Source organism: Pan troglodytes, chromosome X (assembly GCF_028858775.2).
Source record: "Pan troglodytes isolate AG18354 chromosome X, NHGRI_mPanTro3-v2.0_pri, whole genome shotgun sequence".
Classification (NCBI taxonomy): domain Eukaryota; kingdom Metazoa; phylum Chordata; class Mammalia; order Primates; family Hominidae; genus Pan; species Pan troglodytes.
The window spans coordinates 54767171-54911349 of record NC_072421.2 but is presented as its reverse complement, the minus strand read 5'-3'; the positions used below and the strand labels follow the sequence as shown (position 1 = coordinate 54911349).

The following is a 144179-nucleotide window of genomic DNA, read 5'->3' as shown; positions in this document are numbered from 1 at the left end:
CGAAATAGTGAATTTGATGGCTTTTACTCCCATGCTTAGGTTATGTTATATGGCACAGTTGACTAATAAAAGAGTATTCAAGTGGGCCTGATCTAATCACAAGAGTCCTTTAAAAGCAGAGCATTTTCTCTGGCTGGTCAAAGAAATCAGAGATTCAAAGCATAAGAGGATTTGACACTTTATTGCGGGCTTGAAGATAGACAAGGGCACATGGAAAGGATGTCAGTGGCCTCTAGGAGCTGAGAGCAACCCCGAGCCACCAGACAGCAAGAAAATAGGGATCTCAGTCCTACCACCACAAGGAATTGAAATCTGCCAGCAACAAGAAAGAGCTTGGCAGTGAACTTTCCCCCAGAACTTTCAGATAAAAAGTGAGCTGGCTAACAATTTGATTGCAGTCTTGTAAGATTCTGAGCAGAGAACCCAGCTGCAATGTGGCAGACTTCTGACCTACAGAATGGCTAACTAATAAATAGGTGTTGTTTTATGATGCTAAGACTGTGGTAATTTATTATGCAGCAATCAAAGACTAATATAATATAGAAATATTATTCTTCAAAATTTGACCAGTCATGATTTAAAAAAAAAAAACCCCTTCAGCAAATAGGAATAGAGGAAAACTACTTCAATTTGATGAAGATCAACTACCAAAAAAACACCCATTAGAGTAACATCATACTTGATGGTGAAAGAATACTTCTTCCATAGACTTGGACAAATCCCTAACTCAAAAAATAAATTTCAAAAATATATTCTAAGGAAATAACAAAGCAAGGATGCCCATTCTCATCACTCCTATTTAACATTGTACTTGCTAGCGCAATAAGGAAAGAAAAGGAAATGAAACGCATACAGATGAAAAGGAAAAATAAAATTGCCACTATTTGCCAATGATGTAATTGTCTACATATAAAATCCAAAAGACACTACTAAAGAAAAACCCCTAAAACTCCTAAAACAAATAAATAAGTTTTGCATAGTCACTAGATACAAACTCAATCTACAAAAAACAGTTGTATTTTGATTTGCTAACAAGGAAAAATGGAAATATATTAAAAACAATTGAAATCTTAAAAAATTACTATTTAGGATGTCTGGTGTAAAAAAAGGAAAATAAGAGAAATGCAGAATGATGGTGTAAAATAAATAAATAAATAAAATTTTTAAAAAAGGATGTCACCAAGAAGGTGAAGTAAGAGATACCAGTTTTCATTCCATCATACACACGAAAAAAAACATCAAATATACACAGCTACCCATAAACAGAAATACACCTGACAGGATTCAAGGGCCCATTTAAGTATCTTCAGGAACACAGTGGAGCAAAATAAAACAGAGAATACACACACACACACACACACACACACACACACAGGATAGCAGGTGAGATCAGCATACCCGAAATGAAAGGAGTTGGCTAGGAACAAAGATAAAAGACAGAGGCTATTGGGATCAGCCACACAGCAGGAACCATTATGGTTCCCCAGTGACCCGCTCCACAGAGAACACCAGCATCTTTGGTCAATTAGGTAATCAATAGCCATTCCATTGGGAAACCCAGAAAGGAAGAAATAGCTGCACACTCCTGCTCCTCAAGAAGCAGTTGCCAGTGTGGCACTCGAGGGATGGAGCTGCCACCTCTCCCAACCCCATGCAGGACCCTAATCCTTGAGCCATAGCCACTCTGCAAGTACCCACACTCCAGACACAATCTCTGTGGCTGCACTGTACCTGCCATACCTTGGACATTGGAGCCATGGCCATAAAAAGCTACTTCACACCCCAGGCCCCAGATCCAAAGTTTCTCTGCGTGTGACTGCACTATAGATACCAGTTCAGTTGCCATTAAGAGCCTGCACATTGGACCCAGGCTCCAAGGCTATATTGCATGCAACCCCAAGTCACAAATCAGAGCCATGAGTATAGCAAACTAGCTCACACCCTAGGTCCTAGAGCTAAGGACTCCCTGTGCCTCACTCCAGGTGCCACCTCAGCCACCATAGAGAGCAAGACCTCACCCTGACCCTGAAGTCACTGTAGTTCTATGCATGCCCATGCTCTAGTTCCCAGCTCCCTGACTGCTTTACAAGCACCTACATATAGCATAACATTACCAACTCACCAAGGGTATCTGCACCCTAGGCACCACTGACACTACCACCATGACCCCAGAGCTATAGTCCCTTCCATACGTGCCTGTGCTTCAGACCTAGGCTCCATGGCCACTCTACAAGCACTACTCATCAGATACCAGTGCTTCCGCTACTAGGAGCAAGCCCACAGGCTGCATCCAGTGTCAGTGAGTAACTCACTCAGCCACAACCTCACAGTAGGAGCAAGAGATCAAGAAGACCCTAGAACTTATTGTCACTGAAGTTCTCAACAGTCCTCACTGCTACTGTAAACATCCGGAGGTTGATCAGTGAAGACCCTGCACTATACCTGCCATGCCTCAGACACTGGAGCCATTGCCATATGAGCTTTGTCAACACTAACCTCAGCTTACAGAGTTGCACAAAGACTGCATGGAGGTACATCTTCACTAATACCAGAACTACTGTACCTCACCCAACAAGTGGCTTCATACACCCCACCATAGGAGAAGGTCTTTCTACAGTGAAACTAGCCCATAATGTCTAGAAGAGGTGACTGCTCCACCAAAAGCACAAAAATTAGTGTAAGCTGACAAGAAACACAAAAAATAAAGGAGACATATAACCACCAAAAGAACACAATAATTCCCAGTGGCTGCCCATAAAGAAATGGAGATCTATATGCTGCCTAAAAAAAAAAAAATTGAAAATAGTTGTTTTAAGGAAGCATAGCAACTTAAGGAAAATATAGGGGAAAAAATTCAGTGAAACCAGGAAAACAACAAATTTAAAAACTAAAAATTTAACAGAAAGATTTAATCAGTTAATCATCTCAGATTTTAAAAAAACACAGAAATTCTACAGTTGAAGAATACAATGAATAAAATAAAAACTACAATAGAGAATATCAACAGCAAAACTGATCAAGCAGAAAAAAGAATCTGTGAACTCAAAGAGAGGTTATTTGAAATTACCCAGTCATAGAGAAAAATAAAAAAATGAAAACAAATAAAGAAAGCCTATGGGATTTATGGGGCAGCATCAATAGAACTAATTTTAAAATTATGGACATTAAAAAGAAGGAGAAGAGAAAAAGGGAGGGATAGGAAGTTTATTTTAATAAACAATAGTGGAAAAATTCCCAATTGGGGAAAGATACAAATATTCAGGTACAGAAAGCTCAAAAGTCTGCAATCAGATTCAATCCAAATAAGACTGCACAAAGACATATACTTGAACAGCCAAAAATCAAAGACAGAGCATCGTGAAATCAGCTAAAGAAAAGGAATATAAGAGAATTTCAGTTGCACTATCAGTGTATTTCTCTGAAGAAAGCTGACAGGCCAGGAGAGAGTGGAATGATATATTCAAAGTGCTGAAGTCAGAAAAAAAAGACAAAACCTGTCAATTGGCCAGGCACAGTGGTTCATGCCTGTAATGCCAGCACTTTGGGAGGTGAAGGAGGGAGGATCACTTAAGGCCAGAAATCTGACACCAGCCTTGTCAACATAGCTCCCTATGACCCTATCGCCACAAAAAAATAAAATAAAATAAAAATAAAAATAAAAAAAGCAAAAGTAAAAAAATCAGCCAATAAAAAATACTGTACTCAGGCTAGATGTGGTGGCTTACGCCTGTAATCCCAGCACATTGGGAGACTGAGGCAGGTTAAGATTATTTGAGGTCAGGAGTTCGACACCAGCCTGGCCAACATGGTGAAACCCTGTCTCTACTAAAAATACAAAAATTAGCCGGGAATGGTGGTGCACGCTTGTAGTCCCAGCTACTCGGGGGGCTGAAACAGGAGAATTGCTTGAACCTGGGAAGTGGAGGTTGCAGTGAGCCGAGATAGCACCACTGCACTCCAGCCTGGGTGAGAGAGTGAGACTGTCTCAAAAAATAAAATAATCATAATAATAAAATAAATACTGTACTCAGTAAAGATGTTCTTCATAACATAAGGTATACTTTCCCAAACAAACAAAAGCTGAGGAAGTTCATCACCACCAAGCTTGTCTTACTAGAAATGCTAAAGGGAGTTCTTCAAGCTAAAAAGAATGGATGCTAATTAGCAACATGAAAACATATGAAAATATAAAGCTCACTAGTAAAAGTAACTACAGTAAAATTTAGACCAGTCTAATATTATAATGGTGGTGAGTAAATTACTTATAACTCTAGCATAAAGTTTAAAAGACAAAAGTGTTAAAAATAATAATAGCACAATAATATGTTAAGAGACACACAATGTGAAAGTATGTAAATCATGGCATCAAAAATATAAGTTGTGAGGGTATGGAGTAAAAGTGTAGAGCTTTCACATGCAATTGAACTGAAGTTTTTATCAGCTTAAAATAGCCTGTTATAATTATGTTTTATGCAAACTTCATGGTAATCACAAAGCAAAAACCTATAGTAGATACACAAAAGATAAAAGTAAAGAATCAAAGCAAACTAGAAGAGAAAATCAACTAATCACAAAAGAAGAACACAAGAGAGGATGAAAGGAACAAAGGAAATACAAAACAATGAGAAAACAACAAAATGGCAATAGTAAGTCCTTACCTGTCAATTATTATCATGTATGTAAATGGGTTAAGTGCTCCAACCAAAAGATATACAGAGGCTGAAAATTTTTAAGAAATACAACAGCCCAATAAATGTGCCTCCAACAGACTCACTTCAGCTTCAAAAATAGACAAGACTGAAAGTGAAGGGATGGAAAAAGTCATTCTGTGCAAATGGAGACCAAAAGACAACAGGGGTAGCTACACTTACATCAGATAAAATAAACTTTAAGTAAAAAACTGTAAAAAGGGACAAACAAGGTAGTTATATAATGATAAAGAGGGGTCAATTCATCAAGAAGCCATAACAATTTTAAATACACATACACCCAACATCAGAGCACATAAATATATAAAGCAAATATTAATAGATATAAAGGGAAAGATAGACTGCAACACTATAATAGTAGGGGCAATATCACAAAGAAGATGAGAAGAAAATACTGGAGGACTTCAATTCCTCACTTTAAACAATGGACATATTATCAAGACAGAAAACCAATAAGGAAACATTGGACTTGATCTAAACATTAGACAAAATGGACCTAACAGACATATACAGAACATTCCATCTAACAATAATAGACACACATTCCTCTCAAGGACAAACAGAACATTCCCGGATAAATCACAAGTTAGGCCAAAAAAGTCTTAACAAATTTAAGAATATTGAAACCATATCCAGTAACTTTTCAATCCACAACAGAAATCAATATGAAACTAGAAACTATAAATCAATAATGATAATAATTGTGGAAAATGCACAGGTATATGGAAATTAAACAACATACTCCAGAACAACCAATATGTCAAAGAGAAATTAAAGTGAAATTTTAAAATATCTTGACAAGTGAAAATGTACATGCAACATACCAAAACAAATGGAATGCAGCAAAAGTAATTCTAAGAAGGAAGTTTATAGCAATAAATGTCTACATAAAAAAAGAAGAAAGAACCCAAATAAACAACCTAAAATTATATCTCAAGAAACTAGAAAAAGAAGAACAAACTAAGCCAAAATTAGTAGAAGAAAGGAAATAATAAAGATCAGGGCAGAAATAAATGAAATAGAGGCTAAGAAAACAATAGAAAAGATCAACAAAACTAAAAGTTGGTTTTTTGAAAAAGATAAACAAAATTGACAAACATTTGGTGAGACTAAGGAAAACAGAAAGAAAAGTTAAATAAATAAAATCAGAAATGAAAGAGACAATATTACAACTGAAACCACAGAAATACAAAGGATTATAAGAGACTATTATAAATAATTATATGACAGTACACTGGAAAATTTAAAAGAAATAGATAAATTCCTAAATGAATACAATCTATCAAGACAGAATCAAGAAGAAATAAAATATCTGAATACACCAATAATAAGGCAATTGAATCAGTAATAAAAAATCTCCAATCAAAGAAGAGCCCATGATCCGATGGCTCCACAGCTGAATTCTAACAAACATGTAAAGAATAATTCTTCCCACTTCCAAAAAATTGAAGAGGAGGGCATACTTCCAAAATCATTTTGCGAAGTCAGCATTACTCTGATACCAAAACCAGACAAGGACACCACGAAAAAATTACAGACTAATATCCCTGATGAACATAGATGGAAAAATTCTTAAGAAAATACTAGAAACAAAATTCAACAGCACATTAACAAAATCATTCACTATGATCAAATGGGATTTATCCTAAGAATGCAAAGATGGTTCAGCATATGCAAAGCACTAAATGTGATATACCACATTAATAGAATGAAAGACAAAAACCATATGATCATCTCAATAGATGCAGAAAAAGCATTTTACAAAATTCAACATCCTTTCGTGATTAAAACTCTCAATAAATTAGGTATGGAAAGAATGCACCGCAACACAATAAAGGTCACATATGACAAGTCCACAGCTAAGATCATATTCAATAGTGAAAAGTGGAGAGCTTTGCCTCTAAAATCAGGAACAAAATAAGGATGCCCACCCTCACCACTTCTATTCAACATAGTACCAGAAGTCCTAGTCATAGCAACTAGACTAGAGTAAGAAATAAAAGGTATCCAAGTTGGAAAGGAAGAAGTTAAATTGTCCCTGGTGGCAGACAACATGATCTTATATACAGAATACTCTAAAGTATTCACAAAAAAAATCTTAAAACAAATAAGTAAATTCAGTAAAGTTGCAGGATACAAAATCAACATACAAAAATCAGTAGCACTTCTATATACTAACAACAAACTCTCTGAAAAACAAATTTTTAAAAATCCCATGTATGATAGCATCAAAAAATAATTTATACCTAAAACACTTAGTTATAAACTTAATCAAGAAAGTGAAATACCTGTACACTTGAAAACTTTACAGCATTGATTTAAAAAATGAAGAAAAACAAATAAAACAGTAGCCTGTGTTCTTGGATTGTAAGAATTAATATTGTTTAAATGTCTACATTATCCAAACTGACCTACAGATTCAATGCAATCCCTATCAAAGTTCCAATGACAGTTTTAATACAAATAGGAAAAACAACACTAAAATTCATATGGAACCACAAAAGACCTAAAATATCCAAAGAATTATTGAACAAAATGAACAAAGTTAGAGGCATCCCACCACTTGATCTCAAAATCTACTACAAAGATATAGTAATCAAAACAACATGTTACTGGCACAGAAACAGAAATGTAGACCAAGGGAAAGAATAGATAGCCCAAAAATAAACCATGCTTTTATATGGTGCTATGGTTTGACTATGGTGTGTCCCCACCAAAATTCATGTAAAGGCTAGGTCCCAATATAATGGTGTTGAGAGATAGTGGGACCTTTAAGAGGCATTTGAGATGTGAGGGATCTGCCCTCACGTAGGGATTAATACAGTCTCTAGGGAGTAAGTGAGTTTTCACACTTGAGTGACTAGGTTGGTTACCATAAGAGGACTGTTATAAAATGAGATTGCCTCTCATGTTTGGTTTTGTTTTGCACATGCCCACTTCCCCTTCTGCTACTCCACCATGTTGTGATGCAGTATGGGACCCTCACCAGAAGTTGAGCAGATGCCAGAACCATGCTCTTGGACTTTTTAATCACCAGAATTCTCTTCAATAAGTAGTGTTAAGAAAACTGGATATCCACTTGCAGAAGAATAAAATTAGACCCTTGTCTCCCACTATATACACAAGCAATTCAAAATTGATTAATGACTTAAATGTTAGACCTCAAATTATAAAACTACTAGAAAATACAAAGAAAAAGCTTCATGACATTGGTCTGGGCAATGATGTTTTAGATATGAGCACAAAGCACAGACAACAAAAGTGAAAATAGACAAATGGGATTATGTCAAACTAGAAAGCTTCTACACAAAAAGGGGACAAACAAAAGATGAAGAGACTTGCTAGCGGTCTATCAATTTTGTTGATCTTTTCAAAAAACCAGCTCCTGGATTCATTGATTTTTTGAAGGGTTTTTTGTGTCTCTATCTCCTTCAGTTCTGCTCCGATCTTAGTTATTTCTTGCCTTCTGCTAGCTTTTGAATGTGTTTGCTCTTGCTTTTCTAGTTCTTTTAATTGTGATGTTAGGGTGTCAATTTTAGATCGTTCCTGCTTTCCTTGTGGGCATTTAGTGCTATAAATTTCCCTCTACACACTGCTTTAAATGTGTCCCAGAGATTCTGGTATGTTGTGTCTTTGCTCCCATTGGTTTCAAAGATCGTCTTTATTTCTGCCTTCATTTCATTATGTACCCAGTAATCACTCCAGAGCAGGTTGTTCAGTTTCCATGTAGGTGAGCAGTTTTGAGTGAGTTTCTTAATCCTGAGTTCTTGTTTGATTGCACTGTGGTCTGAGAGACAGTTTGTTATAATTTCTGTTCTTTTACATTTGCTGAGGAGTGCTTTACTTTGAACTATGTGGTCAATTTTGGAATAAGTGCAGTGTGGTGCTGAGAAGAATGTATATTCTGTTGATTTGAGGTGGAGAGTTCCGTAGATGTCTATTAGGTCCACTTGGTGCAGAGCTGAATTCAATTCCTGGATATGCTTGTTAACTTTCTGTCTCGTTGATCTGTCTAATGTTGACAGTGGTGTGTTAAAGTCTCCCATTATTATTGTGTGGGAGTCCAAGTCTCCTTGGAGGTCTCTAAGGACTTGCTTTATGAAATTGGGTGCTCCTGTATTGGGTGCATATATATTTAGGATAGTTAGCTCTTCTTGTGAATTGATCCCTTTACCATTATGTAATGGCCTTCTTTGTCTCTTTTGATCTTTGTTGGTTTAAAGTCTGTTTTATCAGAGACTAGGATTGCAACCCCTGCCTTTTTTTGTTTTCCATTTGCTTGGTAGATCTTCCTCCATCCCTTTATTTTGAGCCTATGTGTGTCTCTGCATGTGAGATGGGTTTCCTGAATACAGCACAATGATAGGTCTTGACTCTTTATCCAATTTGCCTGTCTGTGTCTTTTAATTGGCACACTTAGCCCATTTACATTTAAGTTTCATATTGTTATGTGTGAATTTGATCCTGTCATTATGATGTTAGCTGGTTATTTTGCATGTTAGTTGATGCAGTTTCTTCCTAGCCTTGATGGTCTTTACAATTTGGCATGTTTTTGCAGTGGCTGGTACTGGTTGTTCCTTTCCATGGTTAGTGCTTCCTTCAGTAGTTCTCTTAGGGCAGGCCTGGTGGTGACAAAACCTCTCAGCATTTGCTTGTCTGTAAAGGATTTTATTTCTCCTTCACTTATGAAGCTTAGTTTGGCTGGATATGAAATTCTGGCTTGAAAATTCTTTTCTTTAAGAATGTGGAATATTGGCCCCCACTCTCTTCTGGCTTGTAGAGTTTCTGCCAAGAGATCAGCTGTTAGTCTGACAGGCTTCCCTTTGTGGGTAACCCGACCTTTCTCTCTGGCTGCCCTTAACATTTTTTCCTTCATTTCAACTTTGGTGAATCTGACAATTATGTGTCTTGGAGTTTCTCTTCTTGAGGAGTATCTTTTGGCATTCTCTGTATTTCCTGAACTTGAATGTTGGCCTGTCTTGCTAGATTGGGGAAGTTCTCCTGGATAATCTCCTGAAGAGTGTTTTCCAACTTGGTTCCATTCTCCCTGTCACTTTCAGGTACACCAATCAAATGTAGTTTTGGTCTTTTCACGTAGTTCCATGTTTCTTGGAGGCTTTGTTTGTTTCTTTTTATTCCTTTTTCTCTAAACTTCTCACTTCATTTCATTCATTTGATCTTCCATCACTGATACACTTTCTTCCAGTTGATGGAATCGGCTACTGAGGCTTGTGCATTCGTCACGTAGTTCTTGTGCCTTGGTTTTCAGCTCCATCAGGTCCTTTAAGGACTTCTCTGCAGTGATTATTCTCGTCAGCCATTCATCTAATTTTTTTAAGGTTTTTAACTTCTTTGCCATGGGTTTGACTAATAAAGAAGAAAAGAGAAGAATCAAATAGGCGCAATAAAAAATGATAAAGGGGATATCACCACTTATCCCACAGAAATACAAACTACCATCAGAGAATACTATAAACACCTCTATGCAAATAAACTAGAAAATCTAGAAGAAATGAATAAATTCCTCAACACATACACCCTCCCAAGATTAAACCAGGAAAAAGTCAAATCCCTGACAAGACCAATAAAAAGTTCTGAAATTGAGGCAACAGTTAATAGCCTACCAACAAAAAAAGTCCAGGACAAGACAAATTTATAGTCGATTTCTACCAGAGGTACAAAGAGGAGCTGGTACCATTCCTTCTGAAAGTATTCCAAACAGTAGAAAAAGAAGGAATCCTCACTAACTCATTTTATGAGGCCAGCATCATCCCACTACCAAAACCTGGCAGAGAAACAACAAAAAAAGAGAATTTTGGACCAATATCTCTGATGAACATCAATGCAAAGATCCTCAATAAAATACTGGCAAACCGAATCCAGCAGCACATCAAAAAGCTTATCCACCATGATCAAGTGAGTTTCAACCCTGCAAAGCAAGGCTAGTTCAACATATGCATATCGATAAACATAATCCAGCATATAAACAGAACCAATGACAAAAACCATATGATTATCTCAATAGATGCAGAAAGGGCCTTTGACAAAATTCAACAGCCCTTCATGTTAAAAACTCTCACTAAATTAGGTATTGATGGGATGTATCTCAAAATATTAAGAGCTATCTATGATAAACCCACAGCCAATATCATACTGAATGGGCAAAAACTGGAAACATTTCCTTTGAAAACTGGCACAAGACAGGGATGCTCTCTCTCACCACTCCTATTCAACACAGTGTTGGAAGTTCTGGCCAGGGCAATCAGGCAGGAGAAGGAAATAAAGGGCATTCAATTAGGAAAAGAGGAAGTCAAATTGTCCCTGTTTGCAGATGACATGATTGTATATCTAGAAAACCCCATCATCTCAGCCCAAAATCTCCTTAAGCTGATAAGCAACTTCAGCAAAGTCTCAGGATGCAAAATCAATGTGCAAAAATCACAAGCACTCTTATACGCCAATAACATACAAACAGACAGTTAAATCCTGAGTGAACTCCCATTCACAATTGCTTCAAAGAGAATAAAATACCTAGGAATCCAACTTACAAGGGATGTGAAGGACCTCTTCAAAGAGAACTGCAAACCACTGCTCAATGAAATAAAAGAGGATACAAACAAATGGAAGAACATTCCATGCTCATGGGTAGGAAGAATCAATATCGTGAAAATGGCCAAACTACCCAAGGTATTTTATAGATTCAATGCCATCCCCATCAAGCTACCAATGACTTTCTTCACAGAATTGGAAAAAAACTACTTTAAAATTCATATGGAACCAAAAAAGAGCACGCATTGCCAAGTCAATCCTAAGCCAAAAGAACAAAGTTGGAGACATCACGCTACCTGACTTCAAACTAAACTACAAGGCTACAGTAATCAAAACAGCATGGTACTGGTACCAAAACAGAGATATGGACCAATGGAACAGAACAGAGCCCTCAGAAATAATGCTGCGTATCTACAACCATCTGATCTTTGACAAACCTGAGAAAAACAAGCAACGGGGAAAGGATTCCCTATTTAATAAACGGTGCTGTGAAAACTGGCTAGCCATATGTATAAAGCTGAAACTGGATCCTTTCCTTATACCTTATACAAAAATTAATTCAAGATGGATGAAAGACTTACATGTTAGACCTAAAACCATAAAACCCCTAGAAGAAAACCTAGGCAATAAAATTCAGGACATAGGCATGGGCAAGGACTTCATGTCTAAAACACCAAAAGCAATGGCAACAAAAGACAAAATTGACAAATGGGATCTAATTAAACTAAAGAGCTTCTGCACAGCAAAAGAAACTACCATCAGAGTGAACAGGCAACCTACAGAATGGGAGAAAATTTTTGCAATCTACTCATCTGACAAAGGGCTAATATCCAGAATCTATGATGAACTCAAACAAACTTACAAGAAAAAAACAAACAATCCCATCAAAAAGTGGGTGAAGGACATGAATAGACACTTCTCAAAAGAAGACATTTATGCAGCCAAAAGACACATGAAAAAATGCTCATCATCACTGGCCATCAGAGAAACGCAAATCAAAACCAAAATGAGATACCATCTCACACCAGTTAGAACGGTGATCATTAAAAAGTTAGGAAACACCAGGTGCTGGAGAGGATGTGGAGAAATAGGAACACTTTTACACTGTTGGTGGGACTGGAAACTAGTTCAACCATTGTGGAAGTTAGTGTGGCGATTCCTCAGGGATCTATAACTAGAAATACAATTTGACCCAGCAATCCCATTACTGGGTATATACCCAAAGGATTATAAATCTTGCTGCTATAAAGACACATGCACATGTATGTTTATTGCAGCACTATTCACAATAGCAAAGACTTGGAACCAAGCCAAATGTCCAACAATGATAGACTGCATGAAGAAAATGTGGCACAGGGGGTGGAGCCAAGATGGCCAAATCGGAACTGCCCCAGTATACAGCTCCCAGTGTGAGCGATGTAGATGATTGGTGATTTCTACATTTCCAACTGAAGTACCAGGTTCCTCTCACTGAGGAGTGCCGGACAGTGGGTGCAGGACACTGGGTGTAGGACAGTGGGTGCAGCGCACCATGCATTAGCTGAAGCAGGGCGGAGCAACGCCTCACCCGGGAAGTGCAAGGGGTCAGGGAATTCCCTTTCCTAGTCAAAGAAAGAGGTGACAGACGGCACCTGGAAAATCAGGTCACTCCCACCCTAATACTGTGCTTTTCCAATGGGTTTAACAAATGGCCCACCAGGAGATTATATCCCGCACATGGCTCCGAGGGTCCTACGCCCATGGAGCCTCGCTCATTGCTAGCACAGCAGTCTGAGATCAAACTGCAAGGCGGCAGCAAGGCTGGGGGAGGGTCGCCTGCCACTGCCAAGGCTTGAGTAGGTAAACAAAGCAGCCGGGAAGCTCGAACTGGGTGGAGCCCACCACAGCTAAAGGAGGCCTGCCTGCCTGCCTCTGTAGGCTCCACCTTTGGGGGCAGGGCACAGACAAACAAAAAGACAGCTGTAACCTCTGCAGACTTAAATGTCCCTGTCTGACAGCTTTGAAGAAAGTAGTGGTTCTCCCAGCACACAGCTTGAGATCTGAGAATGGACAGACTGCCTCCTCAAGTGGGTCCCTGATCCCCAAGTAGCCTAACTGGGAGGCACACTGAAGTAGGGCAGACTGACACCTCACACGGCCGGGTACTCCTCTGAGACAAAACTTCCAGAGGAGCAAGCAGGCAGCAGCATTTGCAGTTCACCAATATCCACTGTTCTGCAGCCACCGCTGCTGATACCCAGGCAAACAGAGTCTGGAGTGGACCTCCAGCAAACCCCAACAGACCTGCAGCTGAGGGTCCTGACTGTTAGAAGGAAAACTAACAAACAGAAAGGGCATCAATACCAAAAACCCATCTGTACATCACCATCATCAAAGACTAAAGGTAGAGAAAACCACAAAGATGGGGAAAAAACACAGCAGAAAAAGCGGAAACTCTAGAAATAAGAGCACCTCTCCTCCTCCAAAGGAACACAGCTCCTCACCAGCAATGGGACAAAGCTGGACAGAGAATGACTTTGACGAGTTGAGAGAAGAAGGCTTCAGAAGATCAAACAACTCCGAGCAAAAGGAAGAAGTTCTAATCAATGGCAAAGAAGTTAAAAACCTTGAAAAAGAATTAGATGAATGGCTAACTAGAATAACCAATGCAGAGAAGTCCTAAAAATACCTAATGGAGCTGAAGACCACAGCACGAGAACTACGTCACGAATGCACAAGCCTCAGTAGCCAATGCAATCAACTGGAAGAAAGGGTATCAGCGATGGAAGATGAAATGAATGAAATGAAGTGAGAAAAGACGTTTAGAAAAAACAAAAAACACAAATGAACAAAGCCTCCAAGAAATATGGGACTATGTGAAAAGACCAAATCTACGTCTGATTGGTGTACCTGAAAGTGAAATGGAGAATGGAACCAAGTTGGAAAACAGTCTGCAGGATATTATCCAGGAAAACTTCCCCAATCTAGCAAGGCAGGCCAACATTCAAATTCAGGAAATACAGAGAACATCACAAAGATACTCCTCGAGAAGAGCAACTCAAAGACACATAATTGTCAGATTCACCAAAGTTGAAGTGAAGGAAAAAATGTTAAAGGCAGCCAGAGAGAAAGGTCAGGTTACCCACAAAGGAAAGCCCATCAGACTAACAGCTGATCTCTTGGCAGTAACTCTACAAGCCAGAAGAGAGTGGGGGCCAATATTCAACATTCTTAAAGAAAAGAATTTTCAACCCAGAATTTCAAATACAGCCAAACTAAGCTTCATAAGTGAAGGAGAAATAAAATCCTTTACAGAAAACAAATGCTGAGAGGTTTTGTCACCACCAGACCTGCCCTAAAAGAGCTCCTGAAGGAAGCACTAACCATGGAAAGGAATAACCGGTACCACCCAATGCAAAAACATGCCAAATTGTAAAGACCATCAAGGTTATAAAGAAACTGCATCAACTAATGAGCAAAATAACCAGCTAACATCATAATGACAGGATCAAATTCACACATAACAATATGAACCTTAAATGTAAATGGGCTAAATGCTCCAATTAAAAGACACAGACTGGCAAATTGGATAAAGAGTCAAGACCCATCAGTGTGCTGTATTCAGGAAACCCATCTCACGTGCAGAGACACACATTGGCTCAAAATAAAGGGATGGAGGAAGATCTACCAAGCAAATGGAAAACAAAAAAAGGCAGGGGTTGCAATCCTAGTCTCTGATAAAACAGACTTTAAACTAACAAAGATCAAAAGAGACAAAGAAGGCCATTACATAATGGTAAAGGGATCAATTCAACAAGAAGAGCTAACTATCCTAAATATATATGCACCCAATACAGGAGCACCCAGATTCATAAAGCAAGTCCTGAGTGACCAACAAAGAGACTTAGACTCCCACACAATAATAATGGGAGACTTTAAAACCCCACTGTCAACATTAGACAGATCAACAAGACAGAAAGTTAACAAGCATATCCAGGAATTGAATTCAGCTCTGCACCAAGTGGACCTAATAGACATCTACAGAACTCTCCACCTCAAATCAACAGAATATACATTTTTTTCAGCACCACACCACACCTATTCCAAAATTGACCACATAGTTGGAAGTAAAGCACTCCTCAGCAAATGTGAAAGAACAGAAATTATAACAAACTGTCTCTCAGACCACAGTGCAATCAAACAAGAACTCAGGATTAAGAAACTCAGTCAAAACTGCTCAACTACATGGAAACTGAACAACCTGCTCCTGAATGACTGCTGGGTACATAATGAAATGAAGGCAGAAGTAAAGATGTTCTTTGAAAACAACAAGAACAGAGACACAACATACCAGAATCTCTGGGACACATTCAAAGCAGTGTGTAGAGGAAAATTTATAGCACTAAATGCCCACAAGAGAAAGCAGGAAAGATCCAAAATTGACACCCTAACATCACAATTAAAAGAACTAGAAAAGCAAGAGCAAACACATTCAAAAGCTAGCAGAAGGCAAGAAATAACTAAGATCAGAGCAGAACTGAAGGAAATAGAGAAACAAAAAACCCTTCAAAAAATCAATGAATCCAGGAGCTGGTTTTTTGAAAAGATCAACAAAATTGATAGACCGCTAGCAAGACTAATAAAGAATAAAAGACAGAAGAATCTAACAGACGCAATAACAAATGACAAAGGGGATATCACCACCGAGCCCACAGAAATACAAACTACCATTAGAGAATACTATAAACACCTCTATGCAAATAAGCTAGAAAATCTAGAAGAAATGGATAAATTCCTCGACACATACACCCTCCCAAGACTAAACCAGGAAGAAGTTGAATCTCCGAATAGACCAATAACAGGCTCTGAAATTGAGGCAATAATTAATAGCTTACCAACCATAAAAAGTCCAGGACCGGATGGATTCACAGCCTAATTCTACTAGAGGTACAAGGAGGAGCTGGTACCATTCCTTCTGAAACTATTCCAATCAACAGAAAAAGAGGGAATCCTCCTTAACTCATTTTATGAGGCCAGCATCATCCTGATACCACAGCCAGGCAGAGACACAACAAAAAAAGAGAATTTTAGACAAATATCCCTGGTGAACATTGATGCAAAAATCCTCAATAAAATACTGGCAAACCAAATCCAGCAGCACATCAAAAAGCTTATCCACCATGATGAAGTGGGCTTTATCCCTGGGATGCAAGGCTGGCTCAACATACGAAAATGAATAAACGTAATCCAGCATATAAACAGAATGAAAGACAAAAACCACATGATTATCTCAATAGATGCAGAAAAGACCTTTGAAAAAATTCAACAGCCCTTCATGCTAAAAAACTCTCAGTAAATTAGGTATTGATGGGACGTATCTCAAGATAATAAGAGCTATCTATGACACACCCACAGCAAATATCATACTGAATGGGCAAAAACTGGAAGCATTCCCTTTGAAAACTGGCACAAGGCAGGGATGCCCTCTCTCACCACTCCTATTCAACACAGTGTTGGAAGTTCTGGCCAGGGCAATCAGGCAGGAGAAGGAAATAAAGGGCATTCAATTAGGAAAAGAGGAAGTCAAATTGTCCCTGTTTGCAGACGACATGATTGTATATCTATTAAACCCCATTGTCTCAGCTCAAAATCTCCTTAAGCTGATAAGCAACTTCAGCAAAGTCTCAGGATACAAAATCAATGTACAAAAATCACAAGCATTCTTACACACCAATAACAGACAAACAGAGAGCCATATCATGAGTGAACTCCCATTCACAATTGCTTCAAAGGGAATAAAATACCTAGGAATCCAACTTACAAGGGATGTGAAGGACCTCTTCAAGGAGAACTACAAACCACTGCTCAATGAAATAAAAGAGGATACAAACAAATGGAAGAACATTCCGTGCTCATGGGTAGAAAGAATCAATATCTTGAAAATGGCCATACTGCCCAAGGTAATTCATAGATTCAATGCCATCCCCATCAAGCTACCAATGACTTTCTTCACAGGATTGGAAAAAACTACTTTAAAGTTCATATGGAACCAAAAAAGAGCCTGCATGGCCAAGTCAATCCTAAGCCAAAAGAACAAAGCTGGAGGCATCACACTACCTGACTTCAAACTATACTACAAGCCTACAGTAACCAAAACAGCATGGTACTGGTACAAAAACAGAAACATAGACAAATGGAACAGAATAGAGCCCTCAGAAATAATGCCACATATCTACAACTATCTGATCTTTGACAAACCTGAGAAAAACAAGCAATGGGGAAAGGATTCCCTATTTAATAAATAGTGCTGGGAAAACTGGCTAGCCATATGTAGAAAGCTAAAACTGGATCCCTTCCTTACACCTTATACAAAAATTAATTTAAGATGGATGAAAGACTTAAATGTTAAACCTAAAACCATAAAAACCCTAGAAGAAAACCTAGGCAATACTGTTCAGGACATAGGCATGGGCAAGGACTAAATGTCTAAAACAGCAAAAGCAATGGCAACAAAAGCCAAAATTGACAAATGGGATCTAATTAAACTAAAGAGCTTCTGCACAGCAAAAGAAACTACCATCAGAGTGAACAGGCAACCTACAGAATGGGAGAAAATTTTTGCAACCTACTCATCTGACAAAGGGCTAATATCCAGAATCTGCAATGAACTCAAACAAATTTACCAGAAAAAAACAAACAACCCCATCAAAAAGTGGGCGAAGGGTATGAACAGACACTTCTCAAAAGAAGACATTTATGCAGCCAAAAGACACATGAAAAAATGCTCATCATCACTGGCCATCAGAGAAATGCAAATCAAAGCCACAATGAGATACCATCTCACACCAGTTAGAATGGCAATCATTAAAAAGTCAGGAAACAACAGGTGCTGGAGAGGATGTGGAGAAATAGGAACACTTTTACACTGTTGGTGGGACTGGAAACTAGTTCAACCATTGTGGAAGTCAGTGTGGTGATTACCTCAGTGTTCTAGAACTAGAAATACCATTTGACCCAGCCATCCTATTACTGGGTATACACCCAAAGGATTATAAATCATACTGTTATAAAGAGACATGCACATGTATGTTTATTGCAGCACTATTCACAATAGCAAAGACTTGGCACCAACCCAAATATCCAACAATGATAGATACACCATGGAATACTATGCAGCCATAAAAAAGGATGAGTTCATGTCGTTGGTAGGGACATGGATGAAGCTGGAAACCATCATTCTCAGCAAACTATCGCAAGGACAAAAAACCAAACACCACATGTTTTCCCTCATAGGTGGGAATTGAACAATAAGAACACATGGACACAGGAAGGGGAACATCACACCCCAGGGACTGTTGTGAGGTGGGGGGAGGGGGGAGGGATAGCATTAGGAGACATACCTAATGCTAAATGACGAGTTAATGGGTGCAGGACACCAACATGGCACCTGTATACATATGTAACAGTCCTGCACATTGTGCACATGTACCCTAAAACTTAAAGTATAATAAAAATATAAATAAATAAAAAATAAAATAAATAAATAAATAAATAAAAGAAAATGTGGCACATTTACACCATGGAATACTATGCAGCCATAAAAAAGGATGAGTTCATGCCCTTTGTAGGGACATGGGTGAAGCTGGAAACCATCATTCTCAGCAAACTATCACAAGGACAAAAACCAAACACCGCATGTTCTCACTCATAGGTGGGAGTTGAACAATGAGAACACATGGACACAGGAAGGGGAACATCACACCCCAGGGCCTGTTGTTGGGTGGGGGGAGGGGGGAGGGATACCATTAGGAGATATACCTAATGTTAAATGACGAGTTAATTGGTGCAGCACACCAACATGGCACATGTATACATATGTAACTAACCTGCACATTGTGCACATGTACCCTAAAACTTAAAGTATAATAATAAAAAAAAGAGATGAAGAGACAATCTACAGAATGGGAGAAAACATTTGAAAACCATGCATCTGATAAGGGGATAATATCTGAAATGCATAAGGAACTCAAACTCAATAGAAAGCGAACAAGTAACTTGATTTAAAAAAGGTCAATATACTTGAATAAATATTTCTCAAAAGAAGGCTGAAAACATCCAGTGAGCATATGACAAAATGCTCAACATCACTAATCATCATGGAAATGCAAGTTAAGAGTACAATGAGATATTATCCAACTCCTGTTAGAATGACTTTTACCAAAGAGACAAAAGATAACAAGTGTTGTCAAAGATGTAGAGAAGGTGGAACCTTGTACATTGTTGCTGGAAATGTAAACAAGTACAGCCATTATGGAAAACAGCATTGAGGGTCCTCAAAAAATTAAAAATAGAACTATCATATAATCCAGCAATCTTGCTACTTGGTATATAGCCAAAGGAAGTGAAATTGCTATGTAGTAGAAATATCTGTATTCCCACATTCACAGTGGTATTATTTATGATAGTCAACATATGAATCAATCAAATTGTCCATCAACAGATGAGTGAATAAAGGAAATATAGCATATATACACAATGAAATACTATTCAGTCTTTAAAAAAGAAAATTCTTCTGTTTGCATTAACATGGATAAACCTGGAGGACATTGTTAAGTAAAATATGGCAGGCACAGAAAGACAAATACCACATGATCTTAATTATATTTGGAATAAAAAAAAATAGTGGAACTTGGTTGCTCTGTCTATGGAGTGGCCATTCTTTTATTCTTCTCCCTTCTTAATAAACTTGTTTTCACTTTATTCTATGGACTTGCCCTGAATTCTTTCTTGTGTGAGATCCAAGAGCCCTCTCTTGGAGTCTAGATCAGGACCCCTTTCCTGTAACCTCTTTCTGGCAACCACGGAATGGACTATAGTGTGGAAACCCCTGACCCAAAGGCTAACTTTGGGTAAGTGGTGGGGTTCGGTAACATCTTTCTGGCAAATCCTGAAGGGACGATACTGAAGAGACTCCCAACCCAAAGGAAAATCATCTGCGTACACAAATTGGCTAACTTTGTGTAAGTGGACTGCGTATACCCGGGTAAAGAAGGATTGGGTTAGAGGCCCAACTTAGGGGAGTTAGAGTCTCTCCTAAAACAGAGAGGGTTAGAGGCTCCTCTCAATAAAATGCAGGGACGCTTGACCAACCTTGGGTTGGAGACCCAACTTAGGAAGGTTAGAGTCCCTTCTAAGATTTAGGAGGTTAGAGGCCCCTCCCAGTAAAATCCCTGTCGGTAAAGTCCCTTTTGGCTAAGAATGGATTTGGCACTACGGGATGTTAACTGCTATTCTCTTTGGATTAATCTTCCTTGCACTCTTTGCTGATGGCTGTGGGTGACGGGGTTAGGCATGTACAGGATTGCGGGACATGAGAAGCTTTTTCCTCCCTAAAAGGGGAAACCTGAGAGCTGATGGGACTGCTGGAAAAAATCCCTTCACGATAGCAGCCACCTGATCTTTTCAGTGTCACTACAATGGGTGGGTCTTTCTCTGGCCTCCCTGATCATTTTGCCTTCCCCACCCTGCCACAGGCAATGCTTTTCTCTCTCTCCTTTCCCTTTTTTATCTCTTCTATTACTCAGGGAGACCATCTTGCCCAGAGACCACATGTTGAAACTCCTGGTTGGAGGATGGATTAACGATTATGGGAGCAAGTTTGAACCTTGCCAGTTTGATATTGGGTGCTAAGCAGAGTGGCTAATGTATATGTTTTGTCACATGTATTTTACTCTGGCCAGAATGGAAAGATGTAATTTTTGTTTGTGTTGCAGCTTGGCCCCCAGGGCTGTGGTGCAGCCATCTGGGTCACTAGGGCCACTCAGGGAAAGAAAACCCAGAAGCCTGGCATGTTAGCAAAAGGGTAAGAATTTATTACCACTCAGACTTCCGGCCTCTTTCTCTCTTTTTTTTTTCTCTCTTTCTCTCTCTCTCTCTTTCTCTTTCTTTGTGTGTGTGTGTGTGTGTGTGTGTGTGTGTGTGTGTAAACTGGATGAGGTTTCCCTTTGGTCAGTCATGTCCTTGGGAGCTTGACCTTGTAACCACGTGGCAGTACTTTCTCTTGGTCTCCACCATCACAATGGTGGCCTGGGTTCAGGGGCTAATTCCCAGCCTAGGGGATGATCCTTTCTTTTCTGTCTGTCTATGTATTTATATGTATTATGTGCGTGTAATATAAAAGAGTTTTAATTAATTGGTTTAAAAATAATGAGAGCTTAAATCAAATATTTTCTCAAAAAAGCAAAAAGCATAATGCCTTTTAGTTCATGTGACCTAAGTAATCTTTGGGAAATACAGACACTTGTAAAAATTACTGGTAAAATAAAATATCTTCAAAAATGTAGACGTGTTCTAAGTTATGCAAGTCAGATATTAGGTTTGCATAAACTGCTTCTTTGACTTTTGAAAATTATTCAATTTACCTACCTTGGAGACATTAGATTCTAGATAAAGCCTGGGGACATGTGGAATTAGCCATGCCCCAGCTATGCAAAGAAGGTTATGAAGAAAAGATATTTTATATAAGAAAATATGTTGTATGATAAATTCTTGTCCTAAAGCAAAATGACTGGTGGTTTAAAAAGAGGGATTTTTAAATTATTATTATTATACTTAAGTTCTGGGATACATGTGCAGAATGTGCATGTTTGTTACGTAGGTATACATGTGCCATGGTGGTTTGCTGCAACCACCAACCCGTCATCAACATTAGGTATTTCTCCTAATGCTATCCCTCCCCTTGCTCCCCACCCCCTGACAGGCCCCAGTGTGTGATGTTCCCCTTCCTGTGCCCATATGTTCTAAAAAGAGGGACGTTTAAGGCAAGTCTACGCATGTCTGTGTAAGTAGCAAAAAAAATCATGAAAGGGAATTTATGCAAAAAAAGTTGTACAATTTAAAGGTGATTAGGCCTCCTAAATGCATCATAAAATGCCACTATGGCTCTAACTGTACAACTTCCCTGCTTTACAACTAGGTAAGGCCTGGGACATGTGGAGTTAGCCATGTCCCCTAGCTATGCTAGAAAAAGCCCTTATCTGCACTTCTGCCTGGTGTGTCCTAGGATAGGCTCCACACCTGGTACATAATTAAAATTGCTACTTATCAAGGTTTTCACCAAAAGTAAAAGTTACTAAGAGTTAACATTGTATCATGTAATTGAGAATACTGAAGAAATAGTTTTACATGCAAGGTGTGCAAGAAAAATGAAATGAGTTTTTGGTAAAAGATTATAAGAAGGCATGGGTATGTGGATTTTTCTTGCCTAGATTAAAGAGTTAAAGGATTGTTTTAAATCAGATAGAATAAATCTGGAGGTTTAAGCTTTGTGGAAGGTTTGTAAAAATTAATTATAAAAGAAATTCTGTGTATGAACATATTGGGTAAAGTTAAAGGGGTATTATACAGTTTTTTGTAAATCGAACATTTGAATAAAAGTACAACAGGTTTTTCTTAAAGCAAAAACCTGTTACAATCTGCTCTTTAACAAAAATTTGTAAAGGGTTATAAAAGATTTATGAAAATCTTACTTTATGGTCAAACTGATTAAGATTAAATACATTTTTCTATAAGGTTTTATTAAGAATTGGGTTTGACATCAATAATGTACTAATGCAACAGTGACATTTGGCTCTTTTGATACAAAAATCATACAGGAAGCATTCTCAAACATGAAATGGTGCTTAGTTTTCTGTAGGCTGTGTTTGTATAAATATGTTATTGGTATGTATTCCAAAATCATGGAAAATTCCTATAATTCTGATATAACTTAGCATATGTTGTTAATAATTGTTACATAAAATCATTGTATGCTACAGAGGTAACCAAATTTGTCAATTGTGTTTTTGACTGTGGCTGTCCTAAGACATTTTATCATCCACAGGCAATTATTGTCTTGTTTTAATTTTCTTCAAAAGGTGGTTTCTAATCAGCTATAGGACTCTAACAGGTGTTCTTACATGCAGATTTCTGATAACTTTGAAAATTGTGACATTAGAGTGAGGAAACAACTTTCAGAACTCTCATGGAGAGCTGAAGTGTTCACAAATATCAAGCAGAACAGGAGTTAACTGCAAAAACTAAACTAAAAAAGTCTGAAGTAATATTTTTAACTTTGCTTAAAACATTGTTAATCCTTTTTTTGTTTTTCAGAGTCAAGGAAATTTTACTGTGAGCTATTTACAGCTTTTAGCAATTCAGTAAAGTATACTTCTGTGAACAAAATTTAGAGCATATTTGTTTCTACCTGATTTCTCCAGAATTTGAAAACTAGTTGTGAGAGTATTCTTAATTTATGGCAATATCATAATTTGCATAAGTGCAATAAGAGTCTATTTTCTTTTCCAACAGGACATAATTGGAGAAATTGGTTATTTCACCAAGGATTTGATTGGAATGACATGCTTTCCTTTTAGGAATCAAACTTGACTTGTAAAGCCAATAAAAGCCTTTTGAGGAACTGGCCTCATACCTTGCCTACACAGTCTCTGTACAGGGTATCTGACCTGAGGTAAGTAAAGAATGTCTCTTTCTAACAGGTCCAGAAGCCCCAATTTATCTTGGGACCACAAGAGGAGAGGAACTTACTCAACTCATAGGTATTTGAGGGTACAAACCCATGGCTGGGCTCAGCTTTTAAAAAGTCTTATCTAAGATTCCTTCTATGGAACAAAGTTCCTTCAAGGCCAGTTTACAAAGAGCTTATGTGAAAAAAAATTATTCTTGCTGCACTTTATACAAATAATCAGGCCTAGTATAATAAAGCAAATTGATCTTATCATAATTTGTCTCTAGTAAAAATGGGAAACTGGCAAGAAATATGTTTCAATGACTGTGGTACACTTGTTATTAAATTCTAGTCTCATCAGTTTTTAAATTTGTTTCTGGAATTTAGGGCTAACCTTGCTTGTTCCTGTGAACCAACAAGTGATCTCTAACTGCTGCTCAGAAGAAACAAGAGGGATGGGTAATGTAAAAATCTGGATCAGTATTCTAATCCTGGGCACTTATTGGAATCATCTAGAAACCCCATATCAGCTTGGTTCCAACAGTTGCCCAGCTCATGGAAAGTCTTCTAATTTACTTTACTTGGGATAATTTTACTTATTTTGCTTTACTCTTGTGGAACATATTGCTGTTTTACTCTTCATGTAGGAATGCAGAATAAGCTTACTGAATTACATATATATATATATATATATATATATATGCTTTAAGTTCTGGGGTACATGTGCAGAACATGCAGTTTTGTTACATAGGTATACACGTGCCATGGTGGTTTGCTGCACCCATCAACCCGTCATCTACATTAGGTATTTCTCCTAATGTTATATCTCCCCTAGCCCCCCACCACCTGACAGACCCCGGTGTATGATGTTCCCCTCCCTATGTCCATGTGTTCTCATTGTTCAACTCCCACTTATGAGTGAGAACATGCAGTGTTTGGTTTTCTGTTATTGTCATAGTTTACTGAGAATGATGGTTTCCAGCTTCATCCATGTCCCAGCAAAGGACATAAACTCATCCTTTTTATGGCTGCATAGTATTCCATGGTGTATATGTGCCACATTGTCTTTATCCAGTCTACTGTTGATGGACTTTTGGCTTGGTTCCAAGTCTCTGCTATTGTGAATAGTACCACAATAAACATACGTGTGTATGTGTCTTTATAGTAGAAAGATTTATAACCCTTTGGGTATATACCCAGTAATGGGATTTTGGGGTCAAATGGTATTTCTAGTTCTAGATCCTTGAGGAATCACCACACTGTCTTCCACAATGGTTGAACTAATGTATACTCCCAATAGTGTAAAAGTGTCCCTATTTCTCCACATCCTCTCCAGCATCTGTTGTTTCCTGACTTTTTAATTATCGCCATTCTAACTGGCATGAGATGGTACCTCATTGTGGTTTTGGTTTGCATTTCTCTAATGACCAGTGATGATGAGCTTTTTTTCATATGTCTGTTGGCTGCATAAATGTCTTCTTTTAAGAAGTGTCTGTTCATATCCTTCACCCACTTTTTGATGGGGTTGTTTGTTTTTTTCTTGTAAATTTGTTTAAGTTCATTGTAGATTCTGGATATTAACCCATTGTCAGATGGATAGATTGGAAAAATTTTCTCCCATTCTGTAGGTTGTCTGTTCACTCTGATGATAGTTTCTTTTGCTGTGCAGAAGCTCTTTAGTTTAATTAGATCCCATTTGTCAATTTTGGCTTTTGTCACCATTGCTTTTAGTATTTTAGACATGAAGTCTTTGCCCATGCCTATGTCCTGAATGGTATTGCCCAGGTTTTCTTCTAGGATTTTTATGGTCCTAGGTCTTACATTTAAGTCTTTGATCCATCTTGAGTTGATTTTTGTATAGGGTGTAAGGAAGGGGTCCAGTTTCCATTTTCTGCATATGGCTAGCCAGTTTTCCCAACACCGTTTATTAAGTAGGGAATCTTTTCTCCATTACTTGTGTCAAGTTTGTCATTATGACACTAGCTGGTTGTTTTGCCCATTAGTTGATGCAGTTTCTTCATAATGTCGATGGTCTTTACAATTTGGTATGGTTTTTCAGTGGCTGGTACCGGTTGTTCCTTTCCATGTTTAGTGTTTCCTTCAAGAGCCCTTGTAAGGCAGGCCTGGTGATGACAAAAATCTCTCAGCATTTGCTTGTCTGTAAAGGATGTTATTTCTCCTTCACTTATGAAGCTTAGTTTGGCTGGATATGAAATTCTGAGTTGAAAATTCTTTTCTTTAAGAATGTTGAATATTGGCCTCCACTCTCTTCTGGCTTGTAGGGTTTCTGCAAAGAGATCCGCTGTTAGTCTGATGGGCTTCCCTTTTTGGGTAACCTGACCTTTCTCTCTGGCTGCCCTTAATATTTTTCCATTCATTTCAACCTTGGTGAATCTGATAATTATATGTCTTGGGGTTGCTCTTTGTGGTGTTCTATTTCCTGAATTTGAATGTTGGCCTGCCTTGCTAGGTTGGGGAAGTTCTCCTGGATAATCTCCTGAAGAGTGTTTTCCGTTTGGTTCCATTCTCCTCATCACTTTCAGGTACACCAATTGAACACGGTTTGTTCATTTCACGTAGTCCTATATTTCTTGGAGGTTTTGTTCATTCCTTTTAATTTTTTTCTCTCTAATCTTTTCTTCTCTCTTTATTTCATTAAGTTGATCTTAAATCACTGTTATCTTTTCTTCTGCTTGATCATTGCAGCTATTGAAACTTGTGTATGCTTCACGAAGTTCTCCTGCTGTGTTTTTCAGCTCCTTCAGGTCATTTATGTTCTTCTCTACACTGGTTATTCTAGTTAGCAATTCATCTAACCTTTTTTCAAGGTTGTTAGCTTCCTTGCATTGGGTTAGAACATGCTCCTTTAGCTCGGAGGAGTTTGTTATTACCCACCTTCTGAAGTCTACTTCCATCAATTTGTCAAACTCATTCTCTGTCCAGTTTTGTTCCCTGCTAGTGAGAAGTTGTGATCCTTTGGAGGATAAGAGGTGTTCTGGTTTTTGGAATTTTCATCCTTTTTGCGCTGGTTTCTCCCCATCTTTGTGGATTTATCTACCTTTCTTCTTTGATGTTGGTGGCCTTCGGATGGGGTCTTTGAGTGGACGTGCTATTCCTTTCTGTTTATTAATTTTCCTTCTGACAGTCAGGCTCCTCTGCTGCCAGTCTGCTGGAATTTGCTGGGGGTCCACTCCCGACCCTGTTTGCCTGGGTATCACCAGCGAATGCTCAACTGGAAATGCAGAAATCACCCACCTTCTGTGCCAATCTCGCTGGGAGCTGCAGACCGAAGCTGTTCCTATTCAGCCATCTTGCTAGCAAATGCCTGAATGTTTTCTTAAACTGAACACCTATTGATCTTCCAGATATCACCAAGAATCATGAATGGCCCTCACCATACTGATGCGTTCTGACTGAGCTTCTCTCTACCCTGAACACAAGAGACCCTAATAGGCAGGAATGTCATCACCCCTATTCAGCCTGAAGAAGTTATAGAAGATGGATCTTTTTCCCTCTGCAACCTTTAGGATTACGGGTTCTTTTATAAAAAGAGAGGGGGGAAATGTCAGAGGAGCGTGAACCAGAGCAACTCCATCTTGAATGGGAACTGGGTAAAATGAGGCTGAGACCTAATGGGCTGCATTCCCAGATGGTTAAGGCATTCTAAGTCACAGGATGAAATAGGAGTCGGTGCAAGATACAGGTCATGAAGACCTTGCTGATAAAATAGGTTGCAGTAAAGAAGGTGGCCAAAACCCACCAAAACCAAGATGACCACAAGAGTATCCTCTGGTCATCCTCTCTGCTACACTCTCACCAGAGCCATGACAGTTGACAAATGCCATGGCAATGTCAGGAAGTTACCCCATATGGTCTAAAAAGGAGAGGCATGAATAATCCACCCCTTGTTTAGCATATTATCAAGAAATAACCATAAAAATGGGCAACCAGCTGCCCTCGGGGCTTCTCTGTTTATGGAGTAGCCATTCTTGTATCCTTCTACTTTCTTTTTTTTTTTTTCTTTTTTTTTTATTATACTTTAAGTTTTAGGGTACATGTGCACATTGTGCAGGTTAGTTACATATGTATACATGTGCCATGCTGGTGCGCTGCACCCACTAACTCGTCATCTAGCATTAGGTATATCTCCCAATGCTATCCCTCCCTCCTCCCCCCACCCCACCACAGTCCCCAGAGTGTGATATTCCCCTTCCTGTGTCCATGTGATCTCATTGTTCAATTCCCACCTATGAGTGAGAATATGTGGTGTTTGGTTTTTTGTTCTTGCGATAGTTTACTGAGAATGATGATTTCCAATTTCATCCATGTCCCTACAAAGGACACGAACTCATCATTTTTTACGGCTGCATAGTATTCCATGGTGTATATGCGCCACATTTTCTTAATCCAGTCTATCATTGTTGGACATTTGGGTTGGTTCCAAGTCTTTGCTATTGTGAATAATGCCGCAATAAACATACCTGTGCATGTGTCTTTATAGCAGCATGATTTATAGTCATTTGGGTATATACCCAGTAATGGGATGGCTGGGTCAAATGGTATTTCTAGTTCTAGATCCCCGAGGAATCGCCACACTGACTTCCACAATGGTTGAACTAGTTTCCAGTCCCACCAACAGTGTAAAAGTGTTCCTATTTCTCCACATCCTCTCCAGCACCTGTTGTTTCCTGACTTTTTAATGATCGCCATTCTGACTGGTGTGAGATGGTATCTCATTGTGGTTTTGATTTGCATTTCTCTGATGGCCAGTGATGATGAGCATTTTTTCATGTGTTTTTTGGCTGCATAAATGTCGTCTTTTGAGAAGTGTCTGTTCATGTCCTTCGCCCACTTTTTGATGGGGTTGTTTGTTTTTTTCTTGTAAATTTGTTGGAGTTCATTGTAGATTCTGGATATTAGCCCTTTGTCAGATGAGTAGGTTGCGAAAATTTTCTCCCATTTTGTAGGTTGCCTGTTCACTCTGATGGTAGTTTCTTTTGCTGTGCAGAAGCCAAAATTGACAAATGGCAACAAAAATCCTTCTACTTTCTTAAACTTTCTTTCACTTACAAAAAAATAGTGGAACTCAGAAGTAGAGAGTAAAATGGTGGTTACCAAGTTCTGGAGAGGTGGGGGATTAGAAGATGTTGTTCAAAGAATACAAAATTTCAGTTAGGCAGGAAGAATGAGTTCCAAAGATCTATTGTACAATACAGTGATACATACTTAATGACAATGTACTGTATATGTGAAAATTGCTAAGAGCACATTTTCGGTATTCTCACCACAAAGAAATGATGTGAGGTAATGCATATGTTAAACAGCTTGATTTAGCCATTCCACACATATACATATTTCAGAACATCGTGTTGTATCCCGTTAAATATGTACAATTTTGTTTGTCAGAAAGTGAAAAAAGAAAAGAAGGTAAACTCTGTTATTGCATGCAGTGGTCCACAAATATCATTTATGTCAAACTGTTAAACATTCTTGTTCAAATTACCTATATCCTTAAAAATTTGTTAACTAAACTGTTTTATCAGTTACTGAATTATGTTTAAATCATTACTTATGACTGCGATTTTATTCATTTATCCTTTTATTTCTGTCAAATTTTGTTTTACATATTTCAACTATTGATGGGGTTGAATACAAATTTATAAACATGTCTTATGTTCTAGCATTAATACAAGCACACCAGCCATCTTTCTACTTTCAGTCCTACAACACTTGTAATATTTCACTTTACTCTCTTCTTGCTCCCATGATTTCAGAAAAGAAGTCTCATGCAATTCATATCCTCGCTCCTCTATAAATAAGGTACTTTTTTCCTCTGGATTTTAGAAAGATTTTCTCTTCGTCTTTCATTTTTCCATCATGAGAATATGATATGCCTAGGTTTGAATTTCTTAGTATTTATCCTGCTTATTGTTCCCTGAGGTCCTTGGACCTGAGGTTTGGTGTCCATAATTTATTTTGGAAAATTTGTATCTATTATTACTTCAAATATTTCTTCTGTTCCTTTCTCTCTTCTTTCTCCTTCTATTAGTCTCATAAAAATAATTATTATTCTCATAGTAATATGCATATGTTACACTTTTATAATTGACCCAAAATTCTTGGATATTCTGGGGTATCTTTGAATTTTTTTTTCTTTTTGGTTTTCAGCTTGGAGAATTTCCATGGACATACCCTCAAGTTCACTGATGCTCTCCCCAGCCATATCTAGTCTACTGATGAACCAATCAAAGACATTTTTCATTCCTGTTACAGTGTTTCTGATATCTAGCATTTCTTTTTTATTTTCCTAGCATTTTCATACCACTGCTTACATTACCATGAGTTGTTCTTGCATGTTGTGCACCATACCGATTAATGCCCATAGCATATAAATCATGAGTTTTTTTAAATTCTCAGCTTGATAATTCCAACATCTGTGACATATCAAAGTCTGGTTGTGATGTTTCTTTTGTCTCTTCAGAGTGTTTTTCTCCTTTTAGCATGCCTTCTCATTTTAGGTTGAAAGCCACGCATGATGTATCAGGTAAAAGGAACTAAACTAAAAGGCTTTTAGTGTTGGGATTTACCAACACTAAAAGGCTTTTAGTGTTGGGATTACCTAACTCATTACCTAACTCTTACTAAGAGTTAGGTAATGTTTACTGTTTGGAACATTTATAGGTGACAGAGACTGAAATTATTTCTAGTGTCCGTGTTTTTGTTGTTTCTGTTATCTTTGGTTTTCCCTAGGAACATTTTCTTAAACATGGTGTAGGACTTGTAGTTCTACAAGTAATATAGCTATTACTTGTGGCTGTAATAGTCTATTATTGCCGAGGAGCCCAGTTGATGTGGTGATAATGTGTGGAGTGAGAGGAAGCATTCTATACTCTTATGAGGCGGTCTCAGTCTTTTAGTGAACTGGTGTCCCTGGGATAGAAACTTCACAAGTGCTTCTGAGATTTTATCCCTCTTCAGTGAGACAAGAAGGCTAGAAAGGGCTGGATTTGAGGAGATCTCTTCCCCTACACTGGGGCTTGGAAGCTGGCTTGGAGAACTACCCTTTTTTCCTCAGGTTGCTCAACTCTGGTAAAACAAACTCAGCCTTAGGTCCCAAGGGCTCTGTGGTTGAAAGATAAAGGAACAAAAGCTATAAAATCACAGGACACCTGAACAAAAGCCCCAGGGTATTATGGTATGAAATGCTGCTTGCAGAACTTTATGGATTCAGGGCTAAAGTCAAAGCCTGCTTGGTCTACGGCCTCAAAACTCTGACCCATGGGCACAGTAGTAGAAGTGCAGCAAGATTAAAATTGATATGGCTCCAGACTGTACGGTTTCTAATTCTGTAATGCCAGTACTCTGTACTATTAGGCCTTTAAAGTAAAATTTAAAAAACAATTATCAAACCCAAAACCCTGTGACCTCAGAAAGAATCAGAGACTCTGTGACCTAAGGTTTTCTTGCTTCTGGATTCTAAGATCCCAGGATGCTCTAGCTTAAGAGTCCTATATGACTCTCGGCTTTAGTGGTTGAGGGTCTCAATGGTTTCAGTCCCCATAGAACAATGTGTCAATGTTCTTAGGACTCTGTGGCTCCAGGTCCACAGGCTCCTGTTAGGTAAGATATAAGGACCCTAGGGTAGGCCCAAGCCTGTAAGACTCAAGGGTCATGGGGTGGTGGAATCTCTCCTTCTAGGATCCCATTGTTACCACACTGTCTGATTTCTGGGCCTTCTGATGCTAGCACTAAGAAAGGTCTCCAGGATCCTTGTTACCTGTTTCATCTTGGTACCAAACATGAAGCCACTTATGTCAATAACAAAAACCACATTCTTCTGCATAGGTGGAAGGCCTCTGGGGGCAAAGTAGTGAATGAAATAGTCATTGTAAATCTGGACAAAAAAAAAAGGTAAAACCAAGAAGGACTGTGAAAGCCAATCTAAATCAAGTCCCCTCTTATTTTACTGCATAACACTCTGTGTTTTGCTTCCCAGGACTACTCACTTTCTAAACAGGCATGTGTGTGACTTCTCACTGTCCATCTCCTTCAGAACCGTGTCTCTGCCATTCAGACCTTCATCCCAGGGCACCCCCCAGAGCTGTGGAGGGAATGAGACCGGCTTGTAGCCCACCACTCCAAGGATCAGGATCTCTGTAATATATGAGTTCCTGTCTGTGAGAGAGTTGGGCTTGCACAGCCTTGAGGGTCCCTAGGGATATTTTGCCTGGGCTGCAGGAACTCCAGGTATTGTTTTAACCTTCCTATATAGAGTGAGCCTGGGGCCCAGCTCTTTGCTGCCAGGGGCTGGGAGTTGTAGGGCCTCCTTCTCCTCCTAAAACCTCCTTTCTGCTGTTGCTGGGCAGAGCAGGGAGAGGATGAGGGAACCTAAGCAGAGTGAGCTGTTTATTCAGAGGGGATTGGTTACACCAGGTACAGATGCCTTGGGCTGTCCTGGATGTGATTGGCCGCTGACTCCCCTCCCCCACTCCATTCCTCCCTCTGCAGAGCCTCGGGGCTGGGACAGCTGAGGGAAGGGGAGGGAAGCTGGGAGGGCCCTTCAGGACCAGTCTCAGCTCAGCTCAGGGATGTCTGCGCTGGCTGAGGGTCTGTGCTACCCTGAAGCTGAAGCAGGCAATGCCCAGGGCCACAGGCTTTTGCTCCTCTCTGCCCTTCAGGCACTCTCTGACCATTAGGCTGTATACTACCTCTTCTCTCTCAAGAGGAAAGAGGAGACGGGAAGACATCTGCTCTTCCCCCTCCACCGCGGCCTTTGAATTAATTCACATGTGCAATTGCAGCCTCTGTCTCTGCTAATCCTGGCACTCTGGTACAGTTCAAAAAGGCCTGTGTCACCCACACTACAACTGCCCAAGCCAACAGCAGAACCCAGTGGCCTCTGCACACCACCCATACCTGGGCCGGTGAGCGCTCCTGGGAAAATCATGCCTACCTTTCCCCGACCCCATGCCCACCAGGGCCCCCACTTCCTATCACATAACTCAAGAGCAGGACCTTGCTCACCAACCTCTCCCAGTCACTTTAGCAGTCATTCCGTCCTACCCACCTGACTCAGGAAAAGAATTAAGAGCACGGAGCCAGGGACACTTTGCCCACCCCACCCATATAGAGGCTCCACATCACCATATACCTCCTCCCTCAGCCTAAGGACAAAGAGGTCCTGCCTTGGACCCCATGCACTCCAAGTGCCCAGCCTCTCCAGTACTCCTCAGATCCCCTCTCTCCAACCCCCTTTAACATGTACCCCACTGGGTCTTCCTTGGAGTATAGAATTTTATTGTCTTTTCCATGCACTAAGACTAGCTCTTGTCCCCAGTCCACTCCCAAACTTCTCTCTAGCTTCTGTTTTCCCTGGAGCATCACAGACTGAGAAAGTAGGCACCCTCAATGGGCTCAAGTGCAGATCACTCCTGGGGACCACCACAGTCTGGCTCCTGTGCCCACCCCACATGAACACTTCCCTCACTAAAGGCAACTGTGACTAGTTGCCTCCAAACTCAATGGCTGGGAGAGAGGTGAAGCAAGATGGTAGACTAGAAGTCCCCACTGATTGCCCCCCCACCAAGGAAGGACACCAATTTAACAACCATCTACACAAAAAACACCTTCAAATGAACCAAAAATCAGGTGAGCATTCAGTAGCAGATTTTAACTTCATATCAATGAAAGAGGCACTGAAGCAGTAGAAAGAAGTCTTGAATTGCTGATGCCACCCCTACCCCACCCTCCACCTCTGCCCCCAGCAGTGGCGGCATGGTGTGGAAGAGCATTTCTGTGTGTTGGGGGAGGGAGAGTGCAAAAATTGTGAGGCATTGACCTCAGTGCTGTCCTCTTAGAGCAGTAAGAAAAAAACTGAACCAAACTCAGCTGATGCCTGCACATGGAGAGAGGATTTAAAACAGCCCTAGCTACAGGTGAATTACCCATGTCAGCAGTTGAAACATGAATTCCCACAATCCTCGCTACCATGAGCTAAAGTGCTCCAGGGCTGTAAGTAAACTTGAAAGGCAGTCTAGGCCACAAGGGCTGCAACTCCTAGGAGAGTCTTAGTGCTGAACTGGGCCCAGAGAGAGTGGACTGAGGGGGGCAGACAACCTGAGACACCAGGTAGGGTGGCTAAGGGAGTGCTGGCATCACCACTCCTCTAACCCTAGGCTCCATAGCTTGTGGTTCCAAAAGAGACCCCTTCATTCTACCTGAGGAGATAAGAGGGAAGAGTGGAAAGGACTTTATCTTGCATCTTGTATACCAGCTCAGCTGCAGCAGGATAGAGCACCAATCAGGGTTGTGAAATGCACTTTCCAGGGCCTAACACCCAAACCACATTTCTAGACACACCCTGGGCCAGAAAGAAACCTACTGCCTTGAAGGGAAGGACCCATTCCTGGCAGCAGTCTTCACATGCTAAACGAAGAGCCCTTGGGCCCTGAATAACCAGCTATGATACCCAGGTACTACATTGAGGGCCTTGAGTGAGACTCTGAGACATGCTGGCTTCAGGCAATGCACATTCCAAGCTGTAGTGGCTATTGGGAGAGAGTCCTTATGCTTTACAAAATCAGAGGGAAAAGCAAATGGGACACTGACTTGTACTTTATGTACCAGCTTGGCCACAAGGGTGTAGAGCACCAAGCAGGCTCTTGGGGTCCTAGGTTCTAGGCATTGGCTCTTGGATGGCCTATAATCCAACTTTCAGGCCTGCCCTAGGCTAGAGGGGTGCCTACTGCCCAGAATAGGCAGCATTCACCACAAGGTGACTGAAGAGCCTTTGGGCCTTAAGGGAACATCAGTGGTAGTCTGTCAGTACTCCCTGTAAGCCTGTGGTGGCAGCAGCCATGGGGTGAGGCTCTTCTGCCTTTGAAAAGGGAAGGGAAGAGTGGTAAGGACTTTCTCTTGTGATTTGATTGTCAGCTAAGCCGCAGGACAATAGAACACCAGGTAGAATTCTAAGGTGTTTGACTAGTCTCTGGCTCCTGGATAATACCTCTAGACCCACCTAGGGCCTGGAGGAACTCACTACCCAAAAGCAAAGGACACAGGCCTTGCTGGTTTTGACACTTTCTAATTGTACAGCCACAGGGTCTTGAGCAAACATAGGTGGAAGCCAGAACGTGGTTGCAGCAGGCCTTGGGTGAGAACTAGTACTGTGCTGGCTTCAAGTCTGACCCAGTGCAGTCATAATGGTGGTGGCCACAGGGGCACTTGGGTCAATCCACCCCCAGCTTCAGGTGGCTCACAACAGAGAGAGAGAGAGACTGTTTGTTTGGGGGAAAGTAAGGGAAGAGAACAAGAGTCTCTGCCTGGTAATGGAGAGAATTCTCCCAGATATTGTCCAAGACCATCAAGACAATACTTCTATGAGTCTGCAAGAACCACAACATTACTAGGCTTGGAGTGCCCCCTAAAGCAGATACAGCTTAGATCACAACACATACATACATTCAAATATCTGGAAAGCCTTCCCAAGAAGGACGGGTACATGAAAGCCCAGCCTGCAAAGACTATAATAAATACCTAACTCTTCAATGCCCACCCACAGAAGAACAGCTAAAAGTATCAAAAAAATGCAGGAAAACATCATGTCACCAAATAAACTAAATAAGCCACCAGGGACCAATTCTGGAGAAACAGAGATATGTGACTTTTCAGACAGATAATTCAAAATAGCTGTGTTGAGGAAACTCAAAGAAATTCAAGAAAACACAGAGAAGGAATTCAGAATTGTATCAGATGGAAATAACAAAGATATTGAAATAATTTAAAAGAATCAAGAAGAAATTCTGGAAGTGAAAAAAAATTGACATACTGAAGAATGTGCCAGAGTCTTCTAAGAGCAGAACTGATCAAGCAGAAGAAAGAATAGTGAGTTTCAAGACAGGCTATTTGAAAATATATCGTCAGAGAAGACAAAAGAAAAAATAATAAGAAGCAATGAAGCATGCCTACAGGATCTAGAAAATAGCCACAGACAGACAAATCTAAGAGTTAGTGGCCCTAAAAAGGAGATGGAGAAAGAGGTAAGGATAGAAATTTTAATCAAAGGGATAATAAAAGAGAACTTCCCAAACAGAGAGAAAGATATCAATATTCAGATACAAGAAGGTGATAGAACACCAAGAAGATTTTACCTAAAAAGATGGCCTTGAGCCATTTAATAATCAAACTCCCGAAGGTCAAGGATAAAGAAAAAATCCTAAAAGCAGCAAGAGAAGAGAAAAAAATAACAGACAAGGAGTCTCCAATACTTCTATCAGCAGACTTTTCAGTGGAAACCTTAAAGGCCAAGAATGTGTGGCATGACGTATTTAAAATGCTGAAGGAAAAAATGCTTTTACCCTAGAATAGTATATACAGAGAAAATATCCTTCAAACATGAAGGAGAAATAGTTACCCAGACAAACAAGAACTGAGGAATTTCATAAATGCCAGATATGTCCTACAAGAAATGCTAAAGGGAGTACTTGAATCAGAAAGAAAAGGACATTACTGAGCAATAAATAATCACCTGAAGGTACAAAACTTACTGGTAATAGTAAATACACAGAAAGATACAAAATATTGTAACACCATAACAGTGGCGTGTAAACCACTCTTAACTCTAAGTAGACAGACTAAATGATGACCCAATCAAAACTACTAACTACAACAACTTTTCAAGACATAGTCTGTACAATAAGATATACATAGACACAACAAAGAAATAAAAAGCAGGAGGATTAAGTTAAGGCACTGAGTTTTTATTAGTTTTCTTTTTGTTTGTTAGTGCAAACAGTGTTAAGTTGTTATCAGCTTAAAATAGTGAGTTATGAGATAGTATTTACAAGCCTCATGGTAACCTCAAAACAAAATCATACAAAGGATACACAGAAAACAAAAAAGTAAGAAACTAAACCATATCACCAAAGAAAACCTTTGCTAAAAGGAAGACAGGAAGGAAAAAAAGAAGGAAGAGCAGCCCACAAAAAATAAGAAAACCAACAACAAAATGGCAGAAGTAAGTCCTTACTTATCAATAATAACACAGAATATAAATTGGCTAAATTCTCCAATCAAAAGACAAAGAGTGGTGGAATGGATTAAAAAAAAAGACCCATCGATCTGTTGCCTACAATTAACACACTTCACCTATAAAGACACATGTAGACTGCAAATAAAGGGATGGAAGAAGATATTCCATGCCAGTGGAAACTAAAAAAGAGAAGGAGGGCTATACTGAGACAAAATCTGTAAGAAGAAACAAAGAAGGCAAAAATATAATGATAAAGGCATCAATTTGGCAAGAGGATATAACAATTGTGAAAATATGTGTACCTATCACTGGAGTACCAAGATATATAAAGCAAATATTATTAAAGCTAAAGAGAGAGGTAGACTACAATATAATAATCACTAGAGACTTCAACACCACACATTCTGCACTGGATATCTTCCAGACAAAAAATCAACAAGGAAACATTGGACTTCATCTGCACTATAGAACAAATAAACCTAACAGATATTTACAGAACAATTCATCCAATGGCTACAGAGTACACATTCTTTTCTTCAGCACATGGTTCATTCTCAAAGATAGACCATATGTTAGGTCACAAAACAAGTCTGAAAACATTCAAAACAATTGAAATACCATCAAGCATCTTCTCTGATCACAGTGGAATAATACTAGAAATCAATAACAAGAGGAACTTTGGAAACTACAGAAATCCATAGAATATGCTCCTAAATGAACAGTGGGTCAATGAAGAATATGCCCCTAAATGAACAGTGGGTCAATGAAGAAATTCTGAAAGAAACTGAAAATTTTCTCAAAACAGATGATAATGGAAACACAATATACCAAAACCTATGGGATACAGTAAGAGCGGGACTCACAGGGAACTTTACAGCTATAAGTGCTTACATCAAATAAGAAGAAAAACATAAACAACATAATGATGCATCTTAAGGAACTAGAAAAGCAAGAGCAAACCAAACCCTAAATTAGTAGAAGAAAAAATAATAAAGGTTAGAGCACAAATAAAGAAATTAAAATGAAGAAAACAATACAAAAGATCAAGGAAAAAAGGGTTTTTTTTGAAAACAAAAAAGGTCAACAAAATTGACAAACCTTTACCCAGAGTAAGAAAAAAAGAGAGAAGAACTAAATAAATAAAATCAGAATAAAAAAGGAGACATTGCAAAATGATACTGCAGAAATTCAAAGGATCATTAGTGGCTACTGTGAGCAACTATATGCCAATAAATTAGAAAATCTAGACGACAATAGAGAACCCATAAATAAGGCCACACACCTACAACTATCTGATCTTCAACAAACCTGACAAAAACAAGCAGTGGGGAAAGGATTCCCTATTCAATAAATGGTGCTGGGATAACTGGCAAGCCATTTGCAGAAAACTGAAACTAGAACCCTTCCTCATACCATATACAAAAATTAACTCAAGATGGTTTAAAGACTTAAATGTAAAACCCAAAACTATAAAAACCCTGGAAGACAACCTAGGCAATACAATTCTGGACATAGGAACGGACAAATATTTCATGATGAAGACACCAAAAGCAGTTGCAACAATAGCAAAAATGGACAAATGCAATCCAATTAAACTAATGAGCTTCTACATAACAAAGGAAACTATTAACAGAGTGAACAGACATGAGAAAATGTTTGCAAACTATGCATCTGAAAAGGCCTAGCATCTATAAGAAACTTAAACAAATTTTCAAGAAAAAAACAAACAGCCACATCAAAAAGTAAGCAAAGGGCATAAACAGACACTTCTCAAAAGAAGACATACATGTGGCTAACAATCATATGGAAAAAAGCTCAACATCACTGATCATTAGAGAAACACAAATCAAAACCGCAATGAGATACCATCTCACACCAGTTAGAATGGCTACTATTAAAAAGTGCAAAAACAACAGATGCCAGCAAGATTGTGGAAAAACAGGGAACGCTTTTATACACTATTGGTGAGAGTGTAAATTAGTTCAACCACTATGGAAGACAGTGTGGCGATTCCTCAAAGACCTAAAACACAAATACCATTTGACCCAGCAATCCCATTACTTGGTATATACCCAAAGGAATACAAATTTTTCTATTAGAAAGACACATGGATACATATGTCCATTGCAGCACTATTTACAACAGCACAGACATGGAATCAAACTAAATGCCCATCAATGATAGACTGAATAAAGAAAACATGGTGCATATACACCATGGAATAGTATGCAACCATTAAAACAACGAGATTATGTTTTTTACAGGAACAGAGAAGCTGGAAGCTATTATCATTAGCAAACTAACACAGAAACAGAAAACCAAACACTACCTGTCCTCACTTATGAATGAGAGCTAAATGATGAGAACATATGGAAGCATAGAGGCAAATGACACACACTGTGGCTGGTCAGAGGTGGACGGCAGAAGAGAGAGAGAATCATGAAAAATAACTAATGGGTAATAGGCTTAATACCAGGGTGACAAAATAATCTGTACAACAAACCGCCATGACACAAATGTACCTATGTAGCAAACCTGAACGTGTACTCTTGAGCTTAAAAGTTAAATTAACAGAAAGAAAACCTAGAAGAAATGGACAAATTCCTAGACACATACAAGCTACCAAGACTGAAGCATGAAGAAGTTCAAAACCAAGGCCAAGCCTGGTGGCTCATGCCTGTAATCCCAGCACTTTGGAAGGCCTAGGCAGGCGGATTACCTGAGATCAGGAGTTGGAGAGCAGCCTGGCCAACATGGTGAAACCCCATCTCTACTAAAAAAACAAAAATTGGACTGTGGTGGTGGTGGACACCTGTAATTCCAGCTACATGGGAAGCTGAGGTGGGAGAATTGCTTGAGCCCAGGAGGCAGAGGTTACAGGGAGCCGAGACCATGCCACTGTACTCCAGCCTGAACAACAGAACAAGACTCTGTCTCAAAAAAAAAGAAGAAGAAGAAAAGAAAAGAAATTCAAAACCTGAACAGGCCAATAAAAAGTAACAAGATCAAAGCCATGACAAAAAGCCTCTCAGTAAAGAAAGGCTCAGGACCTGATGGCTTCATCTCTGAATTCTACAAAACAGTTAAAAAAAAACTAATACCAGTCCTACTCAAACTCTTCCAAAAAATGGAAGAGGACAGAATACTTCAAAATTCATTCTACATGGCCAGTATTGCCCTGATACCAAAACCAGACAAAGACACATCAAAAAATGACAACTATAGGCCAATGACTCTGATGAATATGGATGCACACATTCTCAACAAAATACTAGCAAACTGAGCTTAATAACACACTTAAAAGATCATCATGACCAAGTGGGATTTATCCCTGAGATGCAAGGATGGTTCAACATATGCAAAGCAATCAGTGTGATACAGTATACCAACTGAATGAAGAACAAAAACGATATGATCATTTCAATTGATGCTGAAAAAGCATTTAATAAAACTCAACATTTCTTCATGACAAAACCCTCAAAACACTGGGGATAAAAGGAACATACCTCAACATAACAAAAGCCATATATGACAGAGCCACACCTAGTATCATACTGAAGAGAAAAACTGAAAGCCTTTCTGCTAAGGTCTGGAGCATGACACAGATGCTCACTTTCACCACTGTTATTCCACAAAGTACTGGAAGGCCTACCTAGAACAATCAGACAAGAGAAAGAAATAAAGGGCATCCGAATTGGAAAGGAATAAGTCAAATTATCCTTGTTTGCAGATGATATGATCTTATACTAGGAAAACCCTAAAGACCCCACAAAAAATATTAGAACTGATAACAAATGCAGGAAAGTTGCAGGATACAAAATCAGCAAAACAAAATCAGTAGTATTTCTATATGCCAACAGTGAACAATCTGAAAAAGACATTTAAAAAGAAACCGCATTTACAGTAGCCATGAATAAAATTAAATGCTAGGAATTAACCAAACAAGTGAAACATCTTTATAATGAAAAGTGTAAAACACTGTTAAAAGAAATTGAAGAGGACATTTTTATATCTAAAAAATGGAAAGATATTCCATGTTCATGGATAGGAAGAATCAATATTGTTAAAACATTCATACTACCCAAAGCAATCTACAGATTCAATGCAATCCGTATCAAAATCGCAATGACATTCTTCACAGATTGAAAAAAAATCCTACAATTTATATAGAACCATGAAAGACCCAGAATAACCAAAGCTATCCTAAGCCAAAAGAACAAAACTGAAGGAATCACATTACCTGATTTCAAATTATGCTGCAGAGCTATAGCAACAAAAACAGATTGGTAATGAGACAGAAACAGACACATAGACCGATGGAAAAGAATAAAAAACCCAGAAACAAATATATTCACCTATGGTGAACTGATTTTTAACACAGGTGCCAACAACAAACACTGGGGAAAGAACAGTCTCTTCAGTAAAAGGTGCTGGGAAAACTGGATACCCATATGCAGAATAATGAAACTAGACCTCTCTCTCTCACCATATACAAAAATCAAATCAAAATGAATTAAAGACTTAAATCTCAGACCTCAAACTATGATACTATTAATACTACAAGAAAATCTTGGGAAAATCTCCAGAGCATTGGTCTGAGCAAAAATTTCTTGAATAATGCCAGATAAGCACAAGCAACCATAGTAAAAGTGGACAAATGGGATCACATCAAGTTAAAAAGCTTCTACACTGCAAGGGAAATGATAAACAAAGTGAAGAGACAATCCACGGAATGGGACAAAATATTTGCAAACTACCCATCTCACAAGGGTATAATAACCAGATTATACAAGGAGCTCAAACAACTCCATAGGAAAAAAATCTAAGAATCCCATTGAAAAAGGGCAAAAGATTTGAATAGATATTTCTCAAAAGAAGACATACAAATGGCAAACAGTGTATGAAAAGGTTCTCAACATCACATTATCATCAGAAATGTGAAAATCAAACTACAATGAGATATCATCTCAACCCAACTAAAATGGCTTCTAACCCAGAGACAGGCAATAAGAAATGCTGGCGAGGATGTGGAGAAAAGGGACCCCCATACACTGTTGGTGGGAATGTGAATTAGTAGAACCATATGGAGAACAGTTTGGAGGCTCCTCAATAAACTAAAAATTAGAGCTTCATCATACAATCCAACCATCCCACTTCTGGGTATATACCCAAAAGAAAGAAAATCAGTGTATCCAAGAGATATCTGCACCCTCCTTTTTGTTGCAGCGCTGTTCACAACGGCCAAGACTTGGAAACAACATAAGTGTCCATCAACAGATGAATGGATAAAGAAAACATGGTACATATACACAATGGAGTATAATCAGCCATAAAAAAGAATGGGATCTTGCCATTTGCAACAACATGAATGGAACTGGAGATCATTATGTTACATGAAATAAGTCAGGCACAGAAAGACAAATCTCACATGTTGTCACTCATTAGTGGGATCTAAAAAATGAAAGCAGTTGAACTCATGGAGATAGAGCGTAGAAGAGCGGTTACCAGAGGCTGAGGGAGGAGGGGCAGCAGGCAGTAGGGAGATAGGTGGGAGGCAGGGATGGTTAAAGGGAACAAAGAAAAGTGAGAAATAATGAATAAGACTTAGTATTTGATAGCACGACAGCATAACTATAGTCAATAATAATTTAATTGTACATTTAAAAATAAGTAAAAGAGTATAAATGGATTGTTTGTAACACAGGGATAAATGCTTGAGGGAATGGGTACCCCGTGATGCGATTATTACAGATTGCATGCCTGTACCAAAACATCTCACTTATCCCATAAATATATACACCTACTGTGTACCCTCAAAAATTAAACATAGGAACTTTACTAAAACAAACAAACCCAATGTCTGTATTTTGAGTCTTTTGGGACTGCCTTCCCCACCCATATACGTCACAGTTGAACACAGGTGACTTCTGCGGTCTTCAAAAGTCGTTTTCCCAATTCTGTGAAGAAAGTCATTGGTAGCTTGATGGGGATGGCATTGAATCTATAAATTACCTTGGGCAGTATGGCCATTTTCACGATATTGATTCTTCCTACCCATGAGCATGGAATGTTCTTCCATTTCTTTGTATCCTCTTTTATTTCATTGAGCAGTGGTTTGTAGTTCTCCTTGAAGAGGTCCTTCACATCCCTTGTAAGTTGGATTCCTAGGTATTTTATTCTCTTTGAAGCAATTGTGAATGGAGTTCACTCAGGATTTGGCTCTCTGTTTGTCTGTTATTGGTGTATAAGAATGCTTGTGATTTTTGTACATTGATTTTGTATCCTGAGACTTTGCTGAAGTTGCTTATCAGCTTAAGGAGATTTTGAGCTGAAACAATGGGGTTTTCTAGATATACAATCATGTCATCTGCAAACAGGGATAATTTGACTTCCTCTTTTCCTAACTGAATACCCTTTATTTCCTTCTCCTGCCTAACTGCCCTGGCCAGAACTTCCAACACTATGTTGAATAGGAGTGGTGAGAGAGGGCATCCCTGTCTTGTGCCCGTTTTCAAAGGGAATGCTTCCAGTTTTTGCCCATTCAGTATGATATTGGCTGTGGGTTTGTCATAGATAGCTCTTATTATTTTGAAATACGTCCCATCAATACCTAATTGATTGAGAGTTTTTAGCATGAAGCGTTGTTGAATTTTGTCAAAGGCCCTTTCTGCATCTATTGAGATAATCATGTGGTTTTTGTCTTTGGTTCTGTTTATATGCTGGATTACATTTATTGATTTGCGTATATTGAACCAGCCTTGCATCCCAGGGATGAAGCCCACTTGATCATGGTGGATAAGTTTTTTGATGTGCTGCTGGATTCGTTTTGCCAGTATTTTACTGAGGATTTTTGCATCAATGTTCATCAAGGATATTGGTCTATTCTCTTTTTTGGTTGTGTCTCTGCCCGGCTTTGGTATCAGAATGATGCTGGCCTCATAAAATGAGTTAGGGAGGATTCCCTCTTTTTCTATTGATTGGAATAGTTTCAGAAGGAATGGTACCAGTTCCTCCTTGTACCTCTGGTAGAATTCGGCTGTGAATCCATCTGGTCCTGGACTCTTTTTGGTTGGTAAGCTATTGATTATTGCCACAATTTCAGAGCCTGTTATTGGTCTATTCAGAGATTCAACTTCTTCCTGGTTTAGTCTTGGGAGAGTGTATGTGTTGAGGAATTTATCCATTTCTTCTAGATTTTCTAGTTTATTTGCATAGAGGTGTTTGTAGTATTCTCTGAGGGTAGTTTGTATTTCTGTGGGATCGGTGGTGATATCCCCTTTATCATTTTTTATTGCATCTATTTGATTCTTCTCTCTTTTTTTCTTTATTAGTCTTGCTAGCGATCTATCAATTTTGTTCATCCTTTCAAAAAACCAGCTCCTGGATTCATTAATTTTTTGAAGGGTTTTTTGTGTCTCTATTTCCTTCAGTTCTGCTCTGATTTTAGTTATTTCTTGCCTTCTGCTAGCTTTGGAATGTGTTTGCTCTTGCTTTTCTAGTTCTTTTAATTGTGATGTTAGGGTGTCAATTTTGGATCTTTCCTGCTTTCTCTTTAAAGTTCATATGGAACCAAAAAAGAGCCCACATTGCCAAGTCAATCCTAAGCCAAAAGAACAAAGCTGGAGGCATCACACTACCTGACTTCAAACTATACTACAAGGCTACAGTAACCAAAACAGCATGGTACTGGTACAAAAACAGAGATATAGATCAATGGAACAGAACAGAGCCCTCAGAAATAACACCGCATATCTACAACTATCTGATCTTTGACAAACCTGAGAAAAACAAGCAATGGGGAGAGGATTCCCTATTTAATAAATGGTGCTGGGAAAACTGGCTAGCCATATGTAGAAAGCTAAAACTGGATCCCTTCCTTACACCTTATACAAAAATCAATTCAAGATGGATTAAAGACTTAAACGTTAGACCTAAAACCATAAAAACCCTAGAAGAAAACCTAGGCATTACCATTCAGGACATAGGCATGGGCAAGGACTTCATGTCTAAAACACCAAAAGCAATGGCAACAAAAGACAAAATTGACAAATGGGATCTAATTAAACTAAAGAGCTTCTGCACAGCAAAAGAAACTACCATCAGACTGAACAGGCAACCTACAAAATGGGAGAAAATTTTCGCAACCTAATCATCTGACAAAGGGCTAATATCCAGAATCTACAATGAACTCAAACAAATTTACAAGAAAAAAACAAACAACCCCATCAAAAAGTGGGTGAAGGACATGAACAGACACTTCTCAAAAGACGACATTTATGCAGCCAAAAAACACATGAAAAAATGCTCATCATCACTGGCCTTCAGAGAAATGCAAATCAAAGCCACAATGAGATACCATCTCACACCAGTTAGAATGGCAATCATTAAAAAGTCAGGAAACAACAGGTGCTGGAGAGGATATGGAGAAATAGGAACACTTTTACACTGTTGGTGGGACTGGAAACTAGTTCAACCATTGTGGAAGTCAGTGTGGCGATTCCTCAGGGATCTAGAACTAGAAATACCATTTGACCCAGCCATCCCATTACTGGGTATATACCCAAATGACTATAAATCATGCTGCTATAAAGACACATGCACACGTATGTTTATTGTGGCATTATTCACAATAGCAAAGACTTGGAACCAACCCGAATGTCCAACAATGATAGACTGGATTAAGAAAATGTGGCGCATATACACCATGGAATACTATGCAGCCATAAAAAAGGATGAGTTCATGTCCTTTGTAGGGACATGGATGAAATTGGAAATCATCATTCTCAGTAAACTATCGCAAGAACAAAAAACCAAACACCGCATATTCTCACTCATAGGTGGGAATTGAACAATGAGATCACATGGACACAGGAAGGGGAAAATCACACTCCGGGGACTGTTGTGGGGTGGGGGGAGGGTGGAGGGATAGCATTGGGAGATATACCTAATGCTAGATGATGAGTTAGTGGGTGCAGCACACCAGCATGGCACATGTATACATATGTAACTAACCTGCACAATGTGCACATGTACCCTAAAACTTAAAGTATAATAAAAAATAAAATTAAATTAAAAAAAAAAAGTCGTTTTCCCTGCAATCTGCTACAGTGAACTCTCCTTATTCTCCTACCACTTCTGTCTGCCCACTCCCTTCGCAGTGTTTCCCAATATTTCTCAGGTCAAAGAAAATAATTATGCTGGTGCAGCTCAATGGAGTGAACTCCTGGGGACTGGGGCTCTGGGCAGGCTGTGTGCAGTTGATGGGGTGGCTGAAGGGATCCATAGCTGCTGGATTGGGCCACTCCACCTTAGCTGCTGCCTTGAAGGATCTTCCCTTCTGGCTCCACACATGCTCCCTAGGTGACCTCCCTCTGTCACTTGGTTTCCACCACAGAAGCCCTACCAGTCACTCTGAATCTCTTCTCCCATCTAGGGCTCCCACAATTGCCCCCTCACCAGTGGGTGCAGACTCACTGTTGGACATCTGCCCCGGAATGTTTCAAGAAGCCTCCAATGCATCCTGCCCAAACAATGAATTCGTTGTCCTGCCCCTACTTGGCCCTTTATGCCTTCGCACTCAGGGGCACCATCATCCACATGGTCACTCTGGAGACAAATCTGAGTGTTGCCTTCAATCTTCAGGTGGCCCCCATTCCCTGCAGCCAATCAGCTTCCAATTCTTATTGCTTTTCTCTGCTGGATGCTTCTCCGGGCCACCCTCCTCTTCATCCCTAACTGACCAAGCCCAAGCTTAGGCCTCATTTTTCTCAGTTTCCCTCTTCTACTGTGGCCTCTCCCATCCATGCTGCTCAGAGGCAGCCGCTGAGACCCTGTAAACATTACCTCACATGTCATTTTATCTCATGGCTCCCTGTTCAACTACAGGACAAATACCATATTCCTTGTGTTGCCCTGCAGGACTCTCCAGCCTTCTATGTGGCTCTTTGGGTTTTTCATCTCAAATCTCTGCTCCAGAACGCCAAGCTGTTTGCAATTCCCTACACATACTTGGTAAGTTTTTGCCTGTTTCTTTTCTCAGGCAGCCACTACATTGCTGGAATGCCTTTCCCTCCCACAGGCCCTCGCCTATGGCCCATTTTTATTAATTCCTTAACAGACAGGTCAGCCTTGGTCTCCTCCTGGGAACCTTCTGGAACTGCCTTTCCTCTTCATTATGGCTTCCATCCTACCTTGTGTGTCATGGAAAGGGCAATTCTACCCTAGTGCCAATATTGGGTTTCTGTGTCTCGCCCATAGACAATAGGTAGGCGGTGTGTGTGATACCCTTTGGGGTTCCCAACGTCAGCCAACAGCAGGTATGACACAGATGAGGTGCTCAGTGAGCCCCAGCGGGGTGGATGATCTGATGATGTGCTGGGCTTTCAAAGAGGAGCACACTCAAATAGGAAGTGGGAGATGACCTGAGTGTTCCTGGCAGGGTGTCAGAGGGGGTCAGGGCTCACGGTGCTTGGGAGTTCCTGGTTGTACTAGTCAATGCTTAATCCCATGCCTCCATCCATCCGTATTTCAACCGCAGGCAGCTGTGGCGATGGTAAAGAATGAACCAACAGAGGCATACCTCCATGAACTAAACACACCCACAAGACATAACACCAGGTTAAAGCCCCTGCTGCCACCTGCTGGCAAGGTACCCTTGGCTCCTATCCTGGCAGGAGAATAACTTTTACTCCCCCTACACAACAGACAGAGCCACACCTCTGTGCCTCTGCAATGCTGTTCCTTCTCACTGCATGCCTTTCCCTTCACCTTCTCGACCGACTTGCAGATATATCCCATTCATTTTTCCCATGCTTACTTAAATTCCAACTCCTTTAGGATGACGGCCCTGAAACCCTCCTCCACTGGCACCACGACAGAACCCATGACACACTCAAACACAGCACCTAGAACATTTGATGACCGACAAGGCTCTGTGTATCTGGGTGCTTCAGGATGGGGTGATGGCAGAGGGAGATGAGTGGCTGTGTCCGACTCACTTCTGAGTTGTCAGAGTCAATGAGTACAGGACTGGCCTAGTTCACATATTCATTCAACATATGAATGAATGAATGTTGCATGAGAAAACGTTTAACCATAGGTCATTTTTAGTCCAGGGCAGACAAACGAATTGTTGGTGGACTGGAGTCATCAAGGAGGAGGTGTTTCGGCAGTGTTTCAGGAACACGAGGATGCTGAGCAGTGGAGCAAGGAGGAAGAAGTCATTCTCAGGGCAGTGGCCACCATGAGCAAATGCTCACACAGAGGAGAGGCAGGCTCGGGTGTTTTGGAGAAAGGTGTGATATGGTGTGGGGCAGCTGGAGGGTGGTTTGTGTGCTGGGGTTGAGAGTCCTGTGGTGGGAGAGGCAGAGTGGAACCAGATGTCTCAGGCTGCCCCGCCATCCTTGTGCTCAAGCCAGGGCCCTGGGATCAGTGCTGTGTCCTTTCCCATCTGGGAGAGTGTGGGACCTCTGCTCTTTCTTCATGAATGTGGAAACTCAGAATTGAAGGGCTCCCTGTTTAGGCAGATGGCTCCACTGAAGTAATAAGGATTGTTAAAAGCCGAGAGAGAGCAAGGAAGCCCAAGAGAACACAGGAGAGTATAGGAGCTATAGAATGCATGAGAGCCCATGAGCATGAGTGCCCAATTAGTGGCCAAGGGTTTACTTTGCAGAAGGACTGTTTTCGAGCAGGCTATGACTTGATTTAGTTAGGGATGGGTCCTTTGGGCACTTGATTCACTGGAGACAGTTCCAGGTCTCCAACCCTTTGGGGGATTCGATGTGCCTCCCAAGGTTGAAGCCATGTGTCTTTTCACATCAGCCTATCCTTGTTCGCTAGCTCTCACTTATCCCTAGGGAAACTGGAGTGACCAGCTGGAGAGACCCGAGCAGTGCTCAGGCCTGTCTGACTCCAGAGCCCATCCTCTCTCCTCTTCCCCAGGCCCCCTCACCTGCACGTCTCTAATGATGTCCTCCATGACCACATCGTACTGAACCAGGAAGTCAGCCATGATGCCTGAGCCAACTGGTCTTGCAATGTCGGGCAGTAGGTGGTGTGGTGTGGGGCTGCTGAGGGGTGGTTTGTGTGCTGGGGTTGAGAGTCCTGTAGCAGGAGATGCACGATGGGACCAGATGTCTCAGGCTGCCCTCTCGATCCTGGTGGATGGGGGCAAATCAGCCTCACCTGTATGAGTGGGGACGATTGGGACGGGGTGGTACAGAGGGCTCACAAGACAGAAGAATTACAGAAAGGGCAGCACAAGGGGTGCTATCTGGGGAGGGTGAGAAGTCTAACCCCTCCCCAAACCTCCGGTGACTCCTGCCTACAACACCCTTCCACCTGCCCCACGCTCCTCTCCCAGTCCCACAGCCAGCTCCTCTCTGCATCCTCCATTGAGCCCAGCCGGACAGACCCAGCTTGGCCCTCAGCTCCCAGGCCCTAGCAGTGTGACCCTCACTGGCAACCTCACCCTACCTCATTGCCCATGCAACCTGGGGCCCAGTCTTTGGAGGCGTGGCATGTCTGGAGGTACACCAGCAGCCTGCGTCTCCTCCCAGAGAGGCAGTGCAGTGAGTGTGTGTCCAGGAGACAGACAGACACACAGACAAGGTCTAGGTCTCCTCCCATCTCCCCACTGCTGTGGGAAACAGCAGCCTAGCAAGGTTGTCCTCTGGATCAGATTTCATATTTCTTCTTCCCTCTCTGCCTTCTGACTCTGGGCATCACGTGTGTGAACAAGCCTTTTAGAGTCTCATGAAATCACAGATGACTCTCTAGTCCCGGATGTTTGCTGAGCTGGCCACAAGATCAACTCCTCTGGAATCCAAGACAAATGTCCATTTAGAAATGTCACTGTGCCTCCTTTTTTTCCAGAAAATAGACACTTGGGAATTCTGCTCCCCCTCCTTCCTGCCACAGCTGTCAGGAAGCTCAGGGGCACACTGAGCCCCATACTCTCTGAGGCGCCTGCTCACATACATTCCCTTGGCTTCCTTCCTCTCAGAGCTCTTTGTTCTGTTTTCTTCCCCACAGGATTGGTTCTACCCTCTGTTTTAACCTTTAAGGAGAATGGGGGAGGGACCTGCCATTTATAGCTTAGGGCTGAAGAGTGCAGGCTGCAGGGACTCAGATGGCCTGTGGGCCCAGGTCCCCGCTGCTGCTGTGTGTCCCTGGACAAGAGACTCATTCTCTCTAAGCCTCTGGCTCCTCATCTACAGCACAGGCATGACCACAGCTCCTACTTCATAGGCAGTGCTTGTGGGAAATAAATGAGGCCATTCGTGTAAAGCGTTTGGAGCCATACCTGCATCTCAGTGAGTGCCACCTAATGCTAATGAGTAGAATGATCGTGCAATCTTCTCTGCACCACGTAGTTGGGAGGGAGGAATTCTCTCAAAGTCTCACAGTGGTCCTGAGCTGTAGATGGCATCTCGTCCATTTTACAGATGGGAAAAGTGAAGTTGAGCAGTGGAGTGACTGGCTTTGATCGTCCCACATTAGGGGAGTGTCAGCACTGGGATTTGGATCCAGTCTGTGTGTCTGTCTGTGTCTGTTACATCCACTGTCCACCCCAGTGCCTCTCTGGGTCAACAGAGTCGAATGAGTTGGGACCTCCAATGCTAAACAGCTTTGGAGGGGCTGCCACATGAGCCAGGGATTTCTCTGCGCCTGTCCTCTCATCTCTCGGATGAGGTGAGCAGGCCAGCTCCGTGGTTATCCAACCTGGCTGTACGTCAACGTCACCTGAGACTGGTTGATGACACAGCTTCCTGGGCCCCACCCCCATGCTACTGAACCAGACCCTGAAGGCTGGGCTCCAGGAATCTGCATTTCTAGGAGCCCATGTTGTGATTCTGAGGTAGCCAGTCTGGCCTTCCAAAACCTCTAGGTGAGATTTGAAGCAAGTCTGTGAGGCAGGATGCTCCTCTTCCCTCCAGGGTGTGAGACGGTGTCCTCCAAAGAGCCTGCACTTGCTGTGCACTCACTGACCTGCCATTCTCAGTGGGGATCCAGGGAAAAGCACGATTTGGCCAGTGTGGCTTCTACAACCTCAGCAAAATAAACAAGGAAAGTTTCACACAAAAATTCCTCATTCACACTTGTTTTCTCATTCATTCATGCATTTACTTTCACCCACTCTTTCCTTCGCTCACATTTATTCATTCCTTTTTACACTCACATTCACTCTCTGTGTCAGGCAGAATGCTGTCCCAAAACACATGGCAAACTCCGTGGGCAAATTGATGATAAACTCATGAGGACATAATTTACAGAGGTAGGTGGCATTAGAGGACCCACAAGGGATGGGCAGAGATGGAGGAACTGAATCTGCCAAAAGCCATTACCACCTCAAGCCCTGAAGGGTCAAGGTGCAAGGGCAGTTAAAAGAAAGTGACAAGAGTCACAGCCACGGAAGAAGAGCGGCCCATGGGAACTGATGGCCCGAGTTAGGGGAGCCTCGTGACAGCTAAAGCACAACCCAGCAGATAGGGAGGCATAGGGATAAATACCCTAAAGCTCTCGTTGTGACCTCCGCACATCGGGTGCCATTGTCTCTCACTTGCAGGACAAGGAGCCCAGATGATACAATCAACAACGGTCAGTCTCCTGAAGCACAGAGCGGGACAGGCATAGATGAGGAGTGGATTTAGAAGGGCAAGTGGGGAGTAATGAAGAGAGCCCCCACCATTAGCCCCTGAGCTGCCCTTGCTCCTGCTTGGGTCTGGCCCAGCCACCTGTCCCACCTCAAGATCTTCATCGTGGGCACACGCTACATGGTAACTGAGTGCAAGAGCACATCCAGCCGCACAGAATACTACCTCATGATTATCCCATCACGCCCCACTCTATCTACCTATGCCAGCGTGGTGGGAGCAAACTCAACCTCAGAGGCCACATTGGAGGCGACTCTTGCCTCTCAGCTTGCGGCCAGCAGGTAGGGAGGGCCACACACACAGATGGGTTGGCTGGGCTGTCCCAGGTGGTCTAGGGGTGTAGGGGTGGCCACTGCCTGGGTCCTGAGGTGGGAGACAGATTCTGTCACTCTTGCTCTTCCACCCGTCAGCCACTCAATCTTGCCCCAGCCACCAAATAACTCCCAATGCCACCTGCTCTGCAGATCTAAGAGCTTGGCCCCGGCACCCAAGCCCTACCCAAAGCCAGCTGCTTCATGACAGTGACCCCCTTGACTCTGCCTGACTGGTCCCCTCATCTTTCTCACGACTCCATGCCTTTGCTGGTGCACCTCCCCCACCTAGACGGCCCTCCTCTGTCCCCTCTGTCAGCAGGTGACCATCACTGGTCACACAGACCGCTGCCCTGAGACACCCACCCTTGAACCACTCTTCTCCCCTCCTCACCCCAACATAGGTGTCACACTGGCAGCCCTGTCCCCACTCATGACTGTGTCCTTCTTGCCCTCCCCACTCCCTTCCAAGGCCCAACACTGGCTCCATGGTGTGGTCCAGGAAGCCCTCTTCATCTTCTCCTCCCTCCCAGGCAGGTTGCTGTGCCCTGGGCTTCAGTTCTCCCAGTTCTGGCCCATGTGTGGCTTTCCTGGCCCGAGTCTCTTCTCCCCAGCCCAGGACAGTGACCTGCACATTCTGGGTGCTGGCTGAATAAAGGGATCCATTTCCACAGCATTTACCCCTGCACCTGGGCTTCTTAGCACAGGTATTGTTCCTGCTGGCAGGACTGGTTGGGGGTGGGACAAGTGGGAAAATTAGTGCAGGAAGGACAGTTGTTGTCACAATTGTCATTTATTGGACACCTATGCACAATCATGGTGCCATCTGCTTCCGCATATGTGGCTCATTTCATCTTCACCACGAGTCTATGGAGTGGGCATTCCTGCCACTGGTTTATGGATGAGGAAGCAGAGAGTGGCCCCAGGGCAGGCAGCTAGGATGAGACAGAGCCAGGACTGAAAGCTGGCCTACCCGCCTGCCCTCAGCTCCCCCATTGGAGAGGTGGGGGTGCCCCAGGCAAGTCGCTGCCCTGATGGATGGCTGCGTCCTCGTGGCTCCCTTTCTGTTATCTCTAGACTGACAGCCTCCCCTCAAGGTAGACTCTGACCTGTGACTCCCTCATGGCCCACTTCTCAGAGCAGAGTCAGAGGCTGCTAGAGGCGTGACCCTGGCCCATGGCAGCCCCTGCAGCCAGGGCCATCTTGGCTGGAGCCAGCCTGGCCTTGCCAACACAGCTTGGAGCCCAGCTAGACACGTGGCCGTCTCCACAGGGCATGCCTCCCTGCACACAACCCTGTGTGTGCATGCACACAACCGGCACCACCTTCATGTTCATCACAGAGCACCAGGCCCAGTTTACAAAGCACCTCCCCTTCGAGGTAACTCTCACTTGCGCAGCACCCACTGTGTACCAGGCCACGGTCTGGGTGCTCCCCACCCACTATCTAAAGTGCGGCCCCCAGAGAGCAGGCCGGGTGAGCCAATGCTCTTTGGATATGAGGCCAGAGAGGGGCAGGGACGTGTCCGAGGGCACAAGGGACCATGTAAGGGAGCTGGGGGAGTTTACCCTACGGCTCCTTCCTGCCAGTCAAGGGCTCCTTCCACCAGAGCACGCTGACTGCTGACTCATGTCCATAATGAAATGTATGTATGAAACGCCTATAGCCGCATATAGAAATGTGTGCCTGGACCTATGCACCTGTGCAGATGTTCCTAACACATGCCATCAGCGGTTAACAACATGCCTATACACAGAGGAGGAAATCACTAGCTCCTCTGGGCTCCCACAGCCCTTTATGGTTCCCCTCGGTGCTGCCAGTGTTTCCCTCACTGGATTGGCCGTCTTGAGAACAGGAACACCCCAGCACCCAGCACAGGGTGCTTACTAAATGGAACCCTGCAGTCACTATACATGGCAGTTGAAGGAACAAATAAATGTCTGACAGATTGGGATGCTGTGTGGAGCCTGTGAGAAGCCCCATCTGGAGAATCAAAGCGCGAGCTTCTAGCATTTTGGAGCAAAAGCCATGCTCTCTTCATCAAATAACCGCTCACCTTTTGAGAAGTGGCACCTGGCACCTGACGATTAATTCAACAAGGTTGAACTACTGGTTCCTGGTAGAGTATGAGCACTTAACCACGGGACCCCAAGTGACCATGCACCTGAGCTGCTCACCCTAGGCCTGTGCCATCTTATCCACCAAACCATAAAGTCAGGCAGGTAATGACAATGCTTCATCACCAAAGGGCAGTGGTCACAGGAGATCAGACCGGAGCAGGTCCTGCAGGCACAAGTGAGTTACGGGAGGCTCACCCTCCCCATAACACCTTCTCCTGCCGCATTGCTTGCCCTCCCTCAGCTCACACCGAGGGCCTTGTACGGAGTTCCCAACAACCAGTTTCCCAAAGAAGGAAAAAAGCCCAGGAGCATGGTTTGTAAATGACACACATGGTAAGCAGGAACTAGCTGGAGGCTGAGCTGTGGTGCAACAGCCGCACTCAGGTGTGACCCTGACGGGAAGTAAAAAAAGGAAATCCTCTTCAGAGTCAAAACTCAACAGCCATGCATGTGGTTGATCTCTGTCCAGAAAGCGACCTGGCCAGGGGCACTGATCAATACAGATTGTGTCTGCCAGATAGAGACTGGGAAGGAATGAGATTGGAGAATTGATAGCAATAATGACCATGTAATAAAATACTTAAGAGTACTCATTATGTGCAAGGCACAGTTCTAATTGCTTTGCCTGCATATATATGAGGAGCAAGTGGACAGATCTCTCAGGATGGGTTGTGTGGGGATATTTGTGTCCCATGTGAGTGCTCACCAAAAGGCGCATGATTACCCAGCCCGTGGAAGTCTGTCAACCTCTTCTCCAGACACCCAGTGCTTGCTCAATGAGCCAATGAACAAAATTATCATAGTAGAAGGGATGGATGTTATGCACCAGTTCAACATTGATTTACCTTCACATTAACTTTTTACTTAAATATTTTATTCATTATTAACCCTGTATTGAATAAAAAGAGTAAGGTTTATTTTTTATGTATAAAGCACAAATATACATAGTTATTAAATAGATATCTACAGTATATCTGTGTAAATAAAACTACATGGGGAAGGACAATTAGGATAAAAATGTCTAAAAAGGCTTCTTAAAGGGTGATAATAAAAAAAAATGGGTGGAGCAGCTGCTAAAGGGGCTCTGGCCACCACTAGCCAAGGGGAAGATACATGATACAATCTACAATTATTTGGAATTTACTTAATAATATACTGAAGAAAAAACTGAAAATTGTGGGAGTTCATTCGTCACAGTAACGGCCTCCAGGCTGATAAAGATGGCAAAAACATGAACAAGGGTCTGTCCTCATTTCCCCTGCCACTCCTTCCCCCTGCTCCGAACACTCCCCTGCTTGCCTGGGACCACACCTGCTCTCTCCTTCCCTGTCCCACCTGCCTTCAGTCTGACACTTGAGGAGCGGGGAGTGAGGAGTGAGGAAGAGCCAACCCCTTCTCCTGTCAAATTCTAGGCTTTGTGGGAAGGGAAGAAGAGGTGGGTGCTCTGCAAGCCCAGTGTCCTGTGGAAGGAAGGCAAGAGGAAAGAAGAGTTCTGCATGACTATGGGTCACACTTAACTCTATCAAACACTTGGAACTCATTTTTCTTAGCATCACAGTCCCTGAGTTCCTCACCACCTCATCATCGCCCACCCCTTCCATTTTCAGATGGACATCACCAGAGAATCTGAGGGGGCCCTAGACACAGTACCCACTGAGAGTCCTTCCTAGGAGGCCAAAGCTGCCTGTGATTTTGTCTACCTGTCCTGGGTACTACCCAGGCCCTGAGGAGACCATATCCTAATCTTCAATGGAAGAGCCTCTGTTTCTAGTGAAGATCACTTCAGCAGGTCTCAATTCACAGCCACAGGTAAGGAGCTGTCTTGCTGCACATGGAGCTGTGTTTCTCTTTTTAAAATTCTGTTCCCTAAGCAATAAACATCCTTCCTTTATTGCTTATAGATTCTACAGGAGAGGAGAGGTGGCCATTACCGGGGCCTCATTGTCCACAAGATCGTCCCAGTGATTAGAAGCCCAGTAATGTTGGGATTGGAGATGGCGAGGGCTTCGTGGGGAGAAAGGTGGTCCAGGGCAGTACCCCCCCAAAACAGGGAGGTGGATCTCTAATAGCCTGAGGGCCCTGTCCCTTAGTGAGCAGTGTAGCTGAGAGGACACCACATGTGGGTACTTTCGCACCTGGCTCATAATGCTCCCCTCTCTCCCACCTCCTGCCACCATCTGGGTGATCTCACTGTCCACGTGGATAACCCAACCAATACCCTGGCCTCCCAGACCACTGACTCCACATCCGCAGGAAGCATCTCTACCCTTCGACTACCCATTCCTTGAACCTCCCCATCACCCAGAGCTCTCTGTGCTGTGACTTCCTAAATACAATCATCCCACTGTCTGACTAGTCCCCCAGATCACACTTCTTATTCTCTCAATATCCCTTTCCAGATACCTGGAATGCTGCCAGACATATAGCAGGCACTCCTAATGAGGACTTCACTGAGACTTCTGCACTGTCAGATGCACATCACTCACACAGATATCCATCCACAGACTCCTGCACTGTCCCCAAATCTATCACACACTCTCCTCATCCCTCCTCCCCAAGCCTGCCTGGGTCCCATGGTCCATTTCTTCCACCACTCTGTGTACAACTACTACATGTCAGGTACCATGGACACAGTGGTGAAGGTACAGACTCATCCAGTCACTGCCCTGGTCCTGTGTTCTTATTCCAGATCCAAACAGCAGAACCCAAACCTTGGAATAAACCAACACTCATCTTCATGGTTCCTATACCAAGATTACTGAGCACCTTGCTATGTTCCCCCAAAAATCATGGGCTCCATCCTCTACTGGGGCCTCCCTACTGCTCAACATCCTCTCACAGTCCCCCTCTCTGAGTCCTATCCAAGTAGTCCCTTCTCCCAGGCCTTCCCACAACCCAACTCCTCTCACCTCCTCCAGGACTGGGCTGCAAAAGTCAACATTCAACTTCTCCCTCTCCGTTGACTCCTCCCTACTCAAGTCTCTCTCTCCTTCCCCAAGAAAATGCTCCCTTGTTCCTGTATCTCCATTTAGCTCTGTACCCCTCTCTCTCCTCATTCAAATTTCTCAAAAAGGGATTCTATATTTGATGTCCAGTCTCCTCTACTTACACTTTCTGCTCTAGACTTGCCGACCTCAAGCCTCTCCTTCAAAGTGTGTCCTCTGTAACTACAATCTCTTGAACTCCACTCCACTAAAATCCCACCACCCTGAAGGCTAGACGTGATGCCCAATCTATCCCAGAAAGGTGTGTTAATCTCGCTCCTGGGAATCCAACAATTAGACGTGAGGCCCAATCTATCCCAGAAAGGTGTGTTAATCTCGCTCCTGGGAATCCAACAATATCACCTCAAACTAAACACAGACTGAGGTGGAAACTTTCCCAACTCACTGATTTTTAAATGTGATACCAAAATGTGACAGCCCGCCAAAAAAAGCAATAAACTCAGAAATGGCAAATAGATTTAATGCAGAGTGTCAACTTCAATTGATTGATAGTGGCTGCCTAGAGTGCTGTGTTGAGTAGGTTTCTGAGGATGCACCCTGGCTTGAAGAGAAAGACTGGCAGGATTAACAATATCTGAAAACACAAGTAAGAGAAAATAAAAGGGTCAATTGACATCCAGCAAACAGAAAGGAATAAAATGCCAAAAGCAGTGTCTTGGCACACTCTCCACATCATTCTCCAACTTGGGCCTTCCTAGAATCATCCAGCTCCTCATCCCAGCCCCATAAGCCCCAGATGTCCCCACTGAAACCAAGGCAGATACCTAAAATCTCACTTGTAGGAGAAACCACAGGCACCAGAGCTGCCACTGGTGCTGGCACCAGCTCCACCAAGGCCAGCGAAGAGCCCAAATGTGAGAGTGGCGGTCAGGCTGGCACCAGCACTGAAGCCACCACTGGTGCTGGCACTGGCACTGGCACTGTTATTGGTACTGGTACTGGCACCAGTGCTGGCACTGCCACTCTCTTGGGCTTTGGCTTTAGCTTCTGCTCCCGCCTGGATCCGGGCTTTGGCCCAGGGTCCGATATCAGCTTCGTCCCAGTTGCAGGGCCCGGCAGCATTCTCCGAGCCGAGCCCAATGCCCATTCGAGCTCTAATCTCGGCCCTAGCCTTGGCTTCAGCTGCAGCCTCAGCTGCAGCCTTCAAATCCGCTTCCATCGCCTCTCGGTACTGAGCTGCCCATTCCTTGGGATCCTTCTTTTGTACCTGAAACAAAAATAACCATCAGAAGGAGCATAGAGGGATTAAGCCATAGTAATAATACAGTATTACTATGTAAATAACCATCAGAAGGAGCATAAGAGGATTAAGTATCTACTCTTTATGCTAGGCACTATGCTACATGCTTAGTATAAAAAGATAATAGTAATAATACAGTATTACCAGTAATTATGCACCTAATATTCCATCCCTGCTCTGACACTTCCTAGCCCCATGACTTTGGACATGTCACCTACCAACCTTTCTGGGCCTCGGTTTTCTCATCTGTAACAGGGCAATGACATATCAGGTTGTAAGGCTTAAATGATTCAGATAAAGTGCCTGTTATGGTGTCTTGACAATTAACAGAAGCACCAAAACATTCAGATTTGAACTGCAGGCTGCTCTGCACACAGCCTGCCCCAGCCAGGGGCACCCCATGCTCTTGACTTGCCAAGCTCAAGGAGCTCTCCAATTACCTTGCAGGCAAACTTGAGGACTTTCATCTTGCTGGTCTCATAGTAAGAGCGCAGGCCCCAGAAGAACTCATATTCAGGGGGATTGCTATTGGGGACTCTGGCATAGTCCAGGTACCTTGGAAAGAGAGGTTCAAAGCCTTTATTTCTAAGACCATTCATGGCCTACCCATGCATAGACTGGACAGGCTCCAGATAGCAACATTATCCACTAATTACTACAGTCTTTCTTCCAATATTGAGCCCTGTCCCACTGGTCTTGCCCAGAAGCCACATAGAGGTGTTGGGGGACATTTGTTCATAGGGAAGCCACAAGTTTGACGCCCTCATCACAATGACCCCAGATTCCTGTTGGGTGTGTTGTAAACAGAGGAGCCATTCTTTGGGCCCCCTGCTCTGAGCACACCCCACTGCAAGTGTCTTGGCCTCAGCCTGGCCAAGCCCAGAAAGGTCCACCACAGAAAATGACCAGAAAGACTACAGAGGAAGAACAGCCAATAGCAGCATGCTTCACACATGCTGAATTCCTGACCCTTTGTGTGTGTTTCTGTGTGCACATGCGTGTGGCTGTGTGAGTGTTTGCATGTCCTCCAAGGACCAAGGATAGCTGAGCCTTGGCCAGAAATTCAAGAGGACTGGGCTCCAGGCCCATACCAGCTGTGGGCCATGCTCAGATCTCCCTTCTCAGAGCCCCAGGTCCCTCAACTGTAAAACGGGGATGGGATGACAGCTGCAGGGTAGTTATGAAAATGAAATGAGATGTACAAGTCAACTCCCCAGCATGGTACCTGGTTGCCTGAAGCTACCATTCTATGTCATTTCTTTACGGAAATTAATTTCTATGAAGCTCTAGTTAGCAGAATAAAAAGAACTAAGGCTTTGGAGCCAAGTTCTAAACATAACTCTTCTACTTGCTACCTGTGTAACCCTGACCAAATGACTTCACCTCTCTAAACCTCAGTTTCTGCATACGTACAATGATGGTAATGATAATCTCTCCCTTGCAGAACTGGTCTCAAGACAAATGTTGAGGTATATGTAACAGATCAGGAAACATGTGCTGCTCCTGTTTCCCATCACTGCCCAAGGAATAATCCCACCTGCATACATGCAAATATGCAAATACGTACACACATAGACACATGCATCCATGCACCACGGCTTTATCACTCAGTTCTGAAATAGGCCAAATGCATGGAACACATGAACACCAGACAGAGATACTTACTTCTGCTTCACAAACTCATCAGTGATGAGCTTCTTCACGTCCCCAAAGAGTGAATGATGTATCCTGAGAGAAGAAAAAGAAAAATAAATAAACAAATAAATTCACTCAAGGCTATGGCACTTCCCAGATGTGGGCAGAGGCATTTCCAAGATGGAAAAGAGGTTTCCAGCACAAGAGGGAAGCTCCATAGAAGCCCAAGAGACACTGAGAGAGGGAGCAGAGAGTTCAGGACCATTCGCCCATCATCCACCCAGGTCAGAACCCTGGGCCCTCTACCCAGTCCAGCACCCCACCCGCTCCACCAGACCACCAGACTGATGCAATCCTAGGACCGTCCTCTCTTGCCAAAGGACAACATGGACAGCAAGCGCTGAGAGAGCCCAATCATACCCAGGGCGCAGCCCCAACTTGCGCAGCACCTCCCAGATGACAGCTGCGAGGGGAGGCAAGAGGAGACAGGGACAGAAATTGAACACATGGAATCTAGACCACAGCCACCCATTCAGCTGCAAGCCCAGCCACTCACCCTCACTGGACCGATTTCCATTCATGAAGATGATGCTAAGAAGCACCATGAGCAGACCCAGCTTGGGTGAGTCCTTAGTCCTAGAGAAATAACAGGACAGAGAGGTTTATGTTCAGCAGCCACCTGCAACAGACACGCCAGCCAACTCACTAGGCTAGCCTCTCCCAGATTCCTCAGATACAGAATTCTACCCAGTCTCTGCTTCCAGCTCTATGCCACCCTTGGCAAGGCACTTAAGACTTGCAAGCCTCAGTCTACTCTTCAGTAAAATAGAAAAATCATATTTTCCCTTCCCTGGGTTTCCAAGAAGATGGAAGAATGGCTGCCAACCTGGTACAACACAAGCACTCAGTCAATGTGAGTCCCTTCTTTCTGTCCCAGAACCTTCAGCCCCACTGACACTCCTGCGCTTCATGCATACTGATCCAGCCACACCAGGAAGCCCTCCTTGAGAACCACTCTGCCAAAGCCAGGCCAGGCACCCAGTAGGAAGAGGCAAGCAACGACAGGCCTGCTTTCCTGGGAAGCTTCTACAGAGACAGCAAACCTGACAGCAGGAATGTCCCACTCCAGGCTCCTACACCCTCCAGTCAATCATAATCAGGTGCCACTACTGTAAGCAGGGCTCCAACTATGCATAGGAACTGGGACGGGGCTTTTAAGACCCTGTCTTTCCTGACTCTCTAAGAGGATGGGGGAAGTAGGACAAAGAAGGGGTAGCAGCACATGGCCAAAGCAGAAGCCCCCCACACCTCAGCCCTTTCCCAGCTTACGTTCCCAGTATGCCTGCATCAGTGGGCTCTAAGGTGCTGAGAAGAATGTACAAGTGGTCATTCTTATCAATTTCCTTCAATTGAATCCCAAATACCTGTGGATGGGGAGAACAGCTTGTGAGATGACAAAATTCAGCTTCCGGGGCATGCTGCAGCTCCCTATGTACCTAGGAGTTTCGCATGTGTGAGAAATCAGTGAGATAATACGCACAAAGTACATAGCTAAGTGCCTGGCACCCGGTAAACACACTGCAAATGTACTATTGTCATCATCATCTTTGTGGTGAGTGGGACTCTAGGGAGACAGAGAATGGGGAATGAAAGGGAGAGGTGAAATCTCAAATACATGGCAGGAGCTGCCATGGACGGACAGAAGCCAGGACTAAGTTGGGTGTCTTGGGTCCTAGCTGCACTTTTACCATTGACTTGCTGTGTGACCCATCGCTAATCTACACCCCTCCCTAGGCCACTGTCTGCCCCTCAGCATAGCGATGGAGCTGGATTAGCAGGTCTCTTTGGTTCCCGAGAAGGGACTTGTACATTTTTGTTCAATTCAAGGCTTCCCCACTGTGCCCATCCCCCAGGGCTGCCCCTTCACCTTCTCCAAGGAATAGCCTGCTCGTTCAATGATTTCGGGGTACACATCAGTGTATTCTTTGATGATGTCCTTCAGCATGTCTGCAAGGGGAGAGTGTTGTGAGCACCTGACTGAAGAGATGCCAGGTGGCCCTGATGCCCAAGCTATAGACTCTTTGCCAACCACACCAAGGGTGGCATAACCCGGTTCTGTGCTTATCAACAGAGATGCTAGCACTGCCAAATTAGAACTTTGGGAGGACAGAGATATAAGCATAAGAGCAGGGGATATCCCCAGCACAATGGTGTAAGGGCAATGGAGGGCAGAGCTCAGGGCAGAGGGAGGATTGGTAGGACTTTACCCGAGCGCTTGATGGGAATCTTCGTCTGGTCTTTAGCCAAAAGGTACTTCACCAAATCATTTGCCTGGCAGAGTAGAAAAAGATGGAAAGACCAAAACAAGTTTGCAGAAAACTTGAGACGATGGCAAAGAAAAGGGCAACCAAGGCAGTAGAAAAGGCGGAATAAAAATGACAGAGTTCTTACCCTCCCTTGCAAAAGGGCCACATCCCGAGGTGGTGGTGCTTCAGGCTCTTGGGATGACTGGAGCTTGGCAGCTCTACGGCGAGCCTTGCCCCTACGGGCTTTAGGTGATCTCAGGGAGAGCAAGGCTCTCCGGGCCCAAGCAGCCAACCGAGTCCTTGATGCCCTGCGGGCCCAAAAGGCTATGGGACCCCTTGAAGCCCTGCGGGCCATTGAGGCCATTAGGGCCTTTGAGACCCTTCGGCCACCTGTGGTTCCAGAAGCCTGACTCTGATCACTGCTGCCATCCTCTTCCCCATCCAGATGCTTCACCTGCATCAACAGAGAGGAAGCTCAACGTCACCAGATGAAGCAAGTGGTCCTTTTCCTCTCCCTATCTCTTCCAGGAAGCACCCGCTAATCCCACCCCTGTAGTAACAGCCTGACTCAATAGATGTTGGCCATGCTGAACCCTGGATTTGTTTCTCACTGACTTCCAAGCAGGTGTTTCATCTGCCTAGCAGGCCAGGAGCAAACCAAGGGTTGGTGGAGGCTGAGTCTTCTTCTCTTTCTGTGCCCACTACTGGCTCTGCTTGAACCATCCTAGACAAGCCGCTTCACCTCTCTGGAACTCAGCTTCCTTCTCCATAAAATTGGGGCTATGAGAATTACTTTCAAGATTTAATGAGATAACCTGCATAAATGTGCTTAGCTCAAGGCCTAATACAGGGCAGCTACTATGTAAACATAAACTGCATTACATTCAGATTGCACCTCCCCATCAGTCTGCAAGCTCTCTGAAGACAGGAATTACATCACATTACTCTCAGTGCCCCCCACAGCCCTGATGAGCACAGGGATCTTTCTAAATGTTTGTAGAACAAATGAACCAACTGAGAGAGGAGTAGAAAACCAAGGGTGGTGACTGCAGAGGTCTTACCTTTCGGGCTTTCTTGGCTTTGACCTTGGGCCGAGTATCCTGATTCTCCTGAGACTGGGCAGCTGCACTCTCAGGCTCAGGTTCATCTGCTGGGGCCTGAGAGGGTGAAGCCTCAGTCTCCTGGGCCTTTGTATTGACCTTCGTATCAGCCACATGGCTGACCTTTTTGGTCTCAGTGGCAGGCATTGTCACAGCCTGCGGGTCAGCATTCTGTTTCTTGGTGTCAGCTGCTAGACTCTTGTTTTCAGCTGCCAGAACCTGGGTATCAGTCAGCTGAGTAGTAGATGAGGCCTGGGTGGCAGGTGCCTCCTGAGCCTCTGGGGTCTTTGAGACCTCTGTGGCCTTTGAGACCCCAGAGGCTTTTGAGACCTTCACATCCTCTGAGACCTCCAGTGCCTTTGAGGCCTTCGGTGTCTCTGGGACCTCCACATTCTGGGTCACTGCCAACAGGGTCTGCATCATCGAGCTACTGTCCTTTTCTGAAGCTTCAGCCTGCAAGAGGAAGCAGGGAAGTTCATAGACCTTCTCCCCACCCCCAACTAAGCAAATGGCTCCAAAATTCCAAGGCCACACTTCTCTGACCTGTACTGACTCCTACCTGCGGTGTGCTCTGACCACCTCAGCCCAACAAGGCCTCCCTTTCCTCTGAGCAAGAACTGATGGCAGAAGAGGGGCCCGCCCACCTTCTCTCCCTCCCTCCACTGGGCAGGGGGACACCCAGGCAGGAAAGTAGGTGGAGAAGGACAAGGATGGGAGGGGAAGAGCCAAGGGACTTGGGGGCAGCAACAAGGGCTGGAGAGGAAAAGCAGCTGGAGAAAGGACAGAAAGAGGCCTTACCTGGAAGCGAGTTAGACCTGCACCACTCTCGCTGGTGTCAGACATGTCTCAATTTGGCCTGGCAAGAGCTGAGCCTGAAGGGGAGAAGGCCTGGGTCAAGTTGAAGCCCACTGAACGTCCTCTCCCCTGTTGTGCCTGGAGGCTGATCCTCACCTTCCGTAGGTCCCCAATTCCAACCCCCTCCACCACCCCCAACGACTCCGTTCTCAGATACAGGAATTCAAAGCTTCTAAGTCTCAATTCTCTGCAGCCGCACCCTCCCCTTCTCCAGGAAGATGTGCCAGCGCGGCAGCTCTGAGGACCCCGCCCCTTTTCCCAGTGCACCCCCCACCCAGCCGCAGGTCGATAGAGCGCATGCGCGTCGGCTGCAGGGCCGCTCTCAGCCCCGCCCGCTTTCCCAGCACGAGCCCTTTCTTTGATGTCCACCGTGCACATGCGCATTCAGCAGCTGGCTCTTCTCAGTGCTGGCCCTTCTCAACACGCCCCTTTCTAGCGAAACATAGTGCGCATGCGCAATGGTCGTGGTCTCAGTCTGGCACTCTGCCCCGGCACACGCCCCTCTCCAGGTCCGCAGTACCATTCGGTCCCGCCCCCTGCCCAACAAGCCTTCCTCCAAAATTGTCGCAGTGTCTGGTGGACCCGGCCCCTCCCCTACTCACGCCCTACAGAGTCCAGTGTCTCTTGGCCCCGCCCTTCTTCCTAACACGCCCCCTTCCAAACAGGCGCATCTTGGTTCCGCCCCTTCCCTATTACACCCCCTCCTCAAATAAATACTGAGCTAGTGATTCCATCTTGGGCCCGGCCAAACCGGGTCCAGTCCCCTCCCTTCCCAGCCGGATGGATCCGGTACGATCCGGTCCTTAAGGCAGGTTTTCTCCAGATCCCAGAGGGTGGGGCCGACCCCTAGCGGGGCTCTCATCCAAAAGCCGACCCGGCTGCTCACCTCGTCCTCCTACAATTCCCGAGTGCGTCCACTCACTCCAAGCCCCTCCGAAACTCGGAGACTGCCCTCCCCTCTCTAGGCCGGAAGTGGTCCCGCCCCTTTCCGCCTCCCTAGGGGGCCTCCGTCCCAGCCTGTCTGCCCCTCCCCCGCTCCCTGCTCCTCATTCCTTATGCCCCCCTCCGTATTCCCTTAGCCTGGCTCCCTACTCCCTATTCCTACCTCACATTTCCTATTTACTCCAGAATTCCTTCTTCCCATTTCTTACATCCTCCTCCGTGTTACGTTTGCACACCCTGCCCCTCAGTATTCCTTAATCCCTCTCTGCATCCCCGATTCTCTTCTCTGGATCTTCACTCCCCCTCAGGGTTCCCCTCCCTCCTTGTATTCCTCGTCCCCCTCCCAACATTCCTGGTTCCCCGTTTTTCTCCCCTCCTCCCTCCGCTAGTCTCTGCTCCCAGTCTGTACAGCCTACTACTTTCTCAGTCGTCCTCATTGCCTACACCCCACTCCAGGTCACCTCTGCTTCAGCTGCAGTGGTGCAGTAAGAATTGCTCATCTGCCTGGCTATGGGTTCGAGGGGTCTGGAACCACTGTCTGACCTCCATAAAACCCCAATATCAACGCCCCTCACCTTGTCCTCCAGCGAGTTCGGGATGCGTCTGCCTTCTCTAAGTCCCTCTCGAAGTCTCAGCCTCCTGGACTAGAGCTGCAGACAGCCCAACCCAGCCCAGCCCCTTTCCGCAGCCCCCTGCCACCCCCCCTCGCCTTCCTCGGGGGTGGGGCAATGGGGCCCCGCTCAGGGCTGTCTGACGCCAAAGCCCATGTTTATGCCACTGTACCAGGCTCAGTCTGAAGCTCTTCCAACCCAAACCGCCCCCTGAAAGCAAGTCATTCATTGAATTTATTTTTATATCTTCATTTTTTCTTATTACAAAGGTAATATGTTGTTCTTTTGTTGTTGTTGTTGTAAAAATTCAAACAATGCAGTAATATATAACACACCAATGAAAGGCCACTCATCTCCCAGAAATAACCACTATTAACATTTTGCTATCCAGATTTTTTTTCTATTCGTATACTAATTATTCAGGTTCTCTCTCCGACAAATGGTACACTATACATACCTTCTGTTCTGCGACCTGTTTTTTTCCAGTTATATATAAAACATCTTTCCGTTAGTGCACATTTTTCTAAACAGCTGCATGATCTTTTCTTGCATAGATGTCCCATAATTTATTGAACCAGTCCAGTACACATGTACATTTAGATTGCTTGGTGCACTTTTTTTTGTTATTTATGGTATTTTTTGCTAGGTCAAATGCTACAAAAAAGTCTTCCATTTTGATGCAAAATTTGTCAACTTACTCCTAAAAAGTAAATGGATAACATTCCCGCCAGCAATGTCTCTCCTGTACATGTCACATATTACAAATATTTTTCATGTTATTTATGATAATTTTTGCCAAACAAAAATGTTTAATTATTATGTAGTCAAATATATCCATTTTTCCTTCATCACAACTGGATTCTGCTGCTTGCTTAAAGATGCTTTTCACACTCCTATAACAAACCCCGTTTTTTTTTTCAAGCACTTTTGTGGCTTTATTATTTACATTTAGATGTTTGATCATTTCAAAATTTATTTTCTATACGGATTCAGCTTGATTACTCTTCAAAATCATAGTCTCTTACCTCTACATCATGTGCAAACTAATCCATCTTTTCCCTCTCTGCTTTGAAATGGCACCTCTATCACATAATAAATTCACATAAGCAATTGGATCTATTCAAGAGAACAAAATAAGATGTAAAATAATAGGAAATAGACAAATCATCATTAATTACTGAATATATAAATGCAGACCTGGAAAACCCAAGAGCATCAACTAAAAAGTTATTAGAAACCATAATAAAATTCAGCACAACTGTTAGTTGCAGAAATAATATTCAGTGCCTTTCCACATATAAATGTAATTCAAATGGACACAAGTCTTCTGCTTTATGTGGTCACCTTTTACTATGTAAATAACATATAATGAATCCCTGTGTTCCATGGATAATTCAAGATAGACAAACACACAAATTTCTTGCATATTCAAGGCAGGCTTCTGTTTTCCTATCTTTTCTCTTTCTCTGAATTATTGCTTTCTCCAAGTGTGTGATATCAGTCCACCATGTTCTTGCCTCCTAGATTTTCTCCCTTATCCACACTAGACATAGCCCCTCCTTTTCTTCTACTTCTGGCATCTCAAATTCCCCACCCCTTCCAAATCATGGCAAGTTGGCAAGTTTTGAATGCCAAGATGAGGACTTTGGTGTTGATCCTGAGAGCACCCAGGAGTTACTAAAGAATTCTAGGCAAGGATACAGCATAGGTTTGTGTTTTAGAAAGAACACCTAGCTGCTATATGGAGTGTGGATTAGGTGTTGTCTTGGAAACAGGGAGAGTGCTTATGACTTTTGTAGTCATCTAGGTAAGCAATGATTGTGCTTTGGCCTAGAGTGGTGGCAGATAGTGAGAAGTGATTGAATCGAGGAGATAGTAAAGAAGTAAATAGTAACTGGACTTGAGTAACTGGATTGTGAAGAGAAGGGCAAGGAGGAGGGGAGTGTCAAAGGGAACTCTTGGCGATCTGATTTGAGAGATTGTGTGAATGGTAACCCCTTTCACTGAGATCAGGAATACTGAAGGAAGAGCGGGTTTGAGGAGCAGGTTAGACGAGAACTGAACATTGCTTTTGAGGCACCTGTGGCATGTCCAGGTGGAAATGTACCACAGGCAGTTGAATATACATATCTGAAGCTCAGAGAAGTGGTCTAGGCTGAGGTTATAGATCTAGGAGTCATCAGTACATAAATAGTTCTTGAATTCATGAGAAAGGGTAACAGCACCCCGGTGAATGCGTAGTGCTAGAAGAGACATGGGCCCACGGAAGAGCCCTGCAGTCCAACAGCATCTTTGGTATAGGTGGAGGAAAAGAAACTCATGAAAGAGGCTGATAAGGAGTGACCAAAGAGGCAGAGAGAAAAACAGGAGAGGGCCGGGCATGGTGGCTCACACCTGTAATCCCAGCACTTTGGGAGGCCGAGGTGGGCAGATCACCTGAGGTCAGGAGTTCAGGACCAGCCTGGTCAACACGGTGAAACCCCATCTCTACTAAAAATACAAAAATTTAGCTGGGTGTGGTGGACCACACCTGTAGTCTCAGCTACTCGGGAAGCTGAGGCAGGAGAATCACTTGAACCTGGGAGATAGAGGTTACAGTGAGCCGAGATTGTGCCGCTGCACTCCAGCCTGGGTGATAGAGTGAGACACCATCAAAAAAAACAAACAAACAAACACAAAAAAAAACCGGAGAAAGGAGTGTCACAAAAGTAAGGGAAGAGATTGTTTCAAAAGGAGGGAGGAGTCAAGGTCAATAGTGATGAATGGTGCCAAGAATCAAGAAAAGTAAGACCTGAAAAAATGTCTGGGGATTTTGACAATCAAGTGGTGGTCTCTGGTGACCTTGGAAGGAATAGTTTCAGTGCACATGTTTGTGGCATAGCTTGCTAATTGCTTACCCTAGTATTCATCCTCCTCTTCTTCCTTAGTAATAAGTCACCTGATTTTTAGCTAGATACATAGCCTCCCAGAATAAAGGCCATGAGGACTAGGGTCACACTCTAAGGATACTGGATTAGTAAACGAAAAAGTACCTGGATCCGTAACAATTTCATGAAGCCAACATGAACTGCCTACCTCTGGATTTCTTTTAGGTGAGGCAAATAGATGTATGTCTTATTTAAACTATTGTTATTTCAGAGTCTATTCCATGCAGCAGTTTCCTGATTGCAGTGAGTTGAGATATGAATAGCAGGTGAGGTATACATGACAATGGGTATGGAATGCTTTCCCAAGAAACGCCTGAGCTTGATTTCAAGGCTCTCCCAAAATCCAGCCCTGACTGCTTTTCCAGCCCTTTTCCTGCTGTTTTTCTGAGAGTACTAGATATAGTTGCCTATATTCCACCTAAACAGAACACTTCACTATTACCAGATATGCCCTGCCTTCTCTTGCCTAGGAGCCTTTGTTATGCAATTTTGTCCCCATGGGGAACACCCTCTGCTACAACTACCCTTCTGGTATATCTATGCTTGGTTACAACCTCCAACATTTTAAGTTTCACAATGTTTTAGGTCCCAGTTGTGGTCTTTGGGATCCTGGGGTAATTTAAAGGAATACAGAGTCAGAACGTTAGGAGATATTATTGGATTCAGGAAGTCAGAAAAAATCTCAGTCCAAATCCATCAGAGAGGCATTCCCAAAGATTGTCAAACCCAAACTTCCCCAGACCCCTCTCAATTCCACCACCTTCATAACATAATACCATTAACACCCTTATCTTATGACCTGGGGATCAGAGGATAGGAGGCAGCCTTATCGGGGGAGAAAAGACAAATTAGTTCATAATCTTTACCCTTTGACCAGAGAGATTTCCTCCCACCTTCTCCTTGTGAACTCTTGGAATCTTGATCTTCAGCATTCACCCATAAACTCTGAAGAACCTAGGTCACTGGGTCTCAGGCCCATTTCTAGCACCCATAAATCAGTAGAGAAATATCTGAGACCATATAGATCCTACATATCAACTAAGAGGAAAGATGAAAAGCTGTTATCATCAGGCAGCTCTGTTCTGGAGATAAGGAAAGGCAGGCTAAGGATTGCTTAGTGCAGAATGTAGAGACGGAACTGTCTAGTCCCACAGGCATCCAAGACTCCAGACTCCTGAAGCTCAAATGGAAAGCCCAGAATATCCCCACCACCAATCCTATCCTAGCACATTTACTTTCTCCCAAACTATACAGAATCCGTATCTCTGAATTTTGGAAAATTTGGGAGAGGGTAGCAAAGGTTTCCTTTTAAGGCTGCCTGTCATTTCTTTAGTCATTTAAACCATGCAGCTCAGCATAGAAATCAACTTTAAATTGGACATCAGACTTTCTTGTTCTTCAGATTTCCATAACCATTCCCACCACTGGGAAAGGCCTAATAATTGTTCCTTCTCCTAGGCCCCATGCCCCACCCCTGTTGGACCCTTTCTGTCCCCCAACATGCTGGCAACTTCTCTCCTTTCCATTTCCAGGCTTCTATATCCTCTCTCTCTCTCTCTCTCTCTCTCTCTCTCTCTCTCTCTTCCCCCCACCTCCCCCAGGGTCTCACTCCGTCACTCTGGTTGAATTGCAGTGGTGTGATCCCAGCTCACTGCAACCTCCACCTCCTGGGCTCAAGCGATCCTCCCACCTCAGCCTCCAGAAGTAGCTGGGACTACAGGCACATGCCAACATGCCCTACTAATTTTTGGGGTTTGTTTGTATTTTTGGTAGAGATGGGGTTTCACCATGTTGCCCAGGCTGGTCCAAAATTCTTGGACTCAAGCGATTCACCCGCCTCAGCCTCCCAAATTGTTGGGATTACAGGCATGAGCCACCGTACCTGGCCTATGTCTTCTTTCTTGAGCTGCTGGTGAAATCTCATTTTTTCCCCTTTTATATGTAGGGCAATTTAGTTAACTTTGTTTCACTCTAAGCCCTAAGGGTTACCTTTCCACAGCAAAAATGACATTTTGTCAAACAAAAGACAAATTTCCCATAGATGAGGAAACCTGCTACCCACTTTTGGACTAACCCTCATTCTCCCCTGTTCTCTGTATATTGAGTCCTTCCTCAGCACAAGCTTGTGAGCTATGATTAGGCCATTCAACAGAAAATGAGCACCAAGTATGTATTAGACACCTCTCCAGAGGTGGCCCTTGCTCTTAAGGGGTTTATTTTTATACTGTGTGAACATTAGCCTCATTTCACAGATGGCAATATTAAAAGTGAGAGGGGTAACTTGCCCAAGGCAAGGCGACCAATGAGTGGCACAGAGAGGACTTGAACCCGAGTCAGTGGAATATCAAATACCAAAGACTTAACCACTACACTATACTTTGTCCAGTGATTTAAGTCCCAGAATATCCTTTCCAACAGTCTTCACAGACATATGCTAGGCACATTACAGTATGTTTTTCATCTATAGAGGCACGTCTAACTGGATATCCATATGCCCATTTAGATATTGTCATAAGCATCATAGGAAATATAATTATTTCATTGTTTTGAGATCAACATGCAGTTTTTAACATTTGATTTTTATGAATTTCATGCTTGTACATGACAACAAATGAAATAGTACAGAAGATCGTATGATAAAAATGAATAGTCCCCTGCCTCAACCCTCCCCATCTCCATCCCACCCCCTCAAAGCCAACTTTTAACAGTTTTTAGTTTTAGCTCTACTGTTGGTTCCCTTTACAACTCTAGATAATATGTATGTAATGTTTCTTTTTTAAAAAAAATTAGACAATATCCTATTGACTCCCAGAGATGGCAGTAAGGATTTTGTTTATGTACTGTGCCTCACTTTTCCCTCTACTCCCCTGCAATGGTTAACACTGATGTTCCTTTTTTGCTTTTGGTTAATTTTATAACTTGAAAAAAATATACTCAGACCTCTATTTTGTATTCCATCCATTTTGACAGATAATTTGACTCCCCATTTTTTAAGACAAGGATATTATGGCTACAACCCTCCCCCTGCCCATTCAATGTCCCACATTGTCAGTTTTATCTTTCCTTTTACATTGCCCTGGTTATTAACATTTACATTCTGTTCTGCAGCCACAATCAGATCTTCCCTGCTTTGTCTCCCCAGGTTGACTCTATGACCTGAAACCCAATAAACAGCATTCACATTATCATGGCTATGTAAATATTTTTCAAAATCTAGCCAAGTAGTGAGCCTGGAATACGCTTCCTTCTCTTCAAGTTCAATGTCACAATCTTTGGGCCTCTCAGAGGAGAATGTTTCTCGCATCAAGGTCAAATGGAATCTTTCTTATACTCTTATCAGCTGCTCATAATCATATTACATTTTATTTTGCTTTGTATTTAGCCAAGACTTTCTTGAATAATTACACACACACACACACACAGAGTTTCTAAAAGCCTTTCTTTTTTCCTTGAATTATATGCTTTTATTGTATTCACTCATTCAACAAGTATTTTTTGAGTGTCTACTACGTGTCAGGTACTGTTCTAGGAGATTAGGCTAGGCAGTGAAGAAGACAGATAGCAATCCTTGGCCCCCATGGAGCTGATTCTAGTAAGGGAGAGAGAAAAGATAATAAGATAAATCAGTAAAATGTATCCAAATTAAAATGTGTGATAAGTGCTATGGAGAAAAATTTCAGTTTTAAATAGGCTTGTCATAACAATGTGTTGTATATTTCAAAATAGCTAGAAAAGATAAGTTGAAATTTTCCCAACACATAGAAATGATAAATACTCAAGGCAATGGATACCATAAATACCCTGACTTGATTATTACACATTCTATGCATGTAACAAAATATCAATGTATCCCATAAATTTATACAAATATTATGTATCAATAACAAAAAAGTTAAAAAATAAGTAAATAGGTTGGTCAGGGAAACACTCACTGAAAAGGTAGCATGTGGGCAAAGACTAGCATAAGGTGAGAGAACTACTCAAGTGGATACTTGGTGAGAAAACATTCCAAGCAGAAAGAACAGTCATTGCAAAGGCCATGGGACAGGATCATGCCTGGCATTTTTTCCCCATGCCTGGCACTTTTGAAGAACACAATGGCCAGAGTTGCTAGAGTGATGGAGGAAGGCAGGAAGGGAAGTAATAGGAAATGGGGTCAGATGGGTAATGAGGGCTTGCCTCACTGACCCCTCTCACATAGGGCCATGTAAGCCACAAGCAGGATCCACAGGAGAGTTTTGAGCAAAAAGGGGACAGGATCTGACTTGGGTTTCAAAAGGATCCCTCTGGTTGTTGTAAAAATATACTGGTGGGAGGCAGAAAAGGGGATGATGAAGGCTGAAGCAGGAGGACCAGTAAGGAGGCTGCTGCAGTTATTGCTTGAATTGGATTCACTGTTTCCTGGATTCACTGTTCTGGGCACCTGTCTGGAGATCCTTCTTCAGGTGTAGGAAATTATTATAACTTCTAATATATCTATTTTTTTGAGACAGGGTCTCACTCTGTCTCCCAAGCTGGAGTACAGTGGCACAATCATGGCTCGCTGTAACCTCGAACTCCTGGGCTCAAGCAATCCTCCCGCCTCTGCTTCCCAAGTAGCTGGGATTTACAGATGAGAGCCATCATGATTGGCTATTTCTTTTTACTTTTTTTTGTAGAGTCAGGGTCTCACTATGTTAGCCAGGCTGATCTCAAACTCCTGGCCTCAAGCGATCCTCCTGCCTCAACCCCCAAAGTGCTGGGATTACAGATGTGAGCCACCACATCTGGCCTAATATGTTTTCAATAAAGTTTCCTTCATTGTTTTGTTTTCTCTATCTAGAACTCCTATTATTTGAATGTCTAATTTGCTGATTAATCCATCTCTCTTAAATTTTCTCTCACATTTTCTGTTGCCTTGGCTTTTTTGCCCTACATTCTGGGAGATTTCCTCATTTCCTGGTCCTGGGAAATTTATTATTTCAGTAACTTATTTTTAATTTCTAAGGAATCTCTGTTTTCTCTGATTGTTCCTGTTTTATGGCATCTAGTTCTTGTTTTATGCATGTTATATCTTCTTGAATCTTATTCAGAATAGTATCAATTTTTCCCCTGAAGTTCTCTTTTGTTTCCCAGATCCTCAAATTGCTCTAGGGTCAGTTGTTCTATTTGTTTCTTTTAGTATTTTGCTTTCATGCTACAGGCTTCCTTAATTTGCTTGAGGCTCCTTGGCTACTCATTCATATTTAAGAGAAAAGGACTGGGTAGCCGATGGGAGTTTTCTCTGTTGCTGTATAAGCAGAGCTGTTCTCTAGCTAGGACTCTCCCTCGTGAGGAAATCCTGAGAGGAAACTTGGTGCGGACTTGTGGGAGGTGGCAACTGACAGGTTTTGGGACCCACAGATGCCAGAATGAGAAGACTTTGTTGGGATGCCAAATGCCCTAGGACAAATCTGAGTGTTCCTGGGGCAATTTGTAAAATGTCATCAGAGATTTTGCCCCTGAGAGTAAGTACTGGAGCTGTCTATGCTCCCTGTGTGGATGGGTAGAGGCCGGAGGGCCAGGGTCGGCAGGATTCTGACTGAGGCTGATAGTCCTTGTGCAGACCTTCAAGTACTTTCCTTTTTCTCAGCCCCATTCCTCACCCCCACCCTCCACAAGATCTGCAGATCCTGAGTCCAGAGCACCTCAGCTCCTCCCTTCTCCCTCCACTCAGGTCTCCGAGGACAGGGAGCTTTCCAGACTTTTGATCTCTGTCATGCCTCATCCTGCCCTCCTCCTAGCAGCTATTTACTGATCACTTACCATGTGCCAAGCATTCTAAAAGTACAAACTCACTTAATCTTCATAAGAACTTTATGAAGTAGGTGCTATTACTATTCTTATTTTATAGATGAAGAAACTGAGGCTACAGAGAGGTTAATTAACTTGCTCAATATTATACAGTCAGTAAGTGGCAGAACTGAGATTCAAACCCATGTGGTCTGGGTCTGGAGCCTGTATTTTGAAACCACTGTGTTATATTCTTTCTCAGTCCTGCCCCAGCCTGTCTTGGCCTCTGGCTATTCTAGAGATTGTAAGTCTTATTATGTCTATGGGACCCCTAAATTGTTATAGGATCCTGAGTAAGTCCCTCCCGGCACTAGGCTAAAGTCAATACCAGGGAAGACCAGTATTGGGGGCTTGCCTTGCCAATCCCTCTCTCATCGCCACTACCTTTTTAAGATGATCAGTGCTAAGTGACCTTTCTCTGGCCCCAGTTACTGGGCTCCTGTGGATGTTTATAGGAAAGAAAAACCCCACCCTGAGCCAACACAGCAAACAGACAGACCCAGCACTCTGGTATGTTTAGTTTCCATTCATCTTACAGCTGGATGAGGGGAAAAAAGGAAGCGTAGAACTGGCCCTTCTCCAGGCAAGATGCCAGCCCCAGCTCTTGGACAATCCTGGCTTGTGTGAGCCTCAATGCCACATTCAGAGCCTTCCCCACCCTTCAGGATGGTCCCTCCCTCTCAAGAGAAGGGATACCTGGAGGTTTAAAAGAGCAAGGGTTTGGAGATCGGGCTCAGATCTTCTGGATGTGAACAACAGATCCAGGCCAGAGGTGGCATCATGTCTGGGTGGAGGTACCTCATCTGTGTCAGCTTTTTGCTGACCATTCTTCTTGAACTGACATACCAGGGACCCCCTGTCCCCGCTTCATCAAGCACAAAGGTCAGTTCTGGGATGAGGGAAAAAAGCTTGGGGATTTGTGATAAAATTAGCTTCTTGGGGGAAATTTGGGAAGGTTATTCAGTGTGTTTCTTCAGTCCTATGACTGAGAAACTAGAGCCAGAGAAAAGAGGTACTATTTGCTGAGCACATGTCAGGTGCTGCACCAGGGGTCCCAGAATTATTATTTCATTTAGTCCTCACAGCATCTCTGTGAGCTGGGCTATATTATTATCCCCATTACAGAGAAGAGAAAACAGAGGTTCCAAGGTTAAGACACAGTTAGGAAGTGGCAGAACCGTCTGATCTCAAATCATCCTCATTTCCCACTGCCCCACACTGGGAAGGAACTAGCTCTGCATCACGTGTGGGTAGATAGAGGGACCATTGCCTCAAGAAAGGAGAGGAAGAAGATAGATATTGTACTTGCTGTGTGCCCTCATCATGGATGCCAGATACTTACCATGCTTGCAGTGCATGATTGTGCTTATAAGTGCAACTCTTTACACCTGAGATCCTAAAGAAGAAAAAAATCAGTATTTATCACAGTGCCTTGGACAGAGTAGGATTCAATGAATGGCGGATGCTCTGCTATATTCTAAAGCCTTGCTACTCAAAGTGAAATCTGTGGAGTAGCAGCAGCATCATTCCATGGGAGCTTTTTAGAAAGATAAAATCTCAGCCCTCACCCTAGTCTTGCTGAATCAGAATCTTCATTTTAACAAGCTTTCCAGGAGATTCATGTGCACATCAAAGTTAGAGAAGTGCTTGTCCAGAGAGGTCCCTTGATCTCTAATCTTCTGTGAGTCTTGGGTTCTGAGACTTGATAAAGCTTGCTGAAGTAATCAGGCAGATCCACCAAATGGATGACAGAGGTTGTTTTCCCTCTCTAGGCCTTAGTTTATCCACCTGTATACTTTGAGGCCTGTGTAGGAATCTTGGGTTCCCAAAGACTAGCCCATCTAGGCTGAGGACATAGTCTACCTAAAACACCTCCTCCTGTCTTCTCTCTCAGTTGTTAATGACAAGCTATTCTATGCGCTCCACGGTGGTGTCTCGCTATGCCCACACCTTGGTCACCTCTGTCCTGTTTAATCCACATGCTGAAGCCCATGAAGCCATCTTTGACCTGGATCTGCCTCATCTTGCCTTTATCTCCAATTTCACTATGTAAGTCTGCTTCCAAAGTCACCACTTCATTCATTTGTGCATATATTTGTTCATTCTTGTGCTTATTCTGTCAGCAGAGCATAGTGATTAAGACAATGCACTCTGAGATCAGACTTCTTGAGTCTGAATCCTGGCTCTGCCAGTTTGGGACCCAGGGCAAGTTACTTCATTTCTGGGAGTCTCATTTTACATATCTACGAAATGGGGATAAAATTAGAACCCACTTTCTTTTTTTCTTTCTTTCTTTTTTTTTTTTTTGACATGGAGTCTTGCTCTGTTGCCCAGGCTGGAGTGCAGTGGCACAATCTCAGCTCACTGCAACCTCCACCTCCCAGGTTCAAGCGATTCTCCTGCTTCAGCCTCCCAAGTAGCTGGGACTACAGGCGCATGCCACCACGCCCGGCTAATTTTTTGTACTTTTAGTAGAGACGGGGTTTCACCGTGTTAGCCAGGATGGTCTCAATCTCTGACCTCGTGATCTGCCCACCTCGGCCTCCCAAAGTGCTGGGATTACAGGCATGAGCCACCACACCCGGCCAGAACTCACTTTCAAGGATTAAATGAACTAATATACATGGAAACATATACTAAAATTAGCTCCAGGCACATATTAAGTAGTTGATAATATTAGCTTTATTGCTTTTTAAACAAACATTTCCTGGTGCTGAGTGTGTGACTTACACTGTGCTGAGTCCAACAGAAAGAGGAAGGTGAACTGCATATAGTCCCTAGTCTCAGAGAGTTCACAATTTAAGGGGGGATATAAAAAAGGAAACTGGCCCAGCACAGTAACTCACACCTGTAATCCCAGAGCTTCATGAGGCTGAAGTGGGAGGATTGCTTGAGGCCAGGAGATCAAGACTAGCCTGGGCAATATAGGGAGAACCCATCTTTAGAAAAAAAATAAAAATTAGCAGGGTGTGGTGGTGCATGCCTATAGTCTCAGCTACTCAGAAGGCTGAGGCAGGAGGATTGCTTGAACATGGGAAGTTGAGGCTGCACTGTGCTATGATCTCTGCACTCCAGCCTGGGTGACAGAGTGAGACTGTCTCTAAAAAAGAGCATTGGGTTGGGGAGCAGTGAGTAGATTACTTTAATAAAGTATGCTGGGGAAAACTGAAGTCTGAATGTGGAATGGTTGGAATGGTGAGGTGGACCAGAAGACAATGGTGGGTTTCCTATTCCCAGGCTGGTGGAGAAAACCTCATAGAGATAACACCTAAACTGAGGCTTGAAATAGGACATCTTCACCAGGCAACCAGGGTGAGGGCAGGACTGGAGGAATCCAGGAAAAAGGAATAAAGGCACAAATGTTCCCTTAATTAGGGGAACTGCAAGTACTTCTGTGTCACTGTACTGTCAGGGACAGACAAGAGGTAGAAGAGTGGTAGAAGAGTGAGATGTGAGAAGCAGAGAAAGACTAGGCTGTGGAGGACTTTCAATGTTAGAGCACCTCCTTGGGTCTCACTTAATGGTCTCCAAACCATCTTATGTGTTTGCACACCTATCAGGAAAAACTTGATCCTATACTCTCAAAACATATATACTTATTCATTTATGCTTATATAAATATACTGCTGAGCAAATATATTAGGTACATTATGAAGCATATAAATATTAATCCCTAAAGGATAAGGAAAAAGCCCTAAAATAGAGTATGAATATTATTTTTCCACTCCCTTTCGATTTGTCTCCAGCATCCCCTGGGACATGTGCACCCCTCTTTAGAAATAAGTGTGGGCCATAATAAGGAGACATGGCAAGGTTTTAAGCAAGGAGAGGTGATTGTGAAGTGGTAGCAGACTGGAGGGGCCGGCTAGGTGGCCAGGAGCTGAGTAGGCAAACAGGGGCAGAATCCACGTAGGGGTTGCTGAAGGTGGGAGCAGGACAGTGGTGGTGGATCTGAGAGACTATCGAGAGAGAAACAACCTGACTGTAGTGGAGAGTAAGTAAATATAGATGGTGTTTACCTTTTTTCGGCCTGTTAGACCTGGTAGATGACAGTACCCTGTTGAGGTGATAAACAAGGGAGCTGGAGCAGATAAAGGGAAAGCTTAGTGGGGCCTCAGTAGCCAGTATCACACTTTAGTGTGAATTACAAAAAGGCCCCTGGATTTGGGTAGAGGGACTATCAGATTTACCAGATAAGTGAGCCCAGCACAAGCAGAATATCCACCCTTGTTCAGCCCCGCTTGTCCCTGTTAGTTGGGAGGTTCTTGTGCCATCAATAATCTGTACAACCTCAAACAGCAGCCCTGGGGTGGGCCTAGGCTGTGCCATCAAGAACCTCCTGGCACTTCCCCTGGAGAAGGATTGGGTTAGAGGAGGGGATTGGTATGGAGTCAGAGCCAGGGAGTTTGGGGTAGAAGTGCTGAGGCAGTCAAGGAGGGCTCCCTGAAAGCAGGATTTCCATATGGGTAAGATTTGAAGGGACCAAGATCATTGCATGTTGGGACCCCGGGGAATCAAGGACCAAAAAGAGCAGGCGTGGGTTTGGACTATGGGGGGCTAACCAGAGAAGCTGGCAGTCAAATGATGTAAGGGCCAAGTAGTCAGGCAGAATTTGGATTTTTGCTTCAGTTGAAAAAAACACCACAGATTTTTTTTAAAAAAATTAAGCAAAGCAGGCTGGAGGAAATGTTCTTGGGCAGACTCTGTGGAAAGTATGCTGGCTGGAGGCAGCACACACACAGAGGCTCCAGTGTCCTGCTGCCAGACCAGCTCCACCCTACCCCCCTCACCCCCCAGGAGACCTTGGGGAGGTGCCAACTCGGCCCACCCCCACACTAGCCCAGCCACAGCAATACTCTGTTTCAACTGCCTAGAAACACTTCTTCCCTGAGTGGTCTCTTCTGCCACCAGCCTATCTTCCCCCAGTGCTCCTGGAAGCTGCTGCCTTGGTCAAGCAACTTCCTGATACCTGTGCCTCAGTTACTCCACTTGTAAAATGGAAACTGTTGTACTTGCGTCCTACAGAGTTGCACTAACTTTCTCTAGGACACCCAACTATCACTCCTCAAAGGCCAGCTCTGATCCATCCTTCCCCTTTTCAAGATTTGTCCAAGACTCTCCATTCTCCACGGCAAAAAGTCTTTGCTGCTGTATGAGCTCATTGAGTCTTGTGTTCAAAGCCCCCTATTCTCTAGGCCCACTCAACCACTCCAACTTTCTCTCCATACCTCCCTTCCCTGCCCCTCCACTCCAGTCAAATTTAACTACTTGCTGTCCCCTGAAACACATTCTGTGTTTTCCTGCTGTCTGTCCAGGATGTCCACTCCACAAATAATTGTTGAGCACCTCCTCTGTGCCAAGCCATATTCCAGACACCAGGGGTACAGCAGCAAATAAAGTGGTAAGAAGTCAGTCAGATTGTAGATGTCTTCTAAAGATGGAGCTGAATATCCCTGATGGATTGGATGTGGATTGTGAAACAAAGAGGAGAATCCAACATGACTCTAAGATTTTTAGCTGAGCAACTATGTCCTGAAACAAAGATACCAGAGGAGGAGCAGATTTGGGAGGGGAGAGTTGTCAGGAGCTCAGTTTTGGATATGTTCAGCTTGAGGTGTCTATGGAACATCCTAGTGGAGATGTCAAGTAAGAAATTGGTTTTTTGTTCCTGTGACAGTTTACTGAGAATGATGATTTCCAATTTCATCCATGTCCCTACAAAGGACATGAACTCATCATTTTTTATGGCTGCATAGTATTCCATGATGTATATGTGCCACCATATGTAACTAAACTGCACATTGTGCACATGTACCCTAAAACTTAAAGTATAATAATAATAAAATTTTTAAAAAAAGAAATTGGATGGGTCTGGAGTTCAGGGCACAAGTCCACACTGGAGATACATATTTGGTAGGCATCTGTATATAAATGGTATTTAAGGCCATGGTGCTAAATGACATCACCTAGAGAGCCAATGTAGAAAGAATAGAGGACAGAAGGGGAGAGGGAGGGAGGGGAGAGGATAAAAGGTTGACAACAGAGCCTTGGAGTGTTCCAAAGATTTAGAGGTTAGGAAGAGAAAGAGCCAACAGAGGAAACTGAGAAGGCATGGCCAGTGAGGATTATTTATCCATATCCTCCCTGTCTTTCAGGCTTAGCTTCAAGACTACCTTCTCTAGGACCCTTTCCTGAAGACTTGGGCAAAAGTGTTCTCTCCCTTCTTTGAGCTTCTTTTCACTTTATTACCTTCCTTAGAGAAATGGGGAGAATGGGGGTAAGCAAGTCTGCTTGTAACTCATCAGTCTCTGAGCTCCCTGAGGACAAGGCCTCCTCCCTAGTCAGGCCCAGAAGACTTTGTAACAATTTGCACACTTCTTTCACAATTTTTACCACTTATACCACCCACAGTATTTACTTAATATATTTTTATATTAATATGGCCATATTATTTACCCAATATATTTTTTCAATAGATATACTTTCTGAGATGATCTCAGTTAGTTTTATTCTGAGCAACAATATCTATGAGATCATGGGTTTAATGTGCTAGTTGTAATTTAAGAAACATTACTGTAAATACATAACAATTATAATAAAAATATTCGGTTATATCGTACCTAAAATTATGCTGTGTGCCAAAAGGTAGAATTCATTCAACACTGGGAAACACAAAACTCTAACAACCAGATCCACCATATGCTGTGTGGCCTCTATTTCCCCATCTGACAAATGGAGATAATGATAACTACTTCACTCTGTTATCTCCCTCTCCTTTCCTCTTCTTCTCTTCTTGCCGCTCACACTGGGGCTTTATGGCACTGTGTTGTTCTTTCTCTTTCCCTATCTCTACCCTCCTCTTTCTACCTCATGTGTCTCTTTCTCTGTCTCTGACCAACTCTTTATTTTCTGTGTCTCTACTGTCCCTCCTCTTTCCTGCCCCATTAGGACCATCAACAATAAAGTCTACATTGCAGAAGTCAAAGAGAAGCACCAGGCAAAGAAAATCTATGAAGAAGCCCATCAGCAGGGAAAGACAGCTGCTCATGTAGGCATCAGGTAAGGCCCCATCCAGTCCAAAACATGACTTAATCATCTTAGCTGTGTGATCAGGGGAGATGCACGTTCTCTCTGGTCCTCAGTCTCCATCTCTGCAGAGTGGGGACATGACCTCTACTTCATAGGATCATGTGAAGATGATGTGAGTTAATGAATATCAAAGCCTGTAACAGGGTGGGTGTTCAATAAATGGAAATTTACTTCCCCATTTCTACTTTTCTACTGTCAGCAGATTGTGGCTTATTTAAGAATTGGCACCTTCCAGGAAGGTTATATGCAAGTGAGATTTTTCTAAATTGAATTTTGTTTCCTGAGTTCCATTCAGCGGGCAGAAATGTATTGTCTTCCTTCAGTGTTTCCTCCCAGCTTCCAAGAGAGTTTCATGGAGCAAACACTTTAGCTTTGGCTCCAGCAAACTGAGTTACTGCCATATAAACAAGCTCCTTCAAAAGCATAGGGGAGAGGATAGTGGGAGGGTCTATTTGAAGAGGCTGAGGCATTGTATGTAAATTGAAAACTCTTTTGTAAAATGAATCATTAGACCCTAGTTGGTCTGTTCTATATTCAGATTTTGATGGACTAAGTTCCCTTAAGGGTGGACCACCTGTGAGATAATTTCTCAAGCAGAATATTTAGGAGGCTGAATGAGGGAGGGAGGGAGAGAGAGACTGATAAGTGGATGCATGGATGATGGACCATGGGCCAGTGACTCAGTTGAACCAGAAGCCTAGTCAGGTCGGCTGGGACCAGGGTTGGGGGGAGCAAAACTAGGTCATCTAACAGCCCCTGTACTCCTCTGAAGGTCCCTTTCTCTTCCCACCATCCTCCCTTTCCTGCCCAGGGACCGGGAATCAGAGAAGTTCCGCATCTCCACCAGCCTGGCAGCAGGCACAGAGGTGACTTTTTCCCTGGCCTATGAGGAACTGCTTCAGCGGCACCAGGGCCAGTACCAGCTGGTGGTGAGCCTGAGGCCCGGCCAATTGGTGAAGAGGCTGAGCATAGAGGTTACAGTGTCAGAAAGGACAGGCATCTCCTATGTGCACATACCACCCCTGAGGACCAGCCGTCTGCGCACCAATGCCCATGCAAGTATGTGGGCAGCACTATGGGTCACCCATCAGACTGGCCTTCACTGAATGAAAACCTTATCGATTCCACTGGGTTTCCGTCTAGTGCCACTTCTGCTCTGTACTCACTGCCAAGTTCCTTCCTGATTCAGTGAGAAGAAGGCATGTTTGAAGGTGAAAATATTTGGATTTTAACCTTGGCCTGGTCCTTACAGGCTGTATGACCTGGCACATTAGAAACTTCCCAGACTCTTGATTTCCCTAAAAAAAAAAAAATCAGTGATAAGGGAGGGTTTGTTGGGTGGGCTAATGAAATTAAATCATATGTTAACCATGTTGAAGGCTGTAGAAGCCACACTGGCCAAATCACGCTTTTCCCTGGATCCCCACTGAGAATGGCAGGACAGTGAGTGCACAGCAAGTGCAGGCTCCCTGGAGGACACCATCTCAGGCCCTGGAGGGAAGAGAAGCATCCTGCCTCAGAGGTTTGCTTCAAATATCACCTAGAGGTTTTGGAAGCCCAGACTGGCTACATCAGAATCACAACATGGGCTCCTAGAAATGCAGATTCCTGGAGCCCAGACTTCAGGGTCTAGTTCAGTAGCATGGGGGTGGGGCCCAGGAAGCTGTGTCATCAACCAGTCTCAGGTGACATTGACATCCAGCCAGGTTGGAGAATCACGGAGCTGGCCTGTTCACAACCCTGGCTCATGTGGCAGCCCCTCCAAAGCTGTTTAGCATTGGAGGTCCCAACTCATTCGACTCTGTTGACCCAGAGAGGCACTGGGTGGACAGTGGATGTAACAGACACAGACAGACACACAGACTGGATCCAAATCCCAGTGCTGACACTCCCCTAATGTGGGACGATCAAAGCCAGTCACTCCATTGCTCGACTTCACTTTTCCCATCTGTAAAATGGACGAGATGCCATCTACAGCTCAGGACCACTGTGAGACTTTGAGAGAATTCCTCCCTCCCAACTACGTGGTGCAGAGAAGATTGCACGATCATTCTACTCATTAGCATTAGGTAGCACTCACTGAGATGCAGGTATGGCTCCAAACGCTTTACATGAATGGCCTCATTTATTTCCCACAAGCACTGCCTATGAAGTAGGAGCTGTGGTCATGCCTGTGCTGTAGATGAGGAGCCAGAAGCTTAGACAGAATGAGTCGCTTGTCCAGGGACACACAGCAGCAGCTGGAACCTGGACCCACAGGCCATTTGAGTCCGGGCAGGCCGCACTCTTCAGCCCTAAGCTATAAATGGCAGGTCCCTCCCCCATTCTCCTTAAAGGTTAAAACAGAGGGTAGGACCAATCCTGTGGGGGAGAAAACAGAACAAAGAGCTCTGAGAGGAAGGAAGCCAAGGGAATGTATGTGAGCAGGCGCCTCAGAGAGTATGGGGCTCAGTGTGCCCCTGAGCTTCCTGACAGCTGTGGCAGGAAGGAGGGGGAGCAGAATTCCGAAGTTTCCATTTTCTGGAAAAAAAGGAGGCACAGTGACATTTCTAAATGGACATTTGTCTTGGATTCCAGAGGAGTTGATCTTGTGGCCAGCTCAGCAAACATTCGGGACTAGAGAGTCATCTGTGATTTCATGAGACTCTAAAAGGCTTGTTCACACACATGATGCCCAGAGTCAGAAGGCAGAGAGGGAAGAAGAAATATGAAATCCGACCCAGAGGACAACCTTGCTAGGCTGCTGTTTCCCACAGCAGTGGGGGGATGAGAGGAGACCTAGACCTTGTCTGTGTGTCTGTCTGTCTCCTGGACACACACTCACTGCACTGCCTCTCTGGGAGGAGGCGAGGGCTGCTGGTGTACCTCCGGACATGCCACGCCTCCAAAGACTTGGCCCCAGGTTGCACGGAAAATGAGGCAGGGTGAGGTTGCCAGTGAGGGCCACATTGCCAGGGCCTGGGAGCTGATGGCCAGGTTGGGTCTGTCCGGCTGGGCTCAATGGAGGATGCAGAGAGGAGCTGGCTGTGGGACTGGGAGAGGAGCATGGGGCAGGTGGAAAGATGTAGGCAGGAGGCACTAGAGGTTTGGGGAAAAGTTAGACTTCTCACCCTCCCCAGATAGCACCCTTTGTGCTGCCCTTTCCCTGGTTCTTCTGTCTTTCGAGTCCTCTGTACCACCCCGCCCCGATCCTCCCCACCCATACAGGTGAGGTGGATTCACCCCCATCCACCAGGATCGAGAGGGGAGAGACCTGTGTCCGAATCACCTACTGCCCGACATTGCAAGACCAGTCGTCCATCTCTGGGTCAGGCATCATGGCTGACTTTCTGGTTCAGTACGATGTGGTCATGGAGGACATCATTGGAGACGTGCAGGTGAGGGGGCCTGGGGAAGAGGAGAGAGGATGGGCTCTGGAGTCAGACAGGCCTGAGCATTAGGCTTCTCCAGCTGTTCACACCAGTTTCCCTAGAGATAAGCAAGGGCTAGTGAACAAGGATAGGCTGACGTGAAAAGACACACGGCTTCAACCTTGGGAGGCACATCGAATCCCCCAAAGGGTTGGAGACCTGGAACTGTCTCCAGTGAATCAAGTGCCCAAAGGACCCATCCCTAACTAAATCAAGTCATAGCCTGCTCGAAAACAGTCCTTCTGCAAAGTAAACCCTTGGCCACTAATTGGGCACCTAAGCTTATGGATTCTCACGCGTTCTGCAGCTCCTATACTCTCCTGTGTTCTCTTGGGCTTCCTTGCTCTCTCTCGGCTTTTAACAATCCTTATTACTTCAGTGGAGCCATCTGCCTAAACAGAGAGTCCTTCAATTCTGAGTTTCCACATTCATGAAGAAAGAGCAGAGGTCCCACACTCTCCCAGATGGGAAAGCACAGAGCACTGATCCCAGGGCCCTGGCTTGAGCACAAGGATGGCGGGGCAGCCTGAGACATCTGGTTCCACTCTGCCTCTCCCACCACAGGACTCTCAACCCCAGCACACAAACCACCCTCCAGCTGCCCCACACCATATCACACCTTTCTCCAAAACACCCGAGCCTGCCTCTCATCTGTGTGAGCATTTGCTCATGGTGGCCACTGCCCTGAGAATGACTTCTTCCTCCTTGCTCCACTGCTCAGCATCCTCGTGTTCCTGAAACACTGCCGAAACACCTCCTCCTTGATGACTCCAGTCCACCAACAATTCGTTTGTCTGCCCTGGACTAAAAATGACCTATGGTTAAACGTTTTCTCATGCAACATTCATTCATTCATATGTTGAATGAATATGTGAACTAGGCCAGTCCTGTACTCATTGACTCTGACAACTCAGAAGTGAGTCGGACACAGCCACTCATCTCCCTCTGCCATCACCCCATCCTGAAGCACCCAGATACACAGAGCCTTGTCGGTCATCAAATGTTCTAGGTGCTGTGTTTGAGTGTGTCATGGGTTCTGTCGTGGTGCCAGTGGAGGAGGGTTTCAGGGCCGTCATCCTAAAGGAGTTGGAATTTAAGTAAGCATGGGAAAAATGAATGGGATATATCTGCAAGTCGGTCGAGAAGGTGAAGGGAAAGGCATGCAGTGAGAAGGAACAGCATTGCAGAGGCACAGAGGTGTGGCTCAGTCTGTTGTGCAGGAGGAATAAAAGTTATTCTCCTGCCAGGATAGGAGCCAAGGGTACCTTGCCAGCAGGTGGCAGCAGGGGCTTTAACCTGGTGTTCTGTCATGTGGGTGTGTTTAGCTCATGGAGGTATGCCTCTGCAGGTTTATGCTTTACCATTAACACAGCTGCCTGCAGTTGAAATACAGATGGAAGCATTGACCAGTACAACCAGGAACTCCCATGCACCGTGAGCCCTTACCCCTCCTGACACCCTGCCAGGAACACTCAGTTCATCCCCCTCTTCCTACTTGAGTGTGCCCTTCGTTCAAAGCCCAGCACCTCATCAGATCATCCACCCCGCTGGGGCTCACTGGGCACCTAATCTGTGTCATACCTTGAGTTGGCCAACGTTGGGAACCCGGAAGGGTATCACACACACAGCCTACTTATCGTCTCTGAGTGAGATGCAGAAACCCAATACTGACACTAAGGTAGAAGTGCCCTTTCCATGACACACAAGGTAAGATGGAAGCCATAATGAAGAGGAAAGCCAGTTCCAGAAGGCTCCCTGAAGGCAACCAAGGCTGACCTGTGTGTTACGGAATGAATAAAAGTGGGCCATGGGAGGGGGCCTGTGGAAGGGAAAGGCATTCCGGCAAAGTGGGGGCTGCACGAAAAAAGAAACAGGCTAAAACTCACCAAACGTGTGTATGGAATTGCAAATAGCTTGGCGTTCTGGAGCAGAGATTTGAGATGAAAAACCCAAAGAGCCACATAGAAGGCTGGAGAGTCCTGCAGGGCAACGAAAGGAACATGGGATTTGTCCTGTAGGTGACCAGGGAGCCATGAGATAAAATGACATTGTGAGGTCGTGTTTACAGGGTCCCAGCCACTGCCTCCAAGCAGCATGGATGGGAGAGGTCGCAGTAGAAGAAGGAAACCTGAGACGAATGAGGCCTGAGCTTGGGCTTTGTCAGTTAGGGATGAAGAGGAGGGTGGCCTGGAGAAGTATCCAGCAGAGAAAAGCAACAGGAGGCTGATTGGCTGCGGGGAATGGGGGCCACCTGAGGATTGAAGGCAACACTCAGATTTGTCTCCAGAGTGACCATGTGGATGATGGTGCCCCTGACCAGGAAGGCATAAAAGGGCCACGTGGGGGCAGTACAACGAATTCACTGCTTGGGCAGGATGCATCAGAGGCTTCTTGAAACATCCTGGGGCACATGTCCAACAGTGAGTGTGCACCCACTGGTGAGGGGCAACTGTGGGAGCCCTAGACAGGAGAAGAGATGCAGAGTGATTGATAGGGGTTCTGTGGTGGAAGCCAAGTGACAAAGGGAGGTCACCCAGGGAGCATGTGTGGAGCCAGAAGGGAAAATCCCTGAAGGCAAAGCTAGGGTGAAGCAGCCCAATCCAGCAGCTATGGATACCCTCAGCTGCCCCATCAACTGCACACAGCCTGCCCAGAGCCCCAGTCCCCAGCAGTTCACTCCACTGAGCTGCACCAGCATAATCATTTTCTTTTCATGCTTTGACCTGACAAATAATGGGAAGCACTGCGAAGGGAGTGGGCAGACAGAGGCGGTAGGAGAATAAGGAGAGTTCACTGTCACAGATCGCAGGGGAAACGACTTTTGAAGACAGCAGAAGTCATCCATGTTCAACTGTGACATTCATGGGCCGGGAAGGCAGTCCCAAGAGACTCAAAATACAGACATTGGGTTTGCTTTTTAGTAAAGTTGTTACTTTTAATTTTTGAGGGTACACAGTAGGTGTATATATTTATGGGTTAAGTGAGATGTTTTGGTACAGGCATGCAATCCGTAATAATCACATCACACGGTACCGATTCCCTCAAGCATGTATCCCTGTGTTACAAACAATCCATTTAATACTCTTTTACTTATTTTTAAATGTACAATTAAATTATTATTGACTATAGTCACCCTGTCTTGCTATCAAATACTAAGTCTTATCCATTATTTCTCACTTTTCTTTGTACCCATTAACCATCCCTGCCTTCCCCGCCCCATCTCCCCACTACCCCACTCCCCGCAATCTCTGGTAACCACTCTTCTACTCTCTATCTCCATGAGTTCAATGGCTTTCATTTTTTAGATCCCACTGATGAGTGATCTAAAAAATGCGAGATTTGTCTTTCTGTGCCTGGCTTATTTCATGTCACATAATGATCTCCAGTTCCATTCATGTTGTTGCAAATGACAGGATCTCATTCTTTTTTGTGGCTGAATAGTACTCCATTGTGTATATGTACCACGTTTTCTTTATACATTCGTCTGTTGATGAACACTTAGGTTGTCTCCAAGTCTTGGCTATTGTGAACAGCACTGTAAGAAAAAGAAGGGTACAGACATCTCTTGGATACACTGATTTTCTTTATTTGGGGTATATACCCAGAAGTGGAATTGGCCGGATTGTATGATGAAGCTCTAATTTTTAGTTTATTGAGGAGCCTCCAAACTGTTCTCCATATGGTTCTACTAATTTACATTCCCACCAACTGTGTATGGGGGTCCCTTTTCTCCACATCCTCGCCAGCATTTCTTATTGCCTGTCTCTGGGATAGAAGCCATTTTAGCTGAGGTGAGATGATATCTCATTGTAGTTTTTGACTTTCACTTCTCTGATGATCAGTGATGTTGAGCACCTTTTCATATGTCTGTTTGCCATTTGTATGTCTTCTTTTGAGAAATATCTATTCAAATCTTTTGCCCTTTTTTGATTGGATTTTTAGATTTTTTTCCTATGGAGTTGTTTGAGCTCCTTATATATTCTGGTTATTAATCCCTTGTGAAATGGGTAGTTTGCAAATATTTTGTCCCATTCTGTGGGTTGTCTCTTCACTTTGTTTATCATTTCCCTTGCAGTGTAGAAGCTTTTTAACTTGATGTGATCCCATTTGTCCACTTTTACTACGGTTGCTTGTGCTTATTGGGCATTATTCAAGAAATTTTTGCCCAAACCAATGCCCTGGCGATTTTCCCAAGGTTTTCTTGTAGTATTAATAGTATCATAGTTTGAGGTCTGAGATTTAAGTCTTTAATCAATTTTGATTTGATTTTTGTATATGGTGAGAGAGAGGTCTAGTTTCATTATTCTGCATATGGATATCCAGTTTTCCCAGCACCATTTATTGAGGCGACTGTTCTTTCCCCAATGTATGTTCTTGGCACCTGTGTTGAAAATCAGTTCACTATAGATTAGTGTATTTGTTTCTGGGTTCTCTATTCCTTTCCATCGGTCTATGTGTCTGTTTCTATCCCAGTACCAATCTGTTTTTTTGCTATAGCTCTGCCATATAATTTGAAGTTAGATAATGTGATTCCTCCAGTTTTGTTCTTCTGGCTTAGGATAGCTTTGGTTATTCTGGGTCTTTTCTGGTTCCATTTAGATTTTAGGATTGTTTTTTCAATGTCTGTGAAGAATGTCATTGCGATTTTGATAGGGATTGCTTTGAATCTGTAGATTGCTTTGGGTAGTATGGACATTTTAACAATATTGATTCTTCCAATCCATGAACATGGAATATCTTTCCATTTTTTAGTGTCCTCTTTGATTTCCTTTAACAGTGTTTTATACTTTTCATTATAGAGATGTTTCACTTCTTTGGTTAAGTTAATTCCTAGTGTTTAATTTTGTTTGTGGCTATTATAAATAGGGTTTCTTTTTAATTTTCTTTTTCAGATTGTTCACTGTTGGCATATAGAAATGCTACTGATTTTATTTTGTTGATTTTGTATCCTGCAACTTTCCTGCATTTGTTTATCAGTTCTAATATATTTTGTGGGATCTTTAGGGTTTTCCAAGTATAAGATCATATCATCTGCAAACAAGGATAATTTGACTTATTCCTTTCCAATTCAGATGCCCTTTATTTCTTTCTCTTGTCTGATTGCTCTAGGTAGGCCTTCCAGTACTTTGTGGAATAACAGTGGTGAAAGTGAGCATTCGTGTCGTGCTCCAGTCCTTAGGGGAAAGGCTTTCAGTTTTTCCCCATTCAGTATGATACTAGCTGTGGGTCTGTCATATATGGCTTTTATTATATTGAGGTATGTTCCTTCTATCCCCAGTGTTTTGAAGGTTTTTGTCATGAAGAAATGTTGAGTTTTATTAAATGCTTTTTCAGCATCGATTGAAATGATCATATGGTTTCTGTCCTTCATTCAGTTGATATAATGTATCACATTGATTGCTTTGCATATGTTGACCCATCCTTGCATCCCAGGGATAAATTCCACTTGGTCATGATGATCTTTTGAGTGTGTTATTGAGTTAAGTTTGTTAGTATTTTGTTGAGGACATGCACATCCATATTCATCAGAGTCGTTGGCCTATAGTTTTCATTTTTTGATGTGTCTTTGCCTGGTTTTAGTATCAGGGCAATACTGACCATGTAGAATGAGTTTGGAAGTATTCCATCATCCTCTATTTTTTGTAATAATTTGAGTAGGATTTGTATTAGTTATTCTTTAACTGTTTGGTAGAATTCAGTGGTGAAGTCATCAGGTCCTGGGCCTTTCTTTACTGGGAGATTTTTTTATCATGGCTTTGTTCTTGTTGCGTGTTATTGTTCTGTTCATGTTTGAATTTCTTCACGCTGCAGTGATGGTTAGGTTGTATGTGTCTAGGAATTTGTCCATTTCTTCTAGATTTTCTTTTTGTTAATTTAACTTTTAAGTTCAAGGGTACACATAAAGATTTGTTATATAGGTAAATGTGGGTCATGGGGGTTTGTTTTACAGACACCCCATGTTGTCACCCCAGTATTAAGCCTAGTACCCATTAGTTATTTTTATTTAATTATTATTATTATTATTTTGAGACAGAGTTTCGCTCTTGTTGCCCAGGCTGGAGTGCAATGGCGCAATCTCGGCTCACCACAACCTCGGTCTCCTGCGTTAAGCGATTCTCCTGCCTCAGCCTCTTGAGTAGCTAGGATTACAGGCATGCACCACCACGCCCTGCTAATTTTGTATTTTTAGTAGAGATGGGGTTTCTCCATGTTGGTCAGGCTGATCTCGAACTCCTTACCTCAGGTGATCTGCCCGCCTCCGTTTCTGAAAGTGCTGAGATTACAGGCATGAGCCACTGTGTCCAACCCCATTAGTTATTTTTCCTGATTCTCACTCTCCTACCACCCTCCAGAGGGTGCTCTGACAGGCCCCAGTGTGTGTTATTCCCCTCTATGTGTCCATGTATTCTCATTATTTAGCTCCCACGCATAATTGAGGACATGCAGTATTTGGTTTTCTGTTCCTGTGTTAGTTTGCTAAGGATAATGGCCTCCAGCTTCTTCTCTGTTCCTGTTAAAAACATAATCTCATTGTTTTGAATGGTTGCATACTATTTCATGGTGTATATGTACCATATTTTCTTATCCAGTCTATCATTGATGGACATTTAGGTTGATTCCAAGTCTTTGCTATTGTATATAGTGCTGCAATGGACATACATGTGCATGTGTCTTTATAATAGAAAAACTTACAATCCTTTGATTATATACCCAGTAATGGGATTGCTGGGTCAAATGCTATTTCTGATTTTAGGTTTTTGAGGAATTGCAACACTGTCTTCCATAGTGGTTGAACCAACTTATGCTCTCACCAACAGTGTTTAAGCATTCCCTTTTCTCTGCAATCTTGCCTGCATCTGTTGTTTTTGGACTTTTTAACAGTAGCCATTCTGACTGGTTGTGAGATGGTGTGTCATTGTGGTTTTGATTTGTGTTTCTCTAATGATCAACGATGTTGAGCTTTTTTTCATATGGTTGTTAGCCGCATGTATGTCTTCTTTTGAGAAGTGTCTGTTCATGCCTTTCCTTACTTTTTAATGTGGCTGCTTGTTTTTTTTCTTGTAAATTTGTTTAAGTTCCTTATAGATGCTGCATATTAGACCTTTGCCAGATGCATAGTTTGCAAACATTTTCTTATGTCTGTTCACTCTGTTGATGGTTTTCTTTGCTATGTAGAAGCTGTTTAGTTTAATTGGATCCCACTTGTCTATTTTTGCTTTTGTTGCAACTGCTTTTGGCGTCTTCATCATGAAATCTTTGCCCTTTCCTATGTCCAGAATGCTATTGCCTAGATTGTCTTCCAGGGTTTTTATAGTTTTGGGTTTTACATTTAAGTTTTTAAACCATCTTGAGTTAATTTTTGTATATGGTATGAGGAAGAGGTCCAGTTTCATTTTTCTGCAAATGGCTTGCCTGTTATCCCACCACCATTTACTGAATAGGAAACTCTTTCCTCATTGCTTGTTTTTGTCAGGTTTGTTGAAAATCAGATAGTTGCAGGTGTGTGGCCTTATTTCTGGGTTCTCTAGCCTCTTCTAGATTTTCTAACTTATTGGCATATAATTGCTCATAGTAGGCATTAATGATCCTTTGAATTTCTGCAGTATCATTTTGTAATGTCTACTTTCTCATCTCTGATTTTATTTATTTGGATCTTCTCTTTTTTTAACTAGTTGGGGTAAAGGTTTGTCAATTTTGTTAAACTTAAAAAAAAAACTCTTTTTGTTTCCTTGATCTTTTTATTGTTTTCGTCACTTCAATTTCTTTATTTGTGCTCTAATCTTTATTAGTTGTTTCCTTCTACTAATTTAGGGTTTGGTTTGCTCTTGCTTTTCTAGTTCCTTAAGATGCATCATTATGTTGTTTACATTTTTCTTCTTATTTGATGTAGGCACTTACAGCTATAAAGTTCCCTCTGAGAACTGCTTTTGCTGTATCTCATAAGTTTTGGCATGTTGTCTTTACATTGTCATCTGTTTCGAGAAATTTTTTAATTTCTTTCTGAATTTCTTCATTGACCCACTGTTCATTCAGGAGCATGTTGTTTAATTTCCATGTATTTCTATATCTTCCAAAGTTCCTTTTGTTATTGATTTTTAGTGTTATTCCATTGTGGTCAGAGAAGATGCTTGATGGTATTTCAATTGTTTTGAATTTTGAGTCTTGCTTTGTGACCTGATATATGGTCTGTCTTTGAGAATGAACCATGTGCTGAAGAAAAGAATGCATATTCTGCAGCCATTGGATGAAATGTTCTGTAAATATCTATTAGGTTTCTGATCTATAGTGCAGATTAAGTCTGATGTTTCCTTGTTGATTTTCTGCCTGGAAGATGTCCAGTGCCAAATGTGGGGTCTTGAGGACTCTAGCGATTATCATGTTAGAGTCTATCTCTCCCTTTAGCTCTAATAATATTTACTTTATATATCTTGGTTCTCCAGTGTTGGGTACATATATTTTCACAATTGTTACATCCTCTTGCTAAATCGACCCCTTTATCATTATATTGCTACCTTCTTTGTCTCTTCTTATAGATTTTTTCTCTGTATGGCTCCTCCTCATCTTTTTTGTTTGTTTCCACTGGCATGGAATATCATCTTCCATCTTATTTGTAGTCTATGTGTGTCTTATAGATGAAATGTTTTTCTTATAGGCAACAGATCAGTGGGTCTTATTTTTTTTAATCCATTCAATCACTCTATGTCTTTTGATTGGAGAGTTAAGCCCATTTACATTCGATGTGATTATTGACAAGTAAGGACTTACTCCTGCCATTTTGTTATTGGTTTTCCTACTTTTTGTGGTCTGCTCGTCCTTTTTTTTCCTTCCTGTCTTCCTTTTAGCAAGATTATTTTCTTTGGTAATATGATTTAGTTTCTTACTTTTTTATTTTCTGTGTATCTGTTGTATGTTTTTTGTTTTGAGGTTACCATGAGGCCTGTAAATACTATCTTATTAATCATTATTTTAAGCTGATAACAACTTAACACTGTTTGCACTAACAAACAAACAAAAAGAAAACTAATAAAAACTCTATGCCTTAACTTCATCCTCTTGCTTTTTATTTCTTTGTTGTTTCTATTTGTAACTTCTTGTACTATGTCTTAAAAGTTGTTTAGTTAGTACTTTTGATTAGGTCATCATTCAGTATTTCTACTTAAGCATGAGAGTGGTTTATACACCACTGTTACAGTGTTATAATATTTTGTGTTTTTCTGTGTACTTACTATTGCCAGTAAGTTTTGTACCTTCAGATGATTATTTATTGCTCAGTAACATCCTTTACTGTCTGATTCAAGTACTCCCTTTAGCATTTCTCGTAGGACAGGTCTAGCAATGATGAAATCCCTCAGCTCTTTTTTGTCTGGGAAACTCTTTATTTCTCTTTCACGTTTGAGGGATATTTTCTCCAGATATACTATTCTAGGGTAAAAGTAGTTTTTTCCTTCAGCATTTTAAATACGTCATGACACTCTCTCAGCCTTAAAGGTTTCCACTGAAAAGTCTGCTGACAGAAATATTGGAGATGTATTGTCTGTTATTTGTTTCTCTTCTCTTGCTGCTTTTAGGATCCTTTCTTTATCCTTGACCTTTGGGAGTTTGATTATAAAATTCCTCAAAGTAGTCTTTTTTGGGTAAAATCTGCTTGGTGTTCTGGTAGCTTCTTGTATCTGGATATTGATATCTTTCTCTCAGTTTGGAAAGTTCTCTGTTATTATCCCTCTGAATAAACTTTCTACCCCTATCTCTTTCTCTATCTCCTCATTAGGGCCACTAACTCTTAGATTTGCCTATCTGTGGCTATTTTCTAGATCATGTAGGCATGCTTCATTGCTTCTTATTCTTTTTACTTTTGTCTCTTCTGACTGTTTATTTTCAAATAGCCTATCTTGTAAGTCACTAATTGTTTTTTCTGCTTGAACAATTCTGCTTTTAAAAAACTCAGGTGCAGGCCGGGTGCAGTGGCTCATGCCTTTAAACCCAGCACTTTGGGATGCTGAGACGGGTGGATCACTTGAAGTCAGGACTTTGAGACCAGCCTGGACAACATAGTGAAACCTTGTCTCTACTAAAAATACAAAAATTAGCCGGGCATGGTGGTGCATGCCTGTAATCCCAGCTACTCGGGAGGCTGAGGCGGGAGAATCGCTTGAACCCAGGAGGCAGAGGTTGTAGTGAGCCAACATCGTGCCACTGCACTCCAGCCTGGGTGACGGAGGGAGACTCTGTCAAAAAAAAAAAAGACTCTGGTGCATTCTTCAGTATGTCAATTGCATTTTCCAGAAGTTCTGCTTGATTCTTTTAAATTATTGCAATCTCATTGCAATCTCTTTGTTACTTTCATCTGATAGAATTCTGAATGCCTTATCTGTGTTATCTCAAATTTCTTTGAGTTTCCTCAACACAGCTATTTTGAATTCTGTGTCTGAAAGGTCACATATCTCTATTTCTTCAGAATTGGTCCCTGGTGACTTATTTAGTTTATTTGGTAATGTCATATATTTTCCTGGATTGTCATGATACTTTTAGATGTTCTTCTGTGTCTGGACATTGAAGAGTTAAGTATTTATTATAGTCTTCACAGTCTGAGCTTGCTTGTACCTGTCCTTCTTGGGAAGACTTTCCAGATATTCAAATGTACATACATGTTGTGATCTAAGCTGCATCTGCTTTAGGGGGCACCCCAAGCCTCGTAATGCTGTGGTTCTTGCAGACTCATAGAAGTATTGTCTTGATGGTCTTGGACAATATCTGGGAGAATTCTTTCCATTACCAGGCAGACTAATTCGCTTTCCTTACTTACTCCCAAACAGAGTCTCTCTCTCTCTCTCTGTTGTGAGCCACCTGAAGCAGGGGGTGTATTGACACAAGCACTCCTGTGGCCACCACCTATGACTGCGTTGGGTCAGACTTGAAGCCAGCACAGTACTGGGTCTCACCCAAGGCCTGCTGTAACCACATCCTGGCTTCCGCCTATGTTCACTCAAGACCCTGGGGCTGTACAATCAGAAAGTGTCAAAAACAACCAGGCCTGTGTCCTTCACTTTGGGATAGTGAGTTCCTTCAGGCCCTAGGTGGATCCAGAGGTGCCATCCAGGAGCCAGAGACTAGAGTCAAACTCCTTAGAATTCTACCTGGTGTTCTATTGTCCTGCTGGTAAACTGGCAGTCAAACCACAAGATACACTTCCTCTCACTCTGCCTTTCCCTTTTCAAAGGCAGAAGAGCCTCACCTCATGGCCATTGCCACCACAGGCTCACAAGGAGTACTGACAGACAACCACCGATTTTCCCTTAAGGCCCAAAGTTTCTTCAGTCAGCTTGTGGTATACACTGCCTATCCTTAGCCTCACCTTTCAGGGCAGTAGGCTCTTCTCTGGCCTAGGGCAGGCCCGGAAGTTGGATTCTAGGCCATCCAAGAGCCCATGCCTAGAATCTAGGACCTCAAGAGCCTGCTTGATGCTCTATATCCTTGTGGCCAAGCTGGTACTTAAGCTTCAAAACAGTGTCCAATTTACTTTCTCCTCTACTTTTGTAAAACATAAGCACTCTCCCAATAGCCACCACAGCTTGGAATGTGCATCACCTAAAGCCAGCAAGTCTCAGAGTCTCACCCAAGGCCCTCAATGTAGTACCTGGGCATTATTGCTGGTTATTCAGGGCCCAAGGGCTCTTCATTTAGCAGGTGAAGAATGCAGCAAGAACTGGGTCCTTCCCTTCAAGGCAGCAGGTTTCCTTCTGGCCCAGGGTGTGTCTAGAAATGTGGTTTGGGAGTTAGGGCCTGGAAAGGGGGCCTCACGACTCTTACTGGTGCCCTATCCTGCTGCAGCTGAGCTGGTATACAAGATGCAAGACAACGTCTTTTCCACTCTTCCCTCTCCAGTCTTCAAGCAGAATGAAGGGGTCTCTTTTGGAGCCACAAGCTGTGGAGCCTGGGGTTAGAGGAGGGGTGATGCTAGCACTCACTTAGCTGCCCTAGCTGCTATCTCGGTAGGTTGTGTGCCCCCTAAGTCCACTGTCTCTGGGCCCAGTTCAGCACTAGGCCCCTACTAGGAGTTGCAGTCCTTGTGTCTAGGCTGTCTTTCAAGTTTATTTAGAGCCCTAGAGCACTTTAGTCCATGGTGGTGAGGCTTGCAGGAACTCAAGTGCCAACTGCTGACATGCTGACATGGGTAATTCACGTGTAGCTAGGGCTGTTTTGAATGCTCCCTCCGTATGCAGGCATCAGCCGAGTTTGGTTCAGTTTTTTTTTTTTACTGCTCTAAGAGGGCAACACTGAGGTCAATGCCTCACAATAGCTGCGCTCTCCCTCCCCCAACACACAGAAATGCTCTTGCCCACCGTGCCTCCGCTGCTGGGGGCAGAGTTGGAGGGTGGGGTAGGCGTGGTGTTGGCAATTCAAGACTGTTCTTTCTACCATTTCAGTGCCTCTTTCATTGATATGAAGTTAAAACCAGGTACTGAGCTTTTGGTTCTTTTGAAGGTGCTTATTTGTGTGTAGATGGTTGTTAAATTGGTGTCCTTCCTAGGGGGATGATGATCAGTGGAGCTTTTATTCCACCATCTTGCTTCACCCCTCTTCCAGCCATTGAGTTTGGAGGCAAGTTAGTCACAGTTGCCTTTAGCAAGGGAAGTGTCTATGCGGGGTGGGCACAGTAGCCAATCTGTGGTGGTCCTCAGGAGTGATCTGCACTTGAGCCCATTGAGGGTGCCCACTTTCTCAGCCTGTGATGCTTCAGGGAAAAAAGAGGCTAGAGAGAAGTTTGGGAGCAGACTGGGGACAAGAGCTAGTCTTAGTGCATGGAAAAGACAATAAAATTCTATATTTCAAGAAGACCCAGTGGGGTACATGTTAAATGGAGTTAGAGAGAGGGGACCTGAGGAGTACTGGAGGGGCTGGGCACTTGGAGTACATGGGGTCCAAGGCAGGACCTCCTTTCCTTAGGCTGAGGGAGGAGGTTTATGGTGATGTGGACCCTGTAGAAGGGTAGGGTGGGCAATCAAAGTGTCCCTGGCTCCATGCTCTTAATTCTCTTCCTGAGTCAGGTGGGTAGGATGGAATGACTGCTAAAGTGACTGGGAGAGGTTGGTGAGCAAGGTCCTGCCCTTGAGTTATGTGATAGGAAGTGGGGGCCCTGGTGGGCATGGGGTCGGGGAAAGGTAGGCATGATTTTCCCAGGAGCGCTCACCGGCCCAGGTATGGGTGGTGTGCAGAGGCCACTGGGTTCTGCTGTTGGCTTGGGCAGTTGTAGTGTGGGTGACACAGGCCTTTTTGAACTGTACCAGAGTGCCAGGATTAGCAGAGACAGAGGCTGCAATTGCACATGTGAATTAATTCAAAGGCCGGGGTGGAGGGGGAAGAGCAGATGTCTTCCTATCTCCTCTTTCCTCTTGAGAGGGAAGAGGTAGTGTACAGCCTAATGGTCAGAGAGTGCCTGAAGGGCAGAGAGGAGCAAAAGCCTGTGGCCCTGGGCATTGCCTGCTTCAGCTTCAGGGTAGCACAGACCCTCAGCCAGCGCAGACATCCCTGAGCTGAGCTGAGACTGGTCCTGAGGGGCCCTCCCAGCCCCCCTCCCCTCCCCTTCCCTCAGCTGTCCCAGCCCCGAGGCTCTGCAGAGGGAGGAATGGAGTGGGGGAGGGGAGTCAGCAGCCAATCACATCCAGGACAACCCAAGGCATCTGTACCTGGTGTAACCAATCCCCTCTGAATAAACAGCTCACTCAGCTTAGGTTCCCTCCTCCTCTCCCTGCTCTGCCCAGCAACAGCAGAAAGGAGGTTTTAGGAGGAGAGGGAGGCCCTGCAACTCCCAGCCCCTGGCAGCAAAGAGCTGGGCCCCAGGCTCACTCTATACAGGGAGGTTAAAACAATACTTGGAGTTCCTGCAGCCCAGGCAAAATATCCCTAGGGACCTTCAAGGCTGTGCAAGCCCAACTCTCTCACAGACAGGAACTCACATATTACAGAGATCCTGATCCTTGGAGTCCTGGGCTACAAGCCAGTCTCATTCCCTCCACAGCTCTGGGGCAGGCCCCGGGATGAAGGTCTGAATAGCTGAGACACGGTTCTGGTGAAGGAGATGGACAGTGAGCAAACAGTCACCCACATGCCTGTTTAGAAACAGTGAGAAGTCCTGGGGAACAAAGCACAGTGTTATGCAGGAAAATAAGAGGGGACCTGATTTAGATTGGCTTTCACTGTCCTTCTTGGTTCTACTTTTTTTTTTTTTTTTGGTCCAGATTTACGATGACTATTTCATTCACTACTTTGCCCCCAGAGGCCTTCCACCTATGGAGAAGAATGTGGTTTTTGTTATTGACGTAAGCAGCTCCATGTTTGGTACCAAGATGGAACAGGTAACAAGGATCCTGGAAACCTTTCTTAGTCCTAGTATCAGAAGACCCAGAAAGCAGAGAGCGTGGTAACAATGGGGCCCTGGGAGAAGAGATTCCACCATCCCATGACCCTTGAGTCTTACAGGCTTGGGCCTACCCTAGGGTCCTGGTATCTTACCTAACAGGAGCCTGTGGACCTGGAGCCACAGAGTCCTAAGAACATTGACACATTGGTCACTGTGAAACCATTGAGACCCTCAACCACGAAAGCCCAGGGTCATATAGGACCCTCAAGCTAGAGCACCCTGGGATCCTAGAATCCAAAAGCAAGAAAACCTTAGGTGAGAAAGACTCTGAGTCTTCCTGAGGCCACAAGGTTTTGGGTCTTTGTAATTTTTTTTTTTTTTTTTACTTTAAAGGCCTAATAGTATAGAGTACTAGCATTATAGAATTAGAAACCATAGAGTCAGGAGTCATATCGATTTTAATCTTGTTGCACTTCTACCACTGTGCCCATGGGTCAGAGTTCTGAGGCCGTAGACCAAGCAGGCTTTGACTTTAGTCCCTGAATCCATAAAGTTCTGCAGGCAGCATTTCATACCATAATACCCTGGAGCTTTTTGTACCGGTGTCTTGCAATTGTATAGCTTTGCTCCTTAATCTTTCAATCACAGAGCCTTTGGGACCTAAGGCTGAGTTTGTTTTACCAGAGTTGAGCAACCTGGGGAAAAATGGGTAATACCCCAAGCCAGCTCCCCAGCCCCAGTGTAGGGGGAGGGATCTCCCCAAATCCAGCCCTTTCTGGCCTTCTTGTCTCACTGAGGAGGGGTAAAATCTCAGAAGTCCTTGTGAAGTTTCTATCTCAGGGACACCAATTCACTAAAAGACTGAGACCTCCTCATAAGAGTATAGAATGCTTCCTCTCACTCCACACATTATCACCACATCAACTGGGCTCCTCGGCAATAACGGAAAGTTACAGCTGATAGAACTACAAGCCCAAACCCTATTGAAGAAAATGTTCCTAGGGAAAACCAAAGACAACAGAAGCAACAAAAATACAGACACTAGAAGGGAAGCTGAGGTAGGTGGATCACTTGAGCCCAGGAGTTTGAGACCAGCCTGGGCAACATGGCAAAACCCTGTCTCTACTAAAAATACAAAAATTAGCCAGGTGTGGTGGTGCGCACCTGTAGTCCCAGCTACTCAGGAGGCTGCATTTGGAAAATGGCTTGAGCCCAGCGAGTGGAGCTTGCAGTGAACCAAGATCACACCACTGCTCTCAAGCTGGGGCAACACAGCAAGACCCTGTCAAAAAAATAGTAGTTTTAGCCTCTGACAACTAAAACTGCCCCAAACAGGAAACATTACCTAACTCATAGCCAGATAAACTTAAAACCCCACACTAAATGCCTTTTAGTTTATTTCCTTTTACCTGATACATCACGTCTGTCTTTCAACCTAAAATGAGAAGGCATGCTAAAAGGAGAAAAACACTGTCTGAAGAGAGTAAACAAACATCACAGCCAGACTTCAATATGTCAGATATGTCGAAATTATCAAACAATTTTATTTTTGATTGAAATTTTTTTTCCAACTTTTATTTTAGGTTCAGTGGATACATGAGCAGGTTTGTTACATGGGTAAATTTAGTATTGCAGGTTTTTGGTGTACAGATTATTTTGTCACCCAGGTAATAAGCACAGTATGTAATACATCATTTTTCAATCCTCACTCTTCTCCAAACTTCCACCCTCAAGTAGGCCCCAGTGTCTCTTGTCCCCTTCTTTATGTACATGTGTGTTCAATGTTTAGCTCCCACTGATAAGTGAGAATATGTAGCATTGGTTTTCTGCTCTTGCATTAATTCACTTAGGATGATTGCCTCCAGTTCCCATCCCTGTTCCTGCAAAGGACAGGATTTCATTCTTTTTTATGGCTGCATAGTATTTCATGGTGTATATGTACCACGTTTTCTTTATCCAGTCCACTATTGATGAGCATTTAGGTTGATTCCATGTCTTTGCTATTGTGAATTGTGCTGCAATGAACATACATGTGCATGAGTCTTTATGGTAGAACGACTTACATTCCTTTGGGTATATACCCAGTAATGAGTTTGCTGGGTCAAACGGTATTTCTGTTTTTAGATCTTTGAGGAATTGCCACACTGTCTTCCACAATGGTTGTACTAATTTACACTCCCACCAACAGTGTATAAGCGTTCCCTTTTCTCCACAACCTTGCCAGCATCTGTTGTTGTTGTTGTTTTTAACTACTTAATAATAGCCATTCTGACTGGTGTGAGATGGTATCTCATTGTGGTTTTGATTTCCATTTCTCTAATCATCAGTGATGTTAAGCATTTTTTTCATATGCTTGTTGTCCACATGTATGTCTTCTTTTCAGAAGTATCTGTTCATGTCCTTTGCCAATTTTTTAATGGGTCAAACCAAGAATTTAAAAACCCATGATTAATATGCTGTGGGCACTAATGGATAGAGTGCACCACATATAAGGACAACACATGGTAATGTAAGCAGAGACATGAAAACCCTAGGAAAATAAAAAGGAAATGCTGGATATCAGAAATACTGCAACAGGAATGAAGAATCCCTTTGATTCACTCATCAGTAGACTGGACATGATTGGGTAAAGAACCAATGAGCTTGAAGATACGTTCATAGAAATTCCTGAAGCTAAAAAACAAAAATAAAAAGAATTTTAAGAAACACCCTAGAATATCCAAGAATTGTGGAACAATTTTAAAAGTGTTACATATGCATCATGGAAATAATAGAAGGAGAAGAAAGAGAGAAAGGAACAGAAGAAATACTTGAAGTAATAATAGATACAAATTTTCCAAAATAAATTATGCACACCAAACCTCAGGTCTAAGAAGCTTAGGAGAACACAAAGCAGGATAAATACTAAACAATCTACACCTAGGCATATCATATTCAGACAGCAGAAAAATCTTTTAAAAAGCCAGAGGAAAATGTACCTTACCTATAGAGGAGCAAGGATATAAACTATATCAGACTTTTCTTCAGAAACCATGGGAGCAAGAAGAAAGTGGAGTGAAATATTACAAGTGTTAAAGGAAAAAACCCACCAGCCTAGAATTCTGTATACATCAAAATTATTCTTCCAAAGTGAAAAAAAAATAAAGACTTTCTCAAACAAACAAAAATTTTGGGAATTGTCACCAATAAACCTGCTTTGCAAGAAATGTTAAAAGAAGTTCTACATAGAGGAAGAAAATGGTACATCTCAGATACTTGGATCTACATAAACAAAGGAAAAGTGTTGGAGAAGGAATAAATGAAGGTAAAATAAAATAGTTTTCTTATTAACTGACCTAACAGATAATATTTTTTCAAAATAACAATGTATTTAGTGAATGTAGCTTAGGAATAAGTGAAATTAATGAGAGTAATATTGTATAGGATGGGAGGGAATAATTGGGAATACTCTGTTACAAGGTACTTGCACTATGCATAAAGCTGTATAGTGTTATTTGAAAGTGGATTTGGATTGGTTGTAAATGTATACTGCAAACTCTAAGGGAACTGCTAAAATTTTTTAAGTCTAATGCATATGCTAAGAGATAAGATAAAACGGGATCATGTAAAATGCCCAGTTAAAACTAGAGAAGCCAAAAAATAAGTGGAAGACATAAGAATAAAGAATTTTAAAAGAATAGAAAATATTTACAACTATGGCAAATATTAATCCAACTATGTCAGTAATGACTGCAATCATAAATGGTTTAGATATACCAATTAAAAGACAGAGACTCTCAGTGTGGATAATAAAATAAGACCCAATTGTAGGTTGTTTATAAGAAAACCACTTTAAATATAAAGATGCAGATAAATCAAAAGAAAAGGGATAGAGAAAGATATACCATGCTAACACAAATTAAAGAAAGCTGGCTGGGGTAGCTGTATTAGTTTTGGACAAAATAGACTTCAAAGCAAGGAAATTTTCAGCAATAAATAGTTGCATTATATGATATAACAATAAAACAAATATAATGGTAAAGGGGAAATTCTCCAAGAAGACAAACAATCCTTAATGTGCATGCAACAAACAACATACCAAAATATATGAAGTAAAAACTGACGAAACTGGAAGGTAAAAATACATGAATCCACTATTATAATTAGAGACTTCATCATCGCTTTATCAGTAATTGACAGATTCAGCAGGCAGAAAATCAGTAAGGACATAGTTGAACTGAACAGCACCATCAATTAACTAGATCGAATTGACATTTCTAGAATACTTTGTTTAACAACATTACACATTCTGCTCAAGCAGATTACACATTCTTCTCAAGCTCACGTGGAACATTTACCAAGATGGACCATATCCTTGGCCTTAAAACATACCTTAACAAATTTAAAATAATATAAATTGTACCAAGTATGCTCTCAAATCAAATGGAATTAAACTAGAATTCAATTACAGAAAGATAGCTGGGAAATCTCAAAGTAATTGGAGATTAAACAGCACACTTCTACAGTCTATTCCTGGTCAACAAGAGGTTCTGACTTCTAGGACCTCATAGGCTCTCACTTTTCTACAGCTCTTCTCAGGAAAGGCAATCCTATTAAGTCTCTTCCCTCTCAATGGAAACAAGAGTATGGTGCTTAGCTCCCTGTCCCAGAATATACGACCTATCCCCAGAGCTCTCCCTATGGCAGGAAAGACTCTAATCCACTTAGAAGCATTCAAGATATTTCCTATCAGTTTAAGGTATAGAGAAAGGTGGGTCTCAAGTGTCCTTCCTGTGGTCTCTGAAATCCATATCTATATAAAGGATTGAAAGCATAATATTGTGCTTAGGGTCACTGGATTTAAAACCTCCCAAATGTGGATTTGAAATGCTTGTCCATCAATGACTAGCTGTATGACCTTAAGCAAGCACCCACCTCTCTGAGTCTCAGTGTCATCACCTGTAAAATGAGGATAGTATTAGTACCTTCTTCATTGTGTTGCTGTGATAATTAAGTGAGCTGATGCATCAAAAGGGTTTAGCACAGTGCCTGGAACATAGCAAGTGTCCTGTAAATGATACTTAATAGTAGATCCTACACACTCTATTCCCTGAACCTCCTATGGGCCTAGCCCTATGCTAGTATTGCCATGGAGAAGGGAGACAAGAAGCAGCAACATTATAAGCCCTTCTCTCAAAGGGTTCCATATTTGGATAGAAAGTAAAAATATTTCATGTAAAACAGTCAGTTAACAGACTGGGACAGGGAATATCTAAGTGAGAAGGGCAGGGGTCAGGGTTGGCAACTTAAGGAAGAACTTTCCAGAGAAGGAGCAACTGAAAGAACAGTAAAGATGTGAATAAATAAAGGGAAGTTGGAGAGTATGCTATCTAAAGAGCATAAAAGAGCAAGGTTTATGGAGTTAAACTGGAACCTGAGTTTTCTAGGGGCTGGTGAGACCAGCCTGGAAGAAATGGAGGGTGAGGCAGAAGAGCAGATTACAGCAGAACCAAAGCATGCAAAGTCATTGAAAGGCAGCTATAAAGACCTGGGATCCTGTTTGCAGATGACATGATTGTATATCTAGAAAACCCCATTGTCTTAGCCCAAAATCTCCTTAAGCTGATAAGCAACTTCAGCAAAGTCTCAGGATACAAAATCAATGTGCAAAAATCACAAGCATTCTTATACACCAATAACAGACAAACAGAGAGCCAAATCATGAGTGAACTCCCAGTCACAATTGCTTCAAAGAGAATAAAATACCTAGGAATCCAACTTACAAGGGATGTGAAGGACTTCTTCAAGGAGAACTACAAACCACTGTTCAATGAAATAAAACAGGACACAAAGAAATGGAAGAACATTCCATGCTCATGGATAGGAAGAATCAATGTCGTGAAAATGGCCATACTGCCCAAGGTAATTTACAGATTCAATGCCATCCCCATCAAGCTACCAAGGACTTTCTTCACAGAATTGGAAAAAACTACTTTAAAGTTCATATGGAACCAAAAAAGAGCCCACATTGCCAAGTCAGTCTTAAGCCAAAAGAACAAAGCTGAAGGCATCACGCTACCTGACTTCAAACTATACTACAAGGCTACAGTAACCAAACAGCATGGTACTGGTACCAAAACAGAGACATAGACCAATGGAACAGAACAGAGCCCTCAGAAATAATACCACACATCTACAACCATCTGATCTTTGACAAACCTGATAAAAACAAGAAATGGGGAAAGGATTCCCTATTTAATAAATGGTGCTGGGAAAACTGGCTAGCCATATGTAGAAAGCTGAAACTGGATCCCTTCCTTACACCTTATACAAAAATTAATTCAAGATGGATTAAAGACTTAAATGTTAGACCTAAAACCATAAAAACCCTAGAAGAAAACCTAGGCAATACCATTCAGGACGTAGGCATGGGCAAGGACTTCATGTCTAAAACACCAAAAGCAATGGCAACAAAAGCCAAAATTGACAAATGGGATCTAATTAAACTAAAGAGCTTCTGCACAGCAAAAGAAACTACCATCAGAGTGAACAGGCAACCTACAAAATGGGAGAAAATTTTTGCAATCTACTCATCTGACAAAGGGCTAATATCCAGAATCTACAAAGAACTCAAACAAATTTACAAGAAAAAACTGAACAACCCCATCAAAAAGTGGGTGAAGGATATGAACAGACACTTCTCAAAAGAAGACATTTATGCAGCCAACAGACATATGAAAAAATGCTCATCATCACTGGCTATCAGAGAAATGCAAATCAAAATCACAATGAGATACCATCTCACACCAGTTAGAATGGCGATCATTAAAAAGTCAGGAAACAACAGGTGCTGGAGAGGATGTGGAGAAATAGGAACACTTTTACACTGTTGGTGGGACTGGAAACTAGTTCAACCATTGTAGAAGACAGTGTGGCGATTCCTCAGGGATCTAGAACTAGAAATACCATTTGACCCAGCCATCCCATTACTGGGTGTATACCCAAAGGATTATAAATCATGCTGCTATAAAGACACATGCACATGTATGTTTATTGCGGCACTATTCACAATAGCAAAGACTTGGAACCAAGCCAAATGTCCAACAATGATAGACTGGATTAAGAAAATGTGGCACATATACACCATGGAATACTATGCAGCCATAAAAAAGGATGAGTTCATGTCCTTTGTAGGGACATGGATGAAGCTGGAAACCATCATTCTCAGCTAACTATCTCAAGGACAAAAAGCCAAACACCACATGTTCTCACTCATAGGTGGGAATTGAACAATGAGAACACTTGGACACAGGAAGGGGAACATCACACACTGGGGCCTGTTGTAGCATGGGGCAGGGGGAAGGATAGCATTAGGAGATATACCTAATGTAAATGACGAGTTAATGGGTGCAGCACACCAACATGGCACATGTATACATATGTAACAAACCTGCACGTTGTGTACATGTACCCTAGAGCTTAAAGTGTAATAATAAAAAAGAGACCTGGGATCATAAAGGTCCTAAAGATCATTGAATACCGGGTCATGGAGCCCAGGAACCATATAGCAAATGAATTCTAGAGCTCTAAAAACATGGAGCTTGAACCTTTTAGATGACCAGTGTCCAATATGACTTTCGTGATGATGGAAATGATCTAAAATTCTGTGCTATCTAATATAGTAGCCACTGGCAACATGTGGCTATTGAACACTTGAAATGTGGCTACTGCAAATAAAGAATTAAATGTTTGAATTTTTCTTTAATTTTAGCTAGTTTATATTCAAATGTAAGTAGCTACATGTGACTATTAGTTCCCATATTAAACAGTGCAGTTCTATGCCTTGGAACCCATAGAGTCTTCTCACCTGAGAATCCTAGATTCACAGAGTCCGGCAGTCAGAGAGTCTTAAAACCATATAACACTTAGATGTTAATGCCTTGTGTAGAAAAAGCCTTTCAATCTCGTAGACCTCAAGTCTTGTCCCATTCTCTTCATTTCATCCATATCCCACAGACTAAAATGGCCATGAATGTGATCCTCAGTGACCTTCAAGCCAATGACTACTTCAACATCATCTCCTTTTCTGACACAGTTAATGTTTGGAAAGCTGGAGGCTCAATCCAGGCCACTATCCAGAATGTCCACAGTGCCAAGGACTACCTGCATTGCATGGAAGCCGATGGCTGTAAGTGTTAGATCTACCCACCCAAATGGGCAGGCTGTGGTGATATGGGAAATTCCTGAAACCCTCTCTTCATTCCCCCATCCTCCTCAACTCTCACAGTGCCTGAAATATCAAGACCACATTTCACACAAATATGGTCCTTTGTCCTCTGTGTTCTCCCATCACCCTTTCCTTGTAGAAAGAGCGCAGCCGATTCTCCATGTATCTTAGGGCACATTTCTTTTTGGCCTCAGTTTCCTCTTCTTTAAAGCAAACACTTGAAAGAATTTGCTAAACTTTCTTTAAATCAATAATCTAGATATTTATTTCCAAGCATTTGAGGAAGCTGCTGCCCTGATTCTAGCTTTTAAGCAATCGTCTCTGACAACTACTGAAGTCTCCTCTACTCACTGCCTCCTGTCAACTCTGTCCTTTCTTCCCCTGTAGCAAGAAGGTTGGAGGGGAGGGGTGCTAGCCTTGGGAGCCTGCCAGTCTGGCTCGGGAATGAGACATCTCCCCCCTCGACCCTGCACCACCAAGGAAACAGACAAAGAACAGTGTGAGACAGAGAGTGATAAAAGCCAATGACATGTGGGCCCCAATGTCAGATCTCAGCAAGTCTGGGTGGGAGTGGAGAAGTTGGGAAGGAGAAACAGTGGATACAGCCTGAGCAAAGATAAGGAGCTGTGAGCCTGGGAAGTTGATGAGGTGCCCAGTGTGTCTGCAATGGGGGTAGAAGTGACCAGAGAAGATGGTCTCACAATCTATTCCCCAATTAGGGACAGACATCAACTCAGCTCTGCTGGCAGCTGCTTCAGTGCTGAACCATAGCAACCAGGAGCCTGGGAGGGGCCCCAGTGTGGGGAGGATCCCTCTTATCATCTTCCTGACGGATGGGGAGCCCACGGCCGGCGTGACAACCCCCAGTGTGATCCTCTCCAATGTCCGTCAGGCGCTAGGCCACAGGGTATCCCTTTTCAGCTTGGCCTTTGGGGATGATGCTGACTTTACACTGCTGCGCCGCCTGTCCCTGGAAAACCGGGGAATAGCCCGGCGCATATATGAGGACACTGATGCGGCCCTACAGCTGAAGGGCCTCTATGAGGAGATCTCCATGCCTCTGCTGGCAGATGTGCGTCTGAACTACCTGGGTGGCTTGGTTGGGGCCTCCCCTTGGGCCGTTTTCCCCAACTACTTTGGTGGCTCTGAGCTGGTGGTGGCAGGACAGGTGCAGCCAGGCAAACAGGAACTGGGCATCCACCTGGCAGCCCGTGGCCCCAAGGATCAGCTTCTTGTGGCCCACCACAGTGAAGGGGCCACCAACAACAGCCAGAAGGCCTTTGGTTGCCCAGGGGAGCCAGCCCCCAATGTGGCCCACTTCATCCGCCGCCTCTGGGCCTATGTCACCATTGGAGAACTGCTGGATGCACGCTTCCAAGCTCGTGACACCACCACTCGCCACCTGCTGGCTGCCAAAGTCCTCAACCTGTCCCTTGAATACAACTTTGTCACACCTCTGACTTCACTGGTCATGGTGCAACCCAAAGAGGCCAGTGAGGAGACCAGGAGACAGACTTCCACCTCTGCTGGGCCAGACACCATCATGCCCTCATCCAGCAGCAGGCATGGCCTAGGGGTAAGCACAGCTCAGCCAGCCTTGGTGCCCAAGGTCATCTCCCCCAAATCAAGGCCTGTGAAACCAAAGTTCTACTTATCCTCAACTACTACTGCCTCTACCAAGAAGATGCTAAGTTCCAAAGAGCTGGAGCCATTGGGAGAGAGCCCTCATACCCTGTCGATGCCCACATACCCAAAGGCCAAAATTCCAGCACAACAGGATTCTGGCACCTTGGCCCAGCCAACTCTCAGGACAAAACCTACCATTCTTGTGCCCTCAAATTCTGGTACTCTGTTGCCTCTGAAGCCCGGCTCTCTATCACACCAGAATCCTGATATATTACCCATGAACTCCAGGACACAAGTCCCACCTGTGAAACCTGGCATCCCAGCCTCGCCCAAAGCTGACACTGTGAAATGTGTTACTCCACTGCATTCCAAATCTGGTGCTCCATCGCACCCCCAACTTGGGGCACTCACATCACAGGCACCTAAAGGCCTGCCACAGTCAAGACCTGGAGTCTCTACACTTCAGGTTCCCAAGTACCCACCACACACCAGACCTAGGGTTCCTGCTCCCAAGACCCGAAACAACATGCCACACCTGGGGCCTGGAATCCTCTTGTCCAAGACCCCTAAAATATTATCTCTTAAACCGAGTGCCCCACCACACCAAATTTCCACAAGCATATCACTTTCCAAGCCTGAGACCCCAAACCCCCATATGCCTCAAACCCCACTACCTCCTAGACCTGACAGACCAAGGCCCCCACTTCCTGAGAGCCTAAGCACATTCCCAAATACAATCTCAAGTTCCACAGGTCCCAGCAGTACCACAACCACCTCTGTCCTTGGAGAACCCCTCCCCATGCCCTTTACTCCCACTCTGCCCCCTGGAAGGTTCTGGCATCAGTATGACCTCCTCCCGGGTCCCCAGAGGACCAGGCAAGTTCTGGGACCATCTAGGCCGGGAGTTCCAACAATGAGCCTACTCAACAGCTCCAGGCCTACACCAGAAGGCAGCCCTCCAAACCTGCCAATCTTGCTGCCTTCTAGCATCCTCCCTGAGGCCATCAGTCTGCTCCTTCTCCCTGAGGAGCTAGAGCTGCTGTCTGAATCAATGGTGGAATCCAAGTTCGTGGAGTCCTTGAACCCACCAGCTTTCTATACCTTCCTCACTCCTGATGAAGATGGTGAGTGCCATGGGTAAGAGGTCGAGCCATGAGGGTGAGGTATGAATGGACAGTACCAGGAGCTGGGAATCTACAAGGCTTATGCAGACTCCATTGATGGGACAGCTGCTTCCTTGCTTGCTTGCTTGACAGCTGCTTCCTTGCTTGCTTGCTTGCTTGCTTGCTTTGGGACTTTGGACAAGTTACTTAACTTCTCTGGGCCTCAGTATACATGCATGGAATTAGAGGCCTTGGGAGAGGAGGAGTGTTGAGACTGGGAAGGCTGAACAGAAACAAATTGGCCAAGGGTTAGCTTTGACATTTGTTTTGTTGGACAAAAGAATTGCTGATGCTTCCTAAGCAGGGGAGGAATGCATCATTGGATGAGGCGGGTCTTATTGGTTTTTCTGTGCTCTGTGAATAGTCCTGCTTAATGACAGGGGTAGAAGAATTGGGGAAGATAATTAAAATTATCTTTAATTTCCAAAAAAAGTATGAAATAATAAGTTAACATTTGTGAGCTCTTCCTATGCACAAGTACTGCTCTACATACTGTACTTGTCCCTCATTTAATCCTCACAAGAAACATCTTTCTTTCTTGACATCGTCATTTTACACATGAGGAGAATGAAGCACAGAGAGGTAAAATAAGTTTCTCAATGTCACACAGCTAGTCAGAGAGTTGAACTCATACAATCTGGTCACAGAATGAACGTGATTCACCACTCCAGTATCCTGCCTTCCTAAGAGAAGGAGTGACATTTCCTAGGTGACCTTATAGGGCAGGATTAGAACCCACTGAGAGTGCCTAAGTCACAGGGATGCAAATTTGGGTATGACATCCTCTACATGCCTCTCTCCTCAGACACCCCTCCAATATCCTATCCATCCTCAGTTATTGACAATGCTACCTCTAATATGTTTACCAAATCCATCCACTTCCCACCACCCCAAGTGTCACTGTGCTACAGCAGACCACCATTGTGTCTCACCTAGAAAACTGTTCCAGGCTCCTCACTGGTTTCCCTGCTTCCTCTCCTGTCCTGTTACAGGCCAGTCTCTCCCAGCAGCCAAAGGGATCCTTTAAAGACACAAATCACTTCCTGCCCCTTCCCTACTTAAAATCCCTCAAGGGTTTCCCATCGTACTTAGAATGAAGTTAAAAGTCCTCTTCATGGCCAGCAGGCTCTGCATGATCTGCTCCCTACCCCCATTCCTCTACGACCTCACTCTCTCCCACCCATTCTCTGAACTCCAGCCCCACTGGTCTCTATTTTGCCCCTCCAATGAACACCCTACCCCATCTCCACTCAGGGACTTTTTTCAAGCTACTGTCTCTGCTTCATAATCATCTGACCAGCTTTGTCCTACCCCTTCCTGCTGCCCTTATCCCTTCCATTGCCCTTCAAACTCCAGCTCATGCCTTAGATCTCAGCTCAGATCTCCTTACCCACCCTCCCCCAAGCAGGCTACTTCAGGTCTCTGTTTAACTCCCACAGTCACCTCATTATTTTTTTCCAATAGCATTTATCACCATTTGTGATAAATTATGATTTCATTCATGTCTGTCACCCCCTACTAAACTATGAGCTTCACCAGGTCAGAAACTATGTCTTTATTTTTCACCACCATATACCTAATACCTAAGCAATGCCTGAATGAATGAATGAATGAATGGACAAATGAATGTATAAATGCTATAAGGAAGAACTTTGAACATATCTGAGCTTGAGAGATTAAGAGGATGTGGAGAGCATAAGGTCCCAGTCCTGGAGATGGGCAGGTCAACCTGCAGAGCCAGTGAGGGCTCTCCTTGTCAGAAGGATTTTGAGACTTTGCCCCTGGAATTTGAAGGGTTTTCTTATTTCTTTTGTGCTTGGCAGGAAGTCCAAACTGGGATGGCAATTCTGAGGAGATCCTGGGAGGAGCTGGAGGCAGCATGGAATCTCAAGGAAGTTCTGTGGGGTTAGTAAAAGGTGAGCAAGGAGCTCCCCTGACAAAGATCCCCTGGGCCTTCATTTCCATTCCATTAGAATTCTTATTGACATTGTGGGAGACCAGAGGGAGGTAATGTATTAGTTTTCTATTGTTGTGTAACATTTATCGCAAATTTAGTAGCTTAAAACAACACCAATTAATAATCTCACAGTTCTGTAAGTCAGTAGTCTAGAAATAGCTTAGTTAGATTCTCTGCTCAGGGTCTCACAAGATTGAAATCAAGGTGTCTGTCACACTGAGCTCTCATCTTCTTCCACACTCATTCACGTTGTTAGCAGAATTTAGTTATTTGTGTTGCTGGGACTGAGGTTCCCATTTTCTTGCTGGCTGTTGGCTGGAGGATCGCTCTCAGCTGCAAGAGGTTACCTGGGGCCACTCTCAGTACCTAGAAATCTCCTGCATTCCTTGCCATGTGGTCCCCCTCCATCTTCAAAGGCAGCTATGGAGCATTCCCCTAATGCCAAACCCTTCTCACACTTTAAATTTCTCTGACTCCTCTGTCTCTGACCTCTAGATACAAATATTAAGGGCTTACGTGATTAGGTTAGGCCCCACCTGGATAATATACCCTTCATAAGTTCAATAGGGTCACATGAAATAACCTATTTCTGGGAGGATATTTCATCATATTCACAGCTCTGGAGATTTTACAGAGTGTGTACACCAAGAGATCCTGTGGGCCATCTTAGAATTCTACCTACCACAGGCAGAGAGCAAGAGAAAAGAGCATTTGGGCTGGCCTTGAAGGATAACTAGAAATTCATCCTTGGTAGTTAAGGGAAAGGAAAACATTCCAGGTGGCAGGAAAAACAGGAGTAAAGGGTCACTAGGAAGAGAAGGTAGGACACTCATAACAATAGTTTGGTTGGGCTAGAGCACAAAGACTGGAGAGCTAGGCAGGGACTAGATTTCAGAAAAGCCTTAAATGCTGAACACAGGAATTTGGCCCTTATCTGGGAGTATGCCCCAGAATTCCTAGGAATGTGATACATTAGTCCCTTCCCAACACAGTCTCTCTCTCCTTTGCAGGCACATTGCCTAGCATCTTCACCTTCTCCTCCTCAGGTAAGCCAGTCACCCCCATGGCTCCCCTGTTTGAGTACAGGGCAGCTTGTGCACTGGGACTGGGGCTGGGGAAATAGACATAACCTCTTCCCTTTCCCTCCTCTCTCTTTCCCTCTCCCTTCCATTTATTCCTTTAACTTTAGAGTTGTATCTTCTGCCTTGCAGTGGATGGGGACCCCCACTTTGTGATCCAAATCCCACACTCAGAAAAGAAGATCTGCTTCACACTGAATGGGCACCCTGGGGACTTGCTGCAGCTCATAGAGGACCCAAAGGCAGGTAAGAGCCCCAAGAACTCCATCACCATACACCAAAGCTGGATATATCCATGTCAATACCCCTAGACATTTGTGGGTTAATACCCCAGACACATAGCAATGCACCTCACTAACACACGGTAACACACAAGAACACACCAAGACACACAAAAAAACACACATGAATACACTCAAACACCAAGATACTCACAGATACACGCACAAAAGGGCATAGAGTAAACTCACACAAATATGATGGAACTTCAAAAAGTTTGTGGTAAAATGGAATTAAATGATAAAAAATTAAAAACATAAACATTGTTTCTCAACATAAGCTCCATCAAGTACAAGATAAGCAACGATAGCAGCCATTTAGTCCATCCCTAAAGAACTGAGGGTCCTGGGAATTTAACCATGTTAATGCAGTATTTTATACATTATTTAAAAATGAAGAAAACTGGGTGCCATTTAAAGATTTTTTAAGATTAGGAAACAAAAATAAGTCAGAAGGAGCCAAATCAGGACTGTAAGGTCAATGCCTAATGATTTCTCATCAAAACTCTTGAAAAATTGCCCTTGTTTGATGAGAGAAATGAGCAGAAGCATTGTCATGGTGGAGAATTCTCTGGTGAGGCTTTCCCAGGCATTTTTCTACTAAAGTTTTGGCTAACTTTCTCAAAACATTCTCATAATAAGCAGATATTATCATGCTTTGGCCCTCCAGAACGTCAACTAGTAAAATGCCTTGAGCATCTCCCAAAACCAGTTGCTATGACCTTTGCTCTTGACAAGTCTGCTTTTGCTTTGAATGAACCACTTCTACCTCTTGGTAGCCATTGCTTTGATTGTGCTTTTGTCTTCAGGATCATACTGATAAAGCCATGTTTCATTTTCTGTTATACTTCTTTGAGGGAATGCTTTAGGATCTTGATCCCACTTGTTTAAAGTTTTCATTGAAAGCTCTGCTCTTGTCTGCAGGTGATCTGGGTGCAATGGTTTTGGCACCTGTCAAGTTGAAAGTTTACTCAACTTTAATTTTTCCATCAGAATTGTGTAAGCTGAACCAATTGAGATGTCTGTGGTGTTGGCTATTGTTTCTGTTGTTAATTGCCAGTTCTCTTCAATTAGAGCATGAACAAGATGAATTTTTCCTCGAAAATTGATGTAGATGGTCTGCCACTGCAGCCTTCTTCATCTTCAACATTGTCTCATCCCTTCTTAAAACGAGTTATCCATTTGTAAACTTCTGCTTTCTTTAGGACATTGTCCTTATAAACTTTTCATAAAATGCCAATAATTTTACCATTCTTGCACCCAAGCTTCACCATAAATTGTTCTTCCTTCAATTTTAGCAGAGTTCATGCTGCTCTGATAGGGGCTGTTTTCAAACTGATGTCTTGTCCTTCTTAATGCTTCAAACTAGATCTGGTTCATCCGTGTTGTAACAAATTAGTATGAGTTTATTTTGGTGCAAAAAATTTTGAAATCCATGCATAGTTTTTCATAAAATGCATTTTCCATGAACTTTTTGAAGACTCCTCATACACACCATGGTGTACATATTTTGACACTCCTTTCACCCACAAATATGCAAATATGCACCTAGACACATAGTGACATACAACACATGCCCAGATATACACAATGGCATGGACATCAACACACTTGGGCATACAAGTACTGAATACCCCAAGGTTAATCCCAATTTCCAGGTATTCAACACATACAGGCAGCAAACATACTCTGCTACACTAGTTATATGAAATACACTGATGCATGGAAATACCTGCCAAGCCAAACAATGACACTAATCCAGATGCACACACTGACACTCCATATACACATCAGTACAGACCAACACATAACCAGGTACACACAACATACACTATTGCACCAAGACATATAACACCAACATATCCAGAGGCGCATACATAAATATACAAGCAAAAATACGCACTCTAACATACCACCTTCTCCAAACATGCAGATGTACTGATATGCCCAGACTTACTCATATGAACATAACCAAACACACATATTACACACTCAGAGGCAAACACACATATATATGCAAACAACCACACTGGGGTAAGCATGTGCACACATACTACATGCCCCCACTCCACACACTGCTCAGGAAGGAGCAGCCAGGTGGACCATGGTAGAAGTAGTTCTCTCAGGAGTCGGCCCTCTAGCAACAAATCTGCACTACTTCATCTGCCCATGCTGTGGGTGACCACGTAAATGACCATGCAAAAGCCCCCGCTCCAGGCCCACACTCCCCTCCCTCCAGGGCTGCATGTGAGTGGGAAGCTGCTTGGCGCACCACCAAGGCCGGGCCACAAGGACCAGACTCGCACCTACTTCCAGATCATCACAGTCACTACAGACAAACCCCGGGCCTATACTATCACCATCAGCCGCAGTTCTATATCTTTGCGAGGCGAGGGTACCTTGCGCCTGTCCTGGGACCGACCTGCCCTGCTGAAGAGGCCCCAGCTGGAGCTCTATGTGGCTGCTGCAGCCCGCCTTACCCTCCGCCTTGGGCCCTACCTTGAGTTCCTAGTCCTCCGACACCGCTACAGACATCCCAGTACCCTGCAACTACCCCACCTGGGGTTCTACGTGGCCAATGGCTCAGGCCTCAGCCCCTCAGCCCGTGGCCTGATAGGTAAGTGCAGCTGAGGCTGAGAGGGGCCAGGGAGCACCAGCCACCAAAAAGACCCTGCCAGGGTGAAAGGCATGTATATCCCCAACAAGGAAGAGGAATCAGCAACAGACTCTTCCCTTGGGGAGCTCCTCATCTTGGGAGAGGACAGACCCAGATATGGATAGTGAACATAGGAGGGGATCATTGCTGGACAGAAAGCTGCCCAGGGAGCTAGAGAAAACCAGAGTGGGGGAACTTGCCCAGCCTCAGAGCTCAAGAAAGACTTCCTGGAGGAGGTAGACACACCCACGCTGAGTCTGAAAGGCTAAACAAGAGTGTGGAGGAAAGGAATGGAAGTTGGAGGAAATAGAGTTGAGTGGTCAGAGTTGAATGCCAGGATGAGGAATTGGGCTTTATCCTGAAAGCAATGAGGAGCCATGAAGGGTTATAAGCAGAGGAGAGACACAGTCATATCTGGGTGTTACAAAGATCCCTCTGGAGACTGCTATGAAGGGAGGTTGTAGGAAGCCAGGCTGTAGGTCAGGAGACACTGGCAGAACCTGAGGCAGAGGCTCACATCAAAGAGTGACAGTGGGTTGAACAGATATTTTTACCTCCTCTGGGCCTCCTCCCTCCTCTTGTCTCCTTCTTTCTAATCTTCCCTGTCTTCTCCAAATCTGGCTGTCCCCCTTTCTCTGCCATCTCATGTACTTTGGCTCCCTACTTCCATATTACACTCCAGCCCCATCTGGCTCCTGTACAGTTAACACAATGCCCAGCCTCTTCCCTCTGGTCTTTTGCTGCCCCTCCTTCTTCCTCCTTTAAATCCCTCTGGATTTCCTGCTGGGCCTCCTTGCAGATCTCTGAGCAGGGACTCAGGCCACCTCCCTGACTAGCACTGCATCTCTCTCCCTCAGGGCAGTTCCAGCACACAGACATCCGACTGGTGACAGGACCTATGGGGCCATGCTTACGAAGGCACCATGGCCCAGATGTGCCTGTGATTCTAGGCAAGAGGCTGCTGAAGGACTCACCAAGGCTGCTGCCCCGCTGGGCTTCCTGCTGGCTGGTGAAGCGCTCTCATGTAGAGCTGCTTCTGGGCCACCCCTACCTCTCCTATGTCCTGTGATGGCTTCTGAATTCCAGAGCCAGGAGACCTGAATTTGGGAGATCCAGAAACCAGGGCATGGGGTGAGCCAGGGACAGAGACCCAAGGACATGGAAGCACACACAGGGACACACAGACTCACGCATGTTCTAAGGAACACATATACAAGGGTATACAAACACATAGGCATGCAGAGACATAGAGTCAGGGACTCCTGCATCTTCATGGTCCTTCACGTCTCCAGTCTCACCCTCTCCAAATCCATGCTCCTCACCAGCCCTACAAGCCACTTTTGTAAAACGAAAAAATGATCAGTAGTTCTGCTCACAGCTTTCCCTAACTCCTATGGCATATTCAAGGCTCTCAGAGTTTCCCTAACAAACCATGCTCACTCCTACCACTGGACCATTGCATGTGCTTTTCCTTCTGCATGAAACACTCTTCCTTTGTTCCTGTAGGTGAGTATAATTCATCCTTCAAATCCTAGTTGTTACCTCTTCTAGGAGGCCTTTCCTGATGCCTGCCCTAGATTGAGTTTGGTCCTGTCCTCTGGGTTCCTATAGCCCACCCCCAACCCTCCACGCTCACAGAATTTATACTGTGTAGTAATCATCTGTTTACTTGTCTGGATCCCTGACTTAGACTGTGAGATATTTGAGGGCAAGGACCTTTTCTGAATCATCTATGTATCCCCAGTGCCTCTCACATAATAGGTGCTTAGTAAATATTTGTTAAAAGAATGAATTAATTAATTAACAAAAAAGGATCCCATAACATAGCAATAGACACACATATATACATACTCACAACCAAAGACACAGGATCACAACCGGAAAAACAGTGACAAGGGCACAGATATGGATGGATAGAGGGACAGACATTTATGGAAACACAGGAATCACAAAACAAACATGGACATAGGGGTATAGAGACATAAAAAGATGGGGACTGGGAGCCAGAGTGGCAGAATCAGGGACATAAACTCAGAAAAAAAGGAACAGATGCTCTCTGGCTGCACCTCTGTGTCTTCGTGGTTTTCAGTTACTGTCCATGTCACAAAGAGGCAAAGAGTAAAAAAGGTCACTTAGGTACAGACACATAATGAGTAATGTAAAGACACTGATACATAACTATATACAAACTAAGAGATAGATAAACATAGAGATTCAGACACAGGAGCAGAGGTATTAAGACACACAGAGACATGGGGACATAGGTAACCAGGGAGACACTGACCAGGACCACAGTCCAAGACACCAAGGTCAGAGGGGTAGAAACTCAGAGATACACTGACATGCTGATTTGCAGACATGAGGCAGAGAATAGGAGAAGAACAGAGAAACACAGGGCCAGAGACATATAAAGATGTAGAAACAGAGATGTTACACAGACTGAGGCTTGGTGACAAAGATAGGGATATAGGCAAAGGAATACACTAAGAGTGAGACAGGAGCACAGACTCATATGTTCACAGATCCACAGATAAAGACCTGGAGACTCAGACACTTGAACAGTTACAAGAAAAGAGATAAGGTTCAGGCCAGAGACATAAGGAGAGGCAAGATGCAGACCCAGGTAAAATGGGGACATGGTGACACAGTGAGAGGGACATTGGGAATTCAGAGACAGAGAACCCAGAACAAGTAGACATAGGGATGTGAACCCACAAACACAGTCATATGGACACAGGCTAGACACAGAGACAGAAACACAGGGACATGTCTGGTAAGATAGAAACAGGAACAAGGAAACCTAAACACATAGATCAGACAGACAGAATATAAGCAAATGGGCATAAACATGTGACAAAGAAGTATATCCAGAGAAGCAAGGGTGCAAAGACACCGAACCAACATGCATCTGGCAACACCAGAAAAAGTTACACACAGACAGACAACCAAGGCCACAACAGAAGGCATGGGAACAGGGAATCAGACCCAGGTACACAGAGATAGTGGCTTAAAGATAAAAAGATATGGAACCAGACACCAGACGCAAACAGAGAGGCAGGAACACAGAGGAGGTGAGCCAGACCAAAACAAAACCAGGGGCAGAGTGACACAGAAAGAGAAACAGATGCGGAAAGACACCCTGACAAACAGACTCACAGAAATGTCAACAGTCATGGGAACCCAGAGAAAAAGACACAGGAACTGAAAAAGAGAGGGACTGAATCACAGAACAACTTAAAACACAACCACAGTAACATAAAGAAACAATAATACAGAGATATCGACAAAAGCTGGGGAAAATAGAGGGAGAAGAGGATAAATACAGAAACACAGAGACACAAACATGGAAAGTAAAGTTCCAGAAATGCACAGACTCGGGGACTCACTAACACAGGGCATATGGAAAGAGGCATATGCAGATTTATGAACATGCAGACCCTGGAACACAGAGCCTCAGAGACACCCAGACAGAAGAACACAGAGGGAGGCAGTGTAAGATGGCGGAATAGAAGGCTCCACCTATCATCCCCTGCCTTCCCCTCAAGGACACCAATTAAACAACTATCTACACAAAAAAAGCAACTTCTTAAGAACAAAAAGTCAGGTGAGCACTCACAGTACCTGGTTTTAACTTCATATCACTGAAAGAGGCACTGAAGAGGTAGGAAAAACAGTCTTGACTCACTGACACCACCTCCCCATCCCCTAGCAGTGGCTGAGGGGTGTGGAGAGAGAATCTGACTACTTGGGAGAGGGAAAGCACAGCAATTGAAGTGAGGCATTGAACTCAGTGCTGCCCTGTCATAGCAGAAAGCAAAATAACGAACTCAGCTGACGCCTGCACACAGAGGGAACATTTAAATTAGCCCTAGCCAGAGGGGAATTGCCCATCCCAGCAGTTGAAATTTGAGTTCCCACAAGCCACACCACCTTGGGCCAAAGTGTTTTGGGGCCCCAAATAAACATGAAAGGCAGTCTAGGACACAAGGACTGCAACTCCTAAGCAAGTCCTAGTGCTAAACTGGGCTCTGAAACAGTGGACTGGGGAGGGGAGGGCACTCAACCGACAGAGACATTAGGCAGGGTGGCAAAGGGGGTACTGGCACAACACCTCCCCTAACCCCAGGCTGCATAGCTGGCAGCTCCAAAAGAGACTTCTTCCTTCCACTTGAGGAGAGAAGAGGGAAGAGTGGGGAGGACTTTGTCTTGCATCTTGGATACCACCTAAGCTACAATGGGACAGGGTACTGGTCAGAGTTGTGAGGCACCTTTCTAGGCCCCAGTTCCCAGACAACATTTCTAGACACACCCTGGGCCAGAAGCGAACCTGCTGCATTGAAGGGAAGGACCCAGTTGTGGCAGGATTCCTTGCCTGCTAACTGAAGAGCCCTTGGTCCCTGAATAACTAACAGTGATACCCAGGTACTACGTCAAGAGCCTTGGGTGAGACTCTCAGACTTGCTGGCTTCAGATGAGACTTAACACATTCCCAGCTGTAATGGCTATGGGGCAAGACTCCTTCCACTAAAGTGGAAGGAAAAGTAAAGGGGACTTTGTCTTGCACCTTAGGTACCAGCTCAACCTTGCAGGGTAGAGCATGAAGAGGGCTCTTAGGGTTACCAATTCCAGGTATTGGATCTTGGATGGCATTTCTGGACCTGCCTTAGGCCAGAGGGGAGCCCACTGCCCTAAATGGTGAGTCCCAGGCCAGGCAACATCTAACACACGCTGATTGAAGAGCCCTTGATTCTTAAGGGAACATCAGTGGTAGCCTGGCAGTACTCCCTGTGAGTCTGTGGTGGCAGTGGGCATGGGGTGAGGCTCCTCTGCCTTTAGAAAAGTGAGGGAAGATTGGGAAGGACTGTGTCTTGTGGATTGAGTTTCATCTCAGCCACAGTACAATAGAACATCAGGTAGATTTCTAAGGTTTTTGACTCCAGTACCTGGTACCTGGGTGGCATCTCTGGACCTATTCGGGGCCTGAGGGAACTCACTGCCCTGAAGGGAAGGACATAAGCCTGACTGACTTTGCCACCTGCTGATTATAAAGCCCCAGGGCCTTGAGCAAACATAGGTGGTAGCCAAAGAGTGGTTATGCCAAGACTTGGGTGAGGCCCAGTGCTGTGCTGACTTCAAGTCTGACACAGTGCAGTTTAATAGTGGTGGCCACAGAGGTGCTTGTTTCACTCCACCCAGAACTCCAGGTGGCTCATAACAGAAAGACTTGTTTGGGAGAAAGAGAGAGAAGAGAAAAAAGAGTCTCTGCCTGGAAATCCAAAGTATTCTTCCAGATCTTGTCCAAGACCATCAAGACAATACCTCTACAAGTCTGCAAGAACCACAGCATTACTGGGCTTTGGTTGCCCCTAATGCAGATACAGCTTAGATCACAACACCTAAGTCTTTTCTAATATCTGGAAAGCCTTCCCAAGAAGGATGGGTACAAACAGGCCCAGACTGTGAAGACTAGACTAAATACCTAACTCTTCAATGCCCAAACACAGGCGAACATCCACAAGTCTCAAGACCATCGAGAAAAGCATGACCTCACCAAATGAACTAAATAAGGCACCAGGGACCAATCCTGGAGAAATAGAGATATGTGACCTTTCACATATTAAAGAAATGTGATATCAAAGATAATTCAAAATAGCTGTGTTAAGGAAACTCAAAGAAATTCAAGCTAATGCAGAGAAGGAATTCAGAATTCGAAGAGACTGAAATAATTTAAAAGAATGAAACAAATTCTGGGGTTGAAAAATGCGATTGATATACTAAAGAATGCATTGGAGTCTTTTAATAGCAGAAATGATCAAGCAGAAGACAGAATTAATGAGCTTCAAGACAAGCTATTTGAAAATTCACAGTCAGAGACAAAAGAAAAAAGAATAAAAAAACAATGAAGCATGCCTGCAGGATCTAGAAAATAGCTTCAATAGAGCAAATCTAAGAGTTATTAGCCTTAAAGAGGAGGTAGAGAAAGAGATAGGGGTAGAAAGTTTATTCAAAGGGATAATAACAGAGAACTTCCCAAACTTAGAGAAAGATATCAATATTCAAGTACAAAAAGATTATAGAACACCAAGCAGATTTCACCCAAAGAAGACTACCTCAAGGTATTTAATAATCAAACTCCCAAAGGTCAAGGTTAAAGAAAGCATCCTAAAAGCAGTGAAACAAATAACAGACGATGATTCTCCAATGTGTCTGACAACAGACTTTTCAGTGGAAATCATAAAGGCCAAGAGAGAGTGGCATGGCATATTAAAATGCGAAAGGAAAAATACTTTTACCCTAGAAAAGTAAATCTCATGAAAATGCCCTTCAAACATGTAGGAGAAATAAAGACTTTCCCAGACAAACAAAAGCTGAAGGATTTCATCAATAACAGACTCATCCTATAAGAAGTGCTAAAGGGAGTACTTCAATCAGAAAGACAAGGATATGACTGAGCAATAAATAATCACCTGAAGATACACAGAAAAACACAGAATATAACACTGTAACTGTGGTGTGTAAACTACTCTTATCCTAAGTAGAAAGACTAAATGATGAGCCAATCAAAACTACTAACTACAACAACTTTCCAAGACATAGTACGATAAGACCTAAATAGTAACAACAAAAAATTAGAAAATGAGGAGATGAAGTTAAGGCATAAAGTCTTTAATAATTTTCTTTATGTCTGTTTGTTTGTGCAAACAGGGTTGTTATCAGCTTAAAATAATGGATTATAAGAAAGTATTTGAAAGCCTCATGGTAAACTCAAACTGAAAAACATGCAACAGACACACAAAAAATAAAAAAGCAAGAGACTAAATCATATCTTTTTTTTTTTTTTTGATACTGAGTCTCGCTCTGTCTCCCAGGCTGGAGTTCAGTGGTGCGATCTCAGCTAGCTGCAAGCTCTGCCTCCTGGGTTGATGCCATTCCCCTGCCTCAGCCTCCCAAGTAGCTGGGACCATAGGCACCCACCACCACACTTGGCTAAATTTTTGTGTTTTTAGTAGAGATGGGGTTTCACTGTGTTAACCAGGATGGTCTCAATCTCCTGACCTCATGATCCACTCACTTCGGCCTCCCAAAGTGCTGGGATTACAGGCATGAGCCACTGCACCTGGCAAAATCATATCATTATAGAAAATCATCTTCACTAAAAGGAAGACAGGAAGGAGAAAGAAGAGAAGACCACACACACAAAAAAAAACCCAGGGTTATAAGATAGTATTTACAAGCTTCATGGTAACCTCAAAGCAAAAAACGCATGACAGATACACAAAAAACAAGAAAATAAGAAACTAAATCATATCACCAAAGAAAATCACCTTTGCTAAAAGAAAGACAGAATGGAAAAAAGAAGGAAAAGCAGACCACAAAAAAATAGGAAAACCAATAACAAAATGCCAGGAGTAAGTCTTTACTTATCAATAATAACGTTGAATGCAAATGGGCTAAATGTTCCAATCAAAAGACATAGAGTGGCTGAATAGATTAAAAAAAAAAACAAGATCCATTGATCTGGTGCCTACAAGAAACACGCTTCACCTATTAAGACACACATAGACTGCAAATAAAGGGATGGAAAAAGATATTCCGTGACAATGGAAACCAAAAAAGAGTAGGAGTAGTTGTACTTGTATCAGAAGAAAATAGATTACAAGGCAAAAACTATAAGAAGAGACTATATAATGATAAAAGGGTCAATAAGCAAGAGGATATGACAATTTTAAATATATACGCACCCAACAATGGAATACCCAGATATATAAAGTAAATATCATTACAAGCAAAGAGAGAGATAGACCCCAATAGAATAATAAGTGGAGACTTCAACATCCCACTTTTAATATTGGACAGATCTTCCAGACAGAAAATTAACAAACTCAGACTTAATTTGCACTATAGACTAAGTGGACCTGATACATATTTACAGAATATTTCATCCAATGGCTGCAGAGTACACATTATTTTCCTTAGCACTTGGATCATTTTCAAGGAAAGACCATATGTTAGGTCACAAAACAAGTCTTAAAACATTCAAAAAACTGAAATAACATCAAGGTTCTTATTTGACCACAATGAAGTAAAACTATTCATTTCTAAATCAATAAGAGAAATTTTGGCAACTATAGAAATACATGGAAATTAAACAATATGCTCCTGAATGACCAATAGGTCAATGAAGAAATTAAGAAGGAAATTAAAAATTTTCTTGAAAGAAAAGACAATGGGAACACAACATCCCAAAACTGATGGGATACAGCAAAAGCAGTACTCAGAGGGAACTTTATAGTATAAATGCCCACATTAACGATGAAGAAAAGCTTAAACAACCTAATGATGCATCTGAAGGAACTAGAAAAGCAAGAGCAAACCAAACCCAAAATTAGCAAAAGAAAAGAAATAATGAAGATCAGAGAAGAAATAAAGGAAATTGAAATGAAGAAAACAATACAAAAGATCAATTAAACAAAAAGTTTTTTTTGAAAATTTCAACAAAATTAACAAACCTTTAGCCAGACTAAGAAAAAAGAGAGGTGATCCAAATAAATAAAATAAGAGGAGAAAAAAGAGACATTACAAAATGATACTGCAGAAATTCAAAGGATCATTAGTGGCTACTATGAGCAGCTATATGCCAATAAATTGGAAAATCTAGAAGAAATGGACAAATTCCTAGACACATACGACCTACCAAGATTGAACCATGAAGAAATCCAAACGTGAACAAACCAGTAACTATTAATAGGATCAAACAAAAAGTCTCCCAATAAAGAAAAGTCCGGCCAGGCGTGGTGGCTCACGCCTATAATCCCAGCACTTTGGGAGGCCAAGGCGGGCAGATCACAAGGTCAGGAGATCGAGACCATCCTGGCTAACAAGGTGAAACCCTGTCTCTACTAAAAATACAAAAATTAGCCTATGCAAATTATTCCAAAAAAATAGAGGAGGAGGGAATACTTCCAAACTCATTCTATGAGGCCAGTATTGCCCTGATATCAAAACCAGACAAAAACACATCAAAAAAAAAAAGAAAGAAAGAAAGAAAAGAAAAGAAAACTATAGGCCAACAACTCTGATGAGTGTGGATGCAAAAATCCTCAACAAAATATTAGCAAACTGCCAGGCACGGAGGCTTACACCTGTAATCCCAGCACTTTGGGAGGCCAAGGTGGGCGGATCATGAAGTCAGTAGATCGAGACCATCCTGGCTAACACAGTGAAACTCTGTCTCTACTAAAAATACAAAAAATTAGCCAGGCATGGTGGCAGGCAACTGTAGTCCCAGCTACTCAGGAGGCTGAGGCAGGAGAATGGCATGAACCCAGCAGGTGGAGCTTGCAGTGAGCTGAGATTGCACCACTGCACTCCAGCCTGAGCAACAGAGCAAGACTCCATCTCAAAAAAAAATAGTAAACTGAATTCAACAACACATTGAAAAGATCATTCATCATCACCAAGTAGAATTTATCCCAGGGATGCAAGTATGGTTCAACGTATGCAAATCAATCAATGTGATGCATTATTATCAACCAAATGAAGGACAAAACCATATAATCATTTCAATTGATGTTGAAAAAGCACTTGATAAAATTCAACATTCCTTCATGATAAAAACCCTCCAAAAACTGGTTATAGAAGGAACATACCTCAACATAATAAAAACTGTATATGGCAGACCCACAGCTAGTATCATACTAAATGGGGAAAAACTGAAAGCCTTTCCTCTAAATTCTGAAACACAACAAGTATGCCCACTTTCACCACTGTTACACAATAGAGTACACGAAGTCCCAGCTAGAGCAATTAGACAGGAGAGAGAAATAAAAAGTATCCAAATGGGAAAGGAAGAAATCAAATTACCCTTGTTTGCAGATGATTGAATTTTATATTTGGAGAAACCTAAAGACTCCACAAGAAAAGTATTAGAAATGATACATTCAGTAAACTTTCAGAATACAAAGCCAACATACAAAAATTAGTAGCGTTTTTATATGGCAATTGCAAACAATCTGAAAAAGAAATTAGGATAGTAATCCCATTTACAGTAGCTACAAATAAAATACCTAAGAATTAAGTTAACTAAAGAAGTGAAAGATCTCTGCAATGAAAACTGTAAAACATTGATGTAAGATATTGAAGAAGTTATTTAAAAATGGAAAGATATTCCATGTTAACAGGTTGGAAGACTCAATATTTTTAAAATGTCCATACTACTCAAAGCAATCTACAGATTTAATGCAATCCCTATCAAAATCCCAATGACATTCTTCACGGAAATAGAAAAAAAAATTCTAAAACTTGCATGGAACCACAGAAGACCCAGAAAAGCCAAAGTTATCCTAAGCCAGAAGAACAAAACTGGAGGAATCACATTACCTGACTTCTAATTAAACCACAAGGGTATAGTAACCAAAACAGCATGGTACTCGTGTAAAACATGCATATAGACCAATGGAACAAAACAGAGAACCCAGAAACAAATCCACACAACTACAGTGAACTCCTTTTCAACAAAGGTGCCAAGAACATACATTGGGGAAAGGAAAGTCTCTTCAATAAGTGGTGCTGGGAAAACTGGATATCCATATGCAGAAGAATAAAACTAGACCTCAATCTCTCACCACATATAAAATCAAATCAAAATGGATTAAAGACTTAAATCTAAGACTTCACACTATGAAACTACTATAAGAAAACATTGGGGAAAATCTTCAGGTCATTGGTCTGGTCAAAAATTTCTTGAGCAATATCCCACAAGCACAGGCAACCAAAGCAAAAATGGACAAATGGGATCAAAGCAAGTTAAAAAGTTTCTGCACAGCAAAAGGTACAATCAGCAAAGTGAAGAGACAACCCACAGAATGGGACAAAATATTTGCAAACTACCCATCTGACAAGGGATTAATAACCAGAATGTATAAAGAGCTCAAACAATTCACCTGAGGTCAGGATTTCGAGACCAGCCTGGCCAACATGTGAAAGCCCCGTATCTACTAAAAAATATATATAAATTAGCTGGGCATAATGGCAGGCACCTGTAATCCCAACTACTCAGGAGGCTGAGGCAGGAGAATTGCTTGAACCCAGAAGGCGGAGGCTGCAGTGAGCGAAGATCACGCCATTGCACTCCAGCCTGGGCAACAAGAGCGAGACTCTGTCACAAAAAAGAAAAAAAAAAGATGCATACAGCCATTGGAAAACATAGACACCTACTAAAACACATAGAGGCACTGGCATGCACTAATACTTAACACACATAGACATTAGAACAGATGTCAGAACACACAGGGACACTGACACATGAAGATAATGGGACCAGACACTAGTACACAGGTACTGGTATACACAGGAACTGCAAAACACAGAGAGAGAAACATACAGAACCTAGGACATACATGCCACTGGGACACCAGAAACTGAGGTACAGAGACTGAAGCACACAAAAACTGGAACTCAGAGACACAACAACATGCTGACGCAGAGACACACAGAACCTCAGTCCCACAGTGACAAGGACATGAAAAAAAACACTGAGATACACAGACACTGGGGCTCACAAAGAGTGGAAGAAGCAAATACTGGGATATACATAAAGTGAGGTACACTGGTGCTGGGGCACACAGAAACTGGGACATACATTCATTGAGGCATATGCAAAGAGTTATGCATGCAGACTTGGGACTACATAGAAATGGGCCACACAGAGGTGGAGCCAAGATGGCCGAATAGGAAGAGCTCCAGTCTACAGCTCCCAGCATGAACGACGCAGAAGAGGGGTGATTTCTGCATTTCCAACTGAGGTACCGGGTTCATCTCACAGGGGAGTGCCGGATAGTGGGTGCAGGACAGTGGGTGCGGCACACCATGGGTGAGCTGAAGCAGGGCGAGGCATCGCCTCACCCGGGAAGCACAAGAGGTCAGGGAATTCCCATTCCTAGTCAAAGAAAGGGGTGACAGACGGCACCTGGAAAATCAGGTCACTTCCACCCTAATACTGCACTTTTCCAATGGGCTTAAAAAACGGCACACCAGGAGATTATATCCTGCACATGGCTTGGAGGGTCCTACGACCATGGAGTCTTGCTCATTGCTAGCACAGCAGTCTGAGATCAAACTGCAAGGTGGCAGCGAGGCTGGGGGAGGGGTGCCCGCCATTGCCAAGGCTTGAGTAGGTAAACAAAGCAGCCCGGAAGCTTGAACTGGGTGGAGCCCACCACAGCGCAAGGAGTCCTGCCTGCCTCTGTAGGCTCCACCTCTGGGTGCAGGGCACAGACAAACAAAAGGCAGCAGTAACCTCTACAGACGTAAATGTCCCTGTCTGACAGCTTGGAAGACAGTAGTGGTTCTCCCAGCATGCAGCTTGAGATCTGAGAATGGGCAGACTGCCTCCTCAAGTGGGTCCCTGACCCCCGAGCAGCCTAACTGGGAGGCACCCCTCCCCCGAGTAGGGGCAGACTGACACCTCACATGGCTGGGTACTCCTCTGAGGCAAAACTTCCAGAGGAACGATCAGGCAGCAGCATTTGCGGTTCACCAATATCCGCTGTTCTGCAGACACCACTGCTGATACCCAGGCAAACAGGGTCTGGAGTGGACCTCGAGCAAACTCCAAAAGACCTGCAGCTGAGGGTCTTGACTGTTAGAAGGAAAACTAACAAACAGAAAGGACATCCACACCAAAAACCCATCTGTACGTCACCATCATCAAAGACCAAAGGTAGATAAAACCACAAAGATGGGGAAAAAACAGAGCAGAAAAACTGGAAATTCTAAAAATCAGAGTGCCTCTCCTCCTCCAAAGGAACACAGCTCCTCACTAGCAATGGAACAAAGCTGGATGGAGAATGACTTTGATGAGTTGAGAGGAGAAGGCTTCAGATGGTCAAACTTCTCTGAGCTAGAGGAGGAAGTTCGAACCCATGGCAAAGAAGTTAAAAACCTTGAAAAAAGGTCAGACGAATGGCTAACTAGAATAACCAATGCAGAGAAGTCCTTAAAGGACCTGATGGAGCTGAAAACCATGGCACAAGAACTACGTGACGAATGCACAAGCCTCAGTAGCCGATTCCATCAACTGGAAGAAAGGGTATCAGTGATGGAAGACGAAATGAATGAAATGAAGTGAGAAGAGAAGTTTAGAGAAAAAAGAATAAAAAGAAATGAACAAAGCCTCCAAGAAATACGGGACTATGTGAAAAGACCAAATCTACATCTGATTGGTGTACCTGAAAGTGGCGGGGAGAATGGAACCAAGTTGGAAAACACTCTGCAGGATATTATCCAGGAGAACTTCCCCAATCTAGCAAGGCAGGCCAACATTCACGTTCAGGAAATACAGAGAATGCCACAAAGATACTCCTCCAGTAGAGCACCTCCAAGACCCATAATTGTCAGATTCACCAAAGTTGAAATGAAGGAAAAAATATTAAGGGCAGCCAGAGAGAAAGGTCAGGTTACCCACAAAGGGAAGCCCATCAGACTAACAGCTGATCTCTTGGCAGAAACTCTACAAGCCAGAAGAGAGTGGGGGCCAATATTCAACATTCTTTTTTTTTTTTTTTAATTTTTTTAGTATTTATTGATCATTCTTGGGTGTTTCTCGGAGAGGGGGATTTGGCAGGGTCATAGGACAATAGTGGAGGGAAGGTCAGCAGATAAACATGTGAACAAAGGTCTCTGGTTTTCCTAGGCAGAGGGCCCTGCCACCTTCTGCAGTGTTTGTGTCCCTGGGTACTTGAGATTAGGGAGTGGTGATGACTCTTAACGAGTATGCTGCCTTCAAACATCTGTTTAACAAAGCACATCTTGCACCGCCCTTAATCCATTTAACCCTTAGTGGACACAGCACGTGTTTCAGAGAGCACGGGGTTGGGGGTAAGGTTATAGATTAACAGCATCCCAAGGCAGAAGAATTTTTCTTAGTACAGAACAAAATGGCATCTCCTATGTCTACTTCTTTCTACACAGACACAGTAACAACCTGATCTTTCTTTTCCCCACATTTCCCCCTTTTCTATTCGACAAAACCGCCATCATCATCATGGCCTGTTCTCAATGAGCTGTTGGGTACACCTCCCAGACGGGGTGGCGGTCAGGCAGAGGGGCTCCTCACTTCCCAGACGGGGCGGCTGGGCAGAGGTGCCACCCACATCCCAGACGGGGCAGCGGCCGGGCAGGGGCTGCCCCCTACTTTGGCCAGGCGGGGGCTGCCCCCACCTCCCAGATGGGGCGGCTGGCCAGGCGGGGGCTGCCCCCCACCTCCCGGATGGGGAGGCTGGCCAGGCAGGGGCTGCCCCCCACCTCCCGGATGGGGCGGCTGGCCGGGCGGGGGCTGCCCCCCACCTCCCGGACGGGGTGGCTGCCGGGCAGAGACGCTCCTCACTTCCCAGACAGGGCGGCTGCTGGGCAGAGGGGCTCCTCACTTCCCAGATGGTGTGGCTGCCAGGCAGAAAGGCTCCTCACTTCTCAGACAGGGCAGCCGGTCAGAGATGCTCCTCACCTCCCAGATGGGGTGACGGCGGGGCAGAGACACTCCTCAGTTCCCAGACCGGGTCGCAGCCGGGCAGAGGCGCTCTTCACATTTCAGACGGGGTGGTGGGGCAGAGGCGCTCCCCATATCCCAGACGATGGGCAGCCGGGCAGAGACGCTCCTCACTTCCTAGATGGGATGACGGCCGGGAAGAGGCGCTCATCACCACTTCCCAGACTGGGCGGCCAGGCAGAGGGGCTCCTCACATCCCAGATGATGGGCGGCCAGGCAGAGACACTCCTCACTTCCTAGATGGGGTGGCGGCCGGGTAGAGGCTGCAATCTCAGCACTTTGGGAGGCCAAGGCAGGTGGCTGGGAGGTGGAGGTTGTAGCGAGCCGAGATCACGCCACTGCACTCCAGCCTGGGCAACGTTGAGCAATGAGTGAGTGAGACTCCATCTGTAATCCTGGCACCTCGGGAGGCCGAGGCTGGCAGATCCCTCGCAGTCAGGAGCTGGAGACCAGCCCGGCCAACACGGCAAAACCCCGTCTCCACCAAAAAATATGAAAACCAGTCAGGCGTGGCGGCACATGCCTGCAATCCCAGGCACTCGGCAGGCTGAGGCAGGAGAATCAGGCAGGGAGGTTGCAGTGAGTCGAGATGGCAGCAGTACAGTACAGCCTTGGCTCGGCATCAGAGGGAGACCGTGCAAAGAGGGAGGAGAGGGAGAGGGAGAGCTCAACATTCTTAAAGAAAAGAATTTTCAACCCAGAATTTCATATCCAGTCAAACTCAGCTTCATAAGTGAAGGAGAAATAAAATACTTTACAGACAAGCAAATGCTGAGAGATTTTGTCACCACCAGGCCTGCCCTAAAAGAGCTCCTGAAGGAAGTACTAAACATGGAAAGGAACAACCAGTACCAGCCACTGCAAAAACATGCCAAATTGTAAAGGCCATTGAGGCTAGGAAGAAACTGCATCAACTAACGAGCAAAATAACCAGCTAACATCATAATGACAGGATCAAATTCACACATAACAATATTAACCTTAAATGTAAATGGGCTAGATGCTCCAATTAAAAGACACAGGCTGGCAAATTGGATAAAGAGTCAAGACCCATCAGTGTGCTGTATTCAGGAAACCCATCTCACATGCAGAGACACACATAGGCTCAAAATAAAGGGATGGAGGAAGATCTACCAAGCCAATGGAAAACAAGAAAAAGGAAGGGGTTGCAATCCTAGTTTCTGATACAACAGACTTTAAACCAGCAAAGTTAAAAAGAGACAAAGAAGGCCATTACATAATGGTAAAGGGATCGATTCAACAAGAAGAGCTAAATATCCTAAATATATATGCACCCAATACAGGAGCACCAAGATTCAGATTCATAAAGCAAGTCCTTAGAGATCTACAAAGAGTCTTAGACTCCCACACAATAATAATGGGAGACTTTAACACCCCACTGTCAACATTAGACAGATCAACAAGACAGAAAGTTAACAAGGATATCCAGGAATTGAACTCAGCTCTGCACCAAGCAGACCTAATAGACATCTACAGAACTCTCCACCCCAAATCAACAGAATATACATTCTTTTCAGCACCACACCACACCTATTCCAAAATTGACCACATAGTTGGAAGTAAAGCACTCCTCAGCAAATGTAAAAGAACAGAAATTATAACAAACTGTCTCTCAGACCACAGTGCAATCAAACTAGAACTCAGGATTAAGAAACTCACTCAAAACGGCTCAACTACATGGAAACTGAACAACCTGCTCCTGAATGACTACTGAGTACATAAAGAAATGAAGGCAGAAATAAAGATGTTCTTTGAAACCAACGAGAACAAAGACACAAATACCAGAATCTCTGGGACACATTCAAAGCAGTGTGTAGAGGGAAATTTATAGCACTAAATGCCCACAAGAGAAAGCAGGAAAGATCCAAAATTGACACACTAACATCACAATTAAAAGAACTAGAGAAGCAAGAGCAAACACATTCAAAAGCTAGCAGAAGGCAAGAAATAACTAAGATCAGAGCAGAACTGAAGGAGATAGAGACACAAAAAACCCTTCAAAAAATCAAGGAATCCAGGAGCTGGTTTTATGAAAAGATCAACAAAACTGATAGACGGCTAGCAAGACTGATAAAGAAGAAAAGAAAGAAGAATCAAATAGATGTAATAACAAATGACAAAGGGGATATCACCACCGATCCCACAGAAATACAAACTACCATCAGAGAATACTATAAACACCTCTATGCAAATAAACTAGAAAATCTAGAAGAAATGGATAAATTCCTTGACACGTACACCCTCCCAAGGATAAACCAGGAAGAAGTTGAATCACTGAGTAGACCAATAACAGGCTCTGAAATCCAGGCAATAATTAATAGCTTACCAACCAAAAAAAGTCCAGGACCAGATGGATTCACAGCCGAATTCTACCAGAGGTACAAGGAGGAGCTGGTACCATTCCTTCTGAAACTATTCCAATCAATAGAAAAAGAGGGAATCCTCCCTAACTCATTTTATGAGACCAGCATCATCCTGATACCAAAGCCGGGCAGAGACACAACAAAAAAAGAGAATTTTAGACCAATATCCTTGATGAACATTGATGCAAAAATCCTCAGTAAAATACTGGCAAACTGAATCCAGCAGCACATAAAAAAGCTCATCCACCATGATCAAGTGGGCTTCATCCCTGGGATGCAAGGCTGGTTCAACATATGCAAATCAATAAACGCAATCCAGCATATAAACAGAACCAAAGACAAAAAACACATGATTATCTCAATAGATGCAGAAAAGGCCTTTGACAAAATTCAACAATGCTTCATGCTAAAAACTCTCAATAAAATAGGTATTGCTGGGACATATCTCAAAATAATAAGAGCTGTTTATGACAAACCCACAGCCAATATCATACTGAATGGGCAAAAACTGGAAGCATTCCCTTTGAAAACAGGCACAAGACAGGGATGCCCTCTCTCACCACTCCTATTCAACATAGTGTTGGAAGTTCTGGCCAGGGCAATCAGGCAGGAGAAGGAAGTAAAGGGTATTCAATTAGGAAAAGAGGGAGTCAAATTGTCCTTGTTTGCAGATGACATGATTGCATATCTGGAAAACCCCCTTGTCTCAGCCCAAAATCTCTTTAAGCTGATAAGCAACTTCAGGAAAGTCTCAGGATACAAAATCAATGTGCAAAAATCACAAGCATTCTTATACACCAATAACAGACAAACAGAGAGCCAAATCATGAGTGAACTCCCATTCACAATTGCTTCAAAGAGAATAAAATACCTAGGAATCCAACTTACAAGGGATGTGAAGACCTCTTCAAGGAGAACTACAAACCACTGCTCAATGAAATAAAGGAGGATACAAACAAACGGAAGAACATTCCATGCTCATGGGTAGGAACAATCAATATAGTGAAAATGGCCATACTGCCCAAGGTAATTTATAGATTCAATGCCATCCCCATCAAGCTATCAATGACTTTCTTCACGGAATTGGAAAAAACTACTTTAGAGTTCATATGGAACCAAAAAAAGCCTGCATTGCCAAGTCAATCCTAAGCCAAAAGAACAAAGCTGGAGGCATCACGCTACCTGACTTCAAACTACACTACAAGGCTACAGTAACCAAAACAGCATGGTACTTGTACCAAAATAGAGATATAGACCAATGGAACAGAACAGAGCCCTCAGAAATAGTGCCATGCATCTACAACTATCTGATCTTTGACAAACCTGAGAAAAACAAGAAATGGGGAAAGGATTCCCTATTTAATAAATGGTGCTGGGAAAACTGGCTAGCCATATGTAGAAAGCTGAAACTGGATCTCTTCCTTAAACCTTATACAAAAATTAATTCAAGATGGATGAAAGACCTAAATGTTAGACCTAAAACCATAAAAACCCTAGAAGAAAACCTAGGCAATACCATTCAGGACATAGGCATGATCAAGGACTTCATGTCTAAAACACCAAAAGCAATGGCAACAAAAGCCGAAATTGACAAATGGGATCTAATTAAACTAAAGAGCTTCTGCACAGCAAAAGAAACTACCATCAGAGTGAACAGGCAACCCACAAAATGGGAGAAAATTTTCACAACCTACTCATCTGACAAAGGGCTAATATCCAGAATCTACAATGAACTCAAAGAAATTTACAAGAAAAAAACAACCCCATCAAAAAGTGGGCAAAAGATATGAACAGACACTTCTCAAAAGAAGACATTTATGCAGCCAAGAAACACATGAAAAAATGCTCATCATCACTGGCCATCAGAGAAATGCAAATCAAAACCACAATGAGATACCATCTCACACCAGTTAGAATGGCAATCATTCAAAAGTCAGGAAACAACAGGTGATGGAGAGGATGAGGAGAAATAAGAACACTTTTACACTGTTGGTGGGACTGGAAACTAGTTCAACCATTGTGGAAGTCAGTGTGGCGATTCCTCAGGGATCTAGAACTAGAAATACCATTTGACCCAGCCATCCCATTACGGGGTATATACCCAAAGGATTATAAATCATGCTGCTATAAAGACACATGCACACATATGTTTATTGTGGCACTATTCACAATAGCAAAGACTTGGAACCAAGCCAAATGTCCAACAACGATAGACTGGATTAAGAAAATGTGGCACATATACACCATGGAATACTATGCAGCCATAAAAAAGGATGAGTTCATGTCCTTTGTAGGGACATGGATGAAACTGGAAACCATCATTCTCAGCAAACTATGGCAAGGACAAAAAACCAAACAACCCATGTTCTCACTCATAGGTGGGAATTGAACAATGAGAACACATGGACACAGGAAGGGGAACATCACACTCTGGAGACTATTGTGGGGTTGGGGGAGGGGGGAGGGATAGCTTTATTAGGTATACCTAATGCTAAATGACGAGTTAATGGGTGCAGCACAGCAGCATGGCACATGTATACATATGTAACAAACCTGTACGTTGTGCACATGTACCCTAAAACTTAAAGTGTAATAATAATAAAATTTAAAAAAAAAAAGAAAAGTTGATGTTCACTCTAATTTGGGTGCATGTCCATTTCAGAACCAATCATTGTGTCCTAGGATATGAGTTTGTGCTAACTGGCTTAGGCCAAATATGGGCCCATTCTTGGATAATAGTTATGTCAACCCCACCTAACTGCATAGCTGCTGTATATTGGATGAGGGGTAAAATTGATGCTGGATAGACCACCAAGCATGTCACTACATTAGAATAAATGGTTTCGCTATAATAAACACTGTAAACCAGTTCAAGCACATATGTATACATGTGCCATAAGTACCCACTAATAATGGAGTAGCACTTGTACCAGAAGATCAAGTCAAGATAAAGCTATTGCAATGCAGCCAAAAATCTTGACCTTCATAGAAGCCATGGCACAAAATGACAACATAGAGATGAGCTCTGACAGATCCTCATGTAGCTGTTTCTTCATGGCAGAACCAGGACTAGAATCCCCAATGTGTCAGGTCTTGGTTATAAGCAATAGGAATAAGCTCTGGCTGATTTAAGTAGAAAGGAATTTGCTAAACAGGTATTAGATAGTTCACAGAGTCTGAAAGAGCTGGAGAACCAGGTACAGAAGCAACATAGCCAGGAATGATGCCCAAAATCTCACCTCGGAAGTTTCCAAGAGGAAACACTGTTCACAACACCACTAGAAACTGGATGCCACCATTTGTAGTGGTGGACTGGACACTTCCATTGCCTCTGGAAACCAGATTGTCTCATCTTCAGCTGCATTCACCCATCACCAGAATAGATTCCATGCATTCCCTGCTTCCTTAAGCATTAACTCCTGATGCCAAGGGATATACTAATGTAACTGGTGGAGTCTGGTCATGTGCCCAAGCCCTAGTTTCAAAGAAGTTTGGGTAGTGAGTAGGTGGCTTTTTCAGCTTCTCTAGTGGCAGATAGGCTCTGCCTCATAAGATAGTGTATTATCAAGCACAAGAAAAGAATTGGTGACCAAAAATAGAAGTAAAATACCCACTATATCTGGCCTTACTGTCACTCTACCCAGGGTTTCTACAGTGGAACCACATACTCTACGACCAGTTGCTCAATAAGCATTTCCCAAGTATGGTAAACTAGCAACACTAGGAGAAAAATGTGGAGATTATGAGAGAGATGTCCTCCCTGTCCTCCTTCAAGGCTGATTGGAGTGAGTGCTTCACCCACATAGGAGGAACGCTTAGGAAAATAGCACCAAATCCTCTGGAACAAGGTTTAAGACTGGGAGGACTTCTTGAGGAAGTGAAGCTTCTGGACCTTCAGAGATGGATAGACTTCAAAAAAGCAAGAGAAGAGGAAGAGAGCATTGCATTCGGTCTCTACCCTTAATCCTCTTCTTTCTTATCTGGTCCCTACCTAGTCACTAACTGTCTGCTCACATTAGAGCCAGAAGATCCTTAGGATGCATAGGGGACGGTTAAACCTGTGCCTCCAGGATTCCAGGGCTAGAGCTCAAGGACCACTAGGGCTAAGAGCAAACAGACATATGGTACAAAAGGCTGATGGTACAGAACAGAGTGTCCATTCTCCTCTACTGTCATCCACTCGAGTAGGTGTGGGCACACATCATTTCCTTCTCCCCTGCTATGTGACTACAGGTCAGTCAGCTCTCCCCTGTAAGTCTGTCTCTGCTTTGTAAAATGGAGAGAATCAGTCCTATTTTGCAGGGTTTTAAGGATAAAATATATGTATTTATATGCACATATATGTATTCATAGTACCCAATGCAAGTTCCAATACATAAATGGTATTTAATGTTATTATTCCTTACAGACAAGCAGAGGTAGGAGGTACCTTAAAGACTCTCCACTCCAATACTCTCCTTTCTCAGATGCAGTAGCTGAGACCTAGAGAGGGAAAAGACTTTGCCTGGGATCTCACAGTAAGTTAGTGGCAGAGAAACTTGCCAAGTCCTTCTCCAAGGCTGTTTTTCATCCTGTCTAGCTGAGTCATGCTGGGAATAATCCACACTGTGGGGATAATGTCAGTGGGTCACACCTCCAGTGGGTCTCTTCCCCAGTTGGTGGATTCATTCATCTTAACATTTACAGAAAACTTCTCTGTGCTAGGCTATTGCTGAAGAAGTTTGGGAATCAGAGAGCACTCAGACCTCATCCCTAGGCCTGAGACATTCCAAGACCTAAGAGGAGATAGATATAAACAGACAATAGCAAACAAAAAAGAGAGATTTGTGTGTATACCAGGTAATATAGAGGCTTAGGGGTGGCTTTGTGGAATATTAGTCTTTCCCAGTATAAGCTCCATCAACTGCTCATCCATCCCACATAAATCGAATGATAATTAATTAAATTCTTCAATATAGATAACTGCAGTTTCTCAATTTTATGTAGTGTGACTAAAATAATCCTGAGAGATTTCCTGCTATGGCTAAATAAGGAGATCAGCAAATCCTGCTACCAAAAAAAAAGTAACTATAAAGCTAGACAAAATTGATGAAACACAACTCTTTCAGAACCCAAAGGCATACAACAATCTAAGAAGTGTTTATACTTTAAAAACTGCTGAACTTGGAACGAGAACGGTGGAAATCTATGGCATTCTGGCCTTGGGTTACTCCCATCCCCATCCCTTAGCTAGGCAAGCGAAGAAGTTCTGCAAGGGTGGTGCAGGCAATGAGCACCTGCAGTTTCCCTACCACTGTCAATGGGAGCTCACTTGATTTGGAACAGTAGACAATGCCCATGACAAGACTCATTGTCAGTGGAAGTGACTGCTTGACAGTGGGCAAGTGGGTGAGAACCTAACAATTCAGGCTCTACTATCCTGAGGCTGTCGTCATGGTTGGGACAAGCATATTCCTGGGTGGAGCCTGAGAGGTCACAAGCATCCTGCCCTGTCCTGAGGCTGTGTGCATGCACCTAGGTGACTCAAAAGATAAATTAAAACCTGGAGTGGCTTTGGAAACAGTCTGAACTTTGCTTTATTTAATTAGTTTTTAAATGTATAATTGACACATAATAATTGTACATATTTCTGGGGTACAGTGTGATGTTTCAATGCATGTATACATTGTATAATGATCAAATGGGAGTAATTATTGGGGTAATTCCTATATCCATGACTTTGAACATATATCATTTCTTTGTGGTGACAACATTCAAAATCTTCTCTTCCAGCTATCTTGAAATACATACTACATTGTTATTTGCTATAGTCACCCTACTGTGTTATAGAACACCAGAACTTATTCTTCCTGTCTAACCGTAAATTTGTACCCATTGATCAACTTCTCCTGGCGCCCCTCTCTACACTTCCCAGCGTTTGGTAATCACTAGTCTACTCCCTACTTCTATGAAGTCAACTGTTTTAGGTTTCACATATGAGAGAAATCATGCAGTGTTTGTCTTCCCGTGCCTGGCTTATTTCACTTAACATAGTGTCCTCCAAGCTCATCCATGTTGCTGCACATGACAGGATTTCATTCTGCTTTATGGCTTAATAGTATTCCATTGTGTGTGTGTGTGTGTGTGTGTGTGTGTGAGAGTGTGTGTGTGTGTGTGTGTGTGTGTGACATTTTCTTTATCCATTCATTTCTAGATGGGGATTTGGGTTGATTTCTTATCTTGGCTATTGCGAATAGTGCTGCAATAAACATGAGAGTACAAATGTCTCTTTGATATACTGATTTCATTTCCTTTGGATACACGCCCAGTAATGGGACTACTGGGTCAAATGGTGGTTCTATTATTAATTTTTTGAGAAACCTACATACTGTTTTCCATAATGGTTGTACAAATTTACATTCCTACCAACAGCGTGTAAGAGTTCCATTTTCTCTGCATCCTCACCAGCATTAGTTATTTTTTGTCTTTTTGATAATAACCATTCTAATGAAGGTAAGGTAATATCTCATTGTGGTTTTGATTTGCATTTCCCTGATGATTAGAGATGTTGAACATTTTTCACATAGCTCTTGGTAATTTGCATGTTTTCTTTAGAGAAATGTATATTCAGGTCTTTTGACCATTTTTTATTTAACTTTTAAGTTCAAGGGTACATGTGCAGATTTGTTACATAGGTAAATGTGTGTCCCGGAGGTGTGTTGTACAGATTATTTTATCACCCAGGTACTAAGCTTAGTACCTAATAGTTATTTTCTGCTCCTCTATCTCCTCCCACCCTCAAGTAGACCCCAGTGTCTGTTGTTACCTTCTTTGTGTTCATGAGTTCTCATTATTTAGCTCCCACTTATAAGTGAGAACATGCCATATTTGGTTTTCCATTCCTACATTAGTTTGCTAAGGATAATGACCTCCAGCTTCATCCATGTCCCTACAAATAACATAATCTCATTCTTTTTTATGGCTGCATAGTATTCCATGGTATATATGTACCATAGTTTCTTTATCCAGTCTATCACCGATGGGCATTTAGGTTGATTCCATGTCTTTGCTATTGTAAAAAGTGCTGCAATGGACATACATATCCATGTGTCTTTATAATAGAAAAATCTATATTCCTTTGGGTATATACCCAGTAATGGGATTGCTGGGTGAAATGGTATTTCTGTTTTTAGGTCTTTGAGGAACGGCCACACTATCTTCCATAGTGGTTGAACTAATTTACACGCTCACCAACAGTGTATAAGTGTTCCTTTTTCTCTGCAAACTTGCAAGCATCTGTTGTTTTTGGACTTTTTAATAGTAGCCATTCTGATTGGTGTGAGACAGTATCTCATTGTGGTTTTGATTTGTTTCTTTAATGATCAGTGATGTTGAGCTTTTTTTCCATATAATTGTTGGCTGCGCATATGTCTTCTTTTGAAAAGTGTTGGTTCATGTCCTTTGCCCACTATTTAATGGGGTTGTTTGTTTTTTCTTGTAAATTTGTTTAAGTTCCTTATAAATTCTGGATACTAGACATTTGTCAAATGGGTAGATTGCAAAAATTTACTCCCATTCTGTAGGTTCTGTTTACTCTGTTGATAGTTTCTTTTGCTGTGCAGAAGCTCTTTATTTTAATTAGATCCCATTTGTCAATTTTTGCTTTTGTTGCAATTTCTTTTGGCATCTTCGTCACGAAATCTTTGCCCGTGCCTATGTCCTGAATGGTATTGCCTAGGTTTTCTTCTAGAGTTTTTATAGTTTTGGGTTTTACATTTAAGTCTCTAATTCATCTTGGGTTAAATTTTGTATATGGTATAAGGAAGGGGTCCAATGTCAATTTTCTGCATAAGGCTAGCCAGTGATCCCAGCATCATTTATTGAATAGGGAATCCTTTCCCCATTGCTTGTTTTTGTCAGGTTTGTTGAAAATCAAATAGTTGTAGGTGTGAGGTGTGAGGTCTTATTTCTGCGTTCTCTATTCTCTTCCATTGGTTTATGTTTGACCACTTTAAATTGGATTATTTGGGTTTTTTTGCTATTGAAATGAGTTTCTTATATATTCTGGATATTAACTCCTTGTCAGAGGCATAGTTTGCAAATACTTTCTCTCATTCTGTAGGTTGTCTCTTCACTTTATTGATTGTTTCCTTAGCTGTGCAGAAGTTTTCAGCTTGATGTAATCATATTTGTCCATTTGTCTATTTTTGTGTTTTCATTGCTTGTGCTTTTGAGATCTTACTCAAAAAATCCTTGCCCAGTACAGCAATTCCACTGCTTGATATACTGAAAAGAAGCTAAAGCAGGCTATTGGAAAGATATTTGACAGCCATGTTCACGGCAGCATTATTCACAACAGCCAAAAGATGAAAGTAACCCAAGTGTTCACTGACAAATGAATAGATTAACAAAATGTGATATATACATACAATGAAATACTATTCAGTGGCTAGTCATATGCAGGGGAACGAAACTGGACTCCTACTTTTCACCATATACAAAAATTAAGTCAAGATGAATTAAAGACTGAAATGTAAGGCCTCAAACTGTGAAAATCCTAGAAGAAAACCTAAGAAATACCCTTCTTGACCTCAAGCTTGGCAAGGAATTTTTGGCTAAGTTCCCAAAAGCAATTGCAACAAAACCAAAAATTGACAAGTGGGACCTAATTAAATTGAAGAGCTTCTGCACAGCAACAGAGTAAACAGACAACCTACAGAATCAGGGGAAAATATTCACAAACTATGGACCCAACAAAAGTCGAATATCCAGAATCTATAAGCAATGTAAACAAATCACCAAGCAAAAAACAAATAACCCCATTAAAAAATGGGCAAAGGACATGAAAAGACACTTCTCAAAAGAAGGCATACAGGTGGCCAACAAACGTATGAAAAAATATTCATCATCTTCATGTCCTTTGCAGGGACATGGATGAAGCCGGAAACCATCATTCTCAGCAAAATATCACAAGGACAGAAAACCAAACACCACATGTTCTCACTCATAAGCGGGAGTTGAACAATGAGAACACATGGACACAGGGAGGGGAACATCACATACCAGGGCCTGTTGTGGGGTGGGGGGCTGGGGGAGCGATAACGTTAGGAGAAATACCCAATGTAAATGACGAGTTGATGGGTGCAGCAAACCAACATGGCACATGCATACATATGTAACAAAACCGCACATTGTGCACAAGTACCCTAGAACTTAAAGTATAATAATTAAATAAGTAAATAAATACTCATCATCACTAATAATTAGTGAAATGCAAATGAAAACACAGTGAGATACCATCTCACAGCAGTCAGAATGGCTATTATGAAAAAGTTAAAAAATAACAGATGCTTCTGAGGCTGTGGCAAAAAAGGAACACTTATACACTGTTGGTGGGAACGTAAATTAGTTCAGCCAATGTGGAAAGCAGTTTGGAGATTTCTCAAAGAACTTAAAACAGAGCTACGTTTAGACCCAGCAATTCTGTTACTGGGTATATATCCAAAAGAAAATAAATCATCCTACAAAGCAGACATATGCACTCATATGTTCATTGCAGCTCTATTCACAATAGCAAAAACATGGAATCAACCTAGGTGTTCACCAATCATGGATTGGAAAAAGAAAATGTGATACATATATACGATGGAATACTATGCAGCCATAAAAAAAGAATAAAATCATGTCCTTTGCAGCAACATGGATGGAGCTGGAGGCCATCATCCTAAGTGAATTAAAAGAGGAACAGAAAACCAAATACCACATATTCTCACTTATAAGTAAGAGCTAAACATTAGGCACTCATGGACATAAATATAGCAGCAATAGACACTGGGGACTACTGGAGCAGGGAGGGAGGGAGAGGGGTAAAGTTTGAAAAACTGACTATTGGGTATCATACTCATTACCTGGGTGATGGGATCATTCACATCCCAAACCTCAGGATCAGACAATACACCCATGTGACAAGCCTACACATGTACCCGCTGAATCTAAAATAAAAGTTGAAATTATAAAAAAGAAATACTATTCATCAATAAAAGAAATGAAGTACTGATACACACAAAAGATTACATATTATATGATTTATACACAATTCAGAGAAAGGGCAAATTTATAGAGACGAAAATCAGATCAATCGTTGCCTTGGGCTGGAGGTGGGAGTTCAGATTAAATGTAAACAGACAGGAGGGAATTTTTGGAGATGATGAAAATGTTCTAAAACTGGATTGCAGTAATAATTACACAACCCTATAAATTTACTAAAATTTTTGCATTGTATACTTATAACGTGAATTTTATGGCATGTAAATTATACCTCAATATAGCTACTTCTAAAAAGTCATCCTAAGAAGACTTGGCTGAATTTTCAAGTCAGTAATATCCCAGATGAGTAAATCCATTGGCTTTGGTGTACATATACAACTGTAAGAAAGTCTTAACACACTCCTCCTTCCAACTAGATTGCTGTTCATAAACCACACTGTTCTCTTCAGTCAGGAAGGAGTAGGGATTTTCTCAGTGCCAAGGCAAAGTAATGGTATCCCAGGCAATGGAAACAACATGAATGAAAGTATGTGGGCTTTCAAAAGCCTGGAGGATTCAAGAACTGTACGCAGTTTAGTATGTCTGAATTAGAGGGTTCAAGTTGGGGAGAGGGGAAGGGAAGCCAAAAACAAGCTGTGGACTGTCCATGCCCACAGTTCCTGGAGGGCCTTGAACACTGGACTGAGAAGCTTTGACTTTATCCCAGGGACAGTAAGAGAGCCTGTAAAGATTTTAGGCAGAAGGTTGACATCGGATTTGCAGATTAGGAACAGCCCTTTAGAGGCTGCTGTAGAAGGTGGATTGGAGGGGACTAGCCTGGAAGTTGCTATTATGTTCTGTGCATTGTGCTGGCCTCTGGGGTTAGAATAGTGAACTAGACAGACAAAAGTCCTGTGTTCATGAAGTTAGTAGCAGAGAGAACAGTAAATAGCCACATAAGAAAAATAAAGATAATTAATTTCAGAAAGTAATAGGTGTTATGGAGAAAATGAAATAGGATAAAAGAACAGTGACTGCTGGGGCTTATTTGGATAGGTAAGTCAGGGAAAGTCTCCCTGAGGAGGTGACATTTCAGTTGAGACCCGAATGAAACAATGGGCCCACCCACAACT

At 43.0% G+C, this 144179-nt stretch overlaps 2 protein-coding genes, 1 long non-coding RNA gene and 1 other non-coding gene across 8 annotated transcripts; 1 reads left to right on the top strand and 3 right to left on the bottom strand.

Moving 5' to 3' along the window:
* Positions 1–57301: 57301 nt before the first annotated feature.
* On the bottom strand, positions 57302–65756 carry MAGED2 (MAGE family member D2). 3 transcript variants are annotated; one of them, XM_016943409.3, is made up of 13 exons: positions 65516–65756; positions 63942–64015; positions 63105–63596; positions 62189–62497; positions 62005–62068; positions 61665–61744; positions 61067–61161; positions 60294–60373; positions 60158–60200; positions 59768–59830; positions 58543–58657; positions 57627–58069; positions 57302–57436 (listed from the first exon to the last, which is right to left on the bottom strand). In XM_016943409.3, exons 2-12 carry the CDS (start codon positions 63984–63986, stop codon positions 57635–57637), a joined length of 1821 nt encoding a protein of 606 aa, XP_016798898.1. In that variant the 5' UTR covers positions 63987–64015; positions 65516–65756; the 3' UTR covers positions 57302–57436; positions 57627–57634. The 3 variants fall into 3 exon arrangements, with proteins under 3 accessions (XP_016798898.1, XP_016798899.1, XP_016798900.1); XM_016943410.4 differs by lacking the exon at positions 65516–65756 and adding an exon at positions 64885–65021; XM_016943411.3 differs by lacking the exon at positions 65516–65756 and adding an exon at positions 64095–64332.
* Positions 58821–58948, bottom strand: LOC112207219 (small nucleolar RNA SNORA11). Its single transcript, XR_002941671.1, has one exon. It is a non-coding gene; the product is annotated as a small nucleolar RNA SNORA11 (small nucleolar RNA).
* Positions 65757–71932: 6176 nt separating the features above from the next.
* On the bottom strand, positions 71933–119923 carry LOC129138627 (uncharacterized). 3 transcript variants are annotated; one of them, XR_010154910.1, is made up of 4 exons: positions 119734–119923; positions 84632–84765; positions 75632–75685; positions 71933–72067 (listed from the first exon to the last, which is right to left on the bottom strand). It is a non-coding gene; the product is annotated as an uncharacterized LOC129138627 (long non-coding RNA). The 3 variants fall into 3 exon arrangements; XR_008541950.1 differs by lacking the exons at positions 71933–72067; positions 75632–75685; positions 84632–84765 and adding exons at positions 100663–101820; positions 103226–103254; XR_008541949.1 differs by lacking the exons at positions 71933–72067; positions 75632–75685; positions 84632–84765 and adding an exon at positions 100663–101820.
* On the top strand, positions 75070–117206 carry ITIH6 (inter-alpha-trypsin inhibitor heavy chain family member 6). Its single transcript, XM_054676347.1, has 13 exons — positions 75070–75171; positions 76184–76338; positions 81238–81348; positions 82190–82437; positions 84586–84755; positions 99026–99142; positions 107143–107314; positions 108073–110103; positions 111966–112058; positions 113110–113145; positions 113311–113424; positions 115696–116073; positions 116970–117206. Exons 1-13 carry the CDS (start codon positions 75070–75072, stop codon positions 117179–117181), a joined length of 3939 nt encoding a protein of 1312 aa, XP_054532322.1. The 3' UTR covers positions 117182–117206.
* Positions 119924–144179: the final 24256 nt, after the last annotated feature.

Bases quoted from the DNA above. Each gene is read 5' to 3' on its own strand.
- ITIH6 (XM_054676347.1), top strand. From the start codon at position 75,070: ATGTCTGGGTGGAGGTACCTCATCTGTGTCAGCTTTTTGCTGACCATT. The intron at 113,425-115,695 runs GTAAGAGCCCCA...CCCTCCCTCCAG, and splicing joins CATAGAGGACCCAAAGGCAG to GGCTGCATGTGAGTGGGAAG. The intron at 116,074-116,969 runs GTAAGTGCAGCT...TCTCTCCCTCAG, and splicing joins CTCAGCCCGTGGCCTGATAG to GGCAGTTCCAGCACACAGAC.
- MAGED2 (XM_016943409.3), bottom strand. From the start codon at position 63,986: ATGTCTGACACCAGCGAGAGTGGTGCAGGTCTAACTCGCTTCCAG. The intron at 62,498-63,104 runs GTAAGACCTCTG...CTGTTGATGCAG, and splicing joins AAGCCAAGAAAGCCCGAAAG to GTGAAGCATCTGGATGGGGA. The intron at 60,201-60,293 runs GTGAGTGGCTGG...CTCCCCTCGCAG, and splicing joins TGGAAATCGGTCCAGTGAGG to CTGTCATCTGGGAGGTGCTG.